This window comes from Leptodactylus fuscus, chromosome 1 (assembly GCF_031893055.1).
Source record: "Leptodactylus fuscus isolate aLepFus1 chromosome 1, aLepFus1.hap2, whole genome shotgun sequence".
Classification (NCBI taxonomy): Eukaryota; Metazoa; Chordata; class Amphibia; order Anura; family Leptodactylidae; genus Leptodactylus; species Leptodactylus fuscus.
The window spans coordinates 81427541-81571719 of record NC_134265.1 but is presented as its reverse complement, the minus strand read 5'-3'; the positions used below and the strand labels follow the sequence as shown (position 1 = coordinate 81571719).

General features: G+C 38.3%; 1 protein-coding gene across 8 annotated transcripts; it reads left to right on the top strand.

Annotated features, from left to right (window-relative positions):
* Positions 1-30220: 30220 nt before the first annotated feature.
* On the top strand, positions 30221-104868 carry ZNF608 (zinc finger protein 608). 8 transcript variants are annotated; one of them, XM_075272285.1, is made up of 12 exons: positions 30221-30393; positions 30769-30850; positions 32306-32567; positions 33010-34105; positions 56727-56982; positions 94708-94795; positions 94969-97390; positions 98695-99103; positions 100132-100307; positions 100885-101038; positions 101784-101865; positions 104657-104868. In XM_075272285.1, exons 4-12 carry the CDS (start codon positions 33239-33241, stop codon positions 104661-104663), a joined length of 4461 nt encoding a protein of 1486 aa, XP_075128386.1. In that variant the 5' UTR covers positions 30221-30393; positions 30769-30850; positions 32306-32567; positions 33010-33238; the 3' UTR covers positions 104664-104868. The 8 variants fall into 8 exon arrangements, with proteins under 8 accessions (XP_075128386.1, XP_075128389.1, XP_075128384.1 ...); XM_075272288.1 differs by lacking the exon at positions 30769-30850 and having other exon boundaries at positions 101784-101843; XM_075272283.1 differs by lacking the exon at positions 30769-30850.
* Positions 104869-144179: the final 39311 nt, after the last annotated feature.

Sequence of the window (144179 nt, the reverse complement as noted above, 5' to 3'; positions counted from 1 at the left end):
ATCTACATGCTGTGCAAGGGCAGATTTACCATTAAGAAGACATTATAGTTAATAGAGATTGACAGCCTTTCTTGTCAAACTCATTTTAATCAATGGTAATGAAAAAATATGTTTTATTAGGTTTGAATGAGGTGAGACATGCTATACAAGTATATTATGAATATACAATTTAAAAATTGACTTTAGATTTCCAGCTTTGGTATATGTATTATAGTGCAGAGAATACTGAGATATAACAAATAACCTTGTCATATTAGATCTGCCAGTGTTTTCATTGCAGTGTCCCTTCCAATTATGCTAACAGATAGTGGTCATGAACTCACTTTGGGGCAGTTTGCCATGGGATAAAAAAAAGGGCAAAGAAGCCTGTAATAGGTAAAGCAGAGAAAGAAAATAATCCCGATTTACAATAGCCTTTCAATGAGCCTTGAGTCAAGGGAGTTGGGGCTTTATATGATGCACAATAAAAATATTAAGATTACCATAAGAAAATAATGTTCTACTCTGTGGTTTACATGCACACTAGACTTCTAAAGGCCAGTGCTTATATTTAGTATCCATTATTCATGTTTTCAAATACTTCAGTAAATTGTCTTGTCTCATACACCAAAGGTCAGAAAACAGAATTTTGAAATGAAAACAAAATCTGTGAATCTTTTAAACATGAACCAGAGACTGTCTGTTTCTATATAAAAGAAGCTCCACAACATCACTGATTGAAAAAATCATCAAACTATTATCAGTATTGTTAGAAAACGGGAAATCCTCACTTAATTGTCATTAACCCTAATGATGACAACATGGGAGCCGGAACTGAAGACAGTCCGATATAGTCCATGAATGGGACCATTTTATTTTTATTCTATTCCACTAATTTTTTCTCCTGCCATTCCTCATTTTTCCATCAAAAGTCTATAGTGCATCTTCTATCTATTTCCTGCAGAAATAAGTGGAGCCGGTGTGTGCATGAATGGCTGCTTCTCCATTCAAATTGAGGAACTCAAGAGCCCATTTCTTATGGTTCGTCATAAATTTAATTTGTTTAATTTACCAAATACCTACAGGGATGGGGTTAAATATTTTCCTGACTGCTGTTGACGCCGGTTGTGCAGCGAAATAGGTTGAGGGGACAGTACTAACTTTTCCTAAAGTTAGGAATTGGTTAGCTGGGTGTGTTGAAGTGTGCTGCAGCATATTACAACCATACACTAGTCAGAATAGATAGGAAGTTTAATTTAGGTGCAACTCATCTAGCTGTTACTTGCAAGAGTACTCCAATGACTCTGCAATAGTAGGCCTCATCACATACACAGACTGATTGACAGACTGATTAGAAGGGCCAGCTCTGTTCTGGTGACCCCCCCATACCCAGGACAGGTGGTGGGTAACAGATGGTTATTGTCCATGGTGAGCTCCATGTTGGAAAATAACTCCCATCCCATGTACGAGACTGTGATAGCACTGGGTAGTACTGTAAGTGACCGACTGCTTCACCCCAAGTGTAAGAAGGAGTGCTATCAGAGATTCTTCCTCACAACCGCGGTCAGGGTGTGACCTCAGATACTGTTCCCCTCTAATTGGAGCTCTGAATTACACCCCTTGTCTGATCCTGTCTAGAAACGCCCACCTGACAATACAGAGGCTAAGTAGCATATCATTCACAAAACTAACTACATCGATTGCTCTGGAACAGTGGGGGCTAAAGAAGAAATTCTATTCTAGAGGCATTTATTATGGATATAAGATAAGATAAAATAATCCTTTAATAGTCCCACATTGGGGAAATTTCAGCATGTTACAGCAGCAATAGTAATACAGATAAAGGATAATACACAGTAATATATTACAGACGTAGACACACATAAGCTGAGAAGAGAAGATATACTAGGAGTCCATAGTAGCTAAGGAAAAAAAAAACGGAAGAGAAAGAGGAAGACTTCATGGTCATTAATGAACAGTACAAAAATATAGGGAGCTTATCCACCTGGTCCATGTGACTTGGGAGTTAAGGAGTTACGAGTCATAGACATCTATTGCTGTCATTTTTGTTTTAACATTTCTAATATTTTTGGAGATTTGCTTTAAAGGGAATGTTTATCACTTATCTACAGTCTGTTATCATGTGGATCAAGCACTTTCCATCTGGTGTCTGTATGCATTTACTACCATGTTAAAAGCATGACAGTAGCCTACCTCTTCCTGATAGAAGAAGTTGTGTGTGCAGGATTTTTTCCTCCATTACCAAAGTAAACAAACATGATGGAAGAAAGCTTCTGTCACAGATGGAGGAGGCTTTGTCAGCGTCTGTCACTCTACTACCATCGTATGATGGATGAGGGCAATGGACAGCAGTGTGAATGTTCTCTAAGCACCTACTACAGCAAATATGAGGTGTACAAAGTATTTTATTTTGGTGGTAGATTCAGTTTAAATAAATTCCTAATTCTCCAATCTGAGTCATTATGGTCAATAGTAATAATAATATATTGAAGACTAAATAACAATTATGAAACTGTCTTTTCAATATTTAAGAATCTTTATTACATTGCAATAAATCTGATCCTGGTTTTATGAAATCATAAGTCATGCCCTTTTACCAGCTTCCTTTTTTACTGTAATTACAATCTTGAAGCATGTACTAGCATTGCTCACAAGGAACCAGAAAGACTACTACAGTAAATAAAAGTTGTTCCTACAAAATCATGAGCTAAAACAGTTTGTTTAATCACAGTTTATATGCAAATCCTGACACAAAAGTGACTGGTGGATGAAGAGCTGAACATGTGGGAACAAAAGAGTGCATTCATGTGTTGTTAGGGCTTCCTCTGATCCCTGCATTAGGCCCTTAGACACCTCATAATTAACAATTTCACACAACCTTCATAGGTTTGCAAAACAGGTTAAATGGTCCTTACAATTAAGCTCTATTGTGTTGGTGGGAATACTGCACAGAGGCTAGCTCCCAAAAATGTGCTGATAGAATTTTATTCTTCACACGCTTTTTTTCCACTGGCATATTCACCAAACCTCTTTGTATAGGGCTTAATGCTGATCTTCAGCGAGACAAGTTTAGACATATAGATTTTCCAAGGCTATAAAATGTGTGAGAATGTATCCTTTATACAATACAAACGAGATTTTATCAAGACGACATGAATAATGTTTAATGTAAACTTTTCCTCATCAGAAAAAATGTCTGATGCTATCTGTACAGTATATTTGTTTTGCTAAAACTGTACGACTATCTAGGAGAACGCTGCAGTTGCAGAGTTAGGAAAACACGCTGGATTATGTTTAATAGACTGGAAGAGTTTCCAAAGGTTTCTCTAAATATTTGTGTGGTTTGCTAGTCATAACATTTTAGACTATGCACAAAATGTTTCAGATTTTTTTGTAGATTAAGCATGTAATCACTCATACTCTCATAATAACAATGTTGACCTTCCACTGCTGCTTATCTGCTTTGTATATTTGGAAAATAAATACATGTTAAGTCTTGGGAAGAGTTTAAATGAATGTAATCAAATCCAGCCTGTGTGTGTGCATGTGGGGTTTTCTTATTACTATTACTACTACAACAATGGTATTAATCTTGTGCTACGTGCCTGGATTCTGAAATAAGAGGAAACTGGAAACTACAATGGCATACTAGATTTCTTCTGCTAGTGTTAAATATCCCTTTGTGCTTTCATTTTGTAGTCTGATTCAATAATTACCTTAGTTATACTTATAGGAAGGAAGTTTGCTGGGGCATCCCAGCTGGTCAATGTCTTTTGGCTAATGGTCCCCAAATAGCTGCCACTAGGGAAAAGAAGGGCTAGATTGACTGGATTCTAACTGCCAATTTTTTTGTTGTTGGAGCCACTTCTGCCAATGTTTTCCATACTAATAATAGTGCCATGTAGGGGCGTTTAATAAGGGTAGAAACATATCTTTATGACCACAAACTGATGTATACCGAGAAGAAGAAGAAAAAACACAGAACAGCGCCAAGTACTAATAGCGTAATACTGTGGGTGGAATGGAATAATGCAAACAATGAAGGTAGAATGCTCACCTTATTTGGTTGTGAAAATGAGTTCACAACCACTATTTAGGCATGGAACAGAATAAAATCTGTATAATGATGGATCCTAATGGGCATCAGCCGGCTTCAGGAACACCAAACCATGGTTCAGCGTCAGGAACATCCACTTAGTAGAAAAAGGAGACAATGGGCGCACTGGTCCAAATGATTATCTTTATTTATCACACAACGCGTTTCGGGAATATAGATTCCTTTCTCAAGTGTCCATACTAATTATAGGGGTAGAAACATACCTTTGTGACCACAAACTGATGAAGTGATGCAGTTAAGATAAGATGAGATAAGATAATCCTTTAATAGTCCCACCATAGGGAAATTTAGTGTGTTACAGCAGCATGGATAATACAATAATAATACAGTTCCCTAACCACCAATGCTATTTTGCTCTAAAAAGGTTTCTAACCCATGTTTGAATCTGTCAGCTGTTGCTGCTGTGGCCAGCTCCTGGGGAAGGCTACTAGGTGTACTAGGGTCAGTGTCTGTTTTGACAGATTTGCCTACAGCCGTGACACAGACAAAGTCTGAAAGTATAATTTACAGCTAAAGGGAATGGCATTGGAGATTCCAATGCAGAGCAGAAGCATCTATAGGCAATTCATGTAAATCAGGCTGTAGCACACAGCACATTGATTTGCATAGTGATAAAAAGATGGTTATCTTTGCTCTGCTTCATGAGTTTGTGGCTATAAAAGTATATTTCTGCTCATATTAAAGGTCCCTATATGGTTCTAGTATTGGTGTGGAATAGAATTTGGACAGATTATCTTTCAATGAAGAAGCTAGATTACATGAATATTTTGTGACAGTCTATGGCCAGGTTCATAGGGATGATGCAAGTAATGACCTTCTCCATTGTCCATAGTAAAAGGGGTTTCCCTCAGACTAGGTTGACATCTGCTTTTGGGTTTCCATTCAAGGGGTCCTCAAGTGGAAACCTCATCTGCATAAAAAGCATTTACCCATTGAAATCCGCAGACCCCATAGACTATAATGGGGTCTGCATGGTTTCCATTCAGTTTCCCCAAAAAAAAGATGCGGAGAGGGGAACAGCATTCCTGTATGGAGTACAAGCGCTGATGTGAACTGAGCCTCAGATATTCTTTCACAGAAAAAAAACAGGTATCACATTTAGACTTGTACCTATCTCAAAAAGGGGGCTCAGGGACCCCCATCTAGTGGGTGCTGTGCATGTGGATTAGGTAACACACACATGGCTGTCTACATTCACTTCTGTTTTAGCTTTAACAATAGTTTAGCATGCTCAGTGAATTGTTTTTGAAACTAAATGGACGTGTTATTTGTATGTTAAAGGTAGAATAAGCCGGCAGAAAAAGACACTCTGATGACACTTATTTCACGGAAACAATAGAATTGGACAGACTGAAATTCAATCTGTCATGTCCTTGAATCTCCCAATTACAGACACCAGGGAATAGTTTGCCAACACAACAGCTATATGATACTGATGGCAGGATTCATCTTCTATTCTCTTTACAATAACTGTCCAGACAAAAATAAAGTGCCAGATTTACTTATGGCTACCATGAACAACAAAAACTTAGATGAGAAATTACATCTAGTATATTCTACTACACATTAAACCTCATAGCTTTAGCCAAGGTACTATTATTACTGGAAAATACTTCCTAGACTATCATAGATTATGATGACTGCCGAATCAGAATAAAGTATAGTCAGTCCAAAAGAATGTTATATGGGTTCGTATAAAAAGGTTATTTTTCACATCTGATGGTAATAAAGAATTTATGTAACACATATTTTAATATATTCATTATAAGATATCTTAAATAAAAAGTTTATTTCAGTGGCTGATACTGGTCCTGTTTAGGATTGGATCCTTAGGCTAAGACCCCATGGGTCGACCCGCAGCTATAAAGCTGGAAAAAACAGTTAGAGATAATGGGAGTAGGCAGGGCTTGTTTTGGCTTAGGAGAGTGTGGGTGGGGAGACGTGAGTGCATCACTCACATCTCCCCTCCCAGTACCGGCCCACACTCTCCTAAGCCACAAGCCCCGCCTTCTCCCAGAATCACTAGTCACTAGTCTAGGGAGGCAGAGGCGCACAGTGAGCTCTGAAGGCATGTCAATGAGAGAGAAGAGGAGCGAGAAGTATGGGGAGCGGCAGCGGCAGCAGATCTGTGCAGGTAAGTTGAACGAAGTTCGCGAGTAGATAGATACTATCTACTCCTCTGTTTCCTACCTTCTGTGCCATATACTGGACTCTGCTATATCTCAGATGTAGCAGAGCAGAGTATATGGTAAAACAGGGACAAAGCAGAAGAGTGGCAGGCTTCGGTAAATCCATCAGCATGAATGGATACAGCCGGCATGCAGGGGTTAAACGGCCAGACACAGGCAAAGTCTGCGTGTCGGACACTTCCATTCATTCCTATGGGTGCATGCTATTCAAAACGGGAGTTTTGAATAGTACTCGCTCATCTGATACTATAGCTTTTTCCCACAATGATTGGCCAGTAGTCAAGTATTGTGGGAAATAACCTCTGACCTCGATCCCGCCATAAAAGATCGAAATCGGAATTCCGATCGCGATCGTGAAATCTACTTGATCGCCTATTGGAATCTGAACATTTCCAATCCTGATCGCTCAACCCTACATGTCACATATATAATTAATGAGTTATAGCCATCACATGATCCACAATGGCTATTTACGTAACCCATAAGTAGTCATGAACCTTAGCCCTATTTCTTCTAAACTGACCAGTCCTGCAATGTTAATGTTCATTAATGTTAACAAACCTGTAGAGAAAACGACGTTATTAAGAGTAGCCAAGCAGGTCGTCAGGGTAAAGTCCTCATTATGCTAAACTTTTAACTCCTTCCCTTCCAGGCTTCCCACTTCCAAAGGCTAAGTGAATGAGGACTGAATAATTAAATAGCTTTGCTAGCTTAAATGGCTCTGCTCGAGTTCTGTGGCGCACAATCAGAACAAAGCACTCACGTCATATAATTTTTATAACCTTCACCTTCTTGCAACATTGCTTGTTTTATCTTATCCTGTTCAATATGGCTATAAATAAAACAATACATGGTTCCCCTTCCCCCCCCCCAACACAGGTTATATTTTCAGCTAATGCATCTATCCGTAAACCGTTTCCCATTCTTTTTCTTTCATAAAATCGATGGCAAGTTCCATACATTTTTCGTGAAACGTTGGGTAAGAAAACGTTAACGCTTCTTCCTTGCAATTAGCGCATAATGATGGTAAACACCACAATTTCAGTCCTGTGAACCAATCATCATGATGTTTAATGTATCTCTTCTTCCACTTTGCATTTGCATTCAGCTCTGAACACTGATGCAAATTAACTTTACCCACTGAGTCATTGTATTCCAGCTGATTAGAATTTTGCTGCTATGGATTCTAACATATTTTGCATTTTCTTTTATCTCCACCACAGCCTGATAATGTGTTGCTAGCTGAAAGCGCCTTTGGAACAGCAGTCTGAGTCCTAACACAGATTCTATCCTACAAGGGATAAATTAATGCAGATTTCAACAAATGCAAATGAGCTATCTCTTCTATAAAGAAAATTTGAAAAATTGAAAAGAGGGTAATTTTGCTCATTTTGAGTAGGAGGTATAATGTCTTTATAAAGTCATAATTAAAAGAAAAACAATTACATGGGTCTTATCTGGACCTTGCAGCTGTAGTTTTTTTTTTTTTTCCGAGTCTTTACAGCCTACATTCTAAGGTTATGACAAAACCATGGAAATAGCATCTTAAGAAGAGTTTTCTTCCTTTTTCTATGATTTGTTTGTAATAGTCAGCTCTGTTTTGTGTATATATAATTAGACAGTAAACTAAGCTTTGAAGGCAGATTTCCATTTGGTATGTGAGTCACGCAAACAGCAGTCTTTCATTCAGCAGCCAAAGATTGATCTTTTAAATGCCTCAACTCGCTAAGCATGCTTTGTAAATGCTGCATGTTTCTAAAGGGTAGGGATAATATTGGATCCATTGTTATTTTATGTTACTTTCCACACAGCAAACAAGGAGAGAAAGGCTTCTTTGTAACACAACTTTGTTTTTACTACTTTTCTTTTTCACCTTGGTCAAGGCGGTTTGAGAATTGCACCAGACCTGGGCAAGTTTGGTTAAAGCCTTGTAGAATACGTGATAATGCTATAGTTAAACAGCACTTAATGGCTTCTGTATGAATCACCACTCATTTGTCTTATGGCAGCAGCAGTAATATCCCTTCGCTTGGATTGCCTTTCAAAAGCATGTGTTCTCATTTAAAAATGGCAACAAAGGAAGGAATTGAAGGAATGTGATCATATCCTCTAAAAACTGCCTTCCTTCCATTAGCAGCTTTGGCTTTCAGGAGACATTGAAATACTACATTTATGTTTGCACATGCATTATATCAGAATTTGCATGTTTCACGTGGTTGGTTTCCACCTATTGTTCTCCAAAACTCTCTTGTCTGCGTTATTTTTAGTTTCCAGTTCTATAATTTATATAAGGGCCTTTGCAATGACCTGTCAGTGACTCTCAGATGAGCCAAGAGCTTTCCAGAGATCTATTTTACATCCACATTTTTCATTCACAGTAATAGCTCTGAGTCAAAGTGTTTTTTCTCATAAACACTATGGAGTGTCATAGTGATATCATATTTTCTCGGGGAATAATTCTGCAGAGCATATTAAACCTTTATATATTACACTAGACTGTTACTTACATGAAATGGATTTACACAATATGTAGAGCTATCTGGAAAAATAAGTACAAGTCGACAAACCACTAAACACATATAAATATCACTTCTAGTGGCCACATTATGAGCAGGATTTAGGGTTTGCAATAAAGGTGTCCATATACATTAGATTAATGTTAGATGAACTTGCCGATTTCATCCCAACTGGAAAACTATTTGATGTGTATGAGGTTGTCCTTACTACCCCCAGGGATGATCTTAGAACAAAGAAGGATCGTGCATGTTGTCTCCTGCATCGTTGCATCTGGCAAAGATTTATTTCGCCACCTTATGCAGAAAACACACACAATCTGCTGACCATATAAGTGTATAGGGGTTAGGAGGAATAGCTATCAGTTGACCTGTTATTTGACTAGCTGCTATATAAATATTATTATTATTATTATTATTATTATTATTATTAATAATAATAATAATAATAATAATAATAATAATATAGCGCCATTAATTCCATGGTGCTTTACATTCAGTGACGTAACTAGGAATGGCGGGGCCCCGTGGCGAACTTTTGTCATGGGGCCCCCCCACCTCCACCGACGCCGAAGACCTCGACAGACCCCCTCCTACGCATTCCTGTGCATTCTATTATCCCCCATAGTGTCCCCTGCACACAGTATTATCCCCCATAGTGGGTCCTGCACTCAGTATTAAGCTCCACTGTGGACACCCATAAACAATTATTATACTCTGGGTCTTTTCAGACCCCAGAGTATAATAATCGGAAACCCGGGGGAATAAAAACATAAAAAACTACTGTTTCTTACCTGTCCCCGGCTCCTATGCTGTCGGCCTCCGTTGCCGTCCTTTTGCAATGACGTCGGACGTCACAGGACACAGGCAGGGTTCATGTGATGTCAGAGACATCAGACAACAAGGAAGGAGGCCTGGCAGGATCGTGGAGAGGTAAGTAACAGTGTTTTTTATGTTTCTTACCTCTCCTGGTCCACCAATCATTATACTCAGGGGTCCGAAAAGACCCCCGAGTATAATGATAGCAGCGGTAGCGGCTGTCACCGGGCCCCTAATGTCCCGTGCCCTGTGGCAGCTGCCTCTACTCCTATAGCGGTAGTTATGCCACTGTTTACATTTGAGGGTTTACATACGATACAAAAAATATGTAAAACAAATATAATACTAACAATGACCGACTGGCACAGTGGGGTAGAGGGCCCTGCCCGCAAGGGCTTACAGTCTATGAGGGAAGAGGGATAGAGGCAGAAGGTGATGGGAGACGCTGTACAGATGGGGATGTTGTGACAGTAGTGTTATTGGAGGTTGTAGGCCTTCCTGAATAGGTGAGTCTTTAGGGCCTTCTTGAAGCCTGTGATTGTGGGGGTCAGTCTTATTTGTCTTGGTAAGAAGTTCCAGAATATGGGGGATGCACAGGAGAAATCTTGAGACGGTTGCGTGAGAAGCGGTTGAGAGCAGAGAGAAGTAGGAGGTCTTGGGAGGATCTAAGGTTACGTATGGTCAGGTAGTGGGAGATTAGTTCAGAAATATATGGAGGGGACAAGATGTGGATGGCTTTGTATGTTAGCATTAGTAACTTGAACTCTATTCGCTGGAGAACGGGTAACCAGTGAAGGGACTGGCAGAGTGGAGTGGCCAATGAAGAATGGCGGGAGAGATGTATTAAGTGGGCAGCAAAGTTTAAGGTGGACTAGAAGGGGGTGAGAGTATTCACTGGGAAGCCATGGAGAAGGGTGTTACAGTAATCTAATCGGTAGATTATGAGGGCATGGACTAGCATCTTCGTGGTTTCAGGGGTGAGGAAGGAGTAAATTCAATGGATGTTCTTTAGTTGGAGGTGGCAAGAGGTGTTGAGGGTTTGTATAGTCACCTTATGGCTAGGGCTCCATGTTGCAGAAAAGCTGTTTTCTGTTGTAGATTTTGCTGCAGTTTTTTGAGCCATAGTCAAGAATTGATTGATAAGAATTGGGAAACATAAAGGAAACACTTATAATGTTACATCCACTCCTGGCTTTGGTGCCAAATCCACAACAAGAAAAGCTTTTACCACAATGTGTGGCCTAAGCCTATGGCTAAAGCCCCACATAGGGAGCCGCATACAGCGACAGTAATGCATCACGGTATTTCCTGCAGTGCTTTCCACAGAAACTTCACAGAGTTTTCCTCTGAAGCTTTCTGCTTCTATTATACCTATATGGAAAACACCCAGGTTTCCATAGGTATAATTAATCGCTGCAATTTAAAAAAAAAAAAAAACAGAATTTTTGAAATCACAGCATTTACGCTGTAGAATTATTTCTGCAATGTGTGAATGGGCTTGGCAAAAATGCCATCCACTTTGCAGGTACTGTAGAGCTTAGCAGTTTTTGATAGGAAATAAGTGTGCGATTGCTGAGATTCTGATTGCTCAAACCCCAATGATCAGAAAAATAGAGGTCCATAAGTACCCCATGTAAATGAAGCGGGGGTACATATGCTCCAGGATTCATTCGCTGTACTTTAGATAGGGGATAAATGTTATGAGTTGGAAAATCCCACAGTGCTTGGCTCTACAACATATGCCACAACATGAAATCAGAGGCATATGGAAGTACAATAAACACCATAATACTGCTCAGTTAAAATGTTCATACAGGAATTTTGTCTTGATGGACGCATCAAATGATCTGTGCAAAATATAGAATGGGTTAGCCTATATAGAAAAATGTCAGCATTATGTCTCTATTTCATGTTTATTGTACATCCACATATCCATAATTATGCAAATCTATTCATCAGTGTATACACAGGTATCATCTAACAGGCCTAGGGAGTGCCAAGAGAACACCATTGCTCCACTTCCACCAGCCTGAACTCTTGACACCTGACAGTAAGGGTTCATTGATCCATGCTAAATTCTGACTCTCCTATCAGCATGGTGCAACAGACAGCTGGATTCATCTTACCAGGGCATGGTTTTCCAATGCTCAGTGATCCAATTTCTATGCTCTTTTGCCAATTGGAATTTTGCATTCTGTTTCCGTCAAACAGCATTGACACTTACATTGGTTGTCTGCCAAGTGTCCTTTGAAGTCACTAAGATTAATTTGGATTCACACTGAAATTGATCCACAGGAAACTGCTTCCCTTGATATTGTGCTATACTCTGGGGTCGCTTGTCTAATTTTTATATAGGAAAGCGCCAATTGTGGAAGGCCAAGTGTCTTTAAAGCAGGTCTTTCACCACTTCCACCAACTCATTTCTCAATAGAGGACAGCATTATCCACCTACTATGTGCAATTTATAATATTTGTGTAATTCTATGTGCCAATTCGTGTAATTCTATCTATGGGTGTGACTGCTAACTTTGCACCCCCCTATAGCAACTTAAAAGTTGTTGGTGATCATCAAACTGTCTAATCTATTCTAGATGCAAAGCAATGACCAAGTAGTTGACAATCAGTCTGTATGACAGCCATATAGCTAGCATGAAACCATAAACATTAAGTTGGTATTTATATGCATTTTAGACAGCGACAATTGTTTCCTGCCAATGAACGAACATGACATATGATAACACAATCTAGCCTACATTGTTAATTATTATAATGCTGTTCTGGGCATTTCCATGGGTGTGTGTTAAGAAATAAAGCCCCATTTAATCATAGTTTGTATGAATATGGTTGAGATGAGGGGGATCAGGATGGCAACATTTTTAAGTCGGTCAAATAATGGAATTTCTATTTCATGATGGATTCCTATGAGAGGTTTATTATATTCCGGCTGCCATTAACCTTCTTTAATCAAGATGTTTATTGTTCCTTGCACAACCCTTTCTCCTATTATTCATCTATACTGCACACATCTGTGATTGTTCTCCCTTTGACGTTAATTGGTGTGTGCTGTTCTTTACTGGGGCTTTCCATTAATGGTTATGGACGTTCTTCATGCTATTGGTCATTGGTGTACCATGGTGTGTACATGCCCCAAAGGCCAAACATTCCAACACACCCCTGTCAATTTACTGATGTTTTTCCTTTCAACGGAAGAAAGCTTATATCCGTGAATACACGAGTGTACATTAAAACACATCTGAGTTATACTGAGTGTTCAGTAGAAAAATAAAACGGTGCCCTTGTTTCTACTTTGTATTAACATTAGAAATCCTTAACCGATGAAATGTCTCCTATAATGAATTTGAATAGCATTCCTAATTAGTATTCTGTTTTAGTCAAACATTTGGTTGCCAGTGGAAACTGGTCTCTGTAATATAGTGAATTTCAATGTGCTTTTGATCTAGGCAAATGAAAAAATATGTCATGCATTCATGTTCTATTGATGTATTTATTTAAGTAACCTTTTTAGATTTTCTCTAACGAAATCGAGACATTGTTTACAAATGTATCCGATAACAAAGAGTATGTATTATTTTTTAATACAGGCATTTACATAATAATGCTGCGAATAACAACAACAAATCTTTAGACGCTAAGCAAATGCATAGGAAAAAATATCAAAGAACTTCTTCCAGATGAATATCTGAAATTTAAATGCACAGAACCGTGAACATGTCTCCTTATATCGAAATAGACAAAGAGATCAGTGGAAACCAATATATGGCATTCCAGTTTTCCCGGTTGTCATAATATAGCTGACAGGTTTTTGTTACGCAGGTCATTTGTGTGTAAAACAGTATTCCTGCTACTTATCAGAAGCAAAGTGGATATTCGAGCCTGATCTTTGTGGTATTTAATCATAAGGCTGTTTACAGAGCCGCAAGACACAAAGTTCAAAGCTTGTAAACCTAAATCTAGTGAAATATCCTATAGGTATAATGCCCAAATATGTATATAAATGGGATATTAGTAAAGTAGTGGTCAAGGCATGCAAACTTTACTTTAAGGCTGAAGCCCCACATTGCAGAAACACAGCTTTTTTTTGTTGCAGTTTTTTTGAGCCAAAGCCAAGAATAGCTACAAAAGGAATGGGAAATATAAAGGGAGTTCTTATACTTCTAACTTCTGCTCAATCCACTCCCAGCTTTGGCTCAAAAAATTGTAGCAAAATCTGCGACAAAAAAAAGCTGTGTTTCCGCAACGTGAGGCTTTAGCCCAAATCTCCTTCAATCAATAATCCCATTAAACACTGAATATAATAATAATAATACATTTTATTTATATAGCGCCAACATATTCCGCAGCGCTGTACAATTTATAGGGTTCAGATACAGACATACATAACAAAGAACGTCATTTCACACAATGGGACTGAGGGCCCTGCTCAAAAGAGCTTACAATCTATGAGGTAGAGGGGGTGACACAAGAGGTAGCAGGGGCGGCATTGCTTATACAGTGTTCAGACAATTTTGTGCATTAGGAATTGTGATAGGCTTGTCTGAAAAGATGCGTCTTTAGTTTGCGTTTGAAACTGTAGAAGTTGGGAGTTAATCTTATTGTCCGGGGTAGAGCATTCCAGAGAAGTGGTGCAGCTCGGGAGAAGTCTTGTATACGAGCGTGGGAGGTTCTGATAATAGAGGATGTAAGTGTTAGGTCATTGAGTGAGCGGAGAGCACGGGTTGGGCGGTAGACAGAGATGAGGGAAGAAATGTAGGGAGGTGTGGCATTATGGAGAGCCTTGTGGATGAGAGTAATAACTTTATATTTTATTCTATAATGAATAGGCAGCCAATGTAGTGACTGGCACAGACCGGAGGCATCGCTGTAGCGTCTAGCCTGATAGATGAGCCTGGCTGCTGCATTCAGAATAGATTGTAGAGGGGAGAGTTTAGTGAGGGGAAGACCGATTAGTAAGGAGTTACAGTAGTCAAGGCGAGAATGAATCAGAGAGACAATAAGTGTCTTTAGTGTATCTCTGGTAAGGAAAGGGCGTATTCTGGAGATGTTTTTGAGGTGGAGGTGACATGAACGTGCGAGTGATTCAATATGAGGGGTGAAGGAAAGGTCTGCGTCAAATATGACCCCAAGGCAGCGGGCATGCTGCCTAGGAGTTATAGTAAGGCCTGAGACTGCAATGGATATATCAGGGACAGATCTGTTAGATGGTGGAAACAGTAGTAGTTCAGTCTTAGAGAGATTTAGTTTGAGATAGAGCGAGGACATGATATTAGAGACAGCAGAGAGACAGCCACTGGTGTTCTGTATGCGTGTAGGGGTGATGTCACGGGAAGATGTGTATAATTGGGTGTCATCAGCATAAAGATGGTACCTGAAGCCAAATTTGGCGATGGTTTGTCCAATGGGGGCTGTGTAGAGAGAAAAGAGCAGGGGGCCGAGGACCGAGCCCTGAGGAACCCCAACAGCAAGGGAAAGAGGGGAGGAAACAGAGCCCGCAAATGATACACTGAAGGCAGCCTTTACTCGTAGATCTGAAATGTCTAATTGTGGGAAGCAATCAGGAGTGTCCCACATACCATAGATGCAACCCATATACAGTCCTATGAAAAAGTTTGGGCACCCCTATTAATCTTAATCATTTTTAGTTCTAAATATTTTGGTATTTGCAACAGCCATTTCAGTTTGATATATCTAATAACTGATGGACACAGTAATATTTCAGGATTGAAATGAGGTTTATTGTACTAACAGAAAATGCGCAATATGCATTAAACCAAAATTTGACCGGTGCAAAAGTATGGGCACCTCAACAGAAAAGTGACATTAATATTTAGTACATCCTCCTTTTGCAAAGATAACAGCCTCTAGTCGCTTCCTGTAGCTTTTAATCAGTTCCTGGATCCTGGATAAAGGTATTTTGGACAAACAATTCAAGTTCAGTTAAGTTAGATGGTCGCCGAGCATGGACAGCCCGCTTCAAATCATCCCACAGATGTTCAATGATATTCAGGTCTGGGGACTGGGATGGCCATTCCAGAACATTGTCATTGTTCCTCTGCATGAATGCCTGAGTCTATTGGAGCAGTGTTTTGGATCATTGTCTTGCTGAAATATCCATCCCCGGCGTAACTTCAACTTTGTCACTGATTCTTGAACATTATTCTCAAGAATCTGCTGATACTGAGTGGAATCCATGCGACCCTCAACTTTAACAAGATTCCCGATGCCGGCATTGGCCACACAGCCCCAAAGCATGATGGAACCTCCACCAAATTTTACAGTGGGTAGCATGTGTTTTTCTTGGAATGCTGTTTCTTTTTGGACGCCATGCATAACGCCTTTTTTTATAACCAAACAACTCAATTTTTGTTTCCAAAATGAAGCTGCCTTGTCCAAATGTGCTTTTTCATACCTCAGGCAACTCTATTTGTGGCGTACGTGCAGAAACGGCTTCTTTCTCATCACTCTCCCATACAGCTTCTATTTGTGCAAAGTGCGCTGTATAGTTGACCGATGCACAGTGACACCATCTGCAGCAAGATGATGCTGCAGCTCTTTGGAGGTGGTCTGTGGATTGTCCTTGACTGTTCTCACCATTCTTCTTCTCTGCCTTTCTGATATTTTTCTTGGCCTGCCACTTCTGGGCTTAACAAGAACTGTCCCTGTGGTCTTCCATTTCCTTACTATGTTCCTCACAGTGGAAACTGACAGGTTAAATCTCTGAGACAACTTTTTGTATCCTTCCCCTGAACAACTATGTTGAACAATCTTTGTTTTCAGATCATTTGAGAGTTGTTTTGAGTAGCCCATGATGCCACTCTTCAGAGGAGATTCAAATAGGAGATCAACTTGCAATTGGCCACCTTAAATACCTTTTCTTATGATTGGATACATCTGGCTATGAAGTTCAAAGCTCACTGAGGTTACAAAACCAATTTTGTGCTTCAGTAAGTCAGTAAAAAGTAGTTAGGGGAATTCAAATCAATAAAATGATAAGGGTGCCCATACTTTTGCACCGGTCAAATTTTGGTTTAATGCATATTGCGCATTTTCTGTTAGTACAATAAACCTCATTTCAATCCTGAAATATTACTGTGTCCATCAGTTATTAGATATATCAAACTGAAATGGCTGTTGCAAACACCAAAATATTTAGAACTAAAAATGATTAAGATTAATAGGGGTGCCCAAACTTTTTCATAGGACTGTAGATACTATGGCACCACATGAGAAGAAGGACCAGCCCAAGTTAACCCTGCCCCAAACTTTTCATAGGTCTCTCTATTTCTGCAAATGTTAGCAAACATATAGAGATGAAGGCTAGGGGCTCCCAATGCTTTATAGAAGTAAAGATCTATACTTAAACGGGTTTTATTAAGGATTTTCAATAAAATACAACACAAATAAACAAAGATAAATCGAGCATCAATAAAAAAGGCACATATACCAGTAGGCGAGAAGGCCAAAGGAGACCTCTCACCACAATGATCAAAACTAGCTCAACGAGGAGACGAAAAGGGAATAAGGAAGAGACGGGACGAACAAACAAACACAGGGCAAAGACGGTGAGACCACAAACAGAACTAGAACAGGAAAAGGAGGAAAAGGAAGGTAAGAAAGAAAAAGAGGGAGGAAAGTAGACGGCCATGTCACACTCAGGTGAAGGCAGTAGAAAAAGCAGAGGACTCCTGGAACAGAATCCAGGGGCGCCATCGCAGTTCAAACTTGGAATAGGCGGGAGAATCCTCCGCTACCAGTGTCTCGGAATAACAGCCCTGGCGGCCGTAAGGAAATGTCTCAGGAGGTCCTCCTTAATTGCCGACAGCTTGCCAGGGATGACTGACAGAAGCGCCAGCTGAGGAGAAACAGTCACAGAGCGCCCACTGACCGTGGAATACAATGAGAATACCGCATCCCAGAAAGGCCGCAGAACGTCACAATCCCACCAAATGTGTAGCATAGTACCCCTAGCGGAGCCACAGCGCCAACATAAGTCCGAAACAGCAGGAAAAATCCTATGAAGAAGCACCGGACACCTGTACCACCGGGACAGAATCTTAAAATTTTTCTCCTGAGCGCTACACGGGAGGGCCATCTTATGAGAAAGCAAGAAGGACCTGTCCCAATCCGCAGAAGACAGACTCACAGGAAGATCGGAGTTCCAGGCAGTAACATAATAGGGGAGTCCTGCAGTGACATCCGAAAGGAGAACGTCATACAACAGTGAAAGAGCGCGAGGCGGGGAGGTCCGTCGCCCAACTAAGGATTCTAAGGCTAAGGCCGGAGGGGAGAGGTGAGAAGTAAGCGAGAACCGCTTCAAAAAGGACTGGAGTTGGGCGTATTCCAACCACGAGAGGCGTAAGTCGGGGTGAGAACTACATAACTGGGCAAAAGGAGGGAGCGGGGAGTCGCCCGCCACCTCCTGAAGACGAGTACAATTCTCTCTCTCCCAACAGAGAAAGCGATCCACTGAACACCCAGGGGGGAACATAGGATTCCCGAAGAGAGGAGTCAAGGGGCCCGGAACACGGGCCAGGCGACCAGAAGAGCAGACCAAATCCCACACCTTCAAGAAGTGTGAAGGGAGAACGTAAAGACCAGGGGGTTTGGGACGAAAATGCGGTGGAATCCACGGCCAAGAAGAGAGCGAGGATGATAACAGATCAAATTCGATGGATACCCACTGCTTGTCATGGCGACGGAACTGCCAGTCAAATAAACGAAGCAAAACCGAGGCGCGATAATACAGGCGCACATCCAGAAGGCCAACGCCTCCCCTGGACTTACGCCTGACGAGAGTACGGAACCCAAGTCTGCTCCGAGAGGAGCCCCAAACAAACCTCCCAAACAAGGATTGTACTTTGGCCAAAAAAGTTCGTGGGAGAGGGATAGGAAGGGCCTGAAATAGATACAAAAACCGGGGGAGGACATCCATTTTAAGGGCATGAATTCGACTGAACCAAGAGGGAAGGCGAGCGCCATAAGAGCGCAAGTCCTTAGTAATGGCATCCAAAAGCGGGAGATAATTAAGTTGGAATAGAGAAGCAGGATCAGGGGAGATACGGATCCCTAAGTACTTGAAGGAGGAAGGCTGCCACCTAAAAGGGAAAGTCCACGCCAGAAACTCAGCCTCAGAGGGTGGAAGTGAGACATTAAGGGCCTCACTCTTAGATAAATTAACCTTAAAGTTACTAACGGCACCAAAACGAGAAAATTCGCGCAGAATAGCCGGGAACGACACCCGCGGATCAGAGACATAAAGCAGAAGATCATCCGCATATAACGCCGCTTTGACCACACGAGACCCCAGAGGTATGCCGTGAACATCTGGGCAATGGCGCAACGCCACCGCCAGGTGCTCCATCACCAAAGCAAAAAGCAACGGCGAGAGGGGGCAACCCTGGCGGGTACCGTTACGGACCGAAAAGGGGTCCGAAATTACTCCGTTCGCACGGACACGCGCCGACGCATTCCCGTAGAGAGCCAAGATCTTGCCCAAGAATCCGGAACCAATACCGATCTGCACAAGGGTCTCCAGAAGAAACCCCCAATGGACGCGATCAAACGCCTTTTCGGCGTCAATTGAAAGCAAACAAAGAGGGACTCTAGTGGAGCGGGCTACAGAGATGGCCAGAACAGTTTTACAGACATTATCGCGTGCCTCCCGACCCGGAATAAAGCCGACCTGATCACTATGAACCAAAGCAGGCATGAAAGGAGAAAGACGATTCGCCAACAGTTTCGCATACAATTAGAAGTAAAGATCTAGAGGCAACCGACATGGACACATACTTTTTGAGGATGGTGTAATACACCAGGATCAAGAGTGAGGCCATTTTGATTTTTTTGTCTAGGGCTTCCTCTTGGTTACTTGTTTTGTTCATCACTGGCAAAATAGGCTGCATTACAATACACAGACTTGAATGATACATTTTGTCCAATCTAAATTTTCAGAATCTGCCTCTGTGTCTGTGTGTGTGCAGCATTATCAATATAGCACCTACCCCCATGTGTGCTCCATCTCTAATTTGCACTCTTTTCTGAACTGGAGGGTGGAAGCTATTATATACTGCACACAGTAAGTAAGCAAACTGCTGTAGCTGTCTCATTCTCACTCTGAAACAGTCCCAGTAACACACAGTACATATAGAAAGAGGTACGGAAATGTACTGATGTGACTGAAGTGCTTTGGTTGTGATAGAAAGTTTCTATTCAGTTCCAGCAGTTACAGTATTATCATGTAGTAATTAAACATCATTACAACTGTTTATAAAGTATTTACTGCTACTTCCATTAAGATTTATATTACAGCCTTTTACAAAGAATACATATTGTAGTTCTGCCACGATGTATTTGTGTAATTCGCATTATATGAATGTGTATATAATTTAGTTGTATTAAGCTGTCATTGTCTGGAAATAAGTAATTTTTTTTGGCCAATAGTAGTACAAAACATCTATATTTCTTGCTAGTGATCCTACTTTGAAAGAACAAAATTGTTTGGCATTTGTCTTGAGTCATTTAAAATAAATGGCAAGATTGCATGGTCTGTATGGCCCAAAATGTGTTTAGCCAAACGATTGTTCGCAAGATGACACCGTTTTTGAACAATGAACCGGCTTCTGTCTAATGTCTAATGTGCATGGCCACCTTTAGGGCTCTGTTTAATATCCCAACAACTCCTGCCCAGATATACAGACACAGGTATATAGACCCTTTTATACATGTTGAGGATTATTTGAAAGAACATTTGTTCCCAAGAATCCCAACCATTGCCCCCTGTAAATATGTATGCAATAAGCTGATAAACCAAGTAAGTGCTCATTTGTCACCTCATTACATATTTTATGCAAGTGTAAGGATCATTGGCTGTCAGGAGCACATCACCTTATGTAAATAGGGATTTGCAAAATGAAAGTATGTGTCACATAGAGTACCAATGATTTTTCTATATACATGAAGCAAAACAAACATCACTTCCTACTGTATATCACTGATTGACTATTAGTTATATTAAATGTATCTTCTTACTGAGCTTCATCAAAAATGGAGCATTATCTGTGATTATATGATCAGTAATTGATTGATAATGTGCAATGACCTCCAGCTGTTTGGCTGAAGCTTGTCCTGGTTTTACATGTCTGCACATGTGGTACTAGGTATTTATGACCAATTATGTCCTTTATACCTGCCAAACAACTTTCAGTAAGAATGTGGGTTATGCAGCTCAATGCTATAATGGTTAATGTGTTGTATATTTTATTTGTTATCATACTGTATCTACAGCAGTTGAAATTCCTTCAAAAACTTGGAAAACTGAGGTATTTGCATTCTTTTTGAATATAACTAGTGATACGTGAACAATTTTGAATAATGTGTGTTTTTAACAGGTCTTTAAAGAGGACCTTTCATCAGACTGGGCACAGGCAGTTCTATATACTGCTGGAAAGCTGACAGTGCGCTGAATTCAGCGCACTGTCGGTTTTCCCGATCTGTGCCCCGGTAAAGCGCTATCGGTCCCGGTACTGTAGCACTTTACAGTCAGAAGGGCGTTTCTGACACTTAGCCAGGAACGTCCTTCTGCCCAGCAGTGCCTATCGCGCTGTACTGTGAAGCAGGGAGGAACGCCCCCTCCCCTCCTGATAATACTCGTCTGTGGACGAGCACTGTGAGAAGAGGGAGGAGGCGTTCCGCTCCGCTCCACAGTACAGAGTGATAGGCACTGCTGGGCAGAAGGGCGTCCCTGGCTAAGTGTCAGAAACGCCCTTCTGACTGTAAAGCGCTATGGTACTGGGACCGATAGCGCTTTACCCGGGGCACAGATCGGGAAAACCAACAGTGCGCTGAATTCAGCGCACTGTCAGCTTTCCAGCAGTATATAGAACTGCCTGTGCCCAATCTGATGAAAGGTCCTCTTTAAAAATATGGGGTTGCATCCTTTTCTCTTAACCAGCCAAAATAAAACCAATAGCTGCAAGCTAGTATTAGCATGGTGGGAATGTCTATGGTGATTGACCCTTCTCACCCAATAACACCAGCCTGTGGCTGTCCTAGAGCCTGAATATTACTTTAGATGTTCAGATTCTAATGGTACTCAGTTCTTCCAGTCATCCTTGGTGGGTACTAGGGTGATAGTAACGGGTAACAGAGTTGGCCATTGTGGTCACTATAACTAAACCCCAACCTGAGTAATGGAATGCTGTCTATCAGAAAACTCCATCACTACGGTAGTAACAGCGTATAAATAAAGACTCCTCACATCCCTCTTAGACTATTTATTAAAAAATTTAAAAAAATCTGAATTCCCAACACTAAACACTGCCATCCCTCTCCTTGCTGTACCAGTGGGTTACTGGTGCTCCTTCACCTATTTGGAATGAAGTCCACTTAAAGTCTTTTTAATTCAGGTTGAATTTATTTAGTCCAAAACTTATATAATGCCAGAATTGAGTGAATCTCACCCAAAAATAAATCTCAGGAGATTTACTTATCTCCATGTGTAACAGAAGAAAATCAGACACCTAGAGACTACATACAATATTTATGTCATTGCCTCTGGATAGGTGTGGATAGTACTAGCACAACCAGTATAAGTCCACATCATCTATACATGTAGAAATCAAAAACTAAAACTTTGTCGCTATCTCAACTATTATTCTTGGTGAAATAAAGATGTGGTGTCATAGGAACAATTTTATAGCTATAGACATTGCATAGGGTGACATTTACTGTATCATACAGCCACGGTATACGGTACGAAAATAAAAGCAAACCAACGATGTTAGTCGTAAGGTATCTGCTCTTCTTTCTTCCTCTTACATATAGTTGATACATAAGTAATAGCATAGAGGAAGTATCCCACTAATCTAACAAAGGTATTTCAAGACGTGGGTCTGAAGTCCTTCTTTTTTTATCACAGTTCTTATCCATTAGTCCTCCTACGCAACAGATTAGAGATATATATGGCCATCATTACAAATTACCTAATTTTTATACAAATGTAATAAATTGGAGGTCAGGTCAAAGTATTCTAAAGGCAAAATTACGATTATAGGGTTGATTTACTAAAAGTCACTACAATTCAGGAATACAAATTTGATATAGTGTCAAATATGGATTTATTGTAACCTTACATTAATGCATTTTTTATGTATACATATAATATCCCGGACTATTAAAAGTTTACTCTTACTTTCAAGCTAAACACTTTCGATTGCTGGCTAATAACTCTTACAACCGTTGGGCTGATCTTTATCTAAATTGCTAGGCAGGTTTACTTTATGCAGAGTCTATGAAGGTTAATTGGCCTTGCATAAAGAATATACTAAGCTTCATGGTTATGGATATTGTAATAAAGTCATAGTTAATCTAAAAGACACACTCATATAATAAGTCCAGGCTAAAAGGTGGGCATACACATTAAGTAAAAGTTGGCTAAACTGATCAACCGTCTGATGTTCATAGGGGCTACATGACTCTTCCCCAATGGCAAATCTTGGGAGAAATAGGGATTGGACGTGTTGGGTTTTTACATGCCCGTTGCTTTGCTCCTGTGGAAGATAAGGCACTTCCAGAGCAGTTTGGTTGTAGGCTATTTCCTTCTTCCTATTGAAAATGCATACCTGTTCAGACAAACTCAAGTGTGTGAAAGACTTGGAAGGAATGAATAGCTGTCAGAGTGTTGAGTGGAGAGCTATCTATAGGGCTTAAGGCTGGCCACTGACTTGAGATAAGTATAGCGTAAAGCAGACATTTATTGGGCACGTTCTTTTAAGAATATAATGAATACACAACATATTTATCAGTGACATATTATCTGTCAATTTTAAGCAGTTCTGTTGAATTTTGTTTAGTGTAGTAGTCATACAGAAAGTGTATTTTATTATACAATTATCTGATCAACAGTTTAACGGCTATAATAAAAAGTGGGTTTGTTTCCTGCTCTCTACTGAATGTGACAATGTATTTCAGATGGCTGTATGGTGGCATATGTGGCAGGGGTTTTTTTAGCATATTTTTGCCAAATTTCCATGCTCATATTGGAACAGGGTGTGATTCACTATGCTAGAGAAGATGGCATAGAGATGAAGATGGTTACTTACTTTTTGTGATGAGATTTCCAGATACTATTATTTCCAGATGCTAGATCAACACCATTGATTCAGTCTATATACAAAGCACACTTAAACCCTATGCAACCAATATTCATGTCTATGGGATTCCCTTTTGCAACGAATGGAACATGGCTGCATTAAATTCAATACACGGATGCGTCAATAGATTCAAATCTATCAGGGATCTGTAAATACACATGCCCCTTGGATGCAAAACTGTTGTGAAAAATGCCCCTATTTCATGGTTGTTTTGTCCAACGGTTGTGTGAATACAGCGTTACTGTATACACATCTGATTTTCTTTGAATGCTATATATGCAAAGGGCATGAATTTACTAAATGTCACCATAATTCGGACTTATGTATACTTATTTGTGATGTTTCTAATATTCTTCCCATCTTTGCTATTCAAGGGGACGTTTCTGATTGATTTCCTTTCATGAAATAGATGAACCACTGTAGCATTATCCTTGTTATAAACACTCATATAATAATTTGCTTGGGTACAATGAAGTTTAACCCTTTCCCGACATCCGCAGTACTAGTACGGCGCATGTTGGGTGTTTAACTATGGCGGCCGCCCAGGAGTCGGACGGCCGCCATAGCCGCCAGGTATCTACTATGTTACACAATAGACAGCCAGCAGTAATGCCTCCGATCGGTCCCCGGACCAATCGGAGGCATTAACCCCTCCGGCGCAGTGGTCAAAGGCGCCGGAGGCGCCATTTTCCCGGCAGTGCATGGGCACTGCAATTTTGCTGGTGATCGCCGGCGCCTGGAGCAAGCTCCAGTGCTGACGTCACATTTCCATGACAGCCAGGAGCCTTGTAAAGGCTCCCCGGCTTGTCTGCAGTGATTTACTTTTGCAGGCTGGTCTATGCAGCCTGCAAAAGAAATGATGATTTTTTGCATTAGTGATCAGACCCCCTGGGGTTCAAGACCCCTAGGGGTCTAATAAATACAAAAAAATAAATAAATAAAAAGTTAAAAAAAAATTTTTAAAAAAAGTATTAAAAATTCAAATCACCCACCTTTCCCTATTGTTTCTAAATGAAAAAAGAAGGGTGATCGCAGGTGTGCTAAACGACTTTGGTATGGCAACATCCTTCACAGGGGGGAAGTCCAACCCACCATCCCTGAAACCAAATAACCATGAACAGTCTTAATTCACCGTCAGATGACCATAGTGTCAGGCAGGAGGTATGATAGGGTGTGTGGCAAGAATCACATCCTGTAGACACCAAGAATGACACCCCAATCCCCTTTGTCTAATGAGTTCAGTGTCTGGACCTTTTCCCTATACCCAATATTAACATGTCTGGACTTGAACTGTGTGTCTCAGTCTTGCGCACTCATATTTCCTAGAGAAATATCATCAGAAAACCATATTTCCTGTGTAATTTTTTGGCTACAAAAAACAAAGTCTGGTTTTTGTGTACCAGGTTACAATACACATAGTCCCAGGGATCTCCTGCTGTGATAACGAGATTAACATGAGTATGCTAATGGAACCAGGGACAGGACAACAAAGGGCTTTGACTACAGAACAGAAATACCACCTTCCTGGACCCAAAAAGGGTTAATATGAAAAAGGCATAATTCACAAAAGAAAAATACATGCCTGGAAGTACATAACTGATAGTCTCTTCATCATAGTTGATTTTGCTGAATATTCATAAGGTTCATTCATCTGGTTTGTCAGTGCACCCCACATGATAGAACCTCAGGGGTTCCTGGGGGCTGTTATGTCAGCAAGGAGGCTGTAAGAGATCATAAGAGGATGCTGAGGCACTATTGGATGCATGAAGGAATCCAGGAGAGGTGAGGCAAGGTAAGTATAACTGTTTATTATTTTTCTGTACCTCCTCTCGGTCTGCATCTATTATACGCTTTGTATTGAAGAGAGCCTAGAGTATAATACTGATTAATGGATGATGGACACCTAATTTTTTGAGTTCAGGTTGAGACAAAAAATTTGGAAAACATGGGTTAAATCTGGTTTGATCTGAGCCATCTCACTCATCTCTAATACCTTGCAGCACTGTATATATATCCTACTTCCTGGCGCCCTTAGTGGCTGCCTCGATACAGGGCTCCAAGCTGGGAGCAATATCTATCTTTCCTTTCTCACTCTTTTCCTCTGTATCTTCAAGAATCCTGTAACTAAGCAATCTAGCACTATGAATTAGCAACTATAAATCGAATGGAAGACCCTGTGGAGTATTTTGTTTCTATTGTAAAGCATGGACAATGACTCTAGACCTGGTTCAGCTGGTTTCCTGTGGACATGTGCCTGTTACCATCCCCCCAGGAGCTAAAGACAGCATGGACACCATGCGGCAAGGAGGAGAAACCTACATGGAAATGTGGACTTCTTCCTTCAAGGAGATGATTTTTGGAGTCTATTGCTGATGTGTGAAGATGCTACAGCTGACTGGTATTTCTTTCTATTACTGTGGACACGTGGGACTCTGTTACAGCCTGGGAACCTACCATCACCCACCTACCCCCAGGAGTTATGGAAGCTTGGCAAGAGGGCAGCACCCTGTCTACCTGGATGGCTTCAGACCTCTCTGGACAGTAGAACACAGTGGTAAGAAGAACGGAGGAGGGCTGTGATGAAGGACATTTGGGGCATTTTTTGTGGTTAATGGACAATAGTGCTGATACAAGATACCAAACTATCAGCTGTGAGCAGGAGATCTCACCACCTACCAAAGGAACTGCCACATGTTATCATGATAGCTGCATGTCCCCCACCTCTGCAAAAAAATGTTTTCTGCTTGTTATATCCACATGCTGTGACCCCTCCTCGTGTCCTCCAACTGTGAAGGTAGACCATGTCTATTCTTATTTTTATACATGCGTTATACTGCTTAAGAAATTATATTTTTCTTTGTGCAACGTTTATACATTAAGATGGCGCCTGTATCCAGTACCGCACCCAGATGCTGACGCACATGATCGTCATGTGGTTTACAAGAAAGACAGTATCATTTCCTGGGAACTCGAAAGCTAAGAGATGTTGAAATTTAACAGCCAATGACTGATCGCCAGTGTATTCGGATACAAGACGTATATGCTTACAGCCTGCCTTTTTCTTATCTTTCTTGCATTCCTGTATAAAAACTGTAACTTCCTCAATAAACCTCAGTTCTGTGTGAATAGGCATCACGCTCATTGCATGGACTGAGATTGAAACTGCATCAATGTCAGTGTTTATCTTTGTCAGCGCGCACATGCATGAGTGATTTGGAGCAGGTGACTGACCACTGTAAGTTACCCGTATTCTGGCGGGGGTTCTCCCTCAACACAACCACAGTCGGCTGTATTATTAACAACACTCCACACAGAGAACTAAATGATCCTGCAGTGTGTCTGTGTTTCTTTCCTTTTTAGTTGCTCTGATTCCTAGGATTTCTCTATCTGCCATGAGCTTGTATGTGTTTCTCTCTTGTTATATACTACTGTACCATCTATGAAACTGTATCACTGAAATTTCCCCATTGTGGGACTATTAAAGGATTATCTTATGATATATATATATATATATATATATATATATATATATATATATATAAAATTAGATATACTTTTATGCAAATTTCGAACAACAAGTAGGCCAAGTCAAATATCAATGATTGCATGTGAGCCACATCTGGGGAATGGGAATGGTGGGGGTGGGGAGTAGTTCTTTGTTAGTATGTGGGAGGAGGAAGTGGAGTTGTAGCAGACAGGTAGGTGGATTAGAGAACAAATGGAGAAACACAAAGAGGAGGGAAAAGGAGAAAAGAAAGGTAGAGAGAAAAGCTGAGAAAAGAGAAGCCAAGAGATCAGCCTAACATGTGGAGTCCAACCAGTGTGACTAGATCTTGCAGTTCTTCTCTTTGTCTTCCAGTTAATAAATTTCTCAAATCTCACAATTTGATTAACTTTAGCCTCCTAAACTTGGATTGGAAGATTAATAGCCTGTGCCCAATACTGTTTTATTACCAACTTAGCAGGTGCTAGCAAGTGGGAAATAAGCAAGTCCTGCAAGAGGTTGAAATGGAAGGAGGGAAGAGAGAGAAAAACCATGGCTGGTGTCGGAGTGAAAGCTACCTTGGTGACTTTTCTTATGAGATCTTGTACGTGAAACCAGAATGGAGTGACAGCAGGGCAATTCCAACAGATGTGCAGATAAGTGGTGATAATTGGTTATCCATCCAATTAAGGATTCTATACCAAGATGATAATAATTTACAGAGATTTTCCTGTAGGTGTATGCAGGTGGAGAAACCATGGGAATGCTTCAGGAAAAATTCTTCAATGTCCTCTTGATTCAAAGAGATGCCTAAATCTTTCTCCTAGGATATTATGAAGGTCAATTGAGATCGAATTTAAATTGAAATTGAATTTGAAAAGTGGTTCTGAAGAGGTTGAACTAGTGTTGGATATTCTATTTGTATAGGAAGTTGAAGGGAAGTGTAGGCACAAGCTTCAGAGCCTCATCAGCATTCACCAGTTTACCCTCAGGTGAGAAAACATGAAAGAGAATACATGGAATTTATCCCATAAAGAAAGAAAGCTGTAGTCTGTAGAGACCAGTAGTAACTGGAGTAGACTAACTGTTATAAGAAGAGATGGCGAAATGGCCTGGGTGGGGCCAGAATTCTGATGGTCCTTTAACAAGAAAGTTGGAAGTGATCCACTTGTCAGAAAGTATATGGGACAGATGCAGGCATTCATCAAGGTAGTGGATGAAAGCAAAGATTTTATCAGACAAACAGGAACTGACTGTTTCAGATGTGCCCTCAGATGTGACTACCAGCCCAATTGAACAGCTCTATACTATTTATAGGTATCTGGTAGGCCAATTCCCTCCCAGGATCTTCCTGCAGGTGAGCAGTGACCATGCTAGACGTAGTGTCTTTTTCTTCCATACGAATCTCGAAAACATGCTATGGATAGTTCTGAAAAAAGGAAGCAGGGAGATCATAGGATGTTGTAGGAGGTCAGCGGATCTTTATGTCGTTCACCAGAGTTACAACGTTCTTTTGGTAGAGATTTTCTGAGGAGGCTGTAAGCAGTATATCTAATGTCAGGGTCTTGAAATGCTAGGTGAGGTGACATAAACACAAAAGTCCAGATTATTTAGTCCAAAACAAAGGTAGAGTTTATTTTCACTCAAAAAGGTAGTGCAGCAACAAAAGGGAACAATATAAAAATAAATACCTGCCCGACTAGGCTCTAACTAAACATAGAATAGGTCACCTCACCTAGAATAACAGAAATCCAAAAGCCAGTGGAATCATTCAGGACACAGCTCCAAAAATATGACCTCTCTGTTGGCTCTCCAGCCAAGCTCTGCCCCCAGTCTGCTGCTGGAGCAACTTCTTAAGCCTCCCTTGATGAGCAGACTCTCTGCAGCTGACTCGCTGCCAGAACATCCCCAAAGTGTGGACTGGAAGGGGATGGAATGACAGGTCGCACTGCCAACCTACCTGCCATTCCTAAAAATCCAGCCCAGTAACCGGAGCGCTGAAATAACCCTCAGCAGACAATAGTTATCTGCTGAGAATCATTCTTTCTGGAGTTTTCTCATCTCACCCACCTTAGTAGTCTGGGTGAGATGTACACCCCCTCCATTACCTGACCAGCCATCGGCTTACACTAAGTATAGCAATGTAGTTCTAGATCACAATCGTCCAACTTGGGACCACGTCTACATGGAGTTTGTATGTTTTTGTGTTGCGTGCCTTTCTTGTCAATAGGGGTACTCTCATTTCTTGTCACTCTAAAATACGTACTAAATTTAGATTTATTTATTTTTTGTTTCCCCTAATATGTGTGATAAAGTAGAACTGGGATATAAGTGGACAAATGCAGTCATAGATTAGAATACTACATGTTATCTGTTATGGCAGTAATGCTGAAAACAAAAACATTCAATTTCCTATATTCAGTGAATTCCATAATAATGTGGAGAATTTGTAGCTATTTACATCTATATGTATAGCAAATTCTCTTTTATGAGCGCCTTGTTTTGTTTGAGTGGCGACCGTACCCAGCAATTACATATGTGTTTTTGGCTTATTCCCTTTCCACAGCTGGGGCTGTGCTCAGCGCTGTATTGTGACAGACAGTCCCTTTGTGCTGAGCAGGGTTGCATTTCACACCGCTCATAATTCAGTTAGGAACATGTGTTTATTGCTAGGGTAATTTTTTCTGCAGCCTGCCGTGTAACTGGCTTCTCCTCTTACATGAGTGTTTGTTAGAAGTGTATACACAGCACTATGCTCTCCTTTGCCTCCCCCACTGTGGCTAAAGAAAAACTCCGCCAATCAGCAGGCTGAGTTCCCCAAATGCTTGAGTCTGATTGGTCTTATGAGAAAGGGCATTAGGAACAAAGAAAAGTCCTTTCAGGTAGAGACACTGCTCAATTCTCTTCTTCTCTCTTTCCCAGTTGTGATTTTCCCCAGTTCTGCTGCTCGCCTAGTGATCATTAAGAAGAAATAGCTCTCTGTAATGTACAAACAGGAGGGATCATGAGCACAATATAGGTGTAGAATAATCTCTCGGTGGCAGCAGCAGCATAAAACATTGATGCAATTAGAAGCAAAGGTCATCTTGATCCTATTCAGATCGTAAGTACACATGTGTGAAACGCTGTGTCATACTGAACTGTTAACTTGTCCAGTAAAATAACTGGGAAGCTGTTTGTCTTAGAACAGAGGAATGAAAGGGTGCGCAGCTCCTCATACATCCACACTCAGGATATTTCCTACACATTACCCTGGAAACCATCTCCACACCACTAATATAGACCTAAACAGAATATTATTCTATCCACAAGACAGAAAGCCTTGAGTGGATTTTACTGTATCTCTCGCTCAATGCACTGACAGCAAGATTGCAACTTTTCCTTCCACCTCTCATATGTTGAAACCTATGAAGCTCAGTTAAGGACATTAACCCTAAACTGCACTGCTCAATGCAATCTATTCTCTCTCTAATGACAGATGACAGCTAATTCAAGAAAAACTGCTAGCCCCATGATCACAACCTTTTCACGTAGATCCAAGTACATCTGTAAATGACAAGGTGCGTGATACTTTTTTTTATAAAATGTTCAGTGCTGTAATCCATGTCAGATTTGTAAATTTTGCAACAATTAAGTTTATTACTTGAATCTTTAGCTTTTCTGCTACTAAACGTTGGCTTATGCTATTGAACCCCGCCGATGATATAAGTGTGTACAGTGTGGCAGAATATATTGGTGCTTTATAAATAGCAGACAATCGATACATTAATGTGTGTAGATTTCTTCCAGACACACGTAACCCCCTCATCAAAAGGGGGGGATAAAAAAAACCTAGCCATGCATGCATAGCACGTTGTCTGTTTTTTCCCCCCTGAGACACAGATGTACAGCTGCAGAGAGAACTGTTTCGCATTCATGAGTAATAGTTGTGGCAGGGGAGGAAGGGAGAGCAGGAGAACCTAAAGAGGTTTGCTTGTGTTAAAACCGAGATGAGCATTTTCCTGATATTGCCTGTCACCCATTTTGTGTTTTCACGTCACGACAAGCAATTGAGCTCTTGATCCTCACGTGATGTAAAAGCTTGAGCTGCAACAAAATAGCTGCTTTCAGATGGCTGCTTGTTGCTAACTGCCCTTCCCCCTCCCTCCTCTCTCGCTCTCTCCTCTTCTAACAAACCACTCTAGACTTTCAATCTATCAGCAATTCATTACAGCGTTTTAACTGGGAATGTCAGCTAATTAAAAATACTAAGCATGCACAGAGATCAGTGCACTGGCACCCTGCAAAAGCAGCACATTAACATCAGCTACATGCAATGCTCTGCACTCCCAGCAAATCCCCATGTTGACATAGATTCAGCCAGCTGCAATGTTATAGATGTGGGAGCATGGCCATTGGCCTTTCCATAAACAGTTAAATGCCACAATGACTTGCTGAAGCAGCACAAACAAATTACAGTGTGCAGAGGAGAAGGTTCACATCTCTCTGAAGATTGAGCATCACACTTAAAAATGTTTTGATAATAGGTTTATCAGATCACAGATCCATCACTGTTCCAAGCAGCAGCCCCCTCCTCCCTCCCCCTTCTCTTCATGTGTTTTTCAAGAAAGCAGATTTGTCAGAAAAACTAGTGGTTGGGGGAGGGTGTGGGAAATGCCACTTCCTGAGAAAGCACAGAGCTGAATCCAGACCAGAGTTTCAGTCCCTCTTTTTTCTCTCCCTCTCTCTCTCTTTCTTCACCCCCCCTCTCCCTCTCTCTCTCCCTTTCACTAATTTATCTGGATGTTAGCACATTCTGTCTTGTTACAACCGGACGCCTGTAGGTTTGTTCATAGGGATCATTACTTAACTGATCAGGATGGCTGTGAAATCTATGTTTAAAGGAAAGACGTGATTCAAGTGGTGTCAATGAAATAAACCCTACAACTTTTTCTCCCTCTATCCATTTTTGGGATTTTTTTCTCCTCTCATGGATGAAATTGTGAAACAATTCCTCCTTGTGCTGTTCTCTTCAGAGTGAATCCCTGATGTAAAACTGAAAGGAAGGAAGACTGCAGAGAGAGAGGGAGAGAGAGGAATAAAGTGGAAAGATTCTCATGTTTATGCTAACAAGGAATATTGTGAATTACATGGTTACCCTCTGCTCCGGATATATGACTTGTTTTCTCCTTGAGAACTCATGGTGCTTTGGTAAAATGAAGAATCCACCTGGTTCGATTTCTATGGGTTGTAGGATTTTATCTTGGTGGCCTTATTAAATAGATAAAATGACTCAAGGTAAGTTATTTGTCTCTTTTTATTGCAACCACTTTATAACTGATCATATATATTTATATAATATCTTTTACTCATCTTTGTCAAACACAAGATCAGTGGCGGTCACCGAGGCCACCTTGGTGCAGAACACTTAAAGTGTATGTCTTAATCAGTTTCCTGTGCAGTCAGTAATACTATATTTAACACACCTAACCATTCTCTGCTGTCTGATGTTATTGCTTTTACTCACCTTATATATCTTGCTATATTGTTTACAAAACAGACATCAGATACGTTTGTAGCAAGGTCATTATTATATAGATGCTATATGTTTTATTGCATTATTAAAGTGTAAATAGTGACTTATAAGAAGCCCACGATATGACTCATCTGGTAGAATACAGCAAATATTTAGGTTCACTTGTATGGTTGCCTAACCCTGACTGTCTTTACCACCCCACAGGAGCTGTAAATCAACCGAAGTCGCATTTGAACAGTTAATGGAATACATTGGACAAAAAGACTTAACTTTCTTTCTTGGGATAACTTGGATCTCCTAAAATTTGGGATTTTTTTTCTTTTTTTATTATTAACTTAGAAATTTGGACAACATCACACAGAGATTGACGAATGTCCACTTTTCTCCAAAAACAAGTTCATGGGAATGTAATACCACCTGTCTCATCTTCAGGATGTCAGTGAGCACTTCTACTGTAGGGAAAGGTGTGGATCCAACTGCAGTTGATGCGTATGACAGTGGTGATGACTGGGAAATTGGTGTGGGAAATTTAATTATTGATTTGGATGCAGATTTGGAAAAGGACAGACAGAAATTTGAGATGAGCAATTCAACAAATAGTGGTTGCGCTTCCAAGGACAGTGGACATTGCTTGGCGTCAAGTGGACCAGTTAACTCTACCTCCTCTACATTAGCTGACAGCCTCAAATTTGCTTCAGTTCAGCAAGCATCTAGCTCCCAAGGGAGCAGCCACAAAGAGTCTAGCAAATCAAAAGTGAAAAGGAGTAAAACTTCGAAGGATGTTAATAAGTCATTGCCTTCTGCATCTTTGTATGGGATGCCTGAGATTAGCAGTGGCACTGGCAAAAGACAGCAGGAGGCAGGACGCCTTGGGGAGGTGGCATCTTCAGCTGGCATGAATGCAGCACTGGGCCATAGTACTAATGGAGTTGGCCTTACAGCAAATACTACTTGTGGGAAAAATGTCAAAGAGGAGAGAACTGGAAGTAAAAGCCAAAGCACCAGGGGCTCAAAAAGGGATAAGGATTCTGGAAAGTCTAGAAAGGACAGCAGTAATAAATTGTATGACCTTGGGCATTCCAACACTGGAGTGAATAACCAAGCAGTTGTGCATTTGTATGGTTTTGGAGGTGGAAAGGCCCCTGGGAATGGCAGTCCTTTTCATTGTGGCAATAGCCTTGCAGGGGAGTTGGCTAAGAGTACAGTTGATTCAGGGATAATGGGGAACTCTGTACTAGGCAAAAAAGAAGAGGAAGATGAAGAAAGCCACAGGCGAAACAAAAAGTTAAAAACAGAAAAGGTAAAGTACAACCCTTCATTTTCCCACTACCATTTTCCATTTAGTGCATTAGTCTTTATTATATTACCTTCTTTGGAATGTTTTTATCTGATAGACTTATGTTTAGAATCCAACATTAACCTCTTTACTCTTCCAAGAAGATACACTGTTGACAAACTTTTTCTATTTAATGCTTTAGAGTTTTTGACCATTTATTTTGCCACCTATCATTGATCTCTAACTTCTTTATATTCATTGACTTTTTTTTATTTAGCAAGTCAAGTATTTTGTTCTCCTTTTGTTTTGCGTTGTGTTTATCTGGTGTTAATGTCGCTACTATTCCACCCCTCCCCCATAATACTTATTGCCTGTAGCAGCCAGCTCTATTTGCACAACAGGCTAGAGTATAAACAACCAGTGAGAGATGACATGGTTACAATAATCTGCTCTGTTTGCCCATGGGGTGGGGGAGGTGTCTCATGTATCCTCTTGCATTGGCAGTGCTGTACTAGATAGGATTGCACTGAGAAAAAATAAAGTCTTTTTTTTTTTTTTTTCGAAGGATGTAACAAGAGCGCTATTTCAAGAAATGCAAGACAGCACTGTTTCAGGCACTCCTTTGATTTCAACCAGTCTGTCTTGAACTGTGTGAATGCTAAGTAGCTTGAAAGCACATGAGCAAATCAAATGTTAGGACTGGTTATAGAGAATGGCTATTCTTGCTGCTCATTGAGGCAGGTTATTTACTAGCAGTTATCCAGAGGGCGTAAGGTTTCTCTGGGGAACTAGTGCTTTTGTTGATTGATAATTAAGGGTCAAATGCATTCTACAGGCGGTGAACCCTTGTGTGTGTGGTGTGCTTTTTTCTTCATGAATTAAGTACTGTGAAGATTATGCATTCTGGACTCATTGTTAGCCCCACTTGTTTTAACTCTCGCCTAAAAAGTGCATCTAATGACAAATACTTTAAGATAAGATAAGATAATTCCTTTAACGGTACCACCATGGCGGAGTAAATGACCCTTGACGCAAATTTTTTTTTTAAAAAAAAAAAATTGTTCTAGAAATGTATTTGTCACAACTATTAGTATTATATAGAACGTTAGAAACCTAATTGAGTCTTTTGGGTGTTTTTCCAAACACACGGTATGCAGAAAGATAATCACATTTTCCGCCAGCAATCTATGCATTGCATAAATTTGTCGCCCTTTGTTTATGCTTTAGCTCTTTTACTGTAGGTATTTTGCCTGTCAATAATCTGTAATGTGCAGTTTCTTAATCAGCCTTAACAGTCCAGATAAATTGCCCTAATCCAGTGATTATAATAGCACTGGTTAAGGAGTCAGGTCTTTTCGATTGGATTTAGTGGCTTCCTGGAATGTGGGAGGTACCGCCCTTTTATATCCCCTTTAGCCTTTTAATCTTCCAGCCAAATGTTCACAATCAACAATTTTGTTTAGCCGGCAATCTGTACATTTCAGAATCTCAAAGGCTGCTGTCATGGCAACCAAGATTAGCATGCTGTGGTTTCCCTGCTTCTCTTAATAATTCCTTTCACAGCGCTCCTTCAGAGATAAAATGTGTGTGAGAATTATATTTTAGCCATTGTTGTGTTTTTATGGCTTCGGTTATTAACTCTGCAGTGAATTCAATTACCAGGCAATCTCTGAAGCTTTCTTTGGCATTGAAAGAGTAAAGTCATGTTTTACATCACAATGTTGTATTCTTTGTCACCTTCCCCTCCTGCTCTGCCTCAAGCAAATATTTCCTTTTAAACCAGTCAGATTCTTGTGATATCTTATTGCTGTTGCCTTGACTCTACACAATTATTAGAAATGGCCCAGTCAACTGCTGTTAAAATTGGAAGACGTCTTTTTTTCTATCATCTACTATATTTTTATTGCACTTTTTTATTTTTTTTTACCGTGAACCATTTTGTGATATATTTTATAAGAAAAAGATCTTCATGATCTCAATGCAGTGATCACATTGAAGGCGAAATAGAGAAACATAAAAATGGATGTCTTACCTTGAAAATGGCTGATCATTGTAGGAAAGGAATGGATTATATGATCATATGCGTGGGCAATAAAAAAGACAAATGACAAATGAGGATTCTCATTGGAGATGGGATAATTGATTGGTTGATAGTCCAAGACTTATATCCTAAGAAACTATTTCTTATTGTCTACCTTCATGGGTATAAGGAAAAATATATATTTGTACCATATTAGCCAGTAGATATGAAATATAAAAATTCAGTGGGTATCAACGACTGAAGATTCTCAATTTTTATATTTCATTCCTTCATGGGTATCTCCTAGCTGCCCTGATATGCAATGTAAGACATCGGAACGACTACCCTTTAATATGTTTCCGATTATAGGAAACAATTATTATACTCTTGGATTGGGTTAGAAGATAATGAGCGGACACAAATGGCTTACGTGCTTGTACGCCACTCTGTATAGTAAGCAAACCAAATGATGCATGTACTAGAGCTTAGAGCCAGTTCCAAAAATTTTATTTCTCACGGTTCAAAGGTAACTAAAGCCATAGGCTTAGGAAATCTTTTGTAAAACCGAGACTTGCATAAGGTGCTCATGGATTTATGTCCTAGGAATTAACAATGGGGCTTAATGGAGTTTCCTGTTATTCTACATATCCGATTGACCAAAGCAATGTTTGTTAAGAAAAAGGTTACAAAGTTCAATGGGGAATGTCTTAAAGAGATCAAAATGACTAGGTTCTTGTTTGAAATAAATGCTGCCCATGCACTCTTCTTTGTTCACTGTATATCCTATTTTATATATCCTTTTTAGGTTTTTAAATAAACTTTAAGGTTTCAAGAACGCCTTTTTAGAGTCCAATATTAGACTGTCCCAGCCCCCAACCACTTTATCCTTGCATAGAGTCCAGCTTGATTAATGCATTGATGGCCTTCATTATGGCGAGTCTCTTCAGTGCCTTGCACATAACCTGCACTTTTTGCAGACTAAAACACTGGGTCAAAAAGGTCACTGACTCTAATTGAAATACAAAGTCTATTGAGGCTTCACAGCAGCCACTTCTTAAATCTACATAAGCGATTTAGCAATTAAATGCACTGCTAAATATGGGTGCCTGACAATAAGCCTGGTTGAAGATCTTAGTGGGTTTTTACTTAATCGTACTATTTAATAATGTAGCATCTGAGTGACGGCAAATCAGGAAATGGCCAATGCTGTTGAAATGAAGTAATGAATTTGTTTGAACCATTGATTTCTTATACTCGAGAACTCCTTTGTATGTCTTTTTCATTAATAAGTAAAGTTGGATTATTTCTCACATACTGTAGCACTACTGAAATGATTGAAGATGTGTAAAACTGTCTTGCTGGAGGTTTGCCTCTGGGTATCTATTTTAGGATCACCATGATATAGTTTGATGATATATGTAATGAGGTACCTTAAACACCCCACTACAATTGGAAAAACTTGACCCCCAATTGGACTGAATTCTGCCTCCGCACAGAATAGTTGTTTTCTTCTAAATAGCTATTACTATATTATATTGCTATACCATATACTATATCACTATATTATATTGTAATGAGCAGATACATGGGAGATCCAAATATGTCTTTTTAGCTTATCCATGGTAAAAGTGTACCCCAACTTCAATCTTAAAAAGGACCAGTCTGCTCAGTTTTTGTAAATTCACATATTACCCATAAAAATCTATGTAACAACGCACTGTAGCATTCTTCTCTTATCCCTCCTAGAAGATTGTGAATAAATTGACATGTTCTCACAGTCAACCCCAATTTGTAACATCCAGTTGTCAATTAATGTGTTACTTTCTAGGCGGAGTAACTGTGAGTCTTAAGAAAAATGCTTAGTATTTTATGGAGAATACAATTATTTCCCAAAATAGAAATATCAGAAGTGATGACAGGTCCATTTTCATGTGATAGTGAGATATGTCTAATGTCTATGATCATTAATTTGTTGCAGCCTTTATGACATTTCCTATTCTTTATTAGGTAGTATTGGGATGTAAACATGAGTAGATTGTCCAACACTGTATCAGCACATGGTATAAAGTGGATACATTTGTATAACAATATATCTAGCTTTAGTTACAGCTAATGGCATTCTCCCGCAGAAAGCAATAGAAGAAAAAGTCCCATCTGCTCCTAATTTCCACCTCCCTGCACTGAACCACACAAGGGTTTTATTATATCCTAGGTTCTTTTGTGATGTTGCATACAGTTTTACTATTACAAAGTGTGTACCACATCAATGAGTGAATTTCATGGAATTGGACAACATCCCATTTCATTGATTTTGGAATAGTATCATCTGTTTGTGATTTTCATTCCCCTCCAGATAGCAGTGTATATGTGGTATATATCCAGTCCTTTTTTCAATGGGAAAATTAATGTTTTTAGCTTTGTGGTCTGGTAAGTGGCAAATCACCTAATAAAAATGTTATGTCTCCACACTTTTTCCCTGTTGAGGAGGTTTAGACTTAAATTTTCGCCATTCATCCATTACAACTGTGACCTGCCAGCATACAAGCATTGAAAAGGAAAACATCATCTGGCCTTTGTTTGAGGTCTTTTATTGAGGCTAATGACTGGTCTTGTGCCACCCTCAGATAAATGACATTATCTTTGAGTGGTCTGACAGGCAACAGACATGTTAATGGTGAAGCTGCAGGGAGGGTTTGTCATAGCTGGAACAAAAGGGAAAACACAGATCTTTTGACATGGTTATAATAGGAAAGCAGTGTCTTTAAAAATGCAAAACAGTGTGCATAGGGCTGATACAAGGTGTAGATATGCTTATGCTAAAACTGTGTACAAGGAGATGTCAACACCGCCTCATTGTCAGCTCCACCTGTCTAGAACATTTTATTGTTCACTGCATTTTCCTTCATTATTTTCTTTTGAGTTGTGAAGTTGTTGATATTGTATATGTCGAATTTCAACAGACTATTGCTTGCAGATAAGAAGTGTCGCCTTGCATGTAGACAGTTTTCATTGTCTCGGCCAATTATTGCTCTGTATATAGTAATAGTTGCTTCCATCCTGGTTTTTTCGCATATGGTGATTAAAGAGTTAGTATGCGGGTTTGCTATTTACCAGCAATATTCATATTATAGAACCCAATATTTTCCATATGGGACATAGTTGGTTAACATACATATCCTTATTTGAGACTCCATTGTCTTAAATCAGAACTACATTTACCAATTGGATTTTTCAAAATTTTGCTCAATTTTAATGGTGATCAGATAATAAAATCGTTGGCGAGATAGCTGATAGTTATTCACATTGTAAACGGTGTGAGTTCACAGTCCATTTAGAAATTGGTCATGGTTCTTAAGGTGGTCATATATATTAGACCAAGGTGTGTACCAAATGTTCAGGCCAATATTTGGGGGAAAAAAGAGGTCTAGTAGGCTGATGTCAAGATACCCAATTCTTTATTGTGAAGGAACATGAGCTTGGCACTAAGCTGTTCTCACTCTCCCCATTCACAATCCATGCATGTTCTACTGAACCAAGTGTCCATGCGCATGGAGAGGTTGGGAAGAATAACTGTCATAGAAACCTTCAGCTGAAGATATATGTCATGAGAAACAAAAATGTTTCAAAAACTTTGGGTTTGAATGAATCTGAAGATTTTGAAGATTGAGCTTGACAAAGCAACTAACATGGTGGCAGCTGTGTTACAGCTAAAAGTAGAGACAAGGACCACATAATCTCAGGTATTAGGTGGGCTTCCCCATAAGGGCTTCTAAACAGCCCACATGACTGGAGACAGCTGATAATATGGGACTATAAGTCAGACACCACTGATAACTCATACGCATTATAACAAAGTGTCTGTATTGTCGGGAACTTGAGGCAGATAGGAAGTAATACCCATGTAATACAGTGTAGGGGTTATGGGAAGTGTAATGTACTTTGAAGTGGAGAAAAATACTTTATTTCATTGATATATGTAGGATAGGAAACTATCACTCTGCATAAAGATGGTTCCATAACATTTGACCTTTTTATCCTTGCCAAATATACAAAAACTGTGAAATTTTAAAATTCATAAGAAATTCAGAAAGTGCATGCTGTTTGTTATAAGTAGCTACCATCTGTTTATCCGTAGCCATATCCGTTGCTGTCACTTTGACATTTTTAAGGCTGTGTTTGCATTAGAGAACATCACAAGGGTTAGACAGAGTCCCAGTAGTCTTCAGAGTGACAGCATCTTAAGACAGTTTGCCCTCTTTTACATCAAATTGGTTTGTAATGAATCTAAATTTTGAAACAGACCAGACAAAATCAAACTGGAACAAATTTTTGAAGAGGTCGCTCATCCTTCACACCTACCATTAGACTATAGTGAGGGCGCTTTTTTTCCTAATCTATTTTGGCTAGTTTTTGCTAAACCATATATCCCATCAATCTTACAACATCTACATCAATAGATTTGTAGAAGCATAAAGTAGATATATAAAGTTTACAATGTGGATTCTTTTGTTTATTACAAAGGCACGAACATCACTAGTTTATATATATAGACATACTTATATCCACATGTTCATGGGTATTTTGTATTTCTAATTCCATAAAGATTGTCAATAGGCTTTGATAAGAAAAAAAATGCTCCTTTCAATATATAAAAAGGGAATGTGAATGTGGGCGTACTTTTGATCATTTATTGTTCAATGGCATGGTATATGAACATATAGAATAGCTTGACATTCCAGTCTTGAGTAGAATATTTATCATGATGTGAAGGAACTTTTACCTCCAGCAGTGTTATGTACATTCTTCTATTGTCAATGACTTAGAGGATAAAAGGGCTGATTACACCTTAGTTCTCTCTGTAATTGGAATGCTAGGTTTGCATTTGAATACGCCTTGTGCTTCTATTCACGTAGAAACACTCATGTTACTCTCTGAAGACAACAGCATAGGGAAATGGTGAGAGTCTTAATTCTTACTGAAACTGGATTGGAGATGTTGAGTGAATGGTGTCAATAGATTCTTTTATTTAGTTGCTTTTCTTCCAAGACCTTTTCTCTCCCATGTAAGCCATAAGAGGTGACAGATGTTTGAAATGACAGAACAGTATGATCTTATTGAAATCAAACATTCAAATGTCTTAGCTTATTCCTGTACCAGACAATATAGCCAAACATAAAAGTAGCCATTTTTCCATGTTGGCATACTGTAGATCAGACCAGTTTATTTCTCGACCTGGCTACATCCAGATAGGAAAACTAGCCTCAATTCATGTATGTTTTTTACTACTTTTGCTACTAAGGTGGCGTCATATACAGAAAGGAGTCAATGAATAGTACATAGGAATTTTGATACTTTCCCAAGTTATTTTTGTGGGAATGATTGTATCCTTGTCTTGTGCTTTCCTCAGTCATAAGTGAATGCTGTGATAGTAGTGTTTATTACTAGAGATGTGCAAACAGTGAAATATTCGAGATATTTGTTTCGAGTAGAGCCTCAATATTCGACTACTCGATTGAATATCGAATCTATGGGAAAAAAAATGCTTGTTCCAGGGTAAACCACTATTTGACTAAAGGAGAGTCACCAAATCCACGAGTAGCAGGAGGAGAGTGTTTAGGAGGAGCGCTGTGCAGTTAAAGTGCACGGACTCCATTATAGTCTGTGGGGTCCGTGCGCTTTAACTGCACAGCGCTTGCAGTTGCGCTGATAAAAAGTAAGCTCCCTCGTAACCGTAAGCTGCCAGCTCTCCCGACTAGCAAAGACGAGCCTGCGACAAATCAACGCTGATTCTGCAGCAAGCTCGTCCTTGCTAGTCGGGAGAGCTGGCAGCTTGCTGTTACAAGGGAGTTGACTTTTTTGTCATAGGAATGCATTGACCAGCGTTGATTGGCTAGTGTACAGCATTCGACCAATCAACGCTGGTTCTGCCGGAGGCTCGTCTGTGAGGAGGCGGAGTCTAAGATCACAGCAGTCTCCATTGTAGTCTGATCTTAGACTCCGCCTCCTCACAGACGAGCCTCCGGCAGAACCAGCGTTAATTGGTCGAATGCTGTACACTAGCCAATCAACACTGGGCAATGCATTCCTATGACAAAAAAGTCAGCTCCCTCGTAACAGCAAGCTGCCAGCTCTCCCGACTAGCAAGGACGAGCTTTCTGCAGAACCAGTGTTGATTGCCGAATGCTATACACTGTATAGCATTTGGCCAATCAACGCTGGTTCTGAATTGAATGCAATTGAACTGAATTGAACTGCAAATAGCTAGTAGTATTCAATCAAGTACGAATATTTTGAATACCATAGCATTCGATCGAATACCTACTCGATCGAATAATACTCACTCATCTCTATTTATTACTAAAGACCAACAATAAAATTAACATAATAATAAGCGATACTGTCAGGGTACCTTTTCTGCCGTGTGGCTTTTTAAAAAAATGAATGGAAGGCGTTTTTATAGGCGGATTTTTTGGCGGATTACACCTGCAAAAAATTCTGTGTGAACATACCCTCAATGTGACCCATTGTCTTTGATGAGAACTGTTTCGGTATTATTAAAGATGTGCTCACATGGACATTTGGAATTTAGAATTCACATCTGTCACCACCACCTTTATTCTCTTACTTTTAGGTTCAACAAAGTTGTGTCCGCCATCAAAGGTTAAAAACATCAAATAATTATCATGGTAAAAATGGAGGTGGTTCAAGGTATTGTAAAATGCAAGTGAAAGGATTTGTCTGACAGTCCAATCTGGCTTTGTTTACTATGTGTATACGCTACAATGAAGAAAAGTTACCTTTGAATACTTACATCAATTATAAACTTAACAGATTGTATTGTAGAGCAGATTCCAATGGTACATTACTTATTGTGATTCCTTGCTCCAGTGCTCCAATTCAGCCTTTTGTCAATATGCAAATGTTTTCCTTAGTTTTCCCGGGCACTTGAATCCGAGGAAACATCCCAAGTAGCACTTAGAGGCTTATTTGAATATTTAAGTAAAGCTGAATTTCTCACAATTGGAGCATTAGCTCACAATGACTAAGGTGCAAGATGCCCCACAGTACAGTGTGCTTAGTTTATAGCTGGTGTTTGTTCTGACAGAGTAGCTTTAAGGAAAGGTTTATGGCTAAGTGTTCATTGCAAGAGTAGTTGAAGATCTGTGATGCTGTTTGACCCTTAGATGTCAGGGGCCAGAGGTTGGTGAGTAGAATTGGCCATGTTTGTCCTTGTCAGTCTATAAAAATGTAGGATCATTGAGTTATGAATGCTATAAATCCATATGTATAAGTTTTATTGGTATTTAGTAAACCAGTATGCTGGTAACTACATGGACACACAGTAGAGGTCCCTTAATAGGAGCTGATAGTGGGTGGGTCTCGTTGCTTAAAACTACCATGATCGGCTTTTAACTGCACGGGGAAATTTTTCCTGCTCCACCACTGTAAGTTAAATGAAGCATGGCAGGTCTACCATTAAAATGCATAGGCTATTATTGATTTATTTCTGAGGCTTTTAATCTCCTGGGGAGGAAAAGCTATGCTGTTCCCACATCTCTACTAATACATAGTAGTCTACAGATTGGACCGTGGACCTATTAGCCAAAAACGTCCTAATTGAGCTTGTAGAGATATAGCCACCCCCAACCATGTACTGACAACCATTTCCATATTTACTTATTAAGCAAGTAATATTTTATTCTATGAACAAATATTGATAGAATAAACAGGCGATAACTAATTAGGTAAGCAATGCAACACTAGAAAGTCAGTCCGACATACATTACTGTGACCCAACCTTGTATTGAACGCACTGAAAAATGTTTTAATGAATATCATACAGAGAATGATTTCATCACACTAACCTTTCATAATGCTCTCCAGGTTTCTTTCTGAAAAATGTCCTTTCAACCATCAAATAGCTTCCCATCAAAGAAAATCATTTCAAAACCTTTTGAAACCACTTTCTCTTCAAGCCTAAACTTAGAATACAGATGTAATATTTATACTCTCAAAAAGGGATAGGAACGCAGGAAAATATCAGTCTTTGGTCTCGGAAAGCCAGGTTTCTGTAAACATTATGACATTTCCACAGGTTGTTAATGCTCCGGCCATGGAAACGCATTTGTCCAAGGAGTTATCAGTTTCTTTGAACCATGAACTTTTACCCCCTGAGATGACTTTTATAGGGGACATTATAAAAGGGTTAAGTAAGTAGTAAGTTGTGTTTAACAACCTGCAGTTTCACTTTACAAAATATACAGGCAGACCAGATTATTTTTGGATTTCCTCTTACCTCTTTTTTGGCTGGGTAATTTGGATGGCTCATGTTAAAAAGCAATAATGATGTTTGAATTGGAAGGGTTGGCCTTACGGTTCTCGGTCTTCATACAGAGCTGTTTGTTTGTGTGTGGTTCACCGCACTACATGGATAATGCTATCAAATCTGGGCTTTATTATAACTTTATAACGGCAGCGTTGCAGCACTTTTCTTGTTGTATGTTCAGCCTGGGATTCATTTTCCTGCCAATAGCATCTCTAATGGAAATTAAATGAATGCTTTTTGTGCTTTTTTAAAGGATAGCTCCACTTTTCAACAAATTGTCATGCACAGTTAGTGGTAACCTCAAGTGACTACAGATTCCCTGGATGGATGTAGGAACTAGAATAACAATATCACTATGGGGGAAAATCTAATTTGTAGTGCTTCTTCTGTTTTATTTTGTATTAGCATATACAAATTTGGAAAATGTACATTTATAATATTTGTTACGAATGGCATCAATGGATAACTCATTGTATTCACATTCAGGAAAATGGCAAATTAAAAAAAAAGTTTGGAGATGCAACTGAGAGTTATCACCCCAGCCTTGGGTAGCATTGTGAAATCACTTTGTGGTCCAAGCTTATGCTGTCATTTCTACCACAAAATGCAGAACAAAAATCAATTGCACCATAATACACAAATTGCTGGTTCGCTCTATTGTACATATTGATCCAATTACAAGGATACCAAATATGTGAATGCTATTTCCTGTGTTGTAAAATCTCTATTTAAACATATGCCCATTGTAATAATGTTTGCATCATTTTGAAAAAATAATGAAATAAAAATAAAAAATTCCCACTTTTAATTAGTGCACCGAGCGGATCAATGTAGCAATTGGTACAGTCCATTGTGGGAGTCTCCGATTAGGGGGACTGCCTCAAATGGTTTGTCGAAATTGGAATCCAGCAGCAGTTGTCTCATCAATCCCAGCTAGGGAAGTAAGATTGACCAAAAGTGTGACCGGTTAAGCGTCCCTCAATTGAAGAAGGTTTGCCCAAAAAGAACACTGCGCTATAGACAACTAATGAAAATTCTGGTTCTTTATTGAAGACACATAACAACACGTGAGAGCACCGAATCCTAGCCACTAGTTGTGGTCTAGTGGCTAGGATTTTGCGCTCTCATGTGTTGTTACGTGTCTGGAATAAAGAACCCGATTTTTCATTAGTCAGCTCTAGCGCAGTGTTCTTTTTGGGCAAACCTTCTACAATCGAGGGACGCCTAGCCGGTCACACTGTTTGTTAAAATTGAAGGTTAGTCTGAGAAAATCCTCTCATAGACAACAGTTAACCCTATATTCTAATTACCAAATAAAAATTCCCACTTTTAATTTTCATCTTTTTCCTTTACTGACAACGTACCATTATATACAAATATATCTGTGGATACCAGTAAATGATGTCTGTTTAGAAGAATAAAATTGAATGTTAGTCTGAGAAAATGCTCTCATAGACAACAGTTATGCCTATATTCTTGCCTCTGATGCAGTAGGTTATGGGTTTGAATCCATGTAGAGACAACTTATAAGAATAGTCTCTGAATTACTTTCTTATCTAGTCCTCTCCTAAAAGTAGGAGCATAAGAGCACAATCTTCACAGATGAACAATAGTCTATTACTTGGAACCGATTTCTTCACTCACAAATAGTTTATCAGTACAATGATCATTGTCTTTGGATCTTCCAAAACATGCATTTCTCTGCATCTTTCTGTGTATTTCCGAACATCTGTTTTTGACAGAAAAATCTGTTTCTTGTTTAGCAGAGACAATCCTGAGGATTTCAAAACTTTTGTATGTTTGTACTCATTAATTGAAATGTCCTGTGATCTTTTCGACTTGTGTTCTAAACTGACAGTTTATTCTTCCGTCTCCACTTTATAACTTAACCTCATTGGCCATAGTCAAACATACAAAGTGTGGGTTAGTTAGGCTAATTTGTTGTAGTCATGGACCACCCAATGAGCTGCGATACTTCCTGCTTGGAAGCAATCATGTTGAGAGCAGGCAGGAACCTGAAGGATAATTAGGTAATAGCATTTAGTGCATACATTCAGCCGATATTATTCAGTGTCTTTACTACCATGAATACAGCTCAGGCAATCACATTCAGAGAAAAGGAAGGGAGGTCATTCTCAAATAAGAAACAGAAGAGCCAAGCTTGAAGACCCTTAAATGGAGATCACCAGGCTTGCATATTCTTTAAGACCTTTCTCAGAATACAATGACTTTGTTGCTGTTTTTATCATATTATTTCCATTACACATGCAACATATTAAATATTTTGTAGCAACAGAATTACTTTTATGATTTGAGTATTCTACATTTCAGTAGCTGCCTACGTTTTCATTTGTTCCAGATATATTTTAATGGAATGACGCTATACCACACATTTCCATTGTACCTCGCACCCATTAAACTCTCACATCACATTACATAATATTTAGTTTCTCTGGTTTGTCTAATGCTTACACAGTATTGTATTACCATTTATTTTACTTAACATGCAGGTCAGAGCCTTTTTTTAAAATAAGCTAAAAGTCATTGTTTCCTGGTTGTATGCTGTTACTGCTCAGATGTGAGTGACAGAACTGCATGCATTACAGTAAAGCATATTCATTTTCATCTAGTATCCGTTTATTGCCTTGAGCACTGTAAATCTGTCAGCTCTTCACAATACTTTCACCTCTTTCTTCATTTGCTCCAGCTCCTAGTTTGACAACATTCCCCCTAGGCAGAATCCTAATCTGCTTCCAATTAGTTGCAAAATGTGACTGAAATTTCCACATTCTGACTGTAGTGTGCACACATCTAGCAAGGAATAATAATACTGTGGATTTTTGGTTTTCCTTTTTTTTATCAGATTTATTTTCCATACAAAACAATAGTTTTGATGTTATTTCTACGCTACTAATCCCTGATGTTGCATCAGCTCTCACACACGGACAAGAATTACAATGATTTTGTCTTGATCTATCCGATCCCTAACTTAATTAAAGTGTATCATTCATGCATAATTCAAGAACATATCATTGCACGGATCTAACGTAGTCTTACACAAGCAGGAATTATATTGTCCAATTGGCCTGGAATGGGCAGACCGTCATAAGGCACCTAATCTCTTAAGTGCTTCAATGACTAGTAGTTGTTGGTATCAAATCATTAATGGAAGATTTTTCTAGTTATGTCACATTAGAGATCATTTTATTCACAATTTAAAATATCACACACTAGTACTAGTTTAGTATAAGGCTATGTATGCTTATATGTTTTATTACTAGCATGACCAATGACAATGACAAACATTTTTGATGCACTTCATCTCACTAAAGGGAGTCAAAGTACAGGGAGGTTTGTCGAGTAGAGGAATCTGTGGCTATCAAAGACACTCATCTCCAAAACCACAAGGATCTGTTGTTTTATGGGTAGCCTATCAGTATATTTTTGGCATGTGGGAGGAAATCAGAGTACCCAGTGGAAATGTACAGGAACATAGGTAGGACATATAAACTCCAAGCAGATGTTGCCCTTGGTCGGATTAGGGGGCATTCACATTACAGTTGGTGACCGTCAGCAGTGTCCATAGCTATTGTCCGTTACATGATTTCAGCAACGGACACTAGAAATCCGTTAAAATTTCCATTCATTTCAATGGGATTTTATCTTGTCTCCGTTAGTGTCTATTTATGGACAATCCGTCAGAAGTTTGTTTTTTTCCTGCAGACAAAAAATCCTACATGCAGGACTTTTGTGTCCATTAGAAAAAACAGACGGCAAGTGCCATTTATTTTTTTTAACATTGAAGTCTATGGGCAACAGGCTTAGAACGGACGGTAATTAATAGCCATCAGTTACTGTCGATTATTTTGTGTCCGTTTTTTCTGCATATGCTCAGAAAGCAGGAAAAAAAATGGACAGCATAATAAAATGGACACTAACTAACTGTAACTGATGCTAACTGACACTAACTAATGCTAGTGTGTCCGTTTTTTAATTGATCCATTAAATGGATCAGTTTAAAAAATTGATACATTAATATCAGTTAGTGTCCATTAATGTCTGTTATGATAGGTGTCCATTTGTTTTTCTTTTAATGGACACCTTCATAACAGAATTCAACGGTAGCGTGAACCCTGCCTTAGAACCCAGAACCCCAGTGCTGAAGGCTATATTTCCTAATTTATAAAAAAATAAATAAATAAAAGAAGGGGTTTTCATTGGCCAGCAAAATGTTACATGTATTAATGTCAAGAGCTTTGATATTTATTATCTCTTGTGGACAGTTTCTAATGTAACCTTTACGATACAAGTAATATACTGAACTGAAGAAAAATACTCAACGTTTTAACTGACTGATGTAGAGGATGAACAGAGAGAGAGCTCATGATAAAATGATGGTCTTGCTGGTTAATAATGTAATAGTGTTGACAAAGTCCACTAAATGTTAACACTGTTCTCCCACTTTTACCATAACAATATAAAACTTTCAGCTTTCGACCATTAGTATGCTAACAGCAGAAAATGATTTGTTTCTTGCAACAAAAGCCAAGACAAAGCTACAGCAATTTGTTATTCCCTTGCCAAAAGAGTGCACTGAAGCTTGCAATGTTGGAGGCTTCTTGATGTCCTTCACCACATTCATGAGGGTTGCTACTAAAAGCCTTTATACCATCCCCCACACAACTGTCTTCTTGAATAAAGTTATTTATGTCAACCTTCATGTATCAGTATACTATCAACTGGAAGGATATAGCATAAAAATATAAAAAATACTAGAATATACCATAAAAAACACTTCAACACCATATCATTAACGCCTTTGATTCTTGTCTCGCTATCTACTTACTTACATCTTGTTGTCTGATAAACCTTGAATGTTTACTTTTACCATCTAGAGACTGTTTGCACTGACTGTGACAAGAAGTGTAAATCACTGCTGTGTTATCCTCAAGTTTCCCAAACAAGAGTGTTGTCCTCCTAAACAAATAAAGTCTGTAGATAGCAGGGGTTATCAGTGTTAATGTGCAAGTGTTGTTCTCTTGCTTAAGGATATACTATAATATCAAGCTGAGTAGTTAATGTTACCAGTAGTGGAAGCGTAAAAGAAGACTGCGAGAAAGGGGGCTAAGTCTGTAAAATGCATTAATATCCCGCTAAACAATAAAAATATAACAAAACATAGACAAAACATGAAAGTCTATGAATATGAATAGGGTTCCAAATTATCTAGGTTCACCTTGTCTAATCTAATATGTAATAAGTGACATAATCTTATCATATCTAAAGTGGGTTTTCAGTGATAAATGGAAAATCCAAGAGGGGCCAAGGGTGAAACTTGCCTACCTTCCTACGTTCACTTAGCACATCCTATTTTCTATGGTGCCAGGATCGGCTAGGCCCATTGTAAGGACACTCAGGTGACCACTGTGCCTCAAAGGTCACAAGTTGAGTACCAGTGACGTATCTGCAATGATATCACCAGAAGCCTACATGCAATGGTGCAATTAGTGTCCACAATTAAGGTTAATTACTGTCCACAGCAGTCTCCTGAGCCTCTTCACATCTGTGATGGCCAGTTTTGTCACCAGAAAGAATGGAGTATTCACTGACCAAGCAAAGGACTTTGGGTGGCTTTCCCCCCAAAATCAGTATGTCATTTAGAGTGTGGGAGGAAACCCTTGCAAATATGGGGAAAACATACAAACTACTTGCAGATGTTGTCCTTGGCAAGATTCGAATCCAGGACTCAAGCACTGCAAGGCTACAGTGCTAACCACTGAGCCGCCTTTCTTTATTATTGTATCTCACCCTTTTTCTGAAAAGGCAATCATGTAGGATTTCTACATGTCAAACCCTATATTCTTATTGGCAATAACCTGCTAGTCAGTTCAGCCCCAATATTAGTTGGTCGGCCAGCCCCACTGAAATCATAGAGATCATTTGACATTCTTCTAATATGTATGACTACCTCAATGTTTGTCTCATCTTTAGGCAATAGAGTGATTTAAACTCATTAAAGAAGTTATCTAAGAGTTAATATTTTTCCCAAAACAACCCCCACCATATTGCCCATACCTATTTTTGCAACTAAGCCCTATTCAAAGTCCATGACCATCACTGGAGTTGCTTTCAGGTTACCGAGCCACTCATTTACATAGCAGGCCCCTTATATACAGAGGAAGTTGTGGACTGATGGAAATAACATGAGTTCATAATAATAGCTGGCTTTTGTAAGTGACTTGACAGGTCAGTGTGTGACATATGTGGATAATGTGACAACTGCTCAGGGTAAATAGACCTCTTTACACAGTTAGAAATGGAACTAGTGAGCCTCATTATTTCTCGCTTCCATGTTCAGGACATGTCTTTCTGGTAACCGCAATATTGCGCATTTGTTTATTCCTCCTTTCTTTTGCATAGTAAAATGAGTGTCATTCAAAGTGATTCGGCTTCCTCTCTGACATTTCCTTACTTCTAAGGTGTCGTTGCTTACTGCCTGGGAACAATAGCAGAAACATGTTTAATGGTTCAAGTAGATTGTCTGTTTTGCTATTTACAATAATTGACAGAATAACTCTCGGCACTTCAACGCTGCAAAGTACATTTTTTTCTTAGCGTTATTAATTCTGCAGGCAAAAGCCCCGGTGCTTCTGAGAAGCATTAAATGCTTTTGTTGACGGCTTACAGTTTTATAAACTCCAAATGAGCTTATTGCCTTTTAACCATCATGAGTACTAAATAATAGAAAACCTATGAGCCTTCGGATTGGAGAGCCGCCAACTACCTCCAAGAAGAGGCGGAAAAAAAATGGGAAATGAATAGTTTAATTGTAGAGCAAATCATTTGTTTACAGATTAAGACCTAGTTGGTAGCCAACTGCTATGGACAAAGAAGTAAGAAGAAGTGGCGAGGTCCAGGAAATGAATGTCTGGCTAGAGAGTTTGTCACTGTTGTGGTACTGCTCCTTCTTTGAACAAGGGAGGTAGGGTAATGAATTGTGAGGACACTACTTCTAAGCCTTCTGTGTCTCCTAAAATAACAAAGGGGTTGAGGGCAGGGAAATGTGTTGGTTTGTTTATGCTGTCTGACTGGAACCAGATAAGCCTGGATACTCCCAGCCATTGCACTTTAGTTATTGGCAGGGTGGCTTGCCTCTTTTGTTTAACTGTCTGAATTGAATTAAAACAAAAAAGTGAGAAAAAGGAATGCTTGTGAATGTGAGCAAACACAATAGTCTCTCTGACTATGGCAGTCTTGTCTGTTCCCAAAGGCGTAGGCAAAGAGAACTGAGCAAAGGGGTGATTTTCAGCTTTGGCTAGATGTTAAAACAACGAAAACATTTTTTTTGACAAAAATGTCTTTAAAATTACATGATATGTAATATTTGTGATTTCAAGTTGTTTCTCTTGTAAGGTACAGTTTCACCCATTGGGTGCTTTGTGTAGTACAGAAACAAATGCCTAGAAGTTGAAAATGAATATTAAAGGGATTCTATTATTAAGATACACGTAGGAATGGCCTTAAGAAAGTCTAATCTTCTTTTACCTTTATTATTCTGATCTGTGCCGCCGTTCTTTCTTCCTTATGTAAATAAGTGTTCTCGCAGCACTGGGGGCGTTCTCCTGCACTAAAACAGCACTGGGAAGTCCCCTGTACTGTCTGAAAACTCTCCAGTGATGGCCTCTGTCTTCTTCTCTGCCTTCTCCTGCATGTCTGACTTTGTGTCCGGTTAAAAAAAAAAATGGTTTCGCCATGGAGAGGCACAAGATGCTCACAGGCGGTCACTTTGCAAACCCCCTCAAGTGACTGGGTTCGAAAACTGACTGCCGGGGTCCGTCTCCTGTCCAGTTTCTCGGACAGAAGATGGAAACCTACCGGATTGCCTAAAACGGAGACCGGGTGCTGGTGTGAACCCGCCCTTATATTAGGACATTAACCAGGAGAGCAAAGTAACTTCAAGGTTTCTTTATAGCAGTGAGATAATACATAAATATTACATCAATAAACCAATCTATTACATCAATATTAATAGCATTTATTATGGGGATTCTACTTATAGAGTAAAACACCAAAAATGTCAAATTATAGCTAATGCCTGAGATTTAAAAGTTGTCCAATACATATACAATGAATGACAGATAAATCCTTCCATTTCAACAAGACGGACTTATCATTTAAAGTGTGTGTATCCAAACTTCCCAAAAGGGTTGGACATGTGGAATTTTAACTCTTTACTTTCACTTACCGAATCACCTCCAGCTTTGGTCTAAGGAAGTGTGCATGTGTATATGGGAGGGGAAGAAGGAAGGTCAAAATTTGTACAGTTACTATATGGCTGAGATCTTTTTTGGGGGTTCGTCTGTTTTTGTTTTTTTATCATCTTTTTTTTTTTTTTTTTTACCCAACACCAACAGGAGATAAATAAAGGAGAAGTCTTATCTTTTATTTTTCCATTCAATGTTTTTAATCTGATCTATATGAGTTTTGTTAGTGCTCCCCCAGACTCTTCAACTCCAAATACTGGTCATTGTTTCTTCTAGTTGGGTGCCTTGTTTCAGCGATTGGAATACGATAGCTTCAGCTCACAATATTCTTTAGGATGCAAGCTTGTAAAACAGAGTATTGGAGGCTAATTTCCAACATCTCAAGGGCTTTTGGCTGTGGTCCATAATTGATGTCTTCACGTAGCTGTTGTCTGACTACTCATAATTAGACAGCAATGTTATCCTGCAGCTAAATCTGTGCTGCTTATAAATCATACTTGAAATACAGTAGCAATGTGAATTCCGAGTTATTGTTTCCTAACTTTTCTCTGCATGTTCTTATTTCTTGCCTTAAAATTTGTATATCTTAAGAAAAAAAGCATAAGCCAGAGGCATTTCATGATTCTGTCATTGTGAATCAGCCACATTTTTATCATCTTCTGGAGACCAATCCGATTTGTTATACCTTTTCTCCTTGCAGCTTGTGTGATAAAACAATTAGCATATCCCTTGACAAATATGTGGCTTAGGAACAGTTTGTTCCACATGCCTTTTGAAACTATAATTCCGTCAATGACTTGTAATGTTTCTGCCATTTAATTACCTGATCTTTCATGTGTCATATATATTGGTTCTGCAATAAAACCTTAATTGTTTTTCTGTTTTACCATATAAAAGCAATGTTTCCCGTCCTCTGCAATGCAGCATATTAACCACATCTCTACTCATCAGCAGTCTCTTTCAGGATAGGTTTAATTTAATATGGTGTGATAGAAAGAGGAGTAGTTAAACAGTACAAAGACTTTCACAAATATATATATAGATAAATAAATATAAATGAAAAATAAATATATATGAATAAATGCACGGCCGCAAACTAGCGCGGCGCATACGCTCCCCGCTCCCATTGAAATGAATGGGAGCGTGTACGACACGCAAAGGGTCACGCGGCGTACACGTGCCAAATCTCGCGGGACGTTACGCCGTGTGAATGCTCCCTTAGTGTGGTTAGGGAAATCTGTGGGTCTCCTTGGTTTATGGGCCAGATGGAAGCTGCAATCTCAATACTGATACCAGTACTTATGGGCCCCCTAAGGCTCCTGGGCCCTGGTGCAACTGCACCCTCTGTACCGACCCAAGTTACACCTAAGTATATATATTTTTGGACAACAGTCACAATAGATTCCTTGTCCAGTTAAGGCACACTTGACAAATGCAGAGTATGTTTTTCTCCAAATCATAATAACAATGGTTCCTGCCAAATGCTAATGTTAACAAGTAAGCAAAATAAAAAAATACAGGTACTAATAATAATCCTAGCCCAAAATATAGAGTGCTGTATATAAAAGTGAATGGCTGAGAATACATAAGCCGTGTACGAAATGGTGAATGATTCAGCCAAGCATCACTTTATACATTTTGTGGTTCACTAATGTTTTTCATGCTTGTATTACACCCACATTTTTCTGAACTGAGTTTAGATCACTATCGGATTCGATGAGTCTTTATAGTTAAGGATTATACTAGCAATTTGACTTCAATGGTTCTTTATGGTGGAGATGATTCACCGAGATAGCAAACATTCCACATCTCATACATATGGATAGACGGTGTAAAGAAAATAAGGAAATTCCATCCTCCGTTCATTAAGTAGCGTATCCTATAAGGATATAACAATAAAGCTCATTTCCTACTACTGAACGTCTGCTTTTCTCAGCTCTATCCGGATACTTTTATATAGTATAAGCGAAGCTAAATTACATCCTTAATTTCTATTTTAGAGAAAATCTTTTCTCTTTTCAAAGCAAGTTACAGTATTTGCAAGTCCAGAAACAATTCAGTAAACACCTAGATGTATATGCAGCTTGTATGTCGACAATTGTCTGATTAATATCTCCTGCTAGGCTGCTACTTTACAGCAAGCATGAACACCTGGCAGACATCAAGTAAAAATAACACTGCAAGACTGGAAAGAGCCTTTTTCTTACTTTGCTTGATTTGTCACATTGCCACTAGCAGCTGTTAGCCCAGTGTATATTTGCCAGTGTACATAATTGCCTTCCTTTGCCTATCCTCCCAGCATTGTTGCAGCTGGATAGATTTATAAAAAGAAAAAAGGAAAAAGTCAATATATTATGAACCTAGCAGGTCACATAATGGACTTCCATTCTCTTCATTAGCTGCAGTTATGATTCATCTTGTCTATATCAATTGATATCCTTTTTTGTAGATATATTATGAATGTATATAACAGAACATCACAAAAAAAAATCTGCTATTTTATTCAAGCTAAACCACCTGGCGTAGTGAGATGTATGGTGTCTTACAGTCTTGCAGAAAATAGCATCATTTTATACAAGAGGCTGGTACAAAAAATTATATATATATATTTCCTGACGTATACCCAAAGTGGTGAATGCCGTGAATGTGAATGCCGTTAAACTTGGAGATATCTCATGTTTGGTGCCATCTCTTAAAGGGATTTTATCATTAGAATCCCTTTTATTAACTAAGTACACATCAGAATAGCCTTAAGAAAGGCTATTCTTCTCTTACCTTTATTATTCTGATCCGCACCGCCTTTGCTGAGAAATATCATCTTTATTCCTTATGTAGCACTGTACTGTCTGAAAACTCTCCAGCGATGCATCCATCTTCTTCTCTGCCTCCACCTCTTCTTCCATTTCACCGTCGCATCTTCATCCAAAGCACCGACTGTGAATATCCGTCAGCCATTTTCCCGTGGCCAAATGGGAGAGGCCACAGAAAAATTGTCTACGGACATGCGCAGTCGGCGCTTTTGGATGAAGATGCGGCGGCAATGAAGAAGATGTGGAGGCGAAGAAGATGGAGGCCTTGCTGGAGAGTTTTCAGAAAGTACAGGGGACACCCCCAGTGCTGTCTGAAAACTCATTTACATATTGAAGAAAGAAGACATTTCTAAGGAACGGATCAGAAATTAAAGGTAAGAGAATGATAGCCTTTCTTAACGCTATTCCGACATGTACTTAGTTAAAAAAGGGATTCTAATGATATAATCCCTTTAAGTTAGTATTATATGTATTTGTATATGTTCTGGGCAAATTTATCAGAAGCTTTATATCATTAATAGTGTAGAATTGTCGCATATGACGGCATATACTGTATTTGTTCTATAATTGGTTGCGGTTTATTGGGAGCTGCAGCATATACATTATATTTTATACAATTTATTTTGTCACCATAAACCGGTCCATTGTATAAGAGCAAGTTAACTTTTCTATTGGCCAAATTATCCAAACCTCTATGTGCGTCTGAAAGTGAGTGACATCCATCTTTTTAGGATTGTGGGAGGGTTTTCATAATGACACATCGCCCAGATAAGAGCATCCAATTTCTTCATTAGCATATTGCACTTATTCCATTTGCTCTATTGGAGCTGTTATCTGGAAAGTTTTCTGGTAAGAGGGATTACAGCCCTCCCTGTCAGTCTGACACTTTCAACAGCAGGTTTTCCTGCCCTAGTTCTCAGTAACTGCTCATTAAATTATTCTCTACAGGGAATGCTACTTCTCTGCACCTTTTTTTCTGTGCTATCAAAGCGAAGCCAAGGTCAAAATGGATAGCATCCATATTTTCCAACAAAAAGTGGCAAATTAGAGCTATAGCCAACACAGCAACACAGTCAATGGCTTTATCGAGACAGTAAATTCACTATGCAATTAAATTCACCAATAGGAATGAAGTGAAGAGACTGAAATAGTGCTGAATAGTTGCAGTTATTATGATGATACTTACTATTATTATATTATATTATTATTATTTTCTGTTTACCAGGTTGATCCCCTGTTTACAGTGCCTGCCCCTCCACCACCACCGGTTTCTAACAACATCTCATCTCCAATCCTACCATCGTATTTTTCACCATCTTCAACTATTGCTGCACCTGTGGAGCAGCTTTTAGTAAGGACTCGGTCAGTTGGTGTAAACACATGTGAAGTTGGAGTAGTAACAGAACCAGAATGCCTTGGACCTTGTGAACCTGGCACCAGTGTGAATTTGGAAGGGATTGTCTGGCATGAAACTGAAGAAGGTAGGTCTGAACTAGTATAACGCCCATTAATGTTCTGCTTGAGAATGTCAATAGTGGTTGCAACATTTCTTTAATTCATTAGCTGTGACCTTGTATCTGTTTTTTGACATTTTAATGTACAGAATTGTGCAAAACTTTCAGCAAGGTGTGGAAAAAAAATGCTGCAGTGTAAGAATGCTTTCAATAACAGAAGTGTTGTTAGTTTAATGCTATAAGTATTTTGTTGTGGTTGGCCTTTGCTTTCAAGACAGCATCAATTCTTGTAGGTACTCTTAGGCCGGGGCTCCACATTGCAAATACGCAGAGTTTTGGACTCCATCCATACAGTGCAGAAAAATATCTGCAGCGGAAATGCTGCTATTTCTAAAACCGTTGCGTTTTTGTAAATTATATCTGCAGAAGTGCTGTTGTTTTCTGTGTAGGTATAATAGGGACAGAAAGTCTGCAGAGGAAAACTCTACAGACTTGCTGTGAAAAGTGCTGGGGAAAAAAACACCACGCGTTTCCACCGTAGTCTTTTCCGCATCACTTTTTGATTGAGGTATGCTCCGTGGGGCCTTAGCCTTATACACAGTTTATGAACATTGGTTATACATTTGGGGTCGTTGTCCTTCAGCAGAATAAATTTGTAGCCAATCAGATGCCTCCCTGGTGGATAAAGTTCTGCCTCTATTTCTCAGTACTGAGGACACCATTAATCCTGACCAAATTCTCAATTTCATTCTAAGGGGGTGTTCCCAATACTGTTGGTGTCCGCTCAGCAGTGTCCGTGGCTAGTGTGCATACACGATTTTAGCAACGGACACTAGCTGGTCCGTTTGCAATTTCCATTCATTTCAATAAGATTTTATCTTGTGTCCATTTGTGTCCGTTTACAAACATGTCCGTTTTTTCAAGCGGACAAAAATATCCTACATGCAGGACTTTTCTGTCCATTTGAAAAAACAACAGCAAAGATCCGTTAGTTTTTTTAACACTGAGCTCTATGGGCAACGGACATATAACGGACAGTAACTAATAGCTATCAGTTACTGACAGTTTGTGTCCATTATGATAGGTGTCCGTTTTTTTTTTTTTTTTTTTTAATGGACACCTTCTGAGTGGACACCAATGGTAGTGTGAACCCTACCTTACATTTTTCAGCATTTTAGCCACACATGCCTAGAATCTGCATAATACTGTACATGGATGTGATTTTTCTGGATATCAGATTGCTTATTTTTGTTAAAATGCTAACATTTGTGTTCATCTTTAAAGAGACTCTTCCTACCTTGTCCTGGCCTCTCCTGCCGAGGGCCAATTCAAATGATTTATGCACAGATAGTTTGCTGACTGTACTTTTTCAGACGTGATCTGAATTTTTATGGAATGAAGCAATCTTTGGAATATTGATTTTGGTCTCTGATTTAATATCTTTCTAGTGTTTAATTCACCAAGTGTTCAAGAAATGCCTGATTGTATATTCGGTCAGCAATAGCATGATGCCAGCGTGCATTTTTAGCATCTTGTGATATAGATAAGAGAGCTTACAAATTACAGTTTGCTTCCAAAATGTAATTCAGATATTAAAATGTGTTCCATTATGGCTGCTTGTAGTCCAATTTATTTTGCATCTTTAACTTTATTTATGTACATATACTGGATTTCTGGATGCAGCTTTGTTAAGACGTGATGTATGAGTATAAAATTAATATTCTGCTGTAAGATGATTTTTTTCGCAGGTGACAGATGGATGTTATCAAAATGCACCTGTCACCTATATACAGCAGAAACATACGTTTTATGGTTAGAAGCAATGTAGCGACATGTAGCAATCAATTAGCCGGAAACTAAAGGCTAATAAATATTGATGTGCTTCAGTCTTAATTCTTATAATTCTACTGTTAGGTAACTGCTTATCAGTGTTGGTTATCTCTACCTAATACACATAAGTCTAAAGTTGGACAATTCACTCTACCTAAGACACATAAGTCTAACATGGACAATTCGAAGAATCAACCATCATGTTGGATTTTAGATTTTAAGGACACGTTGATCCAGGGTTTTTATACTGACTTCCAGATTGGAGTTTGGAAGGAATTTTTTCCCCTGAAATGGGACAATTGGCCAGAGCCTCATGGGGATTTTTGTCTTCCTCTGGATCAACACTGTAGGGGACTGTAGGGTTATAGGTTGGACTTGATGGACCAATGTCTTCATCCAACCTCATCTACTATGTAACTATGTAACACTGAACAATGAACAATCAGTTTAGATGAATGCTGGTGGGTTGTCTAGAGAGAAGTGTCAGTGAATGTTTGCTACCAGTTTGAAGCATATAGACTAGAATGTGTATGGCTGAATTATGGAATGATCATTCATCAGATGTTCACGTGTTCAACTGCTTATTAGCTGCAACCTACTTCTGTCTAATTTGTATGGCTACTTTAAGTGGTTCATGGCTTCACTCTGGGTGTCTATGAAGGGTATGGGCACATGGTCCCACGACTGCATGATTTTATTACCTCTGATTTATTATAGTTTTTGTAGGATGTTGTTTGGATTGATATAGATTGGAGTTTATCATAGTGTGGTAGACTGATTGAAAGCAGATACCAAGTGATGATGGAATCAATTTGCAGTTTTGAGATGGCTTTGGTATTCCACTTACTTGGCTGTTAGTACTGTGATATAGCCAATGATTTTCAACAAAACAGAACACAGATATCAAGGACAGTTACTATAACAATGAAGTAAGTGGAATGACAATAATTTATACAGCCATCCTCTATAGCACTGTAAGCCATTTTAGTTCTTTATAGTCCATGTATCGACCTTAGTAGACAAAATATTCATGACGTATTAGAATGTTGTTGAGTTGTATTTATCCATTCTTCTTCATTTTCCAAATTAATTAAAAAACGCGACAAGCGCAGCCCTGTTCTGTTCATTACTTTGATGTATCTTCACGACAGAGCGGTAATAATATAGGGGTCTGACCTTTCTGCTTCTTCTGTTGTCTCATGCTAGCTAAGCAGGATTGCGATAAGATGTTGTTTACCATAGTGAAGGAAGAGCAGGTTAGCTTTCGGAGGAGTTGTTCTGCTTGAATAAACTAAACTTCTGACCTTTGTTGAATTAAAAAGTGCTTGTTGTTTGCTGGACCATTTCTATTTACAGATGTGCCAGAAGCAAATACTCATTGTGCTTTGTAGTCTGCGATTTAATAATAGTGAAGCGTTGGAGGCGGCAGAAGAATTTCCCATGTTGCTGTAATTATAACATTTCACTTATCAGTGGGATAGAGACACTGTGATACTTGGAGCTTTTAATAAGGTAAAACAGGAGTTCTTAACCTATAGGTCAGCATGTAGATGCCAGGCTATAAATGGTATTGTCATATGATCTCTCTCTTTGATCCACCAACAGGTAAAACTACTCTGGTGTAGATATACTATTGCAGTTACGGCTAGACTCTGGTGTAAATGTTGGAGGTGTCTATCTGCTAAAATGTTTTTGACCAACTGTGGGTGTAACTTTGGAGAAAAGGGGACATGGCATGAATTCAACAAAATGTGTCGAAATTTTGTTAAAATTTTTGTGTGAAATTTTGGCTCAACGTAAACCAACTAATAAGTGGCATAGACTTAGAATAGGCAGTCTAAAGATGGATTTATTATCCAGCAGAAGCCACTGCGATAAATCTGCCACATTGTTTGATGGCCTATGTTTTTAGTTAATGGGAGCCTATGTGTCTCCATACAATTTGGATATGAAGAGACATTACGTAAGAGATTGGACTTAGAGCATGCAATAACTTAGCCAACACTAAAAGTATAAAAATATACCCAACCTCTTCATAAATGTTTATGGTTTATGGTCATATATATATATATATATATATATATATATATATATATATGGCACCAACATATTCCATAGTGCTGTACAGAGATTAGCATTACTCACATAGCTTTCTGCCCCACCTAAATTTCGAATGAACCAAATGCAAACGCAGGGAAAACATTTAAATTTCAGGCACATATTGCCTTTAGATGGATTGGAACCTGGACCTGAATGCTGCAAGAAAACTGGGCTCATCATTAAAGGGATTCTACCATTAAAAAACTTTTTATTCTAGTTAACACGTTGGAATAGCCTTAAGAAAGGCTATTTGTCTCCTACCTTTGTCAGTCCCCTCTGGCCCGCCGTTCGGTAGAAATACCAATTTTTACCGGTATGCAAATGAGTTCTCTCGCAGCACTGGGGGCAGGCCCCAGCACTCTCCAGCGCCACCTCAATCTTCGTCAGCAGCGTCTTCTTCATCGTCTTCTTCCGCTGCAGGTTTCTGACTTCTAGGCCTCGAGCCTTGGGCACAGCAGACTGCGCATGCCCACAGGCCATGTGAAAATGGCTGCTTGCACAGTATTGTAAGTGGCCATTTTTGCGCCACAGAAGACGCTGCTGACGAAGATGGAGGTGGCGCTGGAGAGAGTTCTCTCGCAGTATTGGGGACGCCCCCAGTGCTATTTGAGCACTGGGGCCCGCCCCCAGTGCTGTGAGAGAACTATTTTGCATACCGGTAAAAAACGGTATTTCTACCGAACGTCAGGCCGGAGGCAACTGATAAAGGTAGGAGATGAATAGCCTTTCTTAAAGGGGTATTCCCACGTCGCATACTCACCAGTCTTCACTGCTGTAAAATCTTCTTTCTTCCTGGTCTCCGTGTTAACTAGAAAAAAAAGTTTTTTAATGGTAGAATCCCTTTAAGGAGACAAACAAGATCAGTTAGCTCTGCAGACACAGTAAAGTTCCTACAAATATCAGATCTAATCTATTTCACCAAGGTGTTTGGATCCTGACTATTTTTCTTATCATGATATATCTAAATTGGAGGCATTCACATTACCCTTGGATTCCATCAGCAGTGTCCGTGGCTATTGTCCATGCAAGATTTTAGCAACGGACACTAGCTGATCCGTCTGAAATTTCCATTCATTTCAATGGGATTTTATCTTGTGTTCGTTAGTGTCCGTTTGTGTCTGTTTACACCCATGTCCTACACTACATGCAGAACTTTTCTGTCAGTTACTGTTCGTTTGTGTCCATTATGATAGATGTTTTTTTTTTCTGAACAAAATCCAACGGTAGTGTGAACCCTACCTAAGTGCTACAGTTTTGTTTGCTCTTACGATCGCAGGGGTCAAGAACATCAGCGATCATAATGTTATGAAATTTCCTTTAAGAGTTCACATACAATTAAAAAGAATATATTCATATCATGTTAGTAGTAGTATGGTGCTATTGATCTGATAAAATATTAGTGTAGGTTGCATTGGTGCTTTTTATGTACTTTTCATAACATCTGGAGAAAGGACTATCTATTTGGCACAAAGATCAATGATGCCAATTTCCAGCCCCATCTGTGCTGCACTTACCATACGGTGGAGAGCTTCAATTACTTTCCATCCCACCACAATCTATTTTAAATGCTCATAGCTTTGTAGTGCAAGGAATGATTATAGGATCGAAGTAAAACTGGTTGTTAAATGACAAATAAGTTGTTTCAGTCTCAAAATGTAACTAGTCGTTGCATTCATCTCTGTAATTCAGATGGCTTGCTATTTCACATAAGGTCCTTTGAAATGAAACACCCCTTTTACTCTAGAGGCTATGAAAAAAAAATACATGGAAGAAATGTAAATTTCTTCATCTCGTACACAAAAATTGTCTGAGGATGTTTTTGGTTTCCATCCTTTTTGATCTATCCTGTTTAAAAAGTTCATTGCCACAAGAAAATATTGCATAAAATTGCTCACAGATGCATAGAAGAATTTCCATAACATTTTTGCTGTAACATTTGGGGCACACATGGCATTGTAGAAATTCGTGTAGTCAGATTTCCTGGGATTGGCTTACTCCCACCTGGTTTTTCATGTTATGCTCATTATTCTCTAATACATTCTTATCCCAGTTCTTGTTGATAGTTTTTAGCTCATTGGTTCGCTATCCAATCTGAAATCAAACACAATGCAATTCAGCGATAGCCCTGTTATTAACTAATCCTTCTGTTTTATTTCTTCTTTCTACAAGCCTTTGAGCACTGAATTGGTTATATGAGCTCTGATCACCATAGATGTTAACTGCTGTTGTGCCTATTCCACTTCATCTGTGCAAAACCAATTGCACTGTTTGAAGTTATGTAAATGAGTTGTTTACTGCTAATTAAAATGCGTCTGTATTTGGGCCAAGGGGATCCTAAACCATATGATTGCTCCGAGCTGTGCTTCAATTGCCTGTTTACAGTTACTGGGAACACAAAATTGTTCGGCTTCAAAAACAGTGTACTAAAATAAAACACTACATTTTGAGGTTTTGTTGACCTCTACTAAATCCAGAGCTTGCTTCTGTCAGAAACGTGAGCCTGGGAATCCAATACTCTGGAGGTACTTCCTATTAAATGAGACCTGTTACTCAACTTGTCACACACGGCTGTAGTTTCTCATTTCCCTTCAGGGAGATAAAGAAGCATATGTTTAGAGCTCCATCAGTATATTTTTCAAGAGGAATGTCTACACAATCGCCAAGTGTTATAAATAGAGAACCACTATGTGCGGATTTTTTAAGCATGTGTTTAGAGTTATCTTTTACAAGTTATGTCGACTGTTTTAGTGTTTCGTTTAACACTATGCACCAAATATCTTCCAAAATAATTTTGCCCCGGACATTAGATTGAAGTTGACGGGTCCCACTGTTTTTGGATATATCAGTCCAATGTCGATGGACTCTGATACCCTCAGGCATTTGATCTCATGGGAAAAATTAATTGAACCCATTTTTATTTTTTATCCGCTGACTATTGTTTTCCCCAAGGTGTCTGGCACCAGAGGTGTCTGGCAGGTGTTCACCCCTCGCACCTCACCGGGAACAAACGGCACATATGGCGGAGTTAAATGTGCATTTTTAGATCAGTTTTTAAACAAAAATGGGAACAAATCCCAGGAGAAAGGAAGACATTCCTAATTTGTTACCTGTCATCATTGTTATGTATCATTATTTATTACAGTATTGTGGTCATTTAGCATAATGTAATATTGACCGTAGAACGCTTCAACAGTTTGTACAGTCTACTGTATTTTTATGTGGTTTTCCCTTAAAGCCATGGCATTATGGTGTTTCGACTTTTCCTTTCTGCTACAATGATCCATCCTTCATCTGGCCATATGTTGCTGGGAAGTACATTTTTCATTGCTGCAGTCAGAGCTTTGTTACAACTGGTGGTTTAGATTTAATGCTTATGAAATTACATATGAAAACCATTAAGAGAGGCTTGAGTACTTAGAACATGAGTATATTATTTTGAAATATCATACAGCATATTATAAAATCAATATAAGCAAGCCAACTTAAACTTTGTTCTCTCTATCCTAGTTGCGGAAATTGCTTTTGAGATGTTGTTTATAGGTTATATCTCTAAGAGCTTTTATGTCATATTTAGTGAAAATATATGGAGCAATTTCAAGATCTTATGTGAATAGATGGCAATTGTGAACAACGGAATCATTTTTATACAAGCCTTGCAGAATGGAATACAACATTGCTGGTATAACAGAATCATGGAGGTCTGGTGCACCGGTTTCTATGTGTAAATACTAATATAAGCAACATATACACGTGTTTGTCTCTAAAAAGAGGCATAAACATTTTATAAGTTCAGGATGTCTGTGGTTATGAAACAATTATTTAGGATATTGTCTGCTTTAGACAACCTTTTTGGTTTATGTGACTTTAAAATTAAAGGGATGTCCTAGAAATTTGATATATTTATAAAAAAAATAGTTTAGAATTTTAATGTTAAAATAAAAAGAGAATGTATATTTCCTCTACCGCTGATTCTCCTATTCTGACACAATCTGGTCTCTGCAGACCCTCGTCTGATGTCCTGGTATGGCCATATGTACATCGCAATAGTCACACGGCCATATCGGGACATCATTGCTGCAGCTGAAAGTACAGAGACTAGAATTTGAAGGGGCAGAGTTGAAATAGGAACGATAGGAGATCAGTAAGGAGAGTATGACTTCTTTATATTATAACATACTAAGCAGTTTATAAATTGTTAAATTGCTTGACCACCCTTTTAGGCTAAGGCCCCACATTTCAGAAACACTGCTTTTTGTTTCAGATTTTGATGCGTTTTTTGAGCCAAACCAAGGAGAGGTAACTAAAGAAATGGGAGAATATAAATGAAGCTCTTATACTCCCTACTCCTGACTTTGGCTCATAAAACTGATGCAATAATTGCAACAAAAAAAGCAGTTCTTCCGTAGGGCCTTTGACATAAACCTAACACATGGGGAACTATCAAACTCTGCATTCCAGAATTCTGGTGTAAAAAAGTTGCAATGCTGAAAATTGAAACTTTTTAAGCTCATCTGCACAAAAAATTGAACATCTTGCACCACTCACACCACTCATTGACTCCACTTTAGAAATATGCGTGGGTAAAATTATTGTGGTTAGCCTTTATATCTGCCTGTAATCCAGATTTATCAACTGTTTTGCAAAATTGTTGCAAACTCACTCCAGTAAGGTCCAGTTTACATCTGCATTCGGGTTTCTGTTCAAGGAGTCCGGTTGGGGACCCCCTGCTTGGAAACCTATGTACATAAAAAAGTGGTTACCTAAGGAAACCCGTGGACTCCTTAGACTATAATGGGGTCCATGTGGTTTCTGCTCAGTTTCTGCTTTGGTTGCTTGCAGGACTTTTCTCTCTGCATATTTCATGTGAATAGGAGAACCAAATGGTCTGAAGACAGATGTAAACCGGGCCTAAGAGTGAAGTATAGAAAGTAGAGTAACATCTTAGGGCAGAAATGTTAGACTCATAGATACACCAGATTTATCAATATTTGATAAATTTGACATAAATTCATCCAACACAGACTTAAGCAAAACTGATTTTAAAAATCCCCCTTATGATACAGTTAACCCATGGTGTTCTGCTGTTAATATCCCAGTATTAACCATAAACTGCAGGCAAACCTGGCTGTGATTGTTTTAATTTCCCTGCAGCTCCACCACAGGTGAAATGAAGCATTACAAGGAGACAACTGAAATCAATACACTATTCACTTAATGCATGGCTACGTGTCAAGTTCACTAGGGAGAGTGAAAGTCAATTATAAAGCACTTCAATCTATTAACTCAGAATTACATAATTTGTATTATTTTATTTGGTAGTGAAAGTAAAAAAAACCTCTATTGAATGCGAGAGTCTCATTTGTAAGACATTGTGCTGGGAAAATAGAATTCTCAGTACATTTAAAGCTTTTTTGAGAATGCTCATAAAAGATTCAACTATGCTTTCCGTTAAAAGCAAAATAATATAACATGGAATGACTGCAGTTACCCAGCCAATGGTGAGAGCAGTTCTCGGGCTCAGATTGAATTATAGCATGTCTGATAATTTGTGCGTTTGAAAACTGTTCAGCAGGCAGCCATTTTTCACTTTGCAGCCTTTGTGTGCTGAACAAGCTGTCAGCATGCCACACACTTCTCACATCCACAGATTGACAGTCCTCTTCTTTCAGCACACCCTGTTTCTGTTATTGGAGTTGCAGGAAGGAGAAGGAAGAAAAGTAAAGTGTTAACTTTGTTTTCATGTCAATTTTGCAACCAGCTGAGACAATGTTATATTATCTGAGGTCAAAGGGGCAAAATAACAGAACTTGCACCACTGGTTCTCAATGTTTTTACATGTAAGTCACAGAATTGGTATGGTGTAATGGTGTAAACGGAAAACATTAGCTATTGTTATATTTAATATAAAGGAGTTTTCCGGATGTGTTAATTTATTTAAACAGCTTAGAATGTATAGAAAATAAAGGGAGTCTATCATTCTACAGTATCTACCCCACATTGGAATAGCCTTTACAAAGGCTATTCTAGTCGTACCTTTGTTTTTGTTACACAGGCAGCCATTTCTGCATAAAATTGCCTTTTGCTATTATGCTAATGAAGCTCATGGAGCATAGGGGGTGTTCCCCTTGTGCTCTGAGCACCACAGTGTCATAACCTTGAGAGTGTTCACTCCCTCCTCCTGGCTGTTTTTTTCACGCCCCCTACAATGATGTGCTCTCACAATCTGCCTCCTCTTTGCTTCATTATCTGCAGCATCAGAGCCAACAGCGCATGCACAGGATCTTGCAGAATATAGATGCTGCAGATGACGCAGCAAAGATGAGACAGACCATGAGAGCTCATTGAAGGGGGAGTGATAAAATGGACAGGAGGAGGAATGAACACTATAAGGGTGGTTTCACGCTCCGCTCATTCAGACAAGTAAACACGTGTCAAAGTGACCGCTGTAAAAAAGAATCCCATAGGCTTCAATGTATGCCGGTCTTATGCACGCTACACATTGAAATCAATGGGAGGCTTTTAAACCCATTGATTTCAATGTGTAGCATGCGTAAGTCCGCCACACATTGAAGTCTATGGGATTCTGTTTTAAGCGGTCACTTTGGCACATGTTTAAGGGTCTAAATGAGCGGAGTGTAAACTTCATGTGAAAGCACCCTCAAGGTTATGATGCTACGGTGCTCGGAGCAGAAGAGGAACACTTCCTGTGCTCCATGAGCTTCATTAGCATAGTAGCAAAAAAGCAATTGTATGCAGAAACGCTGCCTGCATAAGAAAAACAATGGTACGACTAGGATAGCCTTTATAAAGGCAATTTCAACATGGGGGTAGTGAAAAAAATGTGATTTTTGAATGATAGAATCCCTTTAAGAAAAAAGTCCAACTCATTTTACCAATCTACTGCTGTCCCTGTGCCGATGCTGTCTTCATCAACCAGCACTTTCTGTTCTGGCAATGGCCATGTGACTGATGAGGGGAATGGAAATGCATATTAGGCTGAGGCCCCAGGTTGCAGAATTGCAGCTTTTTTGTTGCATATTTTGCTGCATTTTTTGAGCCAAAGCCAAGAATGGCTACAAAAGGAATGGGAAATATAAAGGAAGTTATTATACTTCTATCTTCTGATCAATCCGCTGGCTTTGGCTCAAAAAGCTGCAGCAAAATCTGCAGCAAAAAAGCTGTGTGTCCGCAACGTGGGGCCTCAGCCTTAGAGTCTGTTTTTCAGTTTGTAAAGTATGTTCTGAAATATCCCACTATAAATGGAATATTCCATAGACTAAGCTGGTTTTCTATTGTATACGGTTAGGTGAGTGTCAATGTATATATTTAGTTATGAAGAGAATGTTGCACCTTCTTGAATAGCTAGTTCAAGTACACCATACGTAATTCTAGATAATTCTATAGCAGCATATTTTCTATTGTAAAATACTTACGATTTCATGTCTTTATAGGCACTTGTACAAGCTTTTTGCTCCCTTTATATGAGAAACCAACTGACACATAAATATCTGGTATTCACTTTCACATTTCGTAATATATATAAAACGTTCCTTCACACAACTTGCATTTATTTGCAAAGCAGGGAATATTCTGTGCGCTCTTTACTGTTTTTCTTAAGTTTTGGTAAATATATTACATAAAGCATTTTGGCAAAATCACAATGGTGATATGACTGTTTTTACTGCTCCCTGTTGCAAAACTGTTGGAGCAGAAAGTCATTATTTTACAGACACTAGTCTATGCTATAAATGTGTCATCTAGTTTTCATCATAGGTTCCTCAGTGCCTGGATCACTTTACCTCATTTGTATCCATATTGTAGACAAGACAATTTTAGCTGCAGCATAGAGCGTTGCACAACACTTGACTGCTTTTAGATGAGCATAATTTGTTTCCATGAAATGCCTTCCATTCACAAAGCAACTGCACTAGATGTGAGCATGTGTGCTGTGGACGTTCTTAAACTGGGATTAAAAAACAGAGTTCAAATTTGACATTTACATATAAGACTTCATAGTCTTTGCTACACAAGATATATATGTTTAAGATGAGGTGTTCTCATTCACGTCTATCAAAACAGTATGTTATCAATGGAATATCTGCACTCATAGAACATCATTAAAGGTTGCATCTTATATACAGTCATAATAAAAACAAAGTAAACCCTCTCTTAATTCTATGCTTTAATGTATAAGGACATATACTAAATATCTGGCCCTTGAGGATCTATATACATATATCCACATATGAACATGTGTCAGATTTTTTCCCCTATCAGTATGTCTTTAGAGTGTGGGAGGAAAGCTATGCAAACACAGGGAGAACATACAAACGCCTTGCAAATGTTGTCTTTGGCAGGATTTGAACCCAGGACTCCAGTGCTAACAACTGAGCCACCACGCTGCCCACATGTATGAAATTACAATGTGTTTGATTTTAAAACTAGAGTAAACTGCTAAAGCAGTGTGTCACACCACTAGTGTGACCACCTCTATAAAAGCAGAACTTTTGGCAGTTTGCTGATCTGGGACATTCAGACATATACTTATTAACATAATGTCAAGGAAAAAAACATTAGTAATGATCTTAGAGAAGCAATTGTTTCTATATATCCATCCTGGAAGGGTTATAGGGCCATTTTCATACATTTTGAAATATATAATTTTTCAATGATGTTCAAGTTCATGGCATTACAATTTGAAAAAGAGTGAACAAGTATGGCTTGTTTTGGTAGGTTTGCTAGGAGAAAGCGTTTTCTCTCTAAAATGAATAGCATGGCTCAAGTTTTTAAAGTTGCTTCTGAATAAACCCACAAGACTTCTGGAACAAGGTCCTTTGGACAATCAAGACAAAAATGGAGATATTTGGCTAAAATGCACAGTGCCAAGTTTATCAAAACCAAACACAACATCAGCACAAACACCGCATAACAACTGTCAACCACATTCACTGAGTTGACCATGAACTCTACTGTATAACAAAATATTCTAGAGTTAAATCTGACACCATGTATAAAACAACAAAAGATTGGCCAAAATTGGAACATGCAACAGGACATTGTTTAAGCACATCAGCAAATCTATAAGTGTGTATATTGTGTTGTATTATTGTCTGAGGTTTAATTTACACAGTTTTGAGAACTTCTAAGAAACAAATGCTATGTATGTTGATATGTAAAATCATAGACTTTAAAGATGATGAACATTGTTTTTGTCATGACTGTAGTGACATGCGACTAGGGTACAGCATCACTTTATTATCTGTGGGGGTTCAGTCTCTGATATTGAAGGCAATTGTGCACAGTCCAGTCATATTAATGTGACCACCGCCTACTTTTGACATCAACGTTAAATAACCAATTGCAGAAGGCACGTGTCATCAGCCATCTGGGTGCACTCATCATTATGGAAGGCACAATAGATCAACACAAGTATGCATTTATCCTTGCAGACCATGTTCACTCCTACATGCAAAATGTTTTTCCTCTGTATGATGGCATCTACCAGCAGGACAATGCAACGTGTCATAAAGCTCGCAGTGTACGTGCGTGGTTCAAGGAGCACCAGGATGAGTTTACCGTACTACCTTGGCCAGCAAATTCTCCGCACTTGAAACCAATTGAGAATCTGTGGAACCACCTCGATCGGGTTGTTCGCACCATGGATGCACAACCACATATCCTAGCACAGCTGGCCATGGCACTGGAGTCGGCATGGCTCAACATCCCAGTGAACATAATCACAACATCCCCTCTCTTGCTGCACGTCTTGCAGCAGTCCCCTCTGCGAAAGGTGGTTAGTCTGGATTTTGACAGGTGGTCACAATAATGTGGCTGGACTGTGTACTTCTAAATCTTAGTTTCTAGCCATCCAGTTGCTCAAGGAACTGAAATTTATGCTACTTGAATAGAACACCACTGCAGTTCCCTGCAAAGCCAGTGACCACGACACTGCTCAAATGAGCTATTGTTAAGACTAAACTTTTATTTAGCAATATCAGCATGATTGACCAAGTTTGTCATATGTAGCTAAAATACCAGTGAAAACAGATTGTAGTGTTTAAAGGTAATATAAAATTACAATAATAAGTCTCCTTCATTTTACAAGCAATGACAGTCTTAGCATGGGTTGCATTTATTTTACCCCTTAGCCCAATTCAGTTTAATGGATATGACATGCAATTCTAGAAATATCCCATAGACAAGCATGACGCTTATTGGGGGAATAAAGAAGACTTCTTTCAAAGTCAGAACAAGTTTTCTTGAGTCTACTCTAACCACATACCTTGGCATCAAACCATTGCAGTAAATAATCTTCACTTCTGTCTAATAAATAAGGGATCAACTTTATGCAGTCATACTATGTGATCCTTAATATCATATATAATGTAGACATACATACCCTATACTTAACTCAATTGATGCCTTTGTACTTTCTTTCAACTCAGATTTGACTATTAAATAACACTAACCCAGGATCCAGACTTCAAGCAAACATAATAGGCTTTTAAGCAGCTGTGGAATTTACATTGTAGCATGGAAAGATTGCCAGAATAATGTTTGACTTGCATTCACTTATTTTCACGTATGTGAATGAACAGTCTGCGCTCAATTACAATATACCAAGGCCACAGGATTTGAGAGTGAGGTTTGCTTTGCTAACAGAATGTTGAAAATATAATACTTGTTGCTTGATGTATGAGAGCTTTTTGGCTCATGGCCATATGAATAGTCAAGGCATCTTTTCTTGCTGTGTTGCTGAGGTGCTTTGGCTTACTCTTAGGATCCCTGGAAGTGCCGGAAGACTGTTCTCTGTGGATCACAAGCTATGCAGTCATAATAAACAGCACACCAAGACTTTTATGAGTCCCATTGAGCATTTGTTTCTAAAGTAGATATTAGCATGTATATTCCAATGACTTACAAGCCAACCAGATGGGATAACAGATCAGAAATAGTTTTGCTGGCTGCCTGCCACCGTTTAGTGTGTTTTGATTTGTGCGGATAAGTAACCATTCTCCTTTTCCCTGTTTGCAAGAGTTTTCCTGTAAGGTTTGCAGGAAAGCTAATCCTTGGTTTCCTGTAAAATGTGTGCTTGTTAAATAGATGTTGCTGCAATGTGCCATGCCGACCCTGAATTGTAGAAGTTTATGACATCAAGCAAACTCAATGGCTTGTACAGATTGACATTTACTAGAATTACATAGAGCAAACTCCCACACAGAAAACAAGTCTACCGAAGGCTATTTGAGTTTTTTTTTGCAAATCTTTTTTTTACAAAATGGGAAAATTTAAATAATTCAATGAAATATAGCTTTATGAAAGTGATAATTCTGAACGTGATTACCTGTATAATGGATTGCTGTACCATTTTTATACATAAAACATACATAACATCTGGAAAAAAACAGAAAATAAAATTTCATTCAGAACCAGTTATATTTAACGGATTGTAAAATAAGTTAATTTGGAGGAAGAATTAGGTAAAATAAAGATTGTTGTAATTTCAACTTTTTCATAGGGTGACGCTCTGTCCAATTTTTTTTCCCTTGTTAGTTTTGAGGGTTCAGTCCTAGGAAAGGTAGTTTCTAAAAATGGCCCATAATCAGACCATGCACTGTCTAGGGCTTTTATTAAACAACACTTAGAATAAATTCTTTTTATTGGAAGTATATTGGACAATCCAATAATTTCAATATAAATGAATTATTTTTTAATTTGGTAAGGACATAAAAAAGGAAATATAATAATCTATAAAGAAAAAAAGGAAATATATAATAATCTATAAAGAAAAAAGGAGATATAATAATCTGTAAAGAAAAAAGGAAATATAATAATTTGTAAAGAAAAAAGGAAATATATTAATCTGTAAAGAAAAAAGAAAATATAATCTATAAAGAAAAAAAGGAAATATAATAATCTATAAAGAAAATAGAAAATGTAATAATCTATACATAAAAAATAAAATAAAGACATTTATAAAGGAAAACGAAAATATAATAATCTATAAAGAAAAAGGAAATATAATAATCTATAAAGAAAAAAAGGAAATATAATAATCTATGAAAAAATGGAAATATAATAAACTATAAAGAAAAAAGGAAATATAATAATCTACAAAGAAATTTTTTTAAAATAATCTATAAAGAAAAAAGGAAATATAATAATCTATAAAATCTCAGTCTTTTCAAATAAGATATTCACCAAAAGGCATTAATAGTAGATAGTTAAAAAAAAATACCAGTAATATATTGCATCAAGGTATGGAGGTTTTGTTGGTCACAGTCGAGGTGGCATCTAAACCCTTTGGCGCTAGAGCCTAAAAGCGAGCCATCTGTATTAGTTGTACTTAGCTATAATTGCAATGTTTTATGGTTTTTATGTTTATTTGAGGGTTTCTCAGGGGGAAAATTTCTTATTTTGTTGGAAGAAAGAAAAAAAAAAACACTAATGTCTCACTCTGCTGTACTACAGGGGGTCACTTTATATTGTGTTAATTTGCCACAAAATTTCATTTTCTCAACTATTCACCAGTAGTTGTACAATCAGCCACCAAACAATGGTAGGATGCTGCCTTTCTAACCTACAGAGCTTGTGTATTCATGTTTTCCTTTTCCATTCACAGAACCCTCCAGCTGGGAAAATATAGTGTGTACAATTCTCTGTGCCTTCAACTGACATTTCTCATAAATTGCAACAGAAACACTGTTATCAGCAGCTTAATAACAGCTCTACAGATCAAGTCTCAGCATGACACAGAAACTATGGTAACCACATTTTCCAGGCAGATAAAGGAGGAGGAAGGTTTAAGTAGAAAAGTAGCAAAAGCGAAATTGTAAATAGAGCCCAAATTACTTAAGAGTTGATAAGGGTTTGATGGATTAATAGTATTGTTCTGAAAAGCCTCGGCTATGCATCGGAACTATTACTTAAATCTATTACACATTAGTCTTCCACACACAAATGTATTTCCCCAGTTCTTATGTATTATTTCTTACTGCTAAACTGACATCTGCTTCTGTATAATATACATTCAAGCTATATACACATTCAAGTCCTTATGTTTGTAATGCACAAGCTAACGCTTTATAAAAACACAAAATACCAATTGCTGATCTTTTTAAAATTAACTCAATAAATGTAGTTGTCCTTAAATATTTTTACTGATCTTCTACAAGTAAAAATAACTTCTAGGAATAAGAACATGTAATAAAGAAAAGAAATAAAAGAAAAATGAGAAACAAATGTGATTTAAAAAAAATAAATACTATGCATCTCTTCATTTCCTCACAAATCCTCCCACTGGTCTTTGTTTATGTTCTGTTGCCAATAATGTGCAGTATCAGCTCTTGAATGCTACAGCCCATCAATGAGTTCATTGGTTACATGCCTTACATATCTCCATCATGACCCTGTACCAAGCGTTGATGGCAGTATTATGTCATGTTTTGGGGTTTTTTTGCCTTCTTCTGGATCAACACTGTAGGTGATTGTAGGGTTATAGGTTGGATTTGATGGACTGGTGTCTTCATCCAACCTCATCTACTATGTAACTATGTCATGTGATCAATGAGGCCACCGACTGGCTCCAGTAATCTCCTACTACTAGTTTGTAAACAAAGACTGGTAGAGACTGGCAAGGACCATCTGGTCATCTGCGCAGGATTGGCATAGGAATAAAAAGGTAAATAGTGTTATTTTTACCATATATGTGTCTCTTCTTTTATTATTTTTAGAAACCTAAGAACTTTAATAGTATGGCCCTGTTTTCTAATGAGTAAATGGTGTACAGATAATTTATAGAGCAGAGGTGTAAATGGTGTAAAAGCCCTCTGCTCCTTTCATTATATTTCTGATTTACACCTAGGTAAAGTCTTAATGCAAAGGCTAAATGTAATAGTAACCTTTCAATTATAATAAAAATGTATTGAAAAAAATAGATAAAAGTTACATTTACAAGGTTTGATCTATTGAACATGTCTGTTTATGAATGTCTGTTGGTCAATGATATAGAATATTACTAAAATAACCAAGCTCCGACTGTTTGACCCAATGAAATATTTCTGATGTTTATTGGAAATACTGAGGACTTCAGAGGGTTGAAAGCACAAAGAGATTTTCCAGCGTGCCGGGAAATCTCTTTGTAGTGATTTGATCCTTCCTTTTTCTCGGAAGTGTTCTGAAAACAGGAAGATGTCTTACCAAGTATAGGTTTTACTTGTAAGATCTCTAAACATGTATGACCAATATACCCTTTAATGAGGTTACATTAATGCTCTTCATAATATTGACCAGGATGTACGTATACTTTGTGTCAATAAAAGAGAACAGTCTGTAACATATCCATCCACTAGTGGATGTTCCTGGGCATCAAAGCCTTGTATGTCTGCCATATTTACCCAGTATATCAGTATTTACCCAGAAACCATAAAATGGATGTTTATTTAAAATGGTATAGAGCTTACTGTTCAGTTAATTCAATTCATTATTATCTAAACATAGTTTGTTGAATGCAATTACATTTGGCTTGAAATTTTGGATTGAGCATGATAAAGTTCATGTTATGAGAAAAAGAACAGGTGTTCCTTGCCTGCTTTGAAAGGAAATAGAAGAATGTATGGGGGAGGGAGGCGTTCTAATACCATGTATTACAAAGAACATAATCAGAGCGGCAGGAAAATCCTTTTATAAGAAAAGTTCCTGTATGACAATAAGGATTGATGGATATTTGGCTCGTGCTATGTTTGGACAATAACGTATGTTGCATTTTATATAAGATATTCTGCATGAATATAATTTAGGAAAGTAATTGGCTGTCTGATCTGTTTCTCAATCCCTGTCTCCATGATTATTACTTTATTTGCTACATATTTAGTGCTGAGAAACTCCAAAAACACTTAGGATGTCTATACATCTTCAACGGTTGTCGCCCCAACTTCTCCATACACTTGGCTAAGCTGAGTATGTAAATATTCTCAATGGAGGCAGCATCTTATCTCTAGTGAAAACAGAAGGATTGGGCATGTATTGTTCAACAGTTCTGATCCTTCCGTCCTTTAATGTCATTTGTTTGGTGTGAGCCTGGATAGGCTCATAAATGTTTACTTGTATAGCGCCATCATATTCCGCAGCTCTTTACAAACATTGTTAGTCACTGAACCATATAGAACTCACAAACTACATTTCCTATTAGTATATATTCGGATTGTGGGAGGAAATAGGGTACCGAACATACAAGCTCCTTACAGATGTTGTCCTTGGTGGGATTCAAACCCATGATTCCAGCACCGCAAGATTACAGTGCTAACCACTGAGCCACAAGTCTGCCCTATGTACTTTTATTCACAAGTATATTTTGTTCTTTAATTCATTATATTTTCAGAATTTGATATTATTTGTGAATTTCTTCTCCTAATGTTACACAATACAATAGTTTTATCTGGAAGCCAAATTATGGCTATAAAAGGCTTAAAAATGCCAACCATTTTCTTATCAGTTGGACTCATTGCTTTTCGGTTAGTAAGGGCTGATGTCAGTATGTTTATTGCATGTAAGAAATGATGTTGATATTTTTCCGTTACAGCTTTGTGGTTGTATTTTCGTGCTGTCAGGCATCCCTGATGAAGTGAACAGCAAACTGCTTTCCCTGCTAAACTGCCACTTCACTTCCTCATGTGAAGCATTGAGATTAAAATCTACAAACTGACAAAATTATAGTTTGCAATGAGATATATATTTCAGATACGTGCCTGTATTATGCCTGCTTTGTAGAACATATTGAAAGTATACATAAGATGACACTGCGGGGAAGAGATAGAACAAATTCTGAGAACGTATTCTCTTTGATGCTTTTTGGAGTGTAATAGAGTGGAAGTGATGCTTTTATAATATTTTTCTTAGTATATAAGGTTTTTTTTACTTGTATTACATCACTTAATATATTGAGGAAATTTCTTTATATAAATACATTCATTCTTTTTTCCCATCAGTTTTCACAACATTAAAATGATGTTTTTGCCCTATAATATCTGTCCAGTCTTTATACACATTGTCTTGTGAATGTTGACTGTGTAGACACCAGAAACACTTTGACACTAATGACACCCAACAGATTAAAACATCTGTTTGCAAGTGTGTTTTTTAGCAGTGACCCCCTAGCCCATGCTGTGCTATAGAAGCTGGTTGCAGACAGACTGTAGTTTTACAAGTAAAACACTGAGGGGGGTATAGAAAGGGTGATTAATGGATAACCTAAAGACATTGGATCTGACATATATTTTGGTAATGTTGACATAGGACTACAAGGACTAAAAACCTGCCTACACATTATAGAACAGTCAGTTACACTGGTGGGACCTGCTGACCATATCATTATATGTATGGGGGAGGGGGCAAGGTTTCACAATATTTCCCCAACAGATGACGTGTAGGAAAGAAGGATCAGGCTGTTGAATTTCAACACCAAATCCTTTTGTTCTTAGAAGATAAGCCATTGTCAGAGGTGTCTGGCAGCAGCTTACTGCAGAACACATGTATATGGGGGGAGGGATGGAAGAAATAGCTATGACAACTATTGAAGGTGTGTGGGCACCTTAATACTACATAGTACTTCAGTGCGGTTTTACCTACACTAATGAACTCCAAGAGAATTTCCTTTAAATCTATGTTTGGGTCATTTTCTTCATCAACTTTTGATTGAAAAGTACATTAAAATCTTTTCTAATTTTAATGGCTATTATTCAAATAGGCAAAAAATAACAATATCCCTTATAGCGGCTTCTTTCTGTTTATTCTCCACAAACTAGCAATTCATCTAACCTGACTAGTCAATGAACATAATCTAACCTCATAACTAGTCAATGCTTCACAAAGTCAAGATATTTTATCATAGGAATAGCCAGAACCACAATCGTGCTTATGTGTACAGCACCATCATATTCTGCAGCGCTTTACAGACATTGACAGTCACTGTTCCATATAAGGCTCTACATGCCCTACCAGTATGTCTTTTGGAGTGGTGGAGGAAACCCAAGCAAACACAGCGAGAACCTACAAACTACTTGCAGATGTTGTCCTTAGTGGGATTTGAACTTAGGGCTCCAGTACTGCACTGACCACTGAGCCACCATGCTGCCCATAAAGTTGCTCAGTAAAGTAATGTATGCCCCCACTTGATTTACTTGGTAGTCATCATTTACACATCCAATAAAGTAATCAGGTCCCATGTACTAAATATAGACTTACATTTATGAAAGCATTTACTACAGGCTATGTCACTCTCATAAGAACTGTACTAATCTATGCTTTCTTAAATGCATGAAATATTTGTTGTGTTTTGGGTTCATAATTTTTATTTTATACAATGAGAAATGGATGGAGAGTGTAAATAAATACAGAAAGTAAATAGAAACATACCCTACTTCTATGAAAGGAGAAATTAGATTATAAAAACCCTACAGTGTTCTAGGTTTGGTTCAGTAGAACTGTATGATGTCCTGGTGTTGTAGTCCTAATACAAATGCTGAATTGTGGTCATAGTAAATCATCATAATAGTTATGTAGAGCGCTATATTACAAATGTTAAATAGCCTAGTAAAGAAGGGGTGTTTTAGCCAACAGCTGTGCTTACACCTTCAATAACTGTTGGCTGAAACCTCATTTGGCCAAAAACTATTCTTCCTAGCTTCCCAATACACAAGCACAATGTGATGTTGACTTCTCTCTCTTAAAGGGATTCTACCATTAAAATCTAATTTTTTGTCGTTGACACGTAGGAATAGCCTTAAGAAAGGCTATTCTTCTCCTACCTTTAGATGTCTTCTCCATGCCACTGTTCAGTAGAAATCCCGGTTCATCGGTATGCAAATGATTTCTCTTTGCAGCACTGGGGGCGGGCCCCAATGCTGCGAGAGAACTCTCCAGCGCTTCCTTCATCTTCTTCAGGAACGACCTCTTCACAAGCCTTCCTCTGGCGCTGGGGGTCAAACTTCTAGGCCTCAGGCAGAGCTGACTGCATTTGCCCATGGCCACAAGAAAAATGGTCGCTCTCACAGTAAGCGGCCATTTTCTTGTGGCCTGTGGGCATGCACAGTCGGCTCTGCCCGAGGCTTAGAAGTTTGACCCCCAGCTCCGGAAGAGGATGCATGAAGAGGCCGTTACTGAAGAAGATGGAGGCGGCGCTGGAGAGTTCTCTCGCAGCATTGGGGACGCCCCCAGTGCTGTTTGAGTGCTGGGGCCCGCCCCCAGTGCTGCAAAGAGAACTCATTTGCATACCGATTAAAACCGGGAGTTCTACTGAACAGTGGCATGGAGAAGACATCTAAAGGTAGGAGAAGAATAGCCTTTCTTAAGGCTATTCCTACGTGTCAACAACAAAAAATTAGATTTCAATGGTAGAATCCCTTTAAATAAGGAAAATATATTGAATTACAACATGCTCCTTTATTTGTTCATTTTTTGACTTCACCTATGAGCATATCCCAGGATACCCTTAAGATACTTGACCAGTCCCACCAAGATTGGCAGGTTCATTTGCCTTTCCTCTACCATGTTGTTATTCTCCATGGCTTGGGCTATATTGCCTATTTTAAGAGCTAAATACCTCGAAAAAAAACAGTAAACATCCATCAGTTCACAAATAATATCTGGAGTGTTAACCTCACAACTTACTGAGTATGCATCAATGGAGAAGTATAAACATCTTAACAATAAGTTGTCAGAGCATCTACTTAATATGTATTTAGCTTGCAAAGCAACAGCTTTCTTATGTCTTAAGCTCTTTTACCATTTGTTTTACAAAGAAACCATTTATATGAGAAGAATGCTGGCATGCATGCAGCTGCACTAATCCTCAGTTGATTGAATAAGGAAGGATATTGTTCTTATATTCACATCTTATTTTATTCATTGCAAAATGAAAGCACAGCAATGAAACAATATTTACCGTGGGAAGAATATTTAGAAGCTTCAGTGCTGTAGGGTAACATCAATCTTCCAGGCACTGCTTGTAGGTGTATAATCTTCAGCTAGTGTTTTCATGGAATATTTTAATTTTTCAAGTATATGCACTGCTCTAAGGCTCCATTGGATCCAGCTTTATAGGAATTACATGATGAATAGTGCCTGAAAGGAATAGTTTTGATTTCCAGGAACATTAAAGAAGACTTTATCTCTCTTGGCACTTTCCAATATGAAAACCCTTTGAGATTCTGCCAATTTCTATACTAGAAAGTATTCAGTAAATGTCATATCTGTAGGGTAGAGCAGAAGAAATGCGAAGGATGGATGCCTGTAATTACATATGCATTAAAATGAGGTTTAATATACTTAATTCATGAAGCATGAGTATATTTCTGTACTTAGATTATTTCTTTTGGATGTACTGCTTCTCAATTTGTAGTTCATTGCTTAGATGACTATGCACTTGGTAAATGCTTCACTTTCTTCCAAAATTATAGATGTAGATGCTACATTTAACATACCTGTGTGTAGTATGCATGATGGCTTTCAGCATTAGACTGTTACTGCATCTGCCTTTGTAAGATTAGATTTTACTAACCTGTGTCAAGTTCTAATCCTGCATACACTTGCATATTACATATATTATTCACTATTTGTTAGACTTGCTTTCTGTCACTTGTAATAGAATAAAATGGCCATTGTATAATAGAATAGCTCAAGTGGCTTTATGCTATACTGATGCATTTAGAAAGATAATAATTTCTATAAATTGGCGTTTGTTCTATGTATCCATGCAGTCAGTAAAGGCGGTGCAGGACCATTACAATAGCATTTATTTTCCATATGGAATCCTTGGGATTGTGTTCCAAGAATAGGGAATAACTTGTGAATAGAATCCTGCAGTTTTAGTCAGGCCTAATGGGCCAAGGCTGTAAAAACTGTCAAAGGCCTTGATTGATTGGCGTCTACACTTCAGTCCCCAGAGCAAAGCAATAATGCTCTTGTTTTCTTTCTGAGAGGATTTCATGTGCCACTCAGGGTTACAGATTATCTGCTGGAAAAGCCGATATTGTAGATAACAGTGCATTATGGGTAGTAATTTAGACTGAAATAAGTGCTTGGAGTGCATCTGTCAGACCAGTTAGCATTACTTGCATACCTACTCAAAAAAACCACAAAAATGACTTTTGCACCTTAGTGCCAGAAACCTCTGTTCTTCAGATAATACAGCCTAATACATCATTTAGCCAAGCCACCCTTTCTCTCCATCAGTTATGAAGTACACGGTATTTTTTTCATTTCTTAACCAGATACGATATGATTTTCGGCTTTCGTCGATATTGCTCATGTCAGACGCAGTACACACAGGCTACGACCAGCTTTCGAGTGGCCTGATATGCTGATAAAGCTGAAAGCTTCACATTAGGAATGTGTAAATATAAGAATTATCCAGCTGAAACTCCTTTATAAGATTATGTTGATTAAGGAGATGTCAAGTTAATCATTGTGCATAATGTAATGATAAACCAGGTAGTTCTCTGAGGTGTTTCATCTGCAACCAGATTAGAAAGGTCTGTCACCAACTCAATCTGCTATACAAGCATCTTGGCCAGTGAAAAGAACCTGAAGAAGACAATAGATAGTTGGTAGTAGTACAGAGAGCGGTACATTGAAGAATGGAGAAACAAAATAAATAACTCCAAGAAACTCACCATGTACCAATCCCTACAAAGGGACTACACCAAGGCCACCTACCTGGAGAGAATACGCCACCCCAAACACAGACAGACCCTGAGCCGGTACAGAATGAGCGCCCACAACCTGGAGATGGAGACAGGACGACACAGGCAGACGTACAAGCCACGGGAGAAGAGATTGTGCCAGCACTGTGACCAGGGGGCCCTAGAAGACGAGACGCACTTCCTGCTACACTGCACCAAATACTCAGCTGTGAGGGCCATCTAGTACCAAAGACTCTCTGCCCACATCCTAGACTTCATATCTGCAGACGAGAAGAGGAAACTCTACATCCTACTGGGAGAAGAAGAGACCACTGTGGAGATCGCTGCCCAATACGTGTCCAGCTGTCACCAAACAAGAGGAAGATGAGACTCTATGGACTGTTATACCCCAAACCACCTGCCCCACCCCACCTCCCCATATAGCGGTCACCAACTAAGAGGAAGATGAGACTCCACGGACTGTTATACCCCAAATCAACCCCCCCCCCCATACCCACAACTCACCCCCCCCCCAACTCCAACTCCCCCTCCACTTTACTAGCTTTGGCAATGCCAAATATATATTTGGATGTGCCAATAAAGCCTGTTTGATTTGATCTGATTTGATAGTAGAAATAGTGTATATGTAAAAATACTATAGTCTATGTAGCAAATAAAGATAGATATAATGTAGTATTTATTGTATATTAATAAATGGCATTATTCGTTTATATTAAATAATAAAAAAAAATACTGGTCTAAAAATTAAAAATGTATTGGCCTTAATACATATCAGCAAAAAATGCCTTACAAAGTATAAAAAAAAATATAAACTAAAGTGCACTAAGCTTCAGATATTTATGTGGAGAAATGACAGAATTACAGACGCTCCTTCGAAATCAATGTTATCTCTATGGACATTGGCAGTCTCCCAAAACTAAGAGTTGCACTAGTCTGTTTCCTTAGCTATCAATTAATGGGAGGTACTCAGGAGCGGAGGGCTCTGTAGTTAAGAGCTTAACATGTCCTAATGGGGTTAGTGGAAAAGAGCTGTCTATAGCAGATGACTTCTTTTAACATATCTCTACAACTTTACTTTCAGTTATAACATCAACCCATGTGGTTCCCTAACATGACAACATGACTTGTTTTACGTATATTATGGAGTTTCAACAAGGTTCATTTTTTAAGGAGCTAGTATAGTGCAAAATAGTAACTTATAATGGTCTTCAAAAAGTGGACCCATCTTGTAGAGGAGCAGGTCCAACACAAGTAAGTGAGGTCAGCAAATCAGTTGTTCTAGACACATTACAGGCAAGGCATAAATGGGCAACCCAAGACACTTCCTCCTGCTACAGTGTTTTCTGGAATAAGATAAGATAATCCTTTAATAGTTCCATCATGGGGAAAATTCAGTGTTTTACAGCAGCATAGATAATACAGTAATATATTACAAGAAAGAACACATACAAGATCATAGCAGATAGAAAAGATACTAGGAGTCATAGCAACTAAAAAGAAAAGAAGACTATCTATATCTATAATATCATATTTGTTCCCCACTTACTTCCTACTTCTGGGAACTTTTCAGCAAACAAGAGGGGTGATCCAACTATGTTATGTCTATGAGAACTGTCTGCATACATTTATAGCACATAAGCAGCAGTTGAATGTGATGGGCAGACGTGTGAATGGCTGACTAAAGTGGAGTATATATCGGACCCTGGACTCATTTATGTCTGAATCAGACCAGCCTTATGGTATGTATATATATATATATATATATATATATATATATATATATATATATATATATATATTATCATTTGCTCACATTCAGCTAAGTTTCAGTCCACCCTTTCGAGTCCTGTCTTGACTTTTTCGAGTGATGGGACACATACAATATAGGATTATATCGATATCCAGTGGAATATTTCTTATCTTAGTTTATTACTTATTAGTTATCTATCTAGTGTATGTGATATTAGTTCAATCCGGTGCTACTTTCTAGTGTAAATAAACCTTTTTTTTTTTTTTTTTTTGCTTCAGGGGACCTCAATTAGTCACACTCCATTAACATTGTTTAGAGAATAGAACTAATACCTAAGCATGGCAGTAAAATATTTGCTGTTGCTTTTTTCTTTAAAGATAAGGATGTCTGGAATGTAGAGAAGGGGCTTGTTTGCAAGGCAGCCTTTACAGCATTCGGTTGTAAGTAAAAAGCAAAATGGAAAGAAAAAAAAAAGTTTGGAGATAAAGCGTAGAGATTAAATATTTTCTTCTATTTATTGTAAATTGACGGTATGTGATAAGATGGCACATCTGTAGAGAGCCAAGCCCAGGTTTGGCTTCACAATAGTATTATTTTTCCCTACAGCTTTATTCTTCATCTATTTTATCTTGCGCTGCTTTGTTAGCCTTAAAACCTGCCACAAATCTGTTTCTACAGAGGAGCCCAGCTGCTCACTGGGAGGAATTTGAGTACACAGGCCTGTAAAGGACATTCTCACGCAACTCCTAAGTGGTTTAGATTTCTCAGTAATGTGTTACATACAGAATTACCTTAAGTATGAAATTGAAGTAACATTGCTTAATGTGTTAATAGTAGGCTAAAAGCGTAGAACAAGAGAGGCAATGAATGCCTTGCTTAAGGGCCTATGAATTACGACAAATCAAAACAGTAAAGAGATAAATAATGGACGTAAATTTTGCTAGCAGTGCTGCCTTAAGGAACTGGGTGAGGTAGTAATGATCAAGCCATAAATCACCGGGTTTGTTAGACAGAAACATTAATTCCCTTTGAACAAAGAAATCAATTGGCTCAACCAGCTTGTCTTTCAACTTCTTGCCTATTTTAAAAAAAAAAAATCAAAAACCTTTTTTTTATCAATTTTTGACTTATTAAAATACAATAAAAATGTCAAGCTATAACTGACTTTTCCTTGCTCACACTATTTTTATTTTCATATAATCACAAATATTAACATTCCGGTCAGCCACAATATGCTGGATGTTCCTTACAATTTTCATCTTACTTGCCAAATTACAATGTATAGGTCTTTTACCCAGCCTATTGTGTAGTAACAAGGGTGTTAAGTCTTTGTGGGGAAAAAAATTAAATATTACCTTATATTTCCAATATTATTTTACTAATAGTGGAGCCTAAAATTTGAGTTAATATGGAACAATTTTCTACCGTTTAAAATTCTATTGAGATAGCAAATGCTCTAGCCCTTTGAGCATTCACATGTAGTGATGAGCTACTCCCTTGACTAGTAAGACATTCATGTACAAAAGGTTTATATTCTGTCCTAGAGGGATTATAATATGGAGTTCTAAAAAGTCTGGTCAATGTAGAAATCAGATCCTATTGTAAAATCTTAACATATTCAAACTGATTTAGCCACTACATAGTAGATATCAGATCACTTTAATGTAGTTCATGGGCAGACTATGTGTAAACCTAGGATACATGTGGCAAATACTACTGCTGTGATCATCCTACAATTTGGACCAAAACCATTATTTTTTCTTATCACCTGCCTAAAAGCCTCCTACTCTTTTTCACTTTGCTGAATGTGATGTTTTTATTACTTCATTGGTTATATATTAGGTTTGGAATAAGTGACAAATGTTTAAATTCAAAAAACTTTGTATTCTTAAAAGCTTTGTTCATGATAAGATTTTTTTATATTATTTTTTTGAAAACTCGTAAAAACAGATTGAAAACAGAACAATCACTTCCATTAAGCTGTCTCAAAAAAGATATCTGACTGAATGGCTGTTAAAACTATAAAATACTGTATGCTTTCATGTTAGGAAATAGAAATACGCAGGGGTGTATTGAAATAGTGATAGTAAATAACGTTGAATAATCTTAATTCAATTTTATGCTTTGGCTTTCAATTGCATTTACCGTGATAGAAATATTTATGTACCTTCCCAATATGATGAAATTTAATATTTAAAATCTACAAATTATATTTACTTGTAATTTCCCCAAATTATTGTATTAGAAAATGCAGTTAATTTATAGCTATAAGTTATCCAATAGCTATTTCCAATTCCAAGGTTTCTATTTTCTGTTCATACTTCCCAATGTTTTTGATCCTTTGTAAAGGACAAGGAATGCTTTTGTTGCCACCCCCATGTTCTGTTGCACTGAATTCCACTTAAATACCTAATGGGGAATGATCATTTTTAGTAAATGCAATTGAAGCTCTTTACAGAATTACTTATTAGAAGCCTTTATGATTTAGCAAGGTCTCAGCTGGCTGCCAGCAGAGGTTTAGGAATGTGTTCTCTAGGGCCTGGTAGCAAAAGATGAAAAGGACCCAGAGCTGGCAAAAAAGCAAATAAATGCTTTGACTTTAACTAAAACATCATAATTTATGAGACTGCTTTCACACTCTCCAGCACAGTGTGAAAAGATAACAGCTTTTGCTTCAGCACAGAATATTTGCTGCTTTTCAACATGTCCCTTTTATGCTGAGCTCCAAATGTCTTTCTTTTCCAATGTGAACATTTAATGTCTCATTGCTACAATAATATAAGTTTCCAGATTTTCGCTCTGATCTTTTTTCTTCACAGCAGAGTCGGGGAGGTAGGTAATTTAGGCAGTAAAATAAAGAAGACGATTTCTACTTTCCTATAGATTGTCGAGCTTTATACTCATATTGGTGAGTCTTCTAGTATATTGAATAGAGCTAATCTCTATGTATTAATTTTGCTGGAGATTCATCGATGAGCACAATATATCATGCATCGAAGACAATGAAGAAATAAGGTTCCATAATGTGGCTCTATCATAGGAAATCTGCCCACTAGTGAAACCCCTGGAGCTGGAGGAAAATTCACACCAATGCCATGTTCTCAAAGTTGGAAACACAATAGGACAAGCCATTGACCCGAAAGTGCTTGTCTATGATTTTTAACAGGTTTGGGTTAGATTTATTTTGCTCCAGAAATCGTTTACTGTAGACTCATCTGAATGCTACAAGTCAATCACTGATCAAACACTAGTGATGTCTGCCTGTGTGACATGAGACCCCTGAGGCCAGTGATTGGTCAGCTGGATGTACAGTATGTCATCAATGTAAGCAAAGACTGGTGAAGACCACCAAGGTGGTGGTCAAGGAGCAGCAAGCAGTTTAACAGATGAGTAACTGGTATTTTTTATCGTACCACATTCCCTGCGCCTAGACTTTTTTTTTTTTTTATAAACCTGCACAACCCATTTTAAGCAGCTCCCTACATCAGATTATGTGAAAGTAGATTGGAATATTTCTCAGCGGCTTTGAGGCTTTTAGGAGTGAATAACAATGCGATGTGTATTTGATCAGTCCCTTTGTTGGAAAAGTAGAAGTGCACAGGAGTGGCTTTCAGCTATGCATACACATCAGATCTTTAAACTACTTTGCTCATGTTTCAAGTGGATCAGATTGTGGAAAGCGCTTTCTTGGCAGTATCTTTGACTTGCAAACAATTCAAATTTTGAAAAGTTCATTACACATAGGAAAAATAAACAGGTGCTGTGTAAAATCATACTATACACAAAGTATACACATGATCCACTTCATATGCATAGAAGTTACTTCCCTGCAGGGTCAATACTGGAAGACAAAAAGAGCCTTGTCTTAGTCCATAAAATATTTATAGAAGTATTACATCTAAAGAAAGCTAAAGAAATTCTACTAGATATTGGATATTTGTACAAGGATTTGTACAAGGCATATTTGTGAAATTGCTTTATAAAACTTTGTTTATTTTTTTGTCCTTCCCTATCAGTATGCCTTTTGGAGTGTGGGAGGAAACCCATGTAAACACAGTGAGAACATACAAACTCCTTGCAGATGATGTCCTTGGTTGGACTCAAACCCAGGACTCCTTCGCTGCAAGGCTGCAATGCTAACCATTGAGCCACCATACCTCCATAAATTTTCAATTATGTTACTTAATCTATTTTTACTTGTTCTTATTGTTAAAAAAAATCTATATTTTCTTGGCTTATGTCACAAGTCAGAAAGTATTGGTGTAGTTATCTGACAAACTGGTGCGCCCAACTCTGAAACAAGTTGTAATCTTAGGTTAAGCAAGCTGTTTAGCTCTCCTGATATGGACGTACAGAAGTTTAGAAAGTACTGGAACATCAAGTAATAGAAAGGGAAGTCCAAAGTCCATAAAAATGTCAACTTTATTTCATGACCATAAAATTCACAGGAACAGGTGACGCACCATTGCTCACACGTGTCATGCCTATGTGGCTCTTAGTTGTAGCATATCAAGTCTGCTATGACTAAGAGTCTCCAAGAATTGAAATACATAAGTGACAACGTTTCACCTCTTCCTGTAGATTTTATGGACATGAAATAAAGTTGCCATTTTTTATGGATACCGGACTTTCCTCTCTTATGAGTTATCTTACCCCGACGTTCTACTATGGCATAGGGAAAACTCTAAAGTAATTTTACTGTTCTCTTCCTATCAGTTCAGATGTTCAGATGGCTTCCATGTACAATAATGTCATGTTGGTTTCCAGTGCTTTTTCTCTATGATTTGTTTACTCAATAACATGTATTATATTTTTACACTTGTCATGTAAGTTATTAAATGAAAAAAAACAGATTCGGTGTTTGTAAAAAGTCTTATTTATTACAGAACTAAGGAAACAGGTAGAAATCCAGTCATTACTGCACAAGTACAAGCAGCGAGTCTGACTGATAAGCTGAGGGCTTGGAAATATATTGCTTGTCTTAACGGATTTAAGGGACTGGGGCTCAAGAGGAAACATTGTGTGCTTTTTTTCATTCTTCTGCAGCAAAGAGCATGAAGCCATGTTTTGTTCCTGAGCCCTGCAGCAGAGATACAGGGTTCCTGGTTTGCTACAAAGGATATTTCTTTGTGTTAGCTAGAATTTGTTACTTGTGTCTTGGAGTAAGTAATAGGCTTGTGATGAAATGTGTGTTCATGATCTTACAATATGTGACATTGGTTTGTAGGATCACTTTGGCAGATAAACACACAGACCCAGTTTAACTATTGAAGATCAAAATTTGTTTCACAAAACATTATTGAAAATCTTCAGACGTAAATCCGCACAACGGATTTATTTTTGCACTGTGGCATCATTATGTTTTGACAGCATGAAGCCAAAAGTACAAAATGTTTCCATTAACAATATTATCTATCAGTATAAAAGAAGCTGAATTCTTCCCTCTAGTTCCTTTAATATCGAGCTAGATATATAGAGTCCTGTTCTTTAGCCACCAAGTCACATTGCCTATTGACACAATGTAATTCATTACATCTATGGAAGGGGATACTGTTACTATGGAAGCAGGGAAAAGGAAAGCAGCAAGAGATGCTTTTAGCTGACCAGTCAACTGGATATTGACCAACTGTCTTTTCATGAGGAAGAAATAGATGGTAGTGAATAAGCTTGAGTCTAGTTTTCCAAGAAGCTGAACGATTTTCCCAAATCAATACAGCTCATCAGGCTTCAGAACAAAGGCTGCGGGGGATGCGACAGTGATTGAGGTGGTGATAGGTTCTTTTGTGTTTAAGAGCAGGCAGACCCAGGGGAAAGCTAAGTCTGTGTTATGCTTTTCATTGCCTTCTCTGTGTGTTTCTTTCAGAGGAGGTCTTCAAAGATCTTGTTTTTTTTTTTTTATGTGTGTAAAGAATGCATAAAGACGAGGAAGATCCCCCCCTTCCTTTGTATAAATCCTCACGGGTTCAGCATACGTTGTTGGCTACATAGAAGCTTAGCCATCTCCATGTGCAAAGACTAAAATAATAAACCACAATTATCTAGGCAATAGATATTCATAAACGCCCCATTGCCTTTTTATAAATGTTATAAATGGCTATTTACAAATAATATGGGGAATTATACTGTTTAGCCCCTTCATTGCTTAAGGAGATGTAATTAATAAATGTCGAATAAAGTCCTTCCTCACGAGCCTCCTACAGTGCAAGCCTATCTAAACCAGTAATTTCTAGACCTTTCAGTGATTTTAATCTGTGCTTAGTACATTAACACCAGAGCAATGTGTCTCAAAGGTTTATGACTGTAGTAGCAGCAGCTCACTAGGGCATAAAGTGTTTCATTATGTTTCTCTTTGTCAGCTCTGCCCTATCTCCTGAGCTCCATTGCAGTACATTATTTGTTCAGATAAAGCCCAATGTTCAGGGTGACTAATCGCAGCACTGTGTTCCAGATGGTTTGATTACAGGATGTGGTTAAAATGACTCTTCAAACATTTGGCTCAGCAGTAGGGCTCTTAAAAATCTCCCTGAAACTGTTTCTAGTCACCTGACACATATGTAGATTTTTTATTTTGCCTTTTTTTTGTTTTGTTTTTACCTTATACCAAAGAGATAACACAAGAGATGTAAAATAAAATAATTTTATTTGGTCAGTAGATGTTCCCGACAATACATTTTTAGCTTTTTGAAAAACAGATGATTTTTTTTTTACCATAGACCATATATTTATTTTACAGTTTATGCAGATTATTTGTTTAGATGGCATTTTTTTTATTGTGTTCATTTTACATTGACTACTCTCGTATTATATTATATTATCTATTATGTATCTATCTATCTATCTATCTATCTATCTATCTATCTATCTATCTATCTATCTATATGTATATACATATATTATAGTAATAAATATATATTTTTTATTGTTATTATTATTATTATTATTATTATTATTGTTATTATTATTATTGTTATTATAGTACTATAGCGTATTATACCTAATTTCAAAATCCACAGTTGTAAAGCATTTGTTACAGCTTATCTTGGTATGTGTGATCTCTGCTGCTCTGATTTATTGCTTTACAAAGTGCCTTTGAGGGAAGAAAAGGTTAATTTGATGTATTTGCTTGCAAGGTTTACTATTGATCAAAACATTACCCTTCCTCCACTCATAGTTTTCTATGTTTTAAGAAACCGAGATAATGATTTTTGTGTATGTGTGTGTGAAATAGGTGATTACGAACGAAATTACATCCCAGATACATGTACAGTAGCTGAAGGAAACAAAGCATTTCTCTTTAATGAGTTGTTTTTATTGCTTAATCCTTGTTTTCTTATATGGTGACTGTTTTTGTTGTATATTGGTTACTGTGTATTAAATGATGTGAATAACTCCAAATATTTTCTTTGATCACAATACTGATGTAATTAACATAGTCCGTCACACGGTATGCCTTCAGTCCTCTGTAGGAATATTATATGCATGACACATTGAAAGATTTACTGGAATGGACAGTGTAAGTTACAGGAGCAAAGGACTGTTACTGTAGACAGCGGAGGTCTGAGGATATTTGACAAGCTACAATCATTGCTTGGGCTGAGTCTCCATGACATAGACATGCTCTTACAGTTTTTTACAACTGGGTTCCTCTTGTTAAGCAATTATCACTCATGTCAAATAAGGTTATTAAAGGGTCACTCACCAAACGGAGAACACTAGTCATTGCAATTCCGACTGTAGCTGTATGTATATCATACACATAATATTGTTATATATAATAGTATTAAAATATGAAAAATCCTAAAGAATGGCCATATGGACATATATAGTATCCCAAATCCATTGAGAAATCTTGAGCTGTTTATATGATGAAAGGTATGGGCTAGGATTTCCATCATGTTGGGAATATCAAATGTTTGTGATCAATAGAAATGTTCAATATTTCATTTCTAGCCGTGGCCTGATGCTTAATTCCTTTGAATATTGAATAAAAGATGTCTGCTAGGCATAAACATGAAAGATCTGTCAGTGGATCCAGTCAACAATCTGAAGCCTCCTCCTCATGGTTCGGCCACATTTCTCATCAGGGAAAATGAAACATCAATTTAAACTGATCTGATCCTTTGTATTACCTTAAGATATGTCTAATGGTCATTTATCTCACACCCAATATAATGCTTAGCTAAGTGTTCATGTTTATTGGTAGTCAGCCAGCATGTATTGCAAGTAGATGGCGAACTGTGTCATCCCTTTGTCTACATGACTGGGCAGTTTCATCTCTATTCTGAATACTTCTGTATTCAATTCTACACCTATTTACCTAAAAAATTTTTATAGATAGACCTGTTTTCTACCTTTTCTTTATTCTCTACATTTATCATTCTTTCCGTAAATCCTAATCTTTTGGAGGGGCACTCATTTTCAGATTGTAAAGATTCTAAGCAATATAGTAAATAACAATCTTTTAGGCTCAAACCATATACGTAACATTTGGGTCTTTTGTGCTGAGGCTTTAGCTACAGATCTCAGTCCAACAAGTCACACGAAATTGTTTGCGGCAAGCACCGACCAATCTTTGGTTGGCTTGTGCTGAGAATGTTGGAGCCCTCAGGGAAAAGGAAATAATAAAAGCTTTTTACTAAGGATTTAGTTTAAGTATTTGTGCAAGCTTTCTGTTTTATATTAGGCTTTGAATGCTATGCTTGTTGTGTCTTTTATGTTTTCTTTAAAGCAATTTTCACTATACATATGTGCTGGATCAGAGACTTTGTAACACAGCTATCCGGTTTACTCTACGGAGTTCAAAATACATAAGGCGTATTCCTGTGCTATAAATATAAAGGGGTTGGTGGTGGGTTTAAGACACTCTTGGTCCTGAAGCATTCTTGTCTGGAAAGCAGCTGTTCTAAATATTGCAAAACAACTTTACACTTTGAGTTGAAATGTTCTAATTAGAATTTCTTAGAAGTCTCTAAAAGGTTTGCAAAAATTTTTAGTTAGGAGTTAAAATTTTTAAAAATTGAGGGAGAAAATCAAATAAAAATATTTGTTAGATTACAGATTAGAGGCTAAGGTAAAGATAAAGGTGAGGCTGGATGAATCATAAGGTGGTATTAGACTGTGCCAGTTGTTGGTCCATAGGAGTGTTGATAAAGAGAAACACATTGGTTGACACTGATTTACATTGGTCTTATTACACAGGTTGATGAGACATTGTATAGTAGAGCAATGATTTCTGCTGCAATGTTCAGCCCCCATTTTGTTCGCCTGGATTGTTGACTGTATATCATCCCTGTTAATCTACTTAAAAAGTGCAGTCCGCTGACTAGCGAATATTTCCAATGTTACGAGTAATAAACCACAGACATGTTGGATTTCGGAATCATAAATCTTCTTTGCAGTAGCTCTCCCCATTTGAGACCATACCTGTACACTCAACTAAACTAAGTTGATAGGAATGGTTTTACATGGTATATAACCTTATCTTTTTGGATTAGATTTTGAATTAGATTTTATATGTAAAACAAAGATTGTTAGTATCATCTCCAATACCATTTTTTATACAAAACTTAGCAATACTGCTGACTATTTAGCTAGTCTACTTGTATAAGTAATATATGGAAATTAAGAAGTATATATTTTTATTTCATTGGTTTACTCTAGTTATAGTTTTTTTTTATTTCGTTAGTGTAGGCATGTATGTGAAAGCTAAAATTAAATAGATCCATATGGGAATTGCTAAACCACATGAAGACAGAGACAAAAACTTGTATTGCTAAGCAATTCCAGCTACTATTTATTATTTCAAATGCATGCAAACATTCAAGTCTTTGTCCACATCACATTGGGCCTGTATATTCACTAGGAATTTTTAGCACTGCTGTCATTGACATTCATTCACCCACAACATGCATTTTTGTGGTATCCTGTTAAATGGTGTCTCAAGTTTCAATATAGGCTTAAGAATTATATAGAAGACTCTCTTTTCACGTATGACTGACTCATATATATATATATATATATATATATATATATATATATATATATATATATATATATATATATCTGTGAAGAAGCTCCTAAAGCTGTGTTTACACTGAGAATTCTTGACATGGATTTCAGAGAGTGCTCACGCCAAAATCCATATAAAAAATGCCCAAAAGTCCCATTGTATTTAGTGTAAGATGCTATGTTTTCATCATGAAGAAAGAAGAAGTGTCTTGCCCTATCTTGAAGGCTTCTCACACTTAAAAAAAAAAATGGAAGAAAAAATGCACCAGGTGGTCACACACCGATTAATTTCATATGGTTAAAAAGCTGTACAAAATAAGATCTGCTTTTTTTAAGCTTGGTTTCTTGTTAATTTTTTTCTTGCCACGAAAAGAAAAAACATCTGTGTAAACTGAACATACAATAAAATATACTTTGAATAATCAGCCAATTATTTAGTTATGTATTTATTTATTTCACTTACTTATAAAATCAGACATTATATGTCACTGTCCAATATAGGGCTCACAATCTACATTCCCTATGTCTTTGGAGTGTCTGAAAGAAACCCATGCAAACACGTGGAGAACATACAATATCTTTGCTGATGTTGCCCATGGTCGAATTTGAACCTATGACTCCACTGTTATGTGTTAATATGAAATTTTATTGACCAAGTACAGTATATGCAAGTTTTGATGAGTATCAGTTTAGGCTAAGACAATATTGCTCAATGGACTACAGATATGAAAATTAGTTCAAGCAAGAAATACAGGGACTGTCTAGTGTTGCTGTAAGCGATACCAGTATTTTTTTTTTGCCTATTTTAGATGAGAACTAGTAGAATTTTCTACACAAGAAAACTTTTTCTCATAATTGGTAATTTGTAGCATATTAATGCCTTATATTTTTCCAACCGTAGAACAATCAAGTTTACATTATTTTCGTCCATGTAATGCAATCGCGCTTTCTCTCTATAGAGAGGCAAATTCAGTTTATATGTGGGCTAAAATTCCTCCAGGAAAAAATAAATGTTCCTTGACTTTATGTGCTAAAAGCAGGAGATTATTTGTGTTTTTTCTTTTTAACCCAGTACTTAGATTGTGCTATTTGACTGTTAAGTGAAAGCAATTATGTGTAATAATAGTAACACTAAAAGGTAGTGTTTTACAGCAGGACATGGCAAAAAATATTTCCTGCTGTCAATTCTATCTTGATTGTGCATACATATATACAGTTTCCTGTGGGTTTTAAACTGAGGTTGCTAAAACCAAGAAAAGGAAGCAAGCCAACCACAGCTATTAAAACATATTCAACTGAATCTCTGAATGTGCTTCGAAACTGACAAAATACACAAACTCAATAGAATTTTCTTTTCATGTGCAGGTGTATTGGTGGTGAATGTCACATGGCGGAATAAGACATACGTTGGTACTTTACTGGATTGTACAAAGCATGACTGGGCTCCTCCAAGGTAAACTACCAACTGTAAAGCAAACCTGCAATTCGATAAATTGTGCTAACTTTTGTCTTTACATGATAGACATATTTTATGCATATTTTCTTTTGTTTTGCTCTACGTATTTTTGCATTTGAAAGACGTAAATGATAATTGGAATTGCATCTAAATGTGAATTTTATATGTAGGTTTTGTGACTCACCAACAAGTGACCTTGAGATGCGTGGAGGTCGTGGCAGAGGGAAAAGAGCAAGGTCGGCAGCAACAGCAACTGCATCTGCACCAGGCAGTGATACAAATTTTCCAGAAGCAAGAGGACTTCATAATAAAAACAGAGGTGGGGCAAATGGGAAAGGGAGGCGTGGAAGTATTAATACAAGTGGACGTCGGACACCCCCAAATTGTGCCATTGAGGATATTAAAGCAAGTCCTTCACCTGCTGGGAAAAGGAAAAATAGGCCTGCAATGGAGCTAGACCTGAATTCTAGTTCAGAGGACAATAAATCAGGAAAAAGGATTCGAACTAACTCTCGCAGTATGCCAACTACCCCACAGGGGAAAAATGATTCTTTTTTGGACCAAGGCTGCTCTTCACCAGTTTTAATAGACTGTCCACATCCAAATTGCAACAAAAAGTACAAGCACATAAACGGACTTCGCTATCACCAGGCACACGCACACTTAGATTCAGACAACAAACTGGATTTTGAGCAAGACAGTGAGGATAAAGTTTCAGACTGTGAGGAAGCACTTAGCAATGTGGCACTTGACTGCAACGAATCAAGCACAAGTTTGGATTCAAAACCGCCCACGTCTCCTAGTTTACAAAATGCTCCTGGTACACCAAAGGGCAAAAGAGAGTTGACCAACAATTGCAACAATCAAATTAGCAATTCAAAAACTGTCAAAAATTCTGGAAAAAAGAAAGGATTAAATGTGGAACTTAATAGCCTCCCTGTTATTTCTAATATGTCAGTTACACTGGACAATTGTGCATTAGATGGTGGTCTTACTGTAGAAATGCCAAAACTAGAAGCGGAAGGAATAATTGATAAGAAAAATGAAAAGAGTAAAAAATCGAACAACTGCAAGGTGGATAAAAACCTTTCAAAGCTGAAAACCACTCGGCCAATTGCTCCAGCACCAGCTCCCACACCTCCTCAATTAATAGCGATTCCTAGTGCCGCATTTACAAACACTACAACAGGCACAATACCAGGATTACCCTCTTTAACTACTGCTGTTGGCCAGGCAACACCAAAGAGCCCCCCATTAAAACCTATTCAACCAAAGCCGACAATTATGGGAGAGCCAAGCAGTGTAAATCCTTCTCTTACATCACTCAAGGACAAAAAGAAAAAGGAGAAAAGAAAATTAAAGGAGAAGGAAAGTAAAGATCCACTGAGTCCTCAAGAAGAATCTAAAGTTTGCAAAGTAGAGGATTTAAAAGGACCTGCCAAGGATTTATCCGGACATTTTTTAAAAGAGCATATCAATAAGAGCGATTCTCTTACTAATGGACTAGAAACTCAAGAAAGTCGAATGGCTAGCATTAAAGCTGAAGCAGATAAAGTGTACACATTTACAGACAATGCACCAAGCCCATCTATAGGAAGTGCCTCTAGGGCTGAGTGTAGCACTGTGATAAATGGACAATCCACTATTGCACCATTGCACGTCTTGACACAAAATGGTGGAGATAGTTCTACTACGAAGACTAACAGTCCAGCATACTCTGATATATCAGATGCTGCTGATGATGGGGGCTCTGACAGTAGGTCAGAAGGCATGAGGTCAAAGACTAGCTCTCCCTCAGATATTATATGTAATAAAGACAATGTTGTTAAGGGTCACTCTACACCCATTTCACAAACATCCCAAGTAAAAGAATCTCACTCTCCATACTACCATGGTTATGACCCGTACTATTCACCATCATATGTACACTCGGGACAGGCCAACACTCCAGTAAATGCAAATGGAAATACTACACAGGGAGGAAAAAGTAAAAAAGAGGCAGAGGAAGAAATAGAAAAAAAAGAAAAGACCGAAAGCTTAGATGCTAAAAAAGCTGAAGCAAACTCCAACAACTTGCCTCCTCAGCATCAATCTGTTATTACACAACGACACCCTGCACTAGCTCAGTCACTTTATTATGGACAGTATGCCTATGGTCTGTACATGGACCAAAAGTCTCTAATTGCATCAAATCCAGCCTATAGACAACAGTATGAGAAATATTACGAAGACCAGAGAATGGCTGAGCAAAAAATGTCACAAACCGGAAGAGAATGTGAACGGAAACCTGATAATTCACCCAAGGAACTAGTTAAAGAGGATGTAAAGCTAAAGAATATACCGTCAGCAACTATTTCAAAAGCACCTTCAACTCCAGAACAAGCTAAGATTAATACAAAAATGACCCTTCCTACTAAAACAGAAGAGCCTGTGAAAAACCAGATCTTGCCAAATCATCAGCAAATTCAGTGTGATAGCTTCAAGGCAAAGCAAATGGAGAACCACCAACTTATAAAAGAAGCAGTGGAAATGAAATCAGTTATGGACTCTATGAAACAAACTGGTGTGGATCCGACTGTACGATTTAAACAGGTGAGAAATTAAAGTTAAGTCAATAAGTAGTTAGCAATGATGTAAATCTTATATGTTTTATTATACAGTTTGTCTTTTTATAGTTATAGATTATAACTCATATGATATAAATGTTAAATAAATGTGTGGTTCGACACATACCGGAAGCAAGAGTGGCCTACAGAGTATCCACTTACTTCTATAGCACAACAGTGCATATCATGTTAATGGGATCCTATCAGTAAAACTAAATTTTTTTCTGAATACCACGTAGGAATAGCCTTAAGAAAGGCTATTCTTCTCCTACCTTTAGATGTCTTCTCCGTGCCGCCATTCGGTATATAACCCGTTTTTTGTCGGTATGCAAATGATTTCTCTCACAGCACTGGGGCAGTCTTCAGCAATCAAACAGCACTGGGGGCATCCTCAATGCTGCAAGAGAACTCTCCAGCGCCGCCTCCATCTTCCTCAGGAACGGGTCTTCTTCGCGTCTTCTTCTGGGGGTTGGCTTCAAACTTCTAGGCCTCAGGCCTAGGGCAAAGCCGACTGCGCATGCCCACTGGCCACAATAAAAATGGCCGCTTACACAGTATTGTAAGCATCCATTTTCTTGTGGACAGCAGGAATGCATAGTCAGCTGCCCGAGGCCTAGAAGTTTGAAGCCACCGCCGGAAGAAGACGCAAAGAAGACCAGTTCCTGAAGAAGATGGAGGCTGCGTTGAAGAGTTCTCTCACAGCATTGGGGACGCTCCCAGTGCTGTTTGAGTGCTGAAGACTGCCCCAGTGCTGCGAGAGAACTCATTTTCATACCGACGAAAACTGGATTATATACCAAATGGCGGCCCGGAGAAGACATCTAAAGGTAGGAGACGAATAGTCTTTCTTAAGGCTATTCCTACGTGGTAGGCAGAAAAAATTGAGTTTTAATGATAGGATCCCTTTAATGGTCTTCATTTCACATATATGCCAGGAAAAAATACTAACATGTACATCTGATAAAGCCCTATAAAGAATGCCACTATGTCAACAATAGACACTTATGTTTAAAAAATATACTGTGCAGTGTTCCCTACCCAATGTATACTGCTTTTTTCAGTATAACATACACCATAATTCAGGAGGACAAAAGAACATTCTTTTGACCCCTGGTAGACTAGTAGAGCCCTATCGGTAAATTTTTCTAGGTGTACATGGTAAGCAGATAGCCAACTATAAATCCATAAAAACATGTGGCTGTCATCCACTATCACTACTGAATTGTCAGCAGATTTTCTATTCAACATTTATGTTTCTGTCCAACTTAAAAATATCTTCTATGTTTCAAGGAGTCTGATTCCCGATCATGGCATCATTACATTTACCAGTCAAAGTATCTTGAGCAGCAAAAAGTCGAAGAAATAGACAGAGAAAAAAAAATAAAAGAAGAAAACTCAAAAACTCCTAATAAAGAAACTGCATTACCAGTGCCATTACAAGTCACAAAAGAGGAGGTCAAGGAGGTCAAGCGCCCGGAAACTCAGTTAGTGGAAGATAACAAGAATAAAAATGATGACCGCAAAACTCCTGTAAATTGGAAAGATTCAAGAAATGCACGAGTTGCAGTTTCATCTCCTATGAGTCAGCAACATCAGTCGTATATTCAGTATTTGCATGCCTACCCATATACACAGATGTATGATCCAAATCATCCAGCATATCGTGCAGTCTCTCCAGTTTTAATGCATAGTTATCCAGGTAAGTCTTTTTATGCTCTTATGTCTTTGATAAAGTTTATGGATTCACTTTTATCTAAGAGGTGATGTGTTTTGTGCATCTTAACTGGAAAATTGTAATGTTCCTCTAAACATTTTAATATTACCTTACTTTCTTGCATTTCATTGCCATAACTAAGTATTTTTCCTAACAAAAAATCTGATAAAGAAGACCTAGTCGGTATTCATATATCAAAGAAAAAAAAAATAAGATTGCAGTCACCAAATACCTAATAATCCAACTATCAGTGTTGGGTGCTTTTCTGTCATGTTAAAGGGGTTGTCCCATCTCAAGGATCCTATCTATACTGGTAGATTATGTAAATTGAAACCTTTTTCTAAATATATTGCTTTAGCAATTCTGCTTTCTTTGCCTGCTATGTGAATTTATTCCTCCCATTGTTTACACTGCATTGTTATAACCACGGACCTGGGAGATAGGACAAGTGATGTCACATACTCAGTGCTGACAGAGCAATCCATTCAGATTATTGCACTTTGCTGATAAAGCCGAGTCTGTTACCTCTCTAAGTAAACACACAGATAACATGGAGTCCGTTCTGTACAAGAATCTGTAGATTATCTGACCTACAGAAGTGTTGTTTGTCCCATTGAGCAGGAGGGAGGAGGATGGAAAGAAATACAGGAAGTGAGAAGCAGACACTGCAAGCAGCCTGGCTGAAAGGCTGAGATGAGAGACCCCTTTAAGTTATATTCAGGGACCTTCAAGGGAAGTTCCAAATTATTTTGAAGCTTCTAGTTTCAAGAGTCACTAATTCTCCTGGAATAATTATGTGTATTACTTCTTACCACTGGACAGCTAGTTATGGTTGCCTATTTTATGTTTGGAAACAATAGCCCAGAATTCAGTACACAATATATGTATTGATATATAGCTTTCAATAAATATAAACTAAATAAAATAAAAATAAAATACAAAATTGATTCAATGTCAAATTAAAATGATGTGAAATATTGTTAAAGTGTTCATTTTACATTTTTGGCCCACAGGAGCATACCTTTCACCAGGCTTTCCTCACTACAATGTTTATGGGAAGGTGTCAGGAAGAGATGAATCTGAGAAAGCCAGCACCAGCCCCAGCATTAACTCCAAATCATCTTCTGAATCTAAAGCACTAGATTTATTGCAGCAACACGCAAATCAGTATCGCACCAAGTCCCCTGCTGTAAGTTCTTTTTTGTGTCATATTTTATTGTTGGCAATGCTTATGTAGTCTTCTTAGCACTGGCATACTGTAGATTTTTTATTTATATCTACAAATATATAAATCTAGATTTTGGATGTAATGGATTTCCCTTCGGAATGTCAAATGTATGAGATCGTTTTTACGTGGATGATATATTGATCAGATTATTAGGATTATGTTATCAACATTGGTTGAACGATTTCAGTCAATGATATTTATTGGATATCTAAATAGATTTATGAAAGATGTTAAAACTTTCATTCAGATTTCTGTGTGATGACCACAACATGACTTTATATCTTAAATGGTAGTACTCAAATTGTCCTCTATATGGATAGGCAGGATAAAGATTGTTGATGTGGACATTTGGTGATCTTCCTTATGAAATAGTTTTGGCAAATTTCAGCTATTCATATTATATATGGGATAGATATTATGTTTGATTAATCCTAAATATGTTTATATCACTTTATGTGTTTCTAGGATTAGTTATTTTTATAGGATTAATCTATCGTAGTGACATTATACTAAAACGTTTGGTCTTTTGGCTGTACAGCTGGCAGAGAAAGCTTCTACTGAACGGGAGCGAGAAAGCGAGAGAGAAAGGGATCGGCATTCTCCTTTTAGCCAACGGCATCTTCATACACATCACCATACTCATGTTGGCATGGGATACCCCCTAATCCCTGGGCAGTATGACCCATTTCAAGGTTAGTGTCTTTTAGGTATCTAAATCTGTGTTCCTTCACAAATCAGTTTACTTAATAAATGGTCGTTTAAGTGATTTTTGTCATGATTTCCAATTATCTCTGGTTGTTCGTAACCAGATTCCATATAACTCCTCCTACAACAAACCTATATTCTTGCTTTCTTGATCATTAAGCGTCTTAAGCACCATATACAAAGCCTATATTCTATAGAAGTCACCAACAGTGCAGAGTAAATTCCCTTTGACCTCGAAAGGCATCTGTATTATACTGCCTATGAATATTTTGGATTGTTTTAGGGTATAATATACTATATCTTTTTTTCGATATTCAAAAACTATACTACAAATTATATCACAGGAGCGTCTATGATACAAAATACTATAAATACTCTGCATACATTAAAGTAAGCCAAATAATGAAAACTAAAATATCCACCAAATTTGGATGATAGGATGTAACTCTAGTCACTTTCCTAAACCGGTTGCAATAAGACTTTTTTTCGGCCTAAATACTATCATACAATACTATAGTCACATTATTCAACATTTTCATTATCACAACTCGAAAGCCTAGTTAAATGGTGGCTGTGGGTATTTTTTTCACAGCTTACCCGCCCCGGTAAACATGACACTTTATTTGATTCCTGTTCATGGTGTTATTATTCTGTATGTAAAACGGGGACAGAATTTGTGATGCATGTGCACTGCATTCAAGTGAATGTTCTCACATGGGGCTTTTCCTCTAGGGTTGACCTCTGCTACCCTTGTTGCCACTCAGCAGGTGGCTGCTCAGGCATCTGCATCCGGTATGTTTCCTACACAGAGAAGGTAAATAGAGTGTATCCTAGTAAACAACATTTTGTGTGTATAATATATATATATATATATATATATATATATATATATATATATATATATATAGCCTATATATAATATATGTATACACTCGCTTTTTCATACTTATGCACTTACAGACTTATGAGTGGTGGAACTTTTCAGTATTGGGAATTTAGCAGGTAAATTAACAAAATCCAATTTCTGTGTGTCTGCTTATTCACTGTATTTTTCAATGCCAATCCTAGGCATTCAGACACAGCGGAAATGCTAATGAGCACATTTTGATTTGATTTCTTTTTTATGAAAGATAATTTTTTCCTTTTTAGGAATGCCAATGAAAGCTTTATTCAGTTGCAGTGAGCTTTGTAAAGTAAAATATAGCCAGTGATCCCTGTCAAGGACATCTTTTTATCATAGTCCACAGCCTGTCTTATAATAAATTAAGGCCTTTTTACAGCACAACCCTACATAATTTAAGTTTCCTTGGAAACTGAAACAATTTCTGTAGCTGTAATTTGAGCCACTGTGAACGGAAATGCTAAAAAGTTCCCTATATGTAGTTTGTACTCATTTGATGTAACTAGAGATGAGCGAACACTGTTCGGATCAGCCGATCCGAACAGCACGCTCCCATAGAAATTAATGGAAGCACCTGTGACGCTGACTTTGCCGGCGGCCGGCGTCACAGGTGCTTCCATTCATTTCTATGGGAGTGTGCTGTTCGGATCGGCTGATCCGAACAGTGTTCGCTCATCTCTAGATGTAAAGCATATGTACATGATAATGTTTGTTCATTGCAGTGTAAAGTAAGTTACTACATGACTGTTATCTTGTTATAAATGTGACAGGTAGATATTTTGCTTTGAATAAGACAAAAAATGCAGATATATTATTTAATAAAGTTTTGTTAATGCATAGAATGACAAAAGTAAATTTAGCATGAAAGCTCCTTTTGAGGTAAAAAGATACATTTAAGGAGGCTTTTGGGATGATATTAAAAAAAAAAAAGCTCAAAGCTGTTATATAAGGGAGCATTCACACTTGCGCCCATATCCGCCATGTCCAACTTTGTGTCCGGCCAAAAAAAAACAAAAAAAAAAACTGTTTTACCGGGGAGAGGCTGCATACGGACACTGGCAGTTTGCTGTTAAAATTGACCACTGGGAAGCCGTCTGCTATGTAGTTTCCCGGTATATAGGATGTTCACCCAGCAGGTGAACATGGGTGCAAGTATGACCACCCCATAAGTAATACCCCACCCCCACTCAGTCATTATCTTCCACTCCAACCACCTCTCCACCACTCTCTGTTACCAATTTCCTTGACACCAAGGATTACCAGGAAGCAGAGAGCAACAGAGAACTAGGGTGACATGAGATTGAAATAATGGGGATTGCTGAGGTATTACTTCTTTTATTTGACAACAGCATTCCGAGCTTGTACTATTATCATTATTATTTTAATTATTGGCCATAAAATTCCTATAACCCCTATAAAGGGAACCTGTGATTATGTTCATGCTGTCCTATCTGAGGGCAATATCCAATATCCATTTGTGATGAGACGGGAGACCTTAGATAGGCTTAGGGAGATGGAGAAAGAAAGATATTTGTTAATTACAGGGAGTAGGGGAGGGGCTTTGGGGAGATACCCATTGGTCACCTCTCCCCAAACTTGACATATAACCCTAGAAGGCCATTGGGGTTTAATTTATAATATATGTGGAATTATGCAATGCCTTGTTAAAATTTATAGACACAGAAATATTGGTCTTAGGCAAATAACACTTTGTATCCTCATAGAGGACATGATGAACATATTGACTGATCCTTCTTATGTTGTCTGACCCTACCAATATATACCTACTAAGATCATGGCTGTCAGTAAATGCTAGTCGTATATTTATAGTGTAGTTGGTGATATAACCATGGTCAGCTGCTATGAATCCTAAATATCCTTCTAAACATGATCTATCTACTAAATTTATTTACTAAATTACTAACGATTTATCTACTAAATTACCCAATGGGACCCCCTTAGTATTACCCAGGAGGTGTAAGTACAATGTGGAATTGCCATAGGTGTTCTCTCTCTGGGATATCCTCAGACCATGATCTGTTTCAGGTGCTTGAGGACTGGAGTTGAGAAAGACTATTGAGAATAGTATAGTTATCTTCCATTATTGCTCTCAAACAAGAAACTATTATAGTCGCTCTCAAGGATATAACCCGCACTGATCATGCAGTTGGTGTATAATTTTATTATATACGCTCTTTTTTCACCAATTATAAGGCATGATTGCAAAAAATGTATGGTAATATATTCTAGAAATGTTCACAACAGTGCAGAAGAAAGATACCATTGAAGTCTTAAAGCCATCAGTTACAGTATTCTACCTTCTTAGCCGAAGAACATTTCTACTTTATACCATTTTAGTTAAATGTCAAGCCGAAACTTCTCTCTGCTGTTTGATCTTGTACAGTCTTAGATTTTTGTCACATGGATTTACAATGGCCAGTGGGTTACATTACACAGATTTGTATCTAAGAAGAGAACAATTCCAACAATGAAACTTTATATGTCTGAAGTTATCACTGAGTAAAGGGCACCCAAGAGACGGCAGGGAACAGATTTTATAAAACTTTAGAAACCTTATGTGTAATTAGATGTACGGAGCAAATAATGTGCTGTCAATGCAAATATTCAGAGTCAAGTAACTATTCTATGTATTCAGTGCTAGATATGTATAATAAATGTATTTTTTCTTTCTCTTCTCTTTCAGGGAATGAATACATTGAAAATGTACATTAAATCATGTGACTGGATCACATGGAAGAGCAATTTATTACAGACATCAGTTCCATGGTGTTTATATAAGAATGCCTAAGTGGCAGGCAAAAAAAATCATTTCATTTTTTTTCTTCATTTCTTCTTTTTGTAAATTTCAGATTTTTCTTTTTATAACAGAGTAACATGTTTCTGTAATTAGATGTTTGTGGGCATGATATATATATATATATATATATATATATATATATATATATATATATATATATATTAGTACCATGCTCACAATCTTGTTTTGTATATTAACATGCACACAAATATATAAATATATATAAATATATATTCTTTACTTTTTTTTGTATCGGTAACCAGGCTCGCACATGTGTAGGGTCTGCTGCTAAACTGCACACCAACCAGTAAACTGTATTTGTCATGTTGAATAGTGTTTACTACAAATGGCTGTTGATTATTTTTCCCTAAAATGTACATAATGTTATGTATCCATGTGCCTGAAATTTGCAGAAACTAATCATATTGGCCGTAGGCTGTAAGAAGCAGGCTGTAATGACGATACTTTGGTACAATGTAGATGTCTATTTGGTGGCTCCCTTTAAGATGCATCCGTGTAAAATGTTACTGTAATAATTGTTTTATTGTAATTGTGTATTGTGAAAATATACATATGGAAGGCATGGGGTTGCCAGTACCACAGTTTAAGTAAATAAAAGGGTTGTACATAATGTATAAATTAAAATAAGTAAATAATGAACATCTGTGAATAATAAAATGTCTCTTTTAATCTTGAATGACAAATAACCTGAAAACCTGCATACCACAAGACATCTGTGATTGTTCTATTACTTGAATAGTCCTGCAGTCTTTTTTAATGTTTACAATTATCCAGTTTTAGAAGAGAGAATATAATGCCATTGCCTGGTTACTTGTTTTATGCTGTAATCTAGTTTATTTTATGTAAAATGTATATTGAATGCTTTCTTTTTATACCTGCCTTAAATAATTTGGCAATCAGAATAAAAGAAGTTGTTTTTGTACCGTCTTGTCTATTGTGGTTATGTTACTATCCGTGTTGCGTTCTTGTAAAATGTTTATAAAGAATGTGGTGTAAAAAAAAGCATATGGGGCTGGTTATATCTGCCTATGGGGTTTCCCATAAGACTGGCCATATATTGAAAATTTCAGATGGATGTGCTTTCATTCATGATCAGTCTGTTTAGGTTGGAATTCTGGACATCACCATATATTACGTCATTGACTGACTGATTTCTGCTTTGTTCTATAATGCGGGCTGGACTTCTATTGATGAGATGACGAAGTTATCTGTAGGCTCATCCCATCACTGAAATAAAGGAAATGTGTCGCCAAAATTACATGTTTTTATGTTAAACATAACAATTTTGAATAATTTCTTGCCCATTTTCCATGCCAATATCTATAATTTTAGGTTAGTATTATAGTAGAAGTTAAAGAGGACCTTTCACGTCCTTGTGCACATGAGATGTAATACTCCGCTAGAAAGCTGACAGTGTGGCTTTCCCATTCTGTGCCCCAGCTGAAGAGCTATAGGTGCTGTTACCATAACTCTTCACTGTACTATGAGGGGGGCGTTCCTTACCACCTAGCCATGACGCGGAGCGGTGAGGAACGACTCCCCTACTCCTGATAGTACTCGTCCATAGACTAGTACTGGGGAGGCGTTCCTCACTGCTTATCATCATTGCTAGGCGGTAAGGAACACCCCCTCTCATAGTACAGCACAATAGATGCTACTGTGAGGAGGGGTGTTCCTGACTATCTGTCAAAAACTCCCTTCTGACACCGAAGAGCTACGGTAAAGGCACCAATAGCTCTTCAGCGGGGGCACAGAATGGAAAAGCCAATAGTGTGCTAAAGTCAGCACACTGTCGACTTTCTAGTGGTGTATTACACTGCATGGGCCCGAGAAAGGTCCTCTTTAATGTCATTATAGATACCATTACATAACACCTACCATTGAATCCACTACTGGCAATAGATGATGTCACAGCTTATTTGCTCTCCCATCCTCTCCCTCACTCTCTTATAGATCTATTGCCGCCTATGACCATAACTATTCTGTAAAGCATATCATTAAATGGTGTTCATGGAGCAACGGAGAAGCCTAGGCAAGATGACAGCCCCATAATTATGAGCAAAACGATTTTAATAAATTTCAATCAGAAAAGGAAAACAGATTAGAAAAAAGTGATATATTTCACTAGTTAAATAATTGAAATAATTTGCGAGACATTTGTTTTTGCAGAGCCCTGGGGGCAGATCTTGAGCAATCTTACAAGTACACCATTGTTTGTGTTGGCCAACCTTCAATAAAAATGAAAAAATCAAACTTGTTTTTTCCATTTCCCGTGCTCCCTCTTCCCATCCTCCCTTCTTTATTTGTACTTTGTATGGTATCCTCCTTTTTGCTGTTTCCTAAGCAACTACCTACAAAATTGAAAGTGGCTTCTTTCCGGCCAAAAAGGATTTGTAAATTTTGAAATTTTCTGTGCTTTTTTTTCCCTTACATTGGGAGGCACCCATATACATTTAATAGCTATAGACAGCTTTACCTAAATTAAAAAACGTGATATTTGTCTCATTGCACATGTGAATAAATAATTCTCTCTCAGAGTTTGCCTGATGAAATAAATCTCTATATATGCACAACTGGCCTTTTACTACATGGAGGTAAAGGGCATTGTTAAAATAAAATAGAAATTTTTTTGTTCTCATACCAATTATTTTGCTTTGGCTGGAAGCCAATACCATAAGCCTTTTATGGCCATGTTACAAAAGTGCAATATTCCTGTAGGTTTACTTCATATTAAACTTAGCAACTATTTACTATATTTCTGTGTATAGCTGACTTTTCTGTTATTTTATACATTGCCCAAAACAATATTTATGGAGCTTACTTACAAAAAACAAGAACATTAATCTCAATTAAAGATAATGTACATGAACATGAAACTGTGTTGAAGGCTATCTTTACAATCTTTTTTTATTGTGCCAATAAATCTGAAACGGAAAATGAAACAGCTTTGCAAAAAGCCTTAATTAAAAAGTTCATATTGTATTTTTTTTTTACATTTCCTATTCAGATTATGAGTCTCGGTGGTTAGAGACAGCAACCAAACTCTGAGTAATACGGCAGCCTCATACTTTCTAATACTTGATCCCTCCTTTAATGTTTGGTACTTTTAACCAGATATAGATAGATGAAAGTCAGAAGGGATTTTCTACTGATGACTACATTACCACATTACTGGCCATGATCAATAGGACGCACGTCATCCATTACATACTTATTCTGTGCTGAATATCAAATACTAGACCAGTAGTACCGAAACATCCAGAATGCCAACCACAACTGTAAAGAATCAAAAGATGTAAAAATGCAAGTTGCCTTTAACTATGACTCAAAATAAGCTCCCATTTAGGTGAAACAAATAAGAACCCGTATACACTATAAGTATAAGCCGACATGAATGTAAGCTGAGGCCCCTAATTTTACTATAAAAAACTGGGAAAACTTATTGACTCAAGTATAACCCTGGGGGGGGGGGGGAGGGAATGCAGCAGCTACTGGAAAACTTCAAAAATTAAAATAGATACCAATAAAATTACATTAACTGAGACATCATGGTCAGGTGCATTACAGCTTAGTAACTCCATGTGCCACATAATAATAGCAGTTAACCCCATCACGATCCTCATTAACCCCTTGTGTGCCTCACATAAGAGTTACTGATATGTGGGACATATGGAGGTAATAATTAGGTATCTTCATAATTAATATCCTTTATTTAGTACCCTCTTGTGTCACACAACCCTTATATGGGGCACACAGGGGTTAATATGAGGGACATTATGGGGTTAACTGCTATTAATTTGAGGCACATGGAGTTCCTGAAACTAAATTAATAACCCCAAATGGCTGACAGTACTAGGAATAGTAATCCAGCAGGTACCTGTGTGTTTTACTTTCACTTTATTCTAGCTTCTTCTCCTTGATGCAGGGCAGCAGAAGGGGTCTCCTGGGCTTTCATCTCTCTTGCTAGAGAAGGGGGAGTGTCCTATATCATTACTGTACCACTAAAGAACCTCCCCCTTCATTTAATTATGCAGGTCCTTGCCAGTCCGATCCTGAGTTGGACCCTGACTCAAGTATAAGCCGAGGGGGACTTTATTAGCATAAAAAGTGTGCCAGAAAAGTCGGCTTATTCTCGTGTATATACGGTATTTATTTTACCTCTATAAGAGCAAGCTGCTGCAGAACAGCTTTTTTCAAAGCCCAAAGATCCTGACTATTAGTACCACCTTTAGGGTCAGTGCACACAGAGTTTTTTTGGTGTTGACACTGAATCCACCTCAAAATCAGCCTCCAAAAAAAGAACTCTATTGGGAGGCTTTTTTGGAAGCTGATTTTGAGGCGGATGCAGCATCAAAATAAGCGGCAAAAAAATTACATTTGCACTGGCCCTTACAGCACAAAAATACTGGTCAGGTTTAAGGGAGATCTCCATTTTGTAGCTTTTTTTTTTTTTTTTTTTTTTTTTAGAGATTATGCATAAATGACACCGCAAAAGCAATACAACATTGATACACATAAATGTGGCTGGTTTTAGGGAATTCAAAGGCAGGCAGAGAATGACTTAATGTAACTCAGACACTTAGGTTTTATTCACATAACTGTGTCCATTTCTCCGCCTTTATAAATGGGCAAATTCATGTTTAACAGCCATTATACATCCGTGCCATGTCCATTTGTCCTTTTTTGATTGCCAATTGTCACCTGTTTTGTATCCTCGATTCATTTAATTGGTCTTTTTTACCCAACTGATTCATTTTTAATGTCCGTTCCTCAGATGAAAGTCCTTTTTTACCTCATTTAAAACAGATCCATTGACTTCACTAGTGGCCTGTCAAAATGGACAATGATAGAACATAGAAAATATTCTCACCTCTTCACCAGACTAATCCACAAGGTATGAACAGCCTTCGATATGATGCACGGAAACTATTTCCTATGAGTAAGGGGCTTTTTGGTTATGCCCTGAAACGTGTAAGCTACTTACCTCTATCTTTTTCATGGATCCATGATATATTGGATGTTTTATGTACTTTTTTATAACATGGATTAAAAGTTAAAATTAATTTTTTTGGATGCTGGAATTTTATTTCTGATTCTTTTACGAAAGATAGAACGTGTCAGTTTTTTGATGAACCTCTAAAAGTCAGTCAAAAATAGACATATGAATAGACCAATTCATTCCCATTATTCTAAAAGGGCCATGTGATTAAAATGCTAGTTATTGCATGACTAAAGCTTGATTCACACTAGCATTGGAGTCTCCATAGGAGATATCACCACAGAATCCACCTAAAATCGTCAGAGAGAAAAGTCCTGCAAGGTAGACTTTTCTCTCTGCCGGTTTCAGTAAAAAATCATCAGAAACCAAGTGGACCCCGTTATACTCTACAGGATGGAAACCCATGCAAGCATGAAGGACGGAAATCCAAAGGTTAGTGTGAATCTAGCGTAAAACTTAAAGGTTCCTCTGATCTCCATTAAACTAAACTGATTATGCTGTAAAAACAAGTGATTTAATTATTCATAAGCAGTAACACATAAAAAGCAGATACATTTGGTATTATCATGTACCAGAGCTGGACTAGCGGCCTGCCAGTATAACACTGACAGGCATAATAGACGTAATACTTTACCTAAGCAGTGATCAAGGTTTTAAAAAAAATACATTTAAAAACTCCTATTTATCCTTACATTATGGTTTTTATTGAAAATATAAATGTGATTTTGCCATCTCTAATGACTGGTACTAAAAATGTAACTTACCCAGCGTAGTAAAGGCTTATTCACATGTCAGTGATTCGCTTATATGTCCTGTCTGCATTTGGTTCAAACAGCCGTATATACTCAAGTATAAGCCAAATTTTTCAGCACAGTTTTTGTGCTGAAAAAGCCCCCCTCAGGTCAGCAATTTTTTTTTTTTTTTAGGGGGTGAGGTCTACGACCAGCAGCAATATCAATGTATAGAATCTCCCATAAAATAGTGGGGGAAAAAAGAAGCTTTAAAAAAAATTTAAAAAATTAAAAGTTCTAAATCACTCCTTTCCCTAGAATAGACACAAAAGTAGATAATTACTGTGAAACACAAACACATTAGGTATCCCTGTGTCTGACAGTGCCCGATCTACTGAATATAGGGTATCTGCAGTGCTCCTGTTCCGTCAGGAAGAGGTTAATAGGAGCACTGCAGATACCCTATATTCAGCCAGGCTGAATTCCAAGTGGGGAAAAAAAAAGCAGTCCTCAAGCTCAGGGAAGGGGCAAACAGACAACCAAAACACCCCCTCCCCTTTCCCAGTACCCAGCAACTACTGCACCCAAAAACTCTGACCATTTTAATTTTTGAAATTTTCCAGTAGCTGCTGCATTCCCCCAGTCTTATACTCGAGTCAATATGTTTTCCCAGTTTTTTGTGGTAAACTTAGGGGCCTCGGCTTATATTCGGGTCGGCTTATACTCGAGTATATATGGTATATCTATTGTATTTATTACTTTTATTTAGATGTCTGCATTTTTTCTTGGAAAATGAGTCAGTAATAAAAAAAAGAAAGAAAGAAAGAAAGAAAGAATTGTATATTCTACATTGAGGATCAACATTGTAGTCTATTAGGTCAACGACATCACATAGATGACACCTATCATGGATCAAGCTTAATACAAAGTAGATCAAATGAATATGACAGTACAAATATGTATATCACCAAAATGTGAATATACCACTGCTGTAAAACAAGAAAGCTAAATAGTTCATTTCTGTTTTATATTCATCCCTCCTGCTAAAAACAGAATAAAAACGCATTATAAATTTATAGGTGAATCAAAATGATGCTAATGCAAGTTACTAGTCATCTCACCAAACAACAATGCTTCATTCGATTGACAGAAAAACAAATATCTTATGGGTTTTGGAATTCAGCAACACATAAAAAAACAATACTACAAAAATAAGTAGTTTTATTCTGCAAAACTAATAAAGTCTAACTAAAACTATATATGTTTGGTATTGTTATCATTGCAGACACCTGCAGAATAAATGTAATATATTATTACACACATCCAGTCCTCCCAAAAAACAATGAGTTATTTGATGTCTGGTATGTTACCCAAAATGGTATAATTGAGAAGCACAACACATTTCTACAAAATACAGGCTCACTTACAGTTGTGTCAACTGAAAACGTAGAGATGAAAAACTAACAAAGGTTATGTCTTATGTCCTTAAGGGGTTACACTTCTTTAGTCGAAGATATGGAATTTAAGTATACTTCAAAATTCTAATTTCTATTGATATTCCGAAAGATATTGTTACACTCGGGTTGCTTTCTGTTATTATCTGTGGCCAGTTCTGGATGATTTTTATTTGCTCCCTATGATATTGGACAGCCGCCATCTGCCTCCACAGTAAGCTCTTCCAAGCTATTTTCCCATTTGAGGAGGTACGGATGTGTCCCTTTATGTTACACTGCTGTCGTCCTTGCTCTATATTTTATCGACATCAATTTTAAATATTCATGTTGTAAACCTGGAGTGTTCAATTTTTGTATTTGAGATCAAGTCGGCATTAAAGGTTAAGAAAAGCAAATATCAATAAGTGATAAAGGCCATTGCCACACCTATACTAGCGCTGTTTATATAAAGGTTTTATGGCCTTTTATTGCATTGCTTTTTGAATTTAGGACACATACGCTCGTGAATCAATCATTTATGATTTTCTTTATAGGTTTTGCTTGCTATGCCTGGAACTGGACCATATGAATCAAAAAATTCTTTCAGAAAAAATACATTAATCTTTTTCTGTCATCTCTGAGTGCATATTATATATTGCTTTAGAAGTGCTTTGCTATTAAAATCGTTTCATCATATTATTGAAAAAAGTGACTGTTACTTCTAAGGTTGCAACTTTACTTTAGGATTAAAAGTTTGTTTTATATGGTCAGGATATATTTTGCAGTTGATTTATGGTGAATATTAACATTATTGTCACACATGATACATAAAAATGAATGAAATCTTTATAGTCTTCTTAGCATTGAGTCAAAACTAATCTGGACGATATTTACCACCTCATAGAAGCGTAGTGGCAGCAATGCAGGCTACACTTGTAACCGCATCTACATTACACCAACACATTTGTAACCGCATCTGCATTACACCAACGCATTTGTAACCACATCTGCATTACACCAAGGCATTTGTAACCGAATCTGCATTACACCAATGCATTTGTAACCGCATCTACATTACACTAAGGCATTTGTAACCGCATCTACATTACACCAACACATTTGTAACCGCATCTGCATTACACCAACGCATTTGTAACCGCATCTACATTACACTAAGACATTTGTAACCGCATCTGCATTACACCAACGCATTTGTAACCGCATCTGCATTACATCAACCCATTTGTAACCGCATCTACATTACACTAAGGCATTTGTAACCGCATCTGCATTACACCAACGCATTTGTAACCACATCTGCATTACACCAAGGCATTTGTAACCGCATCTGCATTACACCAACGCATTTGTAATCACATCTACATTACACCATTGCATTTGTAACCACATCTGCATTACACCAATGCATTTGTAACCATATCTGCATTACACCAAGGCATTTGTGATAATCAGGAGATCGGATGTAAGTGAATGTAATTTTAATTTATTTTTTACAAACTTTAAGTTTTTTTAAAAAAAGGGGGAGTATAACATATAAGAACACAATTTATGGCTTTGTAAATTTTAGGAAGGACTTATAACAATATAAGGTGTATAACTACTATAAGGTGGAATTACGGGGTTATAATAAAAGGGGGTATCATTTATAAAGAGTAGTTATTGGGTAAGTATGAATATAAGGAGCAATTGCAATATAAGGGTGCATTGGAGCAGTATTAAAGGGTTTTTCCAGGGAATAATAAAGTGTACTGGTAACCTTTAAAAATTCCCCTGACAACCCTTTTAAAAGGGGTTGTCCAGGAATTTGAAAAATCACAGTGAGGACCAGGGAAAGCGAAACATGAAAAAAAAAATCATATCTCCTGTCACTCCACACACCTTGCCTTCCCTGCTGGAATTCCTGTGCTGCAAGTGACCACTGAGGCCAATCAATGGCCTCAGCAGTGGCTGGAAAGGACCTGGTGATGTCACTCACATATGTCATGAGGTCTTTTTCTGCCACTACTGAGGCTCCGGATTGGCTTCAGAAGTTACGTGTAGGGCAGGGCTTCCAGTGGGCATTACATAGATGTCAGCTGTAAGTGACAGCATTTTTCCTGTACTGTATTTATCTAAATGGTCTCACAGACATGTGTAGAGCCACTATCTACCAATATACAGTCTCTGTATAGTGATGATATCGGTATACCTGAGTATATCTGACTTGTTCACCCCCCTCCATCCCTTGTGCTGAATCCCTAGCTAAACCTCTGCCACCTTTTACGAATGGTGATACTAGATAAACTTGAGGCGTCCAATTTTAATATTAATGAGCTATCCTCAAGGTAAGATTCAAGTGAAAAGGAGCAGAGCTGCAATACTTCAGCATAACTGCTATACAGTGGACAGAGCCTTGTGCTTAGCTCCATCAACTGTATAAGTTCCAAGGCTGCTTGGAACAGCTGATTGGTGCAGGTTCCTGGTGTCAGAGTCTCCACCAATCTTATACTGATGACTTATCCCAGGTCGCCAGCCTAGAAAACCCCCTTTCATTATATATTATCTGACTAGGCTTTTTAGTTTATTTGACTCTATTAATTTTATGAAGGAGAAAGCAATTTATCTAGTCAGTTAATGTGTGAGTTTTACGCCTTATGGGAATGTAAGATATATGCACTTCAAACTTTACAACTCTATAGTTAAAACAGGTTGTAATAAAAGACCACAAAGGACAACTGCAAGTCACAGTCAAAACATTTGTTCAATACAATAACCTTGAATTATATAAAGAAGACCAGGGGACTTTACTACCTTTTAGTAAATTATTGTAATACCCACAGAATAATAATTGTGGAGCATTTCATATTATACATTTTAATGTTGTGATTTTTTTTCCAGTTACTCTAACTAGAAATTTATGAAGAAAATGAAGACTGGATCCTAACAGTCTGTGGTGTGTCCCCTTGCATAGTATTATACCATCCAATTGGTACTGACAATGACACACTCAGTAGGGATGTACCCCTTTGACAAGATGAATGGTAACACCCAGTTGTAAATTTATTCATATATCTCTTGGAGATATTGTGAAGAACCAGCACAATGTAGAGATAATGAGAAAAGATGCTCTAGAACTGATATTTCATGGAGAATGTAATGGCCTCCATTCAGAATAACCTTCTAGCTTTCTTTCAGAACTAAGCAATGACAGCCATGACAGATTTGTTTAAAATAGATCCTAATGAATAATGATGGCCCCATTAATGTATAATGTGGTATGCTAGGGTTCTGTCAAAATACGCTATAAAAAAGATGCTAATATCTGACATATACAGCTTGAAATTTACTTTTATTTACTGTAGAGGTCATTGATCTGAAAATAGCACTTTATACATTTTAGTTCCTTAGGGAAAGTTAGACTGGCGTAACAAAAGGTTGTCCGTTTTTAGCAGAAATAAGCAAATGAATTTGGAACAAACTGGTTTGTTCTGAATTGACCAAAGGTGTAAGATTCCATAGAATTCAAAACCTTTGTGATTCTCTTTGGGCAAATCTAAATGACCCGGCAATTGAAATCAATAGCAGGTGGCCCCCTCAATTAATAGGCATAGCAGGAGCTGCCGCTGCCATTTATTTCAATGGCTTGGCTGGTTCCTGCAATGATTGGCTCATTTGAAGTTAATATTAAGTGCCAAAACATTGAGGCCAATCATATTAGTCACACTGTTTTGGCACTTAGTTTGAATGGAGCATTCATTGCCTGGACATTGACAACAATAGCCTTGGTAGTACCTGCTATGCCTGTGAATGCAGGAGCCGTCTGCTATTGATTTTTAGAGAGGGAGCAATGCCATCTTTGGCATCACACCTTCAATTTGAAAAGCAGTAAAAATATTTTCACTCTTTTTCTAATCAGGAAAATTTTGATTTCATGTAAATTTATTAAGACTGATTTGAAACTTTTCATCGATTCCGGTGAATCTTACTGAACAGAATTTCAGGAGATATATTCTAGTTGTTAATCTAGGTAAATGTAAAAGCACCAACATATTGTGCAGACAACTAATATACTAAGATCTACTATAAAAATAAAATAAGATCATAGCCTTAAGACTAGGCAGGTAGATGTTCAAGGTAATGCTTATATTGTGTGCTGGATCAGTCATTCAATATGTGAAGATAAAGATGGAGTTACAAGTGTATGTATCCTTCTAAACACATTATCAAAGGAAAGCCGAGAGTCACATCAGTGACCATGACTTTTGTCATGAAAGGGTATAGTTGAGCTGCAACAATGTTATAGTAGGAAGTATATTTCAAGGTAATGTCTATATGTATACCATACATATTATTAATTCATTGTCACCAATGTGTAGACATCTTATTCCATAAATACTTTTAATACATTTTTGGACAATTCATAGGTCAAAGAAGATCAATATACACTGCCTACCAATAAGTATTTGGACACCTGTGGTAGAATAGAAAAACAACATTTATTCCTATTCAATAGTTGGTAGAACTCAGCAGATGCTTCCTTACGGATGGTATTGATCGACACAATACTCCAGGATGCCTGGTGAAACTGCTGGTGTATGTGAGCCATCGGTTGGGTGCGGTTTCTCTGGCCAGAACTCATTGGTCTCTTTCTCCCAGTTTAGGGGGGTCTGCTGACTTGGCACACATTACAAAAATCACCGTTTACCCTTCCACTTCATAATCACATAGGACACTGTCGAGATTCTGGGTATTTCAGTTTGCTTGCTATGTCCCTAAAGGATTGACCTTTTCTCTGGTGCCCCACAATTACCCCTTTCTCGAAATCGAACAACTCTGCACTTTGTGGCATCTTGCATCCGACTGATGCCAATGCACTAATGCCAATGCTGTTTCTTATTTAATGACATACATCATGACCGCAGATATCTTCATTTGCATGGATGTCCAAATACTTATTGGTAGATATATATATATACTTCCTGGCGCCCTTAGTGGCTGCCTTGATACAGGGCTCCAAGCTGGGAGCAATCTCTATCTTTCCTTTCTCACTCTTTTCCTCTGTATCTTCAAGAATCGTGTAACTAAGCAATCTAGCACTATGAATTAGCAACTATAAATTGAATGGAAGACCCTGTGGAGTATTTTGTTTCTATTGTAAAGCATGGACAACGACAAGACCTGGTTCAGCTGGTTTCCACATGTTCCTGTTACCATCCCCCCAGCTAGGACAGCATGGCTCACCATGCGGCAAGGAGGAGAAACCTACATGGAAATGCGGACTTCTTCCTTCAAGGAGATGATTTTTGGAGTCTATTGCTGGTGTGTGAAGATGCTACAGCTGACTGGTATTTCTTTCTATTACTGTGGACACGTGGGACTCTGTTACAGCCTGGGAACCTACCATCACCCACCTACCCCCAGGAGTTATGGAAGCTTGGCAAGAGAGCAGCATCATGTATACCTGGATGGCTTCAGACCTCTCTGGGCAGTAGAAAACAGTGGTAAGAAGAACGGAGGAGGGCTGTGATGAAGGACATTTGGGGCATTTTTTGGGGTTAATGGACAATAGCGCTGATACAAGATACCAAACTATCAGCTGTGAGCAGGAGATCTCACCACCTACCAAAGGAACTGCCACATGTTATCATGATAGCTGCATATGTCCCCCACCTCTGCAAAAATGTTTTCTGCTTGTTATATCCACATGCTGTGACCCCTCCTCATGTCCTCCAACCACGGTCGGGCTGTATTATTATTAACAACACTCCACACAGAGAACTAAATGATCCTGCCGTGTGTCTGTGTTTCTTTCCTTTTTAGTTGCTCTGATTCCTAGGATTTCTCTATCTGCCATGAGCTTGTATGTGTTTCTCTCTTGTTATATACTACTGTACCATCTATGAAACTGTATCACTGAAATTTCCCCATTGTGGGACTATTAAAGGATTATCTTATCTTATCATATATATATATATATATATATATATATATATATATATATATATATATATATATATACTTATATAGAAAGAGAGAGAGAGAGAGATCTATCTCTCACCATTGCACAAAATTTTTGAAAGATATACATATATACAATGTGGGGAGAACCTAACAAAATTGTTAAGGCATACTGTAAGTTGCTTCTACTTTTAACTAGTCTCTAAGAACACAGACTACTAAACAGTGTATAATGGTATTGGTTCATCTTGACAGCATCCTATGCTCAAACAATGCAATGGTCTTGTACATAGCTTTAGAGGAATTGCACATGAACTATAAGAAACTCAAGGATGGCTGGGATGGGTATAAAGAAAAAAGGCATACTCACCCGTTCTCAACGCTCAGTTGTGAGGTCAAAGTCTCATTTTCCTCATATGCTTGGACTTGTCAACCCAGAAATAGGGAGGCTAAAATCATCATTGAGACTAGAGATGAGCGAACACTGTTCAGATCAGCCGATCCGAACAGCACGCACCCATAGAAATGAATGGAAGCACCTGTGACGCTGACTTTGCCGGCGGCCGGCCAGCGTCACAGGTGCTTCCATTCATTTCTATGGGTGCATGCTGTTCGGATCGGCTGATCTGAACAGTGTTTGCTCATCTCTAATTGAGACCAATAAGTAGATTCAGCGTTCCAAGTAAGGAATTGGTGACCTCACAGTTTTTTTTTTGTTTGTTTTATACCCATCCCTGCTCCCCCTGTTGTTTTTTGTGTTGTTTTTTTTAACAAATCAAGATTAAATTTCAGACTAACCTAGTATTTTCCATTATAAATTTTAAGCCTTTTGCAGACAATAAATACATGTATTTTCAGAAAAATATCACTGAAAAAAAATCTAAATGAGAGAATCACAGTAATGCCCAAATAAGCAACATTTCTTTCTTGAGCTAAACACTAGCAAGTAATATGAGACAGATTAATTGCTATGGATCTATTGCCCGACAATCTTGTTTAAAAGACTGTAATTGTTATGGATGTATCTATAACAGCCAGATTGTCAGATGTGACACAAAACTGTTTTGACATAATGCTGAGATTTGAGATGTTTCATAAGATGCATGACACACCAAGACATTCCTTATCTTAGGTTAGGGTAAGCTACTAACCTGAATTTTCTAAGAAATAGTAGACAGCCTATAAAATATATGTAAGGGGCACTTAAGTCTCTGCATTCACAGTTGCCCAGTGTGTCTGAATTTCAAAAGACAAACTCTATTGCTAACAAGGACACTTGCAGCTGCTGACTGATATCTGTCAACAGCAGTGATCTGTTCATCTACAGCCAGGACCCATTAGTAATCTAATGATAGCATGCTCCAGAGTCCTGGCTGCCACATATGCCAACAAGAACCCCAGGCTGAGACAGTAACTCAACCTGGTCATCCCTCTAGCATGTAAAGACTCCATCTTCAAATATTTTTCTGTTACTAGTTTCAGCAAGCAGCACGCATTCAGCATTTACACTAGATGTTCTGGTAGATATTGTAATGGACATTTTCTGATTTTGTCATCACAATAAAATAATAGATGAAGTAATGAAAGATTAATAGGTACAGGTAATATTTGATTCAGTCGCATATATTTACATTCAAGGCATAGCCCATATACAAAATACAAGTTTTTTTGTTACAGCACAAAAATACTTCAGTAAACACATTTCAAGGACACATATTAAGCAAATAGCATAATATACTGGGAAGCTGGAAAAAACTTCAGAATGAGGTGGAATTAGAGAAAAAGTGCATTTGTGCGACTTTCTTAAAGATTTTCTTATGGGCTTTCTTACGGCATTCACTCTGCAGCCAAAATGACATGTTACCTGTAATCTATGCCCGCATACAAAATTTATTTGGTTTTATTTATAGTTTAACACCATAAAAAATAATCTGAAACTTTGAAAAAAAAAATTAATATTAAAAGTCACCATATTCTGATACCTGTAACTTGTTTTATATTTTCGGGATGCATAGGGCGTCTTTTATTTTTGCGCAGACAGTTTAATGTTTTAATTATATCACCTTGGGGTATGCCTGTTGTTTTGATCACATTTTATTCACATTTTTATCAGAAGCAAATTAGCAAAAAAAGCAGCAGTTCGGCACTTTTGATTTTTTTCATCATATGGGAAAAATATTTTTTATAAATGTTTGCAGCCCAGGCATTTTCAGACACAGTGTTGCCTAATATGTATGTGTTTCACAATAATTTGTAACTTTTATATGTATTCTAGGGAAATGGGATTGATTCAAAAATGTTGTTCTTTTTAAGGTTTTTTAATGCATTTTTTTTTAACCTTTTTTATTGTATTTATTAGAGCCCCTAGGGGGTCTTGATTCCCGAAGGGCTTGATCACTAATGCAATGCTTAACAATGCTATTGCATTGCAAAATATTTGCAAAAAGCAATTTGCCATATAAATATATGGCAGACAACCTTGGGAGCTTTCAATTGACTCCAGACTGTCATAGAAATGGGACAGCGGCCCTGGATCTTACTCCAGGGGCTGGTGATCCCCAACAAAATGGCACCTTGTTTAGCTTTGACCATAAATCCCAAAGGTTCAGACTTTATAATTAACTGAAATTTGATGAATTAGTCCTCAGCATTTTAGGATATTACACAATCTCTTTTGTTGGAAACTATAATCTATATTTTAGTAAAAATATTCATGACTACGAATTACTTTGACTACTGTCATAACTAGGGTTGAGCGATCGGGATCGGAAAAGATCAGACCCCAATTGGCGATCGAGTAAATTTCACGATCGCGATCAGGTTCTGATCCCGCCTAAAAAAGATTGGGAACGAAATTCCGATCCCGATCACTTAACCGACTTACCTGCACAGAACCTCATTAGTATATGAAAAAAAAACAGACTTATTCAGAAACCACTGAGGCAATCTACATACAAAAGGTAGGTGTGGAATAGCATTTCTAAAGGCTATGCAAGGATGTGTTTAGCTAAAAATGACTTTTCCCAATGATAGAGCCCCTTTAATATAATTCCAACAGAGATTTAAAAATTTCAACCAACAAAATATTCCAAATTGAATTACATGTGGAAAGCACTGGAAGGGTTCCTGTTTGGCAGCCCCACTACTCTTTAAATATAGGATTCAAGCTTGTTCTGAATTTAAAGTTATATAAAATACCCATATCCTACATTATTACCCTTTTCCTCTCTCTCTTCATATTTTCTGTTAACTTGACTTAACAAAAGCATTTCAGCAGACTATAACTGTTACTACTTTCGCGATTACCTGCTTTCACTGTATGAAGCGAAGTTCACATTGACATTGGCTATCCATTGTTCTAGCTGTCAGAGGACCAGAACAATGGGTAGGCAGACCACTAAAATAGCAATTACAGATGGAGCCCAATGAATCCCATTGACTATAATCGGGTCTATTGAGTGTCCACTATTTTAACACTGAAGCTGGCAAATAAAAAGAGCTGTGTACCGTATATAAAATCAAAGAGAAAAATAATTTATTAATGTCCTTTTAAAGGGGCTCTATCATTGCGAAAAGTCATTTTTAGATAAGCACATACATACACAGCCTTTAGAAAGTCTATTCCACACCTACCATTTGTATGTAAATTGCCTCAGTGGTTTTTCAATGAGCCCATTTTTATTTATATGCTAATTAGCTTTTTGGTGTACCCCGGAAGTCTCATTGTGCACCCTCTGTGCTATTCTTTCCTATGTATGTGTACAGCACAGGCTGCTTCCTGCTTGCACATATAGGTAGGAGAGAACAACAGAGAGGAGTGCTGCTTGGAACTTCCTGTGATGGCTAGAAGCTAATTAGTATATAAATAAAATGGGCTCATTTAAAAAATACTGAGGCAATTTACATACAAAAGGTAGATGTTGAATAGCCTTTTTAAAGGCTATGCATGTATGTGATTAGTTAAAAATGACTTTTGGTAATGATAGAGCCCCTCTAAGATGCTATTACACGTGGTGTTTTTAATTGTGTTAACACGTTCAGTTTTTCTTCACCAATGAAAATGACTAATAAAACGCAAACTGTGTGATGATGTTAGGATGGGGTCCCGCAGGTTTCCTTCCCAGCGCACAGCGCCACCTGCGGGTCAATCCAACTCTCGCTCTCGGCAGTGAGATGTCTGGAGTCTAAGTCCAGCTTTCTGCCCACTGAGCATGCGCGGACCTTTTGGAGGCGCTCAGAGGCTAAGTCCCATTCTTTTCCTACTGAGCATGCTAAAACCTTTTGGAGGCGTTCAGAGGCTAAGTCCCATTTTGCCCATACTGAGCATGTTCAGTGAAGTTATGGCCACCGCCCTGTGGGCAGGGACTTGCCTTTTTATAGTGTGAGCCGACGCCCGCTGGGTGCTCACACTTTGACTAAAATACTTTGAGACAGGAGGTCAGGGCTAGGTTCCAGAGAAGGCAGGTTGCCAGACAAGGCGTATAGGATAGGATTCCTTGGCCTACCAGGGCACTGCCGTTAGGGACCCAAAAAGCCTACTGAACTGTCTAAGTTACATAGAATCTCTTAGCTGTTGTGAAGCCCTTTTGTGTTACTGACCAGGGGTGATGGTTAACCCCTGGCAGCCTTTACTGTTTAGCAGAGGTCTGCTGCAAGTCTTCACTCAGCTTCACCCAGGAGCTATACACAGGTGCATTTTCCCAGTGAGGTTAAGTGGTGAGAGTTTGTTGCACTCTGTTCTCACTAGAACCGCACAAACACCATGGCCAGTGAAGTTAACTGGTGGTGAGCATTTCAGGCACACGGCTGCCCCTTAGGGGCTTGTGGACCTCACTGCAGTGCCTGGCAGTCTAGCGGTTCTGTCGTCGTTAAAAACTATTATATATATATATATATATATATATATATATATACAGAACCGTAATAGATGACTAGAAATGCACAAGTTAAGACAAGTAATACACAAATGTGTAATAGCACTGTTAATGATACATTAATGGCCACCCATACTATTGAATTTTAACTTGATCCTGGAAATAGTACAAAAAGGTCAAAGATTATTTTTGTATTAAAAAAATCTTATGTGTTAAAATGCTAGAATGATCAGGAGATCAATAAAAAGAATCCCAATCTGTTTTAATTGGTACTAATATATAACTGTGGTAAATCCATCATTAATACACCCAAATGGATATTCTTTATTAGACATTAAGTCAATTTTCACTGTGACTAATAATATAGCTTATTGATTTTCTGTGTGCATTATTAATCTGTACCTTGTTCAATTTCATCTTGACCTAAGCAAATAGACATAAACCCAGGAAAGTAAGTAAGCTTCAGTCCCCCCGCCATCTCCGTAGCATGTCAGTGTATTAACAAGGAGATTAATTAAACTCAAGTCATATCTTCCTGGGATTCTTTGAAGAGGGTGAACTTCATTGTTATAATGTGGTTGTTTATTTAATGCATTTCCTTACACAGATATTACAAAATTTAAATAGTTATTAAGGCTAGAAAGTGGTAATGCATATTATTTAGTCAGTACAATATTCCGCTTGTATCTACTCAACACATCATTTTTTTGGTTGCATTTACACATGGACTGTCTGACGGGGAAAATGTGTACAAATGGAATTAAATGGTTAAAAAAGATGCATTACTTATGCCACAACTTTCTCTACTTCCTGGTCCCTCTGGATGCAGGAAATGGCCGTTCACCCAATGATTGGCTGGGTGTCATTTCCTGTGTGTCAAGAGGGATCAGGATATAAATAGCAGCGGTGGTCACAGGAAGTTTCAGGCAGAAGCTTCCCTTCTATGGCTATGTTCATGTGGTTTTAAATGCTTTAATAAAGGCTCTGTTTAATGAAGATCCTAGGGTCCTAAATTTTCACTTCATTTAAATGTTCACTTGATGGTTCCCTTTACACACATAGCAACCATGGTGGAAATTTATTATAAGGAGAAATTTTACAGTCAACATGATGAAAGACATCCTTTCATGTATATATATATCATTAGTAGATATATTGTGTATGCCTGTATAAAATCATGAATTGTATTCTTCATGTTTGTACCCTCTGAGTATAAGACCTGGTTCACATCTGCTTTTGTATTCTTATTCTTACATAGTAAATGAGGTTGGATGAAGACATCAGTCCATCAAGTCCAACCTATAACCCTACAACTCCCTATAGTGTTGATCCAGAGGAAGGCAAAAAACCCCATGAGGCTTATGCCAGTTTCCCCATTTCAGGGGAAAAAAATTCGTTCCGACTCCAATCTGGCGGTCAGTATAAAAACCCTGGATCAACATGTCCTTAAAATCTAGAGTCCATAACCCTTAATATTGTTCTCTTCAAGAAAGACATCCAGTCCCTCTTTGAACTTGTTTAATGAATCCACCATCACCACTTCCTGGGGCAGAGAGTTCCAGAGCCTCGCTGATCTTACTGTGAATAATCCCCTTCTATGTTTCTGGTAAAATTTTCTCTCCTCCAGACACAGAGGATGTCCCCTTGTCATGGTCACTGGCCTAGGAGTAAAAAGGTCATTGAAAAGTTCGTTGTATTGTCCCTTCATGTATTTGTACATTGTTATTAGATCTCCTCATAGATTCTGTCCAGGGAGAGTCCGCATGGAGACCCCCCCGAACAGCAAGCGCTGTGCTGTAAAAGCACACGGACCCCATAGACTATAATGATGTCTGTGTGCTTGCCGTGCACTGCCCGTACGAATCATGCAGCAGGAAAGTAGATTGGGAACTACTTTCCTGTCCGCACGATCCCTGTGGAGATCTCCCAAGCGGACTCCCCCGGACGGAATCCAAATGCTGATGTGAACGAGGGATTGCATGATTTGTGTATGGTAAGGCTATTAACTTAGTGCAATCACAAGACCAGATATCCTGCCAAGCAAGGGGCATTGCTTTGCTTCGTTGTCCCTATCAAAACTTAGTCAGGTATAAGATAGAGCATGCATTTTGCACACAAAAAAAAAACAGTATTTATAACAGAACTGTAACCAGAAAACTAGAATATATGGCATAATAAATTGGACCAAATAGGACAGAATTCTGGTGCCTCTAGCTCAGTAAATCACGCCTACTGTTTTGTGATCCCAGTTTGACCTCTTAACACTAAACCACACAATTATGGAAGGTCAATATAGTGTATTTCAGCTGCCCAGAAGTCTTCACCACGTCCTGGTGCACAGTAGGTCATGCCATCTTATATGCCAATGTATAGATATATCATATGTCCCTGCCTTCAAGTCCTAGAAAGAGAAATCTAAGGGCAGGTTTATTTCACGTATTTATGCATAGTCATTATGTGTGAAATGCTATAGTGTAGTCTTACTTTTACCTTTTTAGCTATTTACATATTAGTTGTGGTAATAATGTAATAAATGGTAGTTAGTGTCTATTTTCTGTATGCTGCCTTATCTAAGCCTCTAGCACACCAACAGACTTCATTAACTCCCCCACCCTTGGCTGACCCTGTCCCACTTTACACAGTACAGTTGACAAGTGATCTGCAGTAAAATGTGAAGTAGCAGCTTATTCTAGTGGGTAGTGTGAAAACTGGAATATTTTAAGATCATATTATTGTGGATACAGAAATAGAAAGCATAATAAAAATATGGTAATAATACAAACTTTCAAATACTATAATTTTTGATGATACATTTCCTTAAAAATACTTATTATATTACAGCTCTTTGTTTTGTTTTTTTAGAAATATAATATAATAAAGGTAAGTGAAATGATGTAAAATATATGTGATAACAGCACAGAAAATCCAGCAATTATGCAGTCTATTCAGTATGCAATGAATGTGTGGTTCCCAATTAATCTAGTGTACCTCTAGGCAAGGACTGAATCAGCTGGCTACTGCTAAAGCAATTTGCACACAGCAAAAAACAAATTGGAAAATAAGTGTTCTACACTGTGACTGCTGATCTCTCCGAGCCAAATATACAATCAGTATTCTGGCAGTAGCCTTCTGCCATGTTATTGCAACTATCAATTTTAATTATAACAATTATCGATTAGTTGAAAAAGTAAATAATCTAATGTTCACACATGCATTCAGTGCTGGTGTATATGTGACTCTGCCTTCACAATATGTAACATAGGTATAGCTGAGCAGATAAACGAAAGCAATTCTTAAAAATCTGTAAAAAACAAAAAAAAAAAAAAAAAATCTACTTATTTATATCCAATAGTATTTTTTTTTTAGTTTTATTTATTCACTTAAGGAAAACATATTAGACTTGAACCTCTTAAGGACACCGCTTACCTTAAAGGGGTATTCCCAACACTAGGATCATATTTAAACTTTATTAAACATATTTAAAAGATAAATTTCTAATTAGGCTGTGATATCCTGATTCCCTTCTGCTGATGTCGCTGATTGGCCTCAGGGATCACATGTATCAGGTACTTAAATTGAAACACAATGACGGACCTGCTGGACTGGACTGTACATGAAGGCACTAGAGACTGGTGAGTGTGATTTTTTTGTTGTTTTTTTCACTTCCCCAGCCTAATTAATAAATAATTTTTTTAGCTTTGCAACCCCTTTATGCTAACTGTTTTACATGATATGTTGCTCTAGCTATCATGCTCAGTTTGCTATGCTGAGCTACCGCTCACTATTCCTCCACTGTGTTTACAGTTTATTGGCCAGGTTATAGGCCAACTCCCTGGTTGGACTTGTGACTCAGTCCCTGTTCTTGGCCACCTATATTCTTTTCGCAATTTGCAAATTGCTTTCAGTTGCTGCATTAATTAGTGCTTGGATGTAAATCCAAAAATAACTGTGCAAATTACAATATGCAGGAGTATACTGCTGGCTTGAGCTCAAAACTAGGAAGTGGAGGGGAGAGGAGATAGGAGAACAGGTGAAACCCTGAGATGGGAAAGGAAAGCCACTTCAAGGAAGTAGAGTTTTTTTATTTTTCTCATCTTAGCCATATCTTCTTTTTTTTTTTTTTTTTTTACCTGTTTAGCCATATAGCAACTACTTATTGCTGGATGGATTTTATTTTCAATGCCCAGTTTCATCTCCACTTACTTTTTTTTTATATAGTCGTGTTAGAATTTATGTTAGATTTGTGTTAGATTTTATGTTGCTGTATGATTAGCATGATACTTGATTTTGTAGATTGTTATAATTATACAGTGTTATAAGTACCAATTTTCTATAGGTTTTTTTATGGCTTACTGCTTTTGCACAATAAAAATGCTTTTCAAATAATTTCTTTGTTGTATTTGAGAACAATAGTTTATGTTACTATTAACAGAGCTTTATGAGTGTGTGTGTATATGTGCGTATATATATATATATATATATATATATATATATATATATATATATATATAGTCAGGTTTTCATTGATATGATTTTGGGATAATAATACTTCTTGATTGCTCTTTATCACTTTTTGTGGGAGGCAAGTTGACATTTTTCACAATGTATTTTTTTTTCTCATTTGCTGATAAGGATAACTATATTTTTATTTCATTTTTCGTATGAATCATTATGGATGTGGAAATACAAATAATGTTAAATGTTTTGTTAATTTTTTTTCCCATGGTATATTACTCCTTTATCACAATGCATTACACCTGTCAGGGTTCTACTGATATTGTAGCCTATTAGGTTCTGTCTATGACAAGGACTACTAAACTGTCATGTGGGAAGTCCTGGAGACTATTGTAAGGTTCCCAACTGGCAACTCATCAGCACCATACAATGTAGCAGGGACAGGGGTGAACCTAGCCTCTCTGCTGCCTGAGGATAACTATAGAAAGGTGCTCCCTACAAAAAATACCCACCTGGCTATATTGGTTGCCTGATGAGGCCAAAAAATCCCCTTATTTGGCCCCCACATAGTATAATACCCCCTTTTTTTGGTCCCATACAATATACACACCCCTTTTTTGCCCCTTATGATGAATTAACTCCCTTTTCTGTTTCCCCACACTGTATATGACCCCCTTTTTTGACTCCCCACATGATATATAATTTCCTTTTTCTGGCACTCTATATTATATGTGACTCCCTTTTTCCCCCACATGGTATATGATGCCCTTTTTGCTCACATACAATATATGACCACTCCCCCCCCCCCACAGTATATGACCCCATTTTTTATGCCCCCACAGTATATGACCCCACTTTTTATGACTCCCCACTGTAAATGACCACTTTCTTATTCCAGTATATGACCCATTTCTTATGCCCCCACAATAAATGACTTCTTTCACAGTACATAACCCCCCTTTTTTAACTACCCACCACAGCATATGATCTCCCTATTTATAGCCTCCACACAGTTTATGGCCCTCTTTTATACTCCCACACACAGTATATAACCCCCTTTTTTTACACACACCCCACCAACACTAAGTTTAGGACCCCCTTTCTCTCCCACCCCCACACAGTTTAGCCACCCTCAGCTTGTGCCTCCAGGGTGCGCTGTAGCCAATGCTGAAGAATGACAGGATGCTGACAGATAGCATCCTGGCATTCTTCAGCTTTGTGATGAAAGTTTAGTGCTGCCTTCAAGCAGCAGTGAAGGGCAGCCAGGACAGGAGCGTGGACAGGTGAGTAAAAGGAATCATCTGCTACTTATTGCAATAAAACAGTAAGTAGTGGCTGACTAAAACAAATGCTGTATATGGTGCCATACAGTATTTTTTGTTACCATAAACAATAATGGACCGATGCAAGTCTTTATTTTCTGCTTTGGATGATTATAAAAAAATATATGGAAAAGTTACAGATATAAAATATCATGGCCTGATCATGGCTCACTAAAGTGAAATGGCTCAATTGCTATACCAAACAGAGCTACTGTACAAATGTACAGCACTGTGGTTAGTAATACTGAAGATGCTGCAGCACTCACCCAAGGATTTAGACCTTTACTGACCTTTAATTCATGACCCATCAACTATAAAGCCTAGAAAATCACCTTAACCCCTTCCCGACATCTGCCATACTACTTTTTTTTTTTTTTTTTTTTAAATGTAGATTGTGAGCCCCACATAGAGCTCACAATGTACATTTTTCCCTATCAGTATGTCTTTTTGGAATATGGGATGGAAATCCATGCAAACACGGGGAGAACATACAAACTCCTTGCAGATGTTTTTTCTGCTCTTGGTGGGATTTGAACACCAGGACTCCAGCGCTGCAAGGCTGCAGTGCTAACCACTGAGCCACCGTGTGGCCCCTTATACTACATCTTTAAATATAGCTGTGCAGTTGCCATAGCTTTCTGGTCTTCATTGTATTATACAGTAAACATTCAGTAGCAAAGCCCATGATCAATGCATGAACTGATCACAGGTATTAATCCTTCTGAAACCTCTGTCATAGAAATCAAATTTAGGGGCAACATGGTGGCTTAGTGGTAGCACTGCAGCCTTGCAGCACTGGAGTCCTGGCTTCGAATCCTGCCAGAAACAACATCTGCAAGGAGTTTGTATGTTCTCCCTGTGTTTGCTTGGATTTCCTCCCATTCTACATGCTGATAGGGAAAAAAAAGTACATTGTGATCCCTATATGGGGCTCACAATCTACATTAAAAAAAACAAACAATAATCTAAACTAGCATATCAACCTAACTCACATGTAAATAGATCAGAATAATTTGAATCAAATAATGTTTCCTCGAATTGGTGTCCCCATTGGTGTCTCCATTGACAAGATACACCGAGAAGAGAGAAAAAATACTCAACGCCAAATGCTAATAGCATGATACTGTAGCTGGTAACTGGTAAAGAATAAATAGCCAATTACAGTTAAAGGCTCACCTTTTGTGACAACCACTATGTAGATATGTAAGTGAGGAACTTCCATGGTGAGAGAAGGACTTCTGCAAGTAGACGGACCCCAGTAAGCAGCATTCAAGCCTCTGGCACCAATAACTTGTATGAGTGTCTGGTACATTCAATGGACAGGGGAAAAAAAAGAGGAGGCGCACTGGTCCAAACGTAAATCTTTTATTAAAAACACAATGCGTTTCGGGCTTATCACCCTTTCACAAGTGTGTATATCACTGTGTTTATAAATATATAAATCTCTTTTTGGAGCAATGAGGACATTGCAGCTTACATCTTTGGAAAAACAGCAATTTCAACATTGATCCAAACAGTGCGTTTACATATTGACAAAAACAGTGATATTTTGGCAATGGAGGCACTTATTCACTATATAAGATTCAGACGACCCTAAACTATTTATCTGCAGGGTATATATTAGATTTTAGTGGCAGATTCCCTTTAAAACATTTACTCTCTACTTACACCCTAATTTTGCTTTAGACTGTGAAGTCTAAAAGTGTTTTTATCTGTACCATAGAGAAGCAGAGCTAAGGTGCAATAGAAGACATAGACCATGAACAAGAGGGGTGTTGTTTATGTCTTAAACAAGCTCCATTCTCTTGAAAGGTTTTAAGTCACTTGACTTGTAATGAATACACTGTGTTATTCATTTGTCTATCTATTTAGGACTACATGAGGTATGTGTATTATGTTTCTTTTTCAAGAACACATTGCATTCTTTAGTAAATCCAGTGTCCTATCAGTTTGTAGAGATATGTGAAGTGACCATTTTTTTTTTAAAAAAAGGGACATATAACAGATCAACATGTTCTTTAGCTAACACTCCAGTCTCCAAATAATTTAGCAACCACAGTATAATGCATACTGAAAGCAAACTAATCCTTGGATTTATTAGAAGAATTTGCTGTAAAGCTCTTTATCTTTGTCAGCACATCTGTTATAAGATTGCTGGTGTTAAATAGTGATTTATGTAGCCTTAAAAATGCATGAAAAGAATCAAATTTGAAAATTTTAGAAAAGTATATCAAGGGAATAATTATTTTTAAAGAGCCACTAAACAGAAAAAGCCAATTGTTCTTATGGGATATAAACCTGAAAGCTGGACCTGGAAGTATTTTGTTTAAGCTATTTTTACACAAAGTAAGTATTTCCTGTATAATCCGCACTAAAATGCTTGTCGGCTTCTGAGAATATTAAATAAATAGTAGAAACGGAAGTAAATAACCATTCTATGTTATGTTGTTTTGGTTAGGATATGTTATATGCCTATACTCATAATCTGTTGTAATAATAATAATAATAATAATAATTATTATTATTATTATTATTAGAGATGAGCGAACACTAAAATGTTCGAGGTTCGAAATTCGATTCGAACAGCCGCTCACTGTTCGAGTGTTCGAATGGGTTTCGAACCCCATTATAGTCTATGGGGAACATAAACTCGTTAAGGGGGAAACCCAAATTCGTGTCTGGAGGGTCACCAAGTCCACTATGACACCCCAGGAAATGATACCAACACCCTGGAATGACACTGGGACAGCAGGGGAAGCATGTCTGGGGGCATAAAAGTCACTTTATTTCATGGAAATCCCTGTCAGTTTGCGATTTTCGCAAGCTAACTTTTCCCCATAGAAATGCATTGGCCAGTGCTGATTGGCCAGAGTACGGAACTCGACCAATCAGCGCTGGCTCTGCTGGAGGAGGCGGAGTCTAAGATCGCTCCACACCAGTCTCCATTCAGGTCCGACCTTAGACTCCGCCTCCTCCGGCAGAGCCAGCGCTGATTGGCCGAAGGCTGGCCAATGCATTCCTATGCGAATGCAGAGACTTAGCAGTGCTGAGTCAGTTTTGCTCAACTACACATCTGATGCACACTCGGCACTGCTACATCAGATGTAGCAATCTGATGTAGCAGAGCCGAGGGTGCACTAGAACCCCTGTGCAAACTCAGTTCACGCTAATAGAATGCATTGGCCAGCGCTGATTGGCCAATGCATTCTATTAGCCCGATGAAGTAGAGCTGAATGTGTGTGCTAAGCACACACATTCAGCACTGCTTCATCACGCCAATACAATGCATTAGCCAGTGCTGATTGGCCAGAGTACGGAATTCGGCCAATCAGCGCTGGCTCTGCTGGAGGAGGCGGAGTCTAAGGTCGGACCTGAATGGAGACTGGTGTGGAGCGATCTTAGACTCCGCCTCCTCCAGCAGAGCCAGCGCTAATTGGCCGAATTCCGTACTCTGGCCAATCAGCGCTGGCCAATGCATTCTATTAGCCCGATGAAGTAGAGCTGAATGTGTGTGCTAAGCACACACATTCAGCACTGCTTCATCACGCCAATACAATGCATTAGCCAGTGCTGATTGGCCAGAGTACGGAATTCGGCCAATCAGCGCTGGCTCTGCTGGAGGAGGCGGAGTCTAAGGTCGGACCTGAATGGAGACTGGTGTGGAGCGATCTTAGACTCCGCCTCCTCCAGCAGAGCCAGCGCTGATTGGCCGAATTTCGTACTCTGGCCAATGCATTCTATTAGCCCGATGAAGTAGAGCTGAATGTGTGTGCTTAGCACACACATTCAGCTCTACTTCATTGGGCTAATAGAATGCATTGGCCAATCAGCGCTGGCCAATGCATTCTATTAGCTTGATGAAGCAGAGTGTGCACAAGGGTTCAAGCGCACCCTCGGCTCTGATGTAGCAGAGCCGAGGGTGCACAAGGGTTCAAGTGCACCCTCGGCTCTCCTACATCAGAGCCGAGGGTGCGCTTGAACCCTTGTGCACACTCTGCTTCATCAAGCTAATAGAATGCATTGGCCAGCACTGATTGGCCAGAGTACGGAATTCGGCCAATCAGCGCTGGCCAATGCATCCCTATGGGAAAAAGTTTATCTCACAAAAATCATAATTACACACCCGATAGAGCCCCAAAAAGTTATTTTTAATAACATTCCCCCCTAAATAAAGGTTATCCCTAGCTATCCCTGCCTGTACAGCTATCCCTGTCTCATAGTCACAAAGTTCACATTCTCATATGACCCGGATTTGAAATCCACTATTCGTCTAAAATGGAGGTCACCTGATTTCGGCAGCCAATGACTTTTTCCAATTTTTTTCAATGCCCCCGGTGTCGTAGTTCCTGTCCCACCTCCCCTGCGCTGTTATTGGTGCAAAAAAGGCGCCAGGGAAGGTGGGAGGGGAATCGAATTTTGGCGCACTTTACCACGCGGTGTTCGATTCGATTCGAACATGGCGAACACCCTGATATCCGATCGAACATGTGTTCGATAGAACACTGTTCGCTCATCTCTAATTATTATTATTATTATTATTATTATTATTATTATTATTATTATTATGTTTCTTCCCACACTCCAAAGACATACTGATAGGGAATGTAGATAGTGAGCCCTATATGGGACAGTGACTACAATATCTGTAAAGCGAAGCGGAATATGATGGCACTATACAAATAAGCTAAATAAATAATATTATTAATGTTTTTATGCTGAATATTTTTCTAAAACAAAGCACAACATTCTCTAAATAGATATAATGTAAAAAAAAAATTTAAATTCTGGCTACCTGTAGTCACCACCAGAGGGAGCCTCAATGAGTTGTACAAAATTTAGATCAACTCAAAGGCAGGTCAAAATGTATAATTAAAAAAAGGCATACTCACCTGTCTCCAGTGCTCTTTTGTCTGCTCTCAGTACCTTTTCCATCAAATGTTGGGGCTCAAACCATCATGTGACCACTGAGACCAAACAGTAGCCTCAGAAATTATTGGAGTCAACAGAGCATAAGGGACATGTGTCAAAATTCATGTTGACTAAACCTAACAATTTTTGTGAGCCTGGCTGACCACCTAATGTGTATGGAGATATCCTACTCTTCCTTGTTGGCAGATATAGGAGAAAAGAAGGATTGGGCAGGTAGATCATGCCTGATCCTTTAGTTCACAAAGGGGGATAAGGGAGATATTCAGATCACTTACATATTTTGCTGAGAAACAGGTGTATACATATGGAGGTGGTGGTGGTGGTGGTGGGGGTGGATCAGCTGTCAAACAAACATCTATTTAATGTGCATGGTCTGCCTTACAATTTTACAGCACAATATATATACAACAAATTCTATATTAGAACAGCATTCTGTAAGGTTGTATACTATTACATTGGTGGCTGAAACCTAAAACATAAATAACATAAATAACATAGTAGTAAATGGGGATCGTAATAAAGTTTTGAGAAAAAAAAATCTAAGCAATTTGGTGTGTGTTACCACTTTCTTTAAAATGAAACTTGAAGTGGAATCTGTTCTCATAAGAGTAAGATAAAGCATCACTAATAAAGGAACATGATAATTAAAAATTATCAAAATAATTCAAACATTTTCTGTTTATACCCTTATAGTTATTACAAATGTTTTTATTTCCTGCTAGATGCATTGCAGATGTACTGTATTAGTGTTAAAATGTGTGAAAAATATTGCAAAGCCTGAGTGGAAATGTTGGTCACAAAAATGTCAAAACTAAAAATGTCAAAATTAAAATTTTATAAAAGGAAGTGCACATACACATTAAAGGCTTTCAGACTAAAATAAAAGTCTGTACCACTTAAATGTTGTACATAAAGCTACATTCACATATGGGATGAAGTTTCAGTTTGGACACGAAAATACGAAAATGTCCAACTTTTTGGTCCCGGGGAATCAGTTGAAAGAATGGACACGCAATGGATCTCATTATATTAAGTGAGGTCTGTCAGGTTCTGCATGTGTCCACTGTTGTAGTGGTCTGCCTGTGGTTGCTAGAACTTGGGTTTTTTTTACCAGTACTTTGAGTGTTCTGCCAACGCTTTTATGATGATATTAAGGCCGAGGCTTCTTCACCTTTTTTTGGGTCACCATTCCAGACTTGAGTAATACACGTCGCACAGTGCTTGCCTGGATGTCTGTGATTTCACTATTACAAAGCATGTGAGCACCTCCATTGCCGTGTTTTCACACCAGAACTTATAGACCTTGTGATGAGCCAACTTTTTGACATTGATATTTACCTTCTCTAGAAATGATGTTTGGAAATCATCCATTCTCAAGATTATTGGGAATATCAGGGGGCATTCACACTTGTGCCCCTGTGCGCTCTGTGTCATCCCGCTGGGTTTTGTCATCTAGTTTCTCTGGGGCTGAGGACGGAAAACCGGTGGCCAGACACAAGTCTAAAAGCCCCCTCGGCAGTTTGACCACCATTGATCACATTTGGTGGATCTACCAAGTATTTTATCAGAAAATTACTTACTGTTTCAATCAAGTTTTTACATTAAATTTATATTTTTTTAATATTTGGGTTATGTTTCCATGTTATCATCTAAATTTAAAAAAAAACAACAAATTCTAAAATTTCACAGTTTGTACACAATCTACTAAACCTAATACTAGTCTGTAACTTAATCCTTCTTCAGTTTTAAATATCATTGATTTGCTTAGAGAAACTGATTAAGAATTGCCAATAATGACAGATCCAAGGGAAAGTGAGGAAAAGCTTGATATAACCTTCATTATTACAATTAGCCCAGATCACTATAGCGCATTCTCTGACAGTGGGCTTGAGTTCTTAAATTTTAGAAATGTTCACTACTAGACAGAGATCCTTATTATTTTTAGTAGAAATATGTAACATTTTTATTATTAAACTGTCTAAAGCTGAAATTTACAAAAAATATTTTGAAAATCAGGAGATAATTTACTGTTCTGCTTTTAGTTTCATCTTCTTTAAATGCTGTCTAGTATATCCTTTTATATTTTTGTATGATGCCAAAACCAGCAAGAGCCAATTATGTTATTTTTCTGTCGTTTTTCTCTTGCAATGTGTTATTTTAGAACATATACTTAAGATGCCTTTTTTCCACTTAACTCATTTTCCAGTTGATATGTCAAAGACTGATTAAAAGTAGTTTGTTCAGTCAGAACAACTGAAGTGTTTAACCAAGGAAGTCTTGTGTTTATTTAACAGAATGAAGAAAATCTTATTCTGATACCTGACAGATTACGCTTTTAAAAATAAAATACATTAAGAAGGTATTTTTCAATGTTAACATTTACATTTGTCGCTTGGCTACTTTTACATTTTTTACCTTCATTGTTTGTACTTTTAGCATTTTAACTATCATCTATTTTCTATTTCAATTTTTTTTTACTTTATATTTAGATTTTTTATGTTTATAATTATTCATATAAATATTATATTCAAATTGTTCTAAATTAAGGGACTAAATGGAACGTTGATAAAATTATTTTGATATTTATTTTTGGTTTTCTGTACTAAAATAATGATACTGTGAGTGTTTTGTATTCCTGTTTTGTGGTCACTGTGTTTTCTAAGTGGATGACTGCATCCGACCTCTGTGACACTTGCCATGTGGTGAATACAAAACAATATATAAAGATCATCAGTCTTAATAGTAAATGTTTGTGCTTTACACTTACAGTTTACATATGGGGAACATTCTCTGGATAATTGATCCCACATTGTGACATTTATCAGCGGTCTATGGGGAAAAAAACTATTGTAATATTCATACACTCTGCAAGTTTTTACAAACTGTTTACTCAAATATTTATGCAGGAACAGTTTATTCTTTTAGTGTAGGTATCTACATAATAATGGAGATCTGTACAGCATCATCTGACAATATTGCACAGTTTACTGTTTTACTCCCAGGTACATAGCAGCCTTAGGGATCAAGCACCATATAAAATATCAACCTCTAAGCTATATAGAACTGTAGTACAATATCCATAGAAATTTTTACTTTATTTCCAAGTGTTTCCGATTCTCTGATTTTATAGAGCCATATAGGCCATGAATAAAATATAAAATATTGTACCATATGACATTGGGAACCATATTATGTTGGTATTCTTCATTGAAAGCAAGTCAAATTGTCAGTTCACTGAGCTAACAAATAACAAGTGGCCAATGAAGTCTATGGAGAGAGGAGGATGAGAGAGGGGACGGAGGACTTCAAGTACTTTACTCATATCAATACTGTTCAGTATGTCTATATCTTATATAATGTTTTTGCTGCCTCTGAGTAAATGAGAAAGCGATAAGGAGCAAGGTCTCCTGTTTTCTCTAGGTGCTAGAGTAAAATGGATTACTCACATATTGTCTACTTGCGATAAAGAAAACTAAGGACACTGGAAACTATCAGTTTGGCTCCTAAAGAATGGAATAAGCAGGTGGTCAGGGGACATAGTGTAAAGATCAATTTATGAGACATTCAGCTACAGTACTTAAACCCCTTTCCAACTCAGCAATTTTTCATTTTTGTATTTTCACTTCTCACCTTCCAAAAGTGAAACAGCGGAGACCCAGTGGCTATGTCATCTGCACAGCTGCTGAGCTGGCCTGACATCCAACATACTCTTAAGCCAGATATAAGGAAGGGGTTATGATCTACTATTAAATTTAGACTTATCATAGTGATTGCAAACGTGTTAAAATACTATGTGAAATACATATTCTGAGAAAATTGGCAAAGCTGATTAAAACCAACAATATACCAAGCTCAAGCTTTTTGTAATATATAGTAAACTGGGCCAAATGTCATTGATTCATTGATAAAATAAGAAGGATCACCATAACAGATTTAAATAAATTTATATATTCATAACAATACAAATTGAGGGATACTTACTGTATATAAAGAACTTATGTTCATAATGTATAAAGGTAAATTGCAAATTGTGCTATATTCTTAGTTGGGAGTACATAAAAAAAAATAGACCACATAGAGGCTACCCACAAGATGTAGATGTGGTGGGACGTTGTTAGGATGGCATCCCGCAGTTTTCTGTCCCAGCGCACAGTGCCACCTGCGGGTCAATCCGATGCTCGCCCTTGACCTCGTGCAGTGAGGCCTCTAGATGCTAAGTCCCATTTTTCCTCTACTGAGCATGCTTGGACATTTTGGAGCCGCTCAGAGGCTAAGTCCCATTTTGCCCATACTGAGCATGATCGGTGAGGTCAATGCCACTGCCCTGCTGGGCAGGGACTTCCCTTTATATGGTTTCAGTTTTCCACCGCCCAGCACTCACACTTTGATTGGAAATTTTTAATGACAGAAGTACAGTTTAGGCAGGTAGCCAGACTAGGCCTCTGTGTTAGGATACCTTGGCCCCAATCTGGGCACTGCTAGTAAGACCTGTAATCCTCCTGAACTGACAGCTCTACACTAGGGCTTTGAAGCAATGGTCACTGTTCCAGCCCATGGCGCTGTCAGCAAGTTTGGTCTCTGTTTTAGCCTGTGCCTTGGTCCTCTATCCCTGTCAGTTCTAAATACTAGGGTTCTGTGAGCCACTGACCTCTTTGTGTTCCTGACCAGGGGCGACATTTAACCCCTGGCAGCCTGCACCTGTAGCATCTACTCACAGGTGTGTTTAACCAGTGCAGTTAAACTGGTGAAACCTTGTTGCAGTCTGTTTACACCGTATCACAGACTCTTAATACCAGTGCAGTTGAACTGGTGGAAACTTTGTTGCAGTCTGTGCGCACTGAATCGTACAAATCTCGACTATCCAGTGCAGTTAACTGGCAGTCATGACTAAGGCCTTGTTCAGACAGATGGCTGCCCTCTGGGGCCTGTGGACCTCGACTGCAGCTACCAGTTCTGCAGTTACCAGCTACCAGTTCTGCCATCATTCACATTATAATTTAAATATATAGGCAGAACGATAACAGACGTAAAGCTATCCAAATTGGATAAGTTATATTTAAATTGTTGGGAACAATGTAACAATAAGGCCAATTTGATCCATGTTTAGTGACAGTGTAGCAAGGGGTTCAGCGCAGGGGGCAAACACATCTAGGGCACTACAGCCTTCATCCCTGGTCTAATAATATAGTGGAAGATATCAGCCCTAGATAGACAATTTCAGTAAATACAGTTACAAACACAATTTGGTGACTTAGGCTAGGTTAAGATTACAATTATTTAATGCCCATTGCTCTCATCTGTCAGAGGATGAGAGCAATGAGCATTAAACGACAGATGTAAATGGAGTCCCCTTCGTTCAGTGTCCATTTGCATTCACATCCGTGTAAAAACCATGACTGAAGCCTCCTATTGTTTGTAGTATTGCTATATACGCATGTAGTTTACCACTGGCTGTTAGTACAATCCCTGGAGCTGGTCAGTGCACAGGTCTTGCTGGTGCAAGGCTCAACTAACCCCAAAGGCCAAAAACACTGCTGGTGCAAGGCTCAACTCACCCCAAGGGCCAAAAACATTGCTGGTACAAGGCTCAACTCACCCCAAGGGCCAAAAACATTGCTGGTGCAAGGCTCAACTCACTGCAAGGGACAAAAACATTGCTGGTTCAAGGATCAACTCACTCCAAGGGTCAAAAACTAAAACACTGCTGGTGCAAGGCTCAACTCACCCCAAGAGCCAAAAGCATTGCTGGTACAAGGCTAAACTCCCTCCAAGGGCCAAAAACATTGCTGGTACAAGGATCAACTCACCCCAAGGACCAAAAACATTGCTGGTGCAAGGCTCAACTCACCCCAAGGGTCAAAAACTAAAACCTGCTGGTGCAAGGCTTAACTCACCCCAAGGGCCAAAAACACTGCTGGTGCAAGGCTCAAGTCACCCCAAGGGCCAAAAATATTGCTGGTACAAGGCTCAACTCACCCCAAGGGCCAAAAACATTGCTGGTACAAGGCTCAACTCACCCCAAGGGCCAAAAACATTGCTGGTGCAAGGCTCAACTCACCCCAAGGGTCAAAAACTAAAACGCTGCTGGTGCAAGGCTCATCTCACCCCAAGAGCCAAAAACACTACTGGTGCAAGGCCCAACTCATCCCAAGGGCCAAAAACATTGCTGGTGCAAGGCTCAACTCATCCCAAGGGTCAAAAACTAAAACACTGCTGGTGCAAGGCTCAACTCACCCCAAGAGCCAAAAGCACTGCTGCTGCAAGGCCCAACTCATCCCAAGGGCCAAAAAAATTGCTGGTGCAAGGCTCAACTCACCCCAAGGGCCAAAAACATTGCTGGTGCAAGACTCAATTCACCCAAGGGGCCAAAAAACATTGCTGGTACAAGGCTAAACTCACCCCAAGGGCCAAAACCATTGCTAGTACAAGGATCAACTCACCCCAAGAGCCAAAAACATTGCTGGTGAAAGTCTCAACTCACTCCAAGGGCCAAAAACACTGCTGGTGCAAGGCTCAACTCACCAAAGGGGCCAAAAACATTGCTGGTGCAAGGATCAACTCAACCCAAGGGCCAAAAACACTGCTGGTGCAAGGCTCAACTCACCCCAAGGGTCAAAAACTAAAACGCTGCTGGTGCAAGGCTCATCTCACCCCAAGAGCCAAAAACACTACTGGTGCAAGGCCCAACTCATCCCAAGGGCCAAAAACATTGCTGGTGCAAGGCTCAACTCATCCCAAGGGTCAAAAACTAAAACACTGCTGGTGCAAGGCTCAACTCACCCCAAGAGCCAAAAGCACTGCTGCTGCAAGGCCCAACTCATCCCAAGGGCCAAAAAAATTGCTGGTGCAAGGCTCAACTCACCCCAAGGGCCAAAAACATTGCTGGTGCAAGGCTCAATTCACCCAAGGGGCCAAAAAACATTGCTGGTACAAGGCTAAACTCACCCCAAGGGCCAAAACCATTGCTAGTACAAGGATCAACTCACCCCAAGAGCCAAAAACATTGCTGGTGAAAGTCTCAACTCACTCCAAGGGCCAAAAACACTGCTGGTGCAAGGCTCAACTCACCAAAGGGGCCAAAAACATTGCTGGTGCAAGGATCAACTCAACCCAAGGGCCAAAAACACTGCTGGTGCAAGGCTCAACTCACCCCAAGGGCCCAAAATACTGCTGGTGCAAGGCTCAACTCACCTCATTGGCCAAAAACATTCCAAACCGAGGGTGATTCCTTTCAGTAAGATCTGATGGCTGTTTCCAGCCCTGATTATCCTGGTTGATCTCGTTCAGTAATGAGGCCAGCTCAGCATGAGGATCTTCTAAGTTAGGTGGTCCATGTCCATTAATGTGCATGAAGACTCGATCACAGTAAATATTCTTATTTTTCTCCAATTCAATCTCTGAATGAACTGCTCTGAAAGATGGCCTAGGCACTGCTGCAATGTCAATAACTTGCTTTTCCTGTTCTGGTTCCAAAGAATCTTGTGCCTTACTTGAAGAAGAGACAATCTTAGTCTGACTGCTGGTTGCTTGTGCTGCAGCATGTGGAGTTGGGTCTGTCAGCCTTGTGATGAACTCCTCATTCTGGATCCCATTACTTTCAACAGTCTCTAAAGTTTTTTCACACTTTGAATTTTGCTCAGTTCCAAACGACTCTGTGTTTAGATTTGGCTCAGTCGCAGCTCCAGAACATGCCTTGGCGAGGTTTTCTTTAGTGGCTCCATCTCAGCAGGATGATGATGGTGAAGCTTGGTTAAATCTGGTGTCGGAAGAGAAAGTGTTTTCTGATCTAAATCTAAAGTACTGGAGCATGTTGTTTGGACTATTAACACCTGCTCAGAACCCTGTAGAGGTAATGTAGAGTCCGATATTAGAGGACCATTACCGGTAGTAGTGGTTGCAGCCAATTCTCCACCTTTGCGGTCCTCTAAATAAAAGTTACCCCCAGGACTTAATGCCAAAATGTTATCAATTTCCCAATCAAAATCAAGGTCAATGTCTGGGTCCTCACTCCAATCCACTGCATCAATCCCACACAATGAGAGTGATGGTTTTGGAACCACTGTTTTAGGGGCTAACAATTTTAAAGGGGCTAACACTCTGCTGCTGCAAGGCTCAACTCACTTAAAGGGCCTAACACTCTGCCGGAGCAAGGCTCAACTCACCCAAAGGGCAAAAAACTTTGCTGGTGCAAGGCTGAACTAACTTAAAGGGCCTAAAACTCTGCTGGTAAGAGGCTCAAGTCATCTCAAGGGCCTCAATTTCTGCTGGTAGCTCAACTTAAGTGACGCTAACTTAATTTGGAAGGGCTCACATTAAGGGCCAGAAAAGTGAATTTTTTAAGGTCTTACCACATCACACACACATAAACAATGACAGTAAAGGGTGGGGGTTGTTGGATTTCCCATTGCCTATGCCATCTGTGGTTGTCATGGGCAACATGATTTAAAAGGGTGCATGCTAATGTTTCTTTAGCTTTAAATTTGTGTTTCTGTCCATGCTATTGTGAAAGAAAGGTTTCTAAGTATTTTTCAACTTTAGAGGTTCTATTGAGTTTCGAAAGTGTCTAGTTGATAGGCTGTGATAGTGGTGTAATTCTGGGATTTGGACATGTTAGAGGCACCCAGGCATGCTTTCCCTCTTGTCCCAGTTGCATTCGAGAGGTGTTGGCATTATTTCCTGGGGTGTCATAGTGGACTTGATGACTCTCCTGAGTCAAATTTGGGTTTCCCCTGAAACGAGCATTTTTTCCCCATAGACTATAATGGGATTCGATATTCAATCGAATAGTCGAATATTGAGGGGCTACTCAAAACGAATATCGAATATCGAATATTTCACTACTCACTCATCTCTACTGACCATAAATTAGTTCCCATCACATTAAGGGACAAGGGGAATGTTAGAGCGGCTCCCCTTCACTGCAACCCCTAAATGATGCAGCCTCCTGTTCCCAAACATTTTGTCAATGAACTTTGTACTTCCCACCAGCCAGGAGCTGCTGCTAGAACCCTACCCACATCTTCTGTTCTTTCCAGCCACCTCCCACTCTTCCCTTTCCGCATCTCCAGCACACCAAAGGAGAAGGTAGATCAGGTAATTCTACACTCAGTGACTCACAGTCCGTGGTGGGCCCACCAGTTTAGTGGGGCGGGGATCGCCTTTCCCCTGCCCCACTGCTAGCCTCTGGCTGTAATATTAAGGGATTCTGGACTGTTATTTTGTTTTCATCTCTATGATATGTAACACAACAACCTCCTCAAGCCCTTTTAGATCTTAGACATGAACTAATTGCACCTATTTCTAGATGGATACTCAGCAGGATTTAGAAGTACCAACTTACTGGTAAAAGAAGGGCACATGGAAAATACAGACAACAATACTATGATTATGAATCCTTCCTATGGGAGATCGAGAGTTGTCAATGTAAGAGCTCTAATGAAAAAATGGAACAGATTGGGCTTAGTGACTGAATATTGGATTATCCCAATATTTTCATTAAAAAGTAGGTTTTCTTTCTTTTTCTTTCCTATTTTTCGCTCCTTTCTTCTTCTTTCATTTTGTAGTACAGGGGAGTAAAGATAGGGCATTTTTATTGCAACAGGATCTAATCACTGATGGTCAGTAGTGTAGTAAATGTCATGTCAGTGGTGAATTTAGCAGCCTGGTTCTTGGTTGTGAGACATTCAACATCTTGTAACTGGTGGTTTTTAGGGCTCCTAGCCTTAAAAGAATAGGTAATAAGAACTGATCTACTGTTTCAATCAAGTGATTAGCAAACATAAAACATATTGGTATATCTTTGGTGATTTTATTGTGCAATTTTCCACATCACCATCTATATTGTGCAGAAAAATCCTAAGATCTTTCAGCTTTCACTCTGGCCTCTAAGACTAAAAACAAACTGATATTTCCTATCAAATAAAGATCATTTTCCAAAAGTCCTCTTATTATTATCACAGAAAGGATTACAATGAGCACAGTGGTGACTTGTAGCACTGTGGTCCTGGGTTTCAATCTTACCAAGGGCAACATCTTCATGGAGCTTGTATGTTCCCCCTTGTTTACATGGGTTTCCTCCAGGTACCCCGGTTTCCCACATGGCAAAAATATTCTGATAGGTAAAATGGGTTTCTGAAAAACAGCTGACCTTTGTGGGTGTTGGAGGTGAATACCTTACGGCAGCTACTGACTCCTCTACTCCATAAAGCTGCCTGCACTTTGAGTCCCATGAGAAAAAAAGTGCATTACAAATATTTTGTCCATGTCATATTATATGTAGATAACAGAGGATCACACCATTGACTATCAATGATGTTACCACTCCACTCTGCTTCTGCTCCTCCTTGTGTAAGGTCACAGAGCATGTGTAACATAACCTTACATAGAAGTCAATTATTCATCTCCAGACTTCAGGTTATTATAGATGACATCGTTGTTGTAAAGTGTATATTTAAATGCTTTAAAAAACAAGATGGTTGCACCAATAATCATGTTCAGTAAATAAATTAGCCACTTCCGGACCTCTCATTGGGTATATTGTCCGGATAATGGTTCTCTTGTACTGGTACGTCCTTACAGTTTTCAGCAGCTCCAGAAGCTGGGAGCCAGCAGTTACTACAGCCGGAGCTCATCTAGAGAAGGCAGGGATGATTTATTACCATCTCTGCCTTCCTGATCATTGTGTACA

Coding starts and splice junctions, on each gene's coding strand:
- ZNF608 (XM_075272287.1), top strand. CDS start 33,239: ATGTCAGTGAGCACTTCTACTGTAGGGAAAGGTGTGGATCCAACTGCA. Junction 99,104..100,131: donor TTTAATGCATAGTTATCCAG/GTAAGTCTTTTT, acceptor TTTGGCCCACAG/GAGCATACCTTTCACCAGGC. Junction 100,308..100,884: donor ATCGCACCAAGTCCCCTGCT/GTAAGTTCTTTT, acceptor TTGGCTGTACAG/CTGGCAGAGAAAGCTTCTAC.